This window comes from Carex rostrata, chromosome 35 (genome assembly GCF_964058835.1).
Source record: "Carex rostrata chromosome 35, lpCarRost1.2, whole genome shotgun sequence".
Taxonomy (NCBI): Eukaryota; Viridiplantae; Streptophyta; class Magnoliopsida; order Poales; family Cyperaceae; genus Carex; species Carex rostrata.
This window is the reverse complement of record NC_135952.1, coordinates 1,489,289-1,633,467: the sequence shown is the minus strand read 5'-3', so window position 1 is coordinate 1,633,467 and position 144,179 is coordinate 1,489,289. Positions and strand designations below refer to the sequence as shown.

The window sequence follows — 144,179 nt, the reverse complement described above, 5'->3', positions numbered from 1 at the left end:
GTGTGTTTGCGTGTGTGTGTGTGTGGGTTGTGCGTGTGGGTGTGGGTGTGTGAGTGTGGTTGTGTGTGTGTGTGTGTGTGCTTGGGCGTGTGCGTGTGCGTGTGCGTGTGGGTTTGCGTGTGCGTGTGCGTGTGCGTGTGCTTGTGCGTGTGTGTGTGGGTGTGCGTGCAAGCGCGCGATCCAAATGATTGAACTATAAGTGTGCTCCAAACACCTTTAATTAGAGTGTTATATTAGTCTTTCAAATGTCCTATTATCTTTCCAAAAAGACACACACTACTTGGGTGCTCCAAAGACATTCAATTGTAGTGTTTTATTAGAGTTCTAAATGCCCTAAATTCTTTCTATCTGGAGGCACTACTAGAGTGCTCCATACACCTTCAATTGGATTGCAGTACAAGGGTTGTAAATGCCCTATTGTCTTGCCATATAAAAACACTACTAGAGTGCTCCAAACACCTTAAATTGGAGTGTTTTATTAGGGTTGTAAATGCCCTGTAATCTTTCCATAGAGAGACTACTAGAGTGCTTCAAACACCTTCAATTAGAGTAGAGTGTTGTATTTCGGTTCTAAGTGCCCTATTATCATGCCATATAAAGACACTACAAGAGTGCTTCAAACACTTTCAATTGGAGAGTTTTATTAGGGTTGGAAATGCCCTATTATATTGCGTGTGTGTGTGTGAGCGGGTGTGCGTGTGGGTGTGCGTGTGTGAATGCGTGGGTGTGTGCGTGTGTGTGTGCGTACGTGTGTGTGTGTGTACGTGTGTTTGTGTGTGTGTGTGCGTGTGGGTGTTTGTGTGCGTGTGGGTGTGCGTGTGTGCGGATGTGCGCGCGTGTGTGTGTGTGCGTGTGTGTGCATGGGCGTGTGCGTGTGTGTATGCTTGCGGGTGTGTGTGTGCGTCTGTGTGCGTGTGTGCGTCTGTGTGCGTGTGTGTTTGCGTGTGTGTTTGCGTACGTGTGTGTGTGTGGGTTCGCGCGTATTTGTGGATTTGTGTGTGTGGGTGGGTGTGTGTGTGTGAGTGTGGTTGTGTGTGTCTGTGTGTGTGTGCACTTGGGAGTGTGTGTGTGCGTGTGCATGTGCGTGTGCGTGTGCGTGTGCGTGTGCGTGTGGGTGTGGGTGTGCGTGCGCGTGCGCGATCCAAATGATTGAACTATAGGTGTGCTCCAAACACATTTAATTAGAGTCTTATATTAGGGTTTCAAATGTCCTATTATCTTTCCAAAAAGACACACACTACTAGAGTGCTCGAAACACATTCAATTAGTGTGTTTTATTAGAGTTCTAAATGCCCTATTATCTTGCTATCTGGAGGCACTACTAGAGTGCTCCATACACCTTCAATTGGATTGTAGTACAAGGATTGTAAATGCCCTATTGTCTTGCCATATAAAAACACTACTAGAGTGCTCCAAACACCTTAAATTGGAGTGTTTTATTAGGGTTGTAAATGTCCTATCATCTTTCCATAGAGAGACACTACTAGAGTGCTTCAAACACCTTCAATTAGAGTAGAGTGTTGTATTTCGGTTCTAAGTGCCCTATTATCATGCCATATAGCTACAAGAGTGCTTCAAACACTTTCAATTGGAGAGTTTTATTAGGATTGGAAATGCCCTATTATATTGCGTGTGTGTGTGTGTGTGTGCGGGTGTGCGTGTGGGTGTGCGTGTGTGAATGCGTGGGTGTGTGCGTGTGTGTGTGCGTACGTGTGTGTGTGTGTGTGTGTGTGCGTGTCTGTGTGTGTGTGTGTGCGTGTGGGTGTGTGTGTGCGTGTGGGTGTGCGTGTGTGCGGGTGTGCGGGTGTGCGTGTGTGTGTGTTTGTGTGTGTGTGCGTGTGTGCGTCTGTGTGCGTGTGTGTTTTCGTGTGTGTGCGTGTGTGTGCGTGTGTGTTTGCGTACGTGTGTATGTGTGGGTTCGTGCGTGTGTGTGGGTGTGTGAATGTGGGTGGGTGGGTGTGTGTGAGTGTGGTTGTGTGTGTCTGTGTGTGTGTGCACTTGGGCGTGTGTGTGTGCGTGTGCATGTGCGTGTGCGCGTGTGTGTGGGTGTGCGTGCGCGTGCGCGATCCAAATGATTGAAATATTGGTGTGCTCCAAACACATTTAATTAGAGTCTTATATTAGGGTTTCAAATGTCCTATTATCTTTCCAAAAAGACACACACTACTAGAGTGCTCGAAACGCATTCAATTGGAGTGTTTTATTAGAGTTCTAAATGCCCTATTATCTTGCTATCTGGAGGCACTACTAGAGTGCTCCATACACCTTCAATTGGATTGTAGTACAAGGGTTGTAAATGCCCTATTGTCCTGCCATATAAAAACACTACTAGAGTGCTCGAAACACCTTAAATTGGAGTGTTTTATTAGGGTTGGAAATGCCCTATTATCTTGCGTATGTGTGTGTGTGTGTGCGGGGGTGCGTGTGTGGGTGCGTGTGTGAATGCGTGTGTGTGTGTGGGGGGGGGGAGCGTGTGTGTGTGGGTGCGGGCGTGCTTGTGTGTGCTTGTGTGCGTGTGCGTGTGCGGGTGTGAGTGTATGTGTGCGTGTGTGAACGTGTGGGTGTGTGCGTGTCAGCGGTTGTCCGTGTGTGTGTGTGTGTGCTGGTGCGCGTGTGTGTGTACGTGGGCATGTGTGTGTGCGTGCGGGTGTGTGTATGCGTGAGTGTGCGTGTGTGTGTGCATGTGTGTTTGCGTGTGTGTGCGTGTGTGTTTACGTGTGTGTGTGGGTGTTTGTGTGTGCGCGCGTTTGTGTGTGTGTGTGTGCGTTTGTGTGTGTGTGCGCGTTTGTGTGTGCATGTATGTTTGCGTGTGTGTGTGTGTGGGTTTGTGCGTGTGGGTGTGGGTGTGTGAGTGTGGTTGTGTGTGTGTGTGTGTGCTCGGGCGTGTGCGTGTGGGTTTGCGTGTGCGTGTGCTTGTGCGTGTGTGTGTGGGTGTGCGTGCACGCGCGCGATCCAAATGATTGAACTATAAGTGTGCTCCAAACACCTTTAATTAGAGTGTTATATTAGTGTTTCAAATGTCCTATTATCTTTCCAAAAAGACACACACTACTTGGGTGCTCCAAAGACATTCAATTGTAGTGTTTTATTAGAGTTCTAAATGCCCTAAAATCTTGCTATCTGGAGGCACTACTAGAGTGCTCCATACACCTTCAATTGGATTGTAGTACAAGGGTTGTAAATGCCCTATTGTCTTGCCATATAAAAACACTACTAGAGTGCTCCAAACACCTTAAATTGGAGTGTTTTATTAGGGTTGTAAATGCCCAATAATCTTTCCATAGAGAGACACTACTAGAGTGCTTCAAACACCTTCAATTAGAGTAGAGTGTTGTATTTCGGTTCTAAGTGCCCTATTATCATGCCATATAGCTACAAGAGTGCTTCAAACACTTTCAATTGGAGAGTTTTATTAGGGTTGGAAATGCCCTATTATATTGCGTGTGTGTGTGCGGGTGTGCGTGTGGGTGTGCGTGTGGGAATGCGTGGGTGTGTGCGTGTGTGTGTCCGAACGTGTGTGTGTGTGTGTGTGCGTGTCTGTGTGTGTGTGTGTGTGCGTGTGGGTGTTTGTGTGCGTGTGGGTGTGCGTGTGTGCGGGTGTGCGTGTGAGTGTGTGTGTGTGTGTGTGTGGGTGTGCGTGTGTGGGCGTTGGCGTGTGCGTGTGTGTGCGTGTGTGTGCGTGTGTGTTTGCGTACGTGTGTGTGTGTGGGTTAGCGCGTGTGTGTGTGTGGGGGTGGGTGTGTGTGTGTGTGAGTGGTTGTGTGTGTCTGTGTGTGTGTGCACTTGGGCGTGTGTGTGTGCGTGTGCCTGTGCATGTGCGTGTGCGTGTGTGTGTGGGTGTGCGTGCGCGGGTGCGATCCAAATGATTGAACTATAGGTGTGCTCCAAACACCTTTAATTAGAGTCTTATATTAGGGTTTCAAATGTCCTATTATGTTTCCAAAAAGACACACACTACTAGAGAGCTCGAAACACATTCAATTAGAGTGTTTTATTAGAGTTCTAAATGCCCTATTATCTTGCTATCTGGAGGCACTACTAGAGTGCTCCATACACCTTCAATTGGATTGTAGTACAAGGGTTGTAAATGCCCTATTGTCTTGCCATATAAAAACACTACTAGAGTGCTCCAAACACCTTAAATTGGAGTGTTTTATTAGGGTTGTAAATGCCCAATAATCTTTCCATAGAGAGACACTACTAGAGTGCTTCAAACACCTTCAATTAGAGTAGAGTGTTGTATTTCGGTTCTAAGTGCCCTATTATCATGCCATATAGCTACAAGAGTGCTTCAAACACTTTCAATTGGAGAGTTTTATTAGGGTTGGAAATGCCCTATTATATTGCGTGTGTGTGTGCGGGTGTGCGTGTGGGTGTGCGTGTGTGAATGCGTGGGTGTGTGCGTGTGTGTGTCCGAACGTGTGTGTGTGTGTGTGCGTGTCTGTGTGTGTGTGTGTGTGCGTGTGGGTGTTTGTGTGCGTGTGGGTGTGCGTGTGTGCGGGTGTGCGTGTGAGGGTGTGTGTGTGTGCGTGTGTGTGCGTGAGTGTGCGTGGGCGTGTGCGTGTGTGTGCGGGGGCGTGTGCGTGGGCGTGTGTGTATGCGTGCGGGTGTGTGTGTGTGTGTGTGTGCGCGTGTGTGTGCGTGAGTGTGCGTGGGCGTGTGCGTGTGTGTGCGGGGGCGTGTGCGTGGGCGTGTGTGTATGCGTGCGGGTGTGTGTGTGTGTGTGTGTGCGTGTGTGTTTGCGTGTGTGTGCGTGTGTGTTTGCGTACGTGTGTGTGTGTGTGTTTGCGCGTGTGTGTGGGTGTGTGTGTGTGGGTGTGTGTGTGTGTGTGAGTGTGGTTGTGTGTGTCTATGTGTGTGTGCACTTGGGCGTGTCCGTGTGCGTGGGCATGTGCGTGTGCGTGTGTGTGTGGGTGTGCGTGCGCGATCCAAATGATTGAACTATAGTTGTGCTCCAAACACCTTTAATTAGAGTATTATATTAGGGTTTCAAATGTCCTATTATCTTTCCAAAAAGACACACACTACTAGAGTGCTCGAAACACATTCAATTAGAGTGTTTTATTAGAGTTCTAAATGCCCTATTATCTTGCTATCTGGAGGCACTACTAGAGTGCTCCATACACCTTCAATTGGATTGTAGTACAAAGGTTGTAAATGCCCTATTGTCTTGCCATATAAAGACACTACTAGAGTGCTCCAAACACCTTAAATTGGAGTGTTTTATTAGGGTTGTAAAAACACTACTAGAGTGCTCCAAACACATTAAATTGGAGTGTTTTATTAGGGTTGTAAATGCCCTATAATCTTTCCATAGAGAGACACTACTAGAGTGCTTCAAACACCTTCAATTATTGTAGAGTGTTGTATTTCGGTTCTAAGTGCCCTATTATAATGCCATATAGAGACACTACAAGAGTGCTTCAAACACTTTCAATTGGAGACTTTTAATAGGTTTGGAAATGCCCTATTATATTGCGTGTGTGTGTGCGGGTGTGCGTGTGTGTGTGCGTGTGTGAATGCGTGGGTGTGTGCGTGCGTGTGTGCGTACGTGTTTATGCGTGTTTGTGTGTGTGTGTGCGTGTGGGTGTTTGCGTGCGTGTGGGTGTGCGTGTGGGTTTGCGTGTGTGCGGGTGTGTGTGCGTGCGTGTGTGTGTGTGTGGGGGCGTGTGCGTGTGTGTGGGCGTGCGGGTGTGTGTGTGCGTGTGTGTTTGCGTGTGTGTGCGTGTGTGTTTGCGTACGTGTGTGTGTGTGTGTTCGCGCGCGTGTGTGTGTGTGTGTGTGTTTGGGTGGGTTTGTGTGTGTGAGTGTGGTTGTGTGTGTGTGGACTTGAGCGTGTGCTTGTGCGTGTGCGTCTGTGTGTGTGTGTGGGTGTGCGTGCGCGCGCGCGATCCAAATGATTGAACTATAGGTGGGCTCCAAACACCTTTAATTAGAGTATAATATTAGGATTTCAAATGTCCTATTATCTTTCCAAAAAGACACACACTACTATAGTGCTCGAAACACATTCAATTAGAGTGTTTTATTAGAGTTCTAAATGCCCTATTATCTTGCTATCTGGAGGCACTACTAGAGTGCTCCATACACCTTCAATTGGATTGTAGTACAAGGGTCGTAAATGCCCTATTGTCTTGCCATATAAAAACACTACTAGAGTGCTCCAAACACCTTAAATTGGAGTGTTTTATTAGGGTTGTAAATGCCCTATAATCTTGCCTTCAAGAGACACTACTAGCGTGCTCCAAACACATTCAATTGAAGTGTTTTATTAGGGTTGTAAATGCCCTATAATCGTTCCATAGAGAGACACTACTAGAGTGCTTCAAATACCTTCAATTAGAGTAGGGTGTTGTATTTGGGTTCTAAGTGCCCTATTATCATGCCATATAGAGACACTACTAGAGTGCTTCAAACACTTTCAATTGGAGAGTTTTATTAGGGTTGGAAATGCCCTATTATCGTGCGTGTGTGTGTGTGCGGGTGTGTGTGCGTGTGTGAATGCATGGGTGTGTGCGTGCGTGTGTGCGTGCGTGTGTGTGTGCGTGCGTGTGTGTGTGTGCGTGTGTACGTGTGTGTGAGTGTGTGAGTGTGTGTGTGTACGTGTGTGTGTGTGTGTGGGTGTGTGTGTGTGTGTGGGTGTGTCTCTGGGTGTCGGTATGTGTGTGTGCGGGTGGGCGTGTGGGTGTGTGTGCGGGTGTGTGTGTGCATGTGTGTCTGCGTGGGCGTGTGTGTGCGTGCGTGGGTGTGTGTGCGTGTGTGTGCGTGTGTGTGCGTGTGTGTGCGTGTGTGTGCGTGTGCATCTGTGTTTGCGTGTGTGTGCGTGCGTGTTTCGTGTGTGTGTGTATGTGTGTGTGTGTGCGGGTGTGCGAGTGTGTGTGTGCATGTGTGCGTGTGTGTGCGCATGTGTGTTTGCGTGTGGGTGTGTGTGTGTGGGTGGTTGGGTGCGTGTGTGTGTGTGCGTGTGTGTTTGCATGTGTGTGTGTTTGTGTGTGTGTGTGTGTGTGGGTGTGCGTGCGTTTATGTGTGTATGCGCGCGCTCCTAATGATTAAACTACAAGTGTGCTCCAAACACCTTTAATTAAAGTGTTATATTAGGATTTCAAATGTCCTATTATCTTTCCAAAAAGACACACACTACTAGAGTACTCCAAACACATTCAATTGGAGAGTTTTATTAGAGTTCTAAATGCCCTATTATCTTCCTATCTATAGGCACTACCAGAGTGCTCCATACACCTTCAATTCGAGTGTTTTATTATGGTTGTAAATGTCATATTATCTTGGCATATAGTGACACTATGAGGGTGCTCCGAAACACCTTCAATTGTAGTGTTTTGTTAGGGTTCCAAATGCCCTGTTATCATACCATTTAGGGACACAACTAGAGTGCACCAGACATCTTCATTTTAGTGTTGTATTAGGGTTAGGGTTGTAAATGCCCTTCTATCTTGCCATATGGAGACACTACTAGAGTGCTCCAAACACCTTCAATTGGATTTTAGTATTAGGGTTGTAAATGGCCTATTATCTTGCCATATAAACACACTACTAGAGCGCTCCAAACACCTTAAATTGGAGTGTTTTCTTAGGGTTGTAAAGGCCCTAATATCTTACTTTCAGGAAACACTACTAGAGTGCTCCAAACACATTCAATTGGAGTGTTTTATTAGGGTTGTAAATGCCCTATAATCGTTCCATAGAGAGACTACTAGAGTGCTTCAAACACCCTCAATTAGAGTAGGGTGTTGTATTTGGGTTTTAAGTGCCCTATTATCATGCCATATAGAGACACTACTAGAGTGCTGCAAACACTTTCAATTTGAGAGTTTTATTAGGGTTGGAAATGCCCTATTATCTTGCGTGTGTGTGTGTGTGTGCGGGTGTGTGTGCGTGTGTCAATGCATGGGTGTGTGCGTGTGTGCGTGCGTGCGTGTGTGTGTGTGTGTACGTGTGTACGTGTGTGTGAGTGTGTGAGTGTGTGTGTGTACGTGTGTGTGTGTGTGTGTGGGTGTGTGTGTGTGCGTGTGGGTGTGTCTGTGGGTGTCGGTATGTGTGTGTGCGGGTGTGCTTGTGGGTGTGTGTGCGGGTGTGTGTGTGTGTGCATGTGTGTCTGCGTGGGCGTGTGCGCGTGTGTGTGCGTGCGTGGGTGTGTGTGCGTGTGTGTGCGTGTATGTGTGTGTGCATCTGTGTTTGCGTGTGTGTGCGTGCATGTTTCGTGTGTGTGTGTGAGTGTGTGTGTGTGTGTGCGTGTGTGCGAGTGTGTGTGTGCGTGTGTGCGTGTGTGTGCGCATGTGTGTTTGCGTGTGGGTGTGTGTGTGTGGGTGGTGGGTGCGTGTGTGTGCGTGTGTGTGCGTGTGTGTTTGCGTGTGTGTGTTGGTGTGTGTGTGTGTGTGTGTGTGTGTAGGTGTGCGTGCGTTTATGTGTGTGTGCGCGTGCGCGCGCTCCTAATGATTGAACTACAAGTGTGCTCCAAACACCTTTAATTAGAGTGTTATATTAGGATTTCAAATGTCCTATTATCTTTCCAAAAAGACACACACTACTAGAGTGCTCCAAACACATTCAATTGGAGTGTTTTATTATAGTTCTAAATGCCCTATTATCTTGTTATCTGGAGGCACCACTAGAGTGCTCCATACACCTTCAATTTGAGTGTTTTATTATTGTTGTAAATGCCATATTATCTTGGCATATAGAGACACTATGAGGGTGCTCCAAAACACCTTCAATTGGAGTGTTTTATTAGGGTTCCAAATGCCCTGTTATCATGCCATTTAGGGACACAACTAGAGTGCACCAGACACCTTCATTTTAGTGTTGTATTAGGGTTGTAAATGCCCTTCTATCTTGACATATGGAGACACTACTAGAGTGCTCCAAACACCTTCAATTGGATTTTAGTATTAGGGTTGTAAATGGCCTATTATCTTGCCATATAAACACACTACTAGAGCGCTCCAAACACCTTAAATTGGAGTGTTTTCTTAGGGTTGTAAATGCCCTAATATCTTACCTTCAGCAAACACTACTAGAGTGCTCCAAACACATTCAATTGGAGTGTTTTATTAGGGTTGTAAATGCCCTATTATCTTGCAATCTGAAGACATTACTAGACTGTTCCATACACCTTCAATTCGAGTGTTGTATTAGGGTTGTAAATGCGTTATTATCTCGCCATATATTGACACTATGAGGGTGCTCCAAAATACCTTCAATTGAAGTGTTTTATTAGGGTTGCAAATGCCCTGTTATCTTGCCACTGCGCTAAACTTACGGTTCTAAATGTTAGAAAATTAATGTAGTGTATTCATTACCAGGTACTGGCATCTTTGCTGTCAGGACAATCGCTGGTGATATCAGAGGCAATTGGACTAAGACAACTGTTGCATGTGGTGAGGTTGCCATCAACATAGCATATGTCGAGGCCATAGATTTGATCAGTATTTGTGCCAACCGTGTCGTTGAAGTAGCCGCCATTTGTTTGTGCACCAGTGATTATGGACATGAGAAGGCCTTGGAGATTATTCTTAAAGGTAGTATCTGAGGTATTAACAGAACAATAAGGTCGGCGTTGAAGCTGATCAGCATGAGGAGTTCTGCTATGGAGAAGTAAGAGTAGTATGAATGGGAAGAATTTAAGGAGATAGAGAGCCATTTATTTTAGAATTTGGTAGCCCAAGTACCGAGCAGGAAGAAAGAGGAGAGATTAATTTAACAAAGTGTAATGAATTAAGGGGACATTGAATTTATTGACTTGACTGATGAAGTTTTTAGAAAAGGAGAATTGTAGATGCAAAAGAGAGAGAATTTTTTATAATTAGAAAATATTTGAAAACAATTAAAAGGAACTAGAATTATTACTTACAAATTTAGATAGGTAGAAAGGCCAGAACCACCGGATCCAGTCCAATTATTATTATTTTTTTTTTGTGGAGAGATTGAAGTACGTTGGTTAACAAAAAAAAATATTTTGAGCTAGATTCGGGGGTTTCGGTCCAAAGTTTCGACTAGATTCGGAGGTTTTGGTCCAAAGATTCGAGAGATTGAAGTATGTTGGTTAACAAAAAAAAAATTTTGAGCCGGAGGTTTCGGTCCAAAGTTCTATTTGCGGGGGATTCGGAGGTTTCGGTCCAAAATTCTATTCGCGGGGGATTCGGAGGTTTCGGTCCAAAGTTTTGACTGGATCCAGCAATTTCGGTCGTTTACGTATCTAAATTTTGCAGTAATCATTCTAGTTCTGTACCTCATTTTTTTATCAATTTCTAATAATAAAAAATTCTCCAAAGGAGATCTAAATTTTTTTATTTATAGTAATTAATATAAATTAATAGAGTAGAACTAGAGTGCTCTTAAGTTCACCAAGTTTATCTAACACCCACACTGGTATTGCCAATAGCACTGTATTGAGAAAGTACAATTTTGAGAAAGTACACAACACACACATATTGGATTTAAACATGTTTTACTTGTTTAAGTTCAGTTTGTGACTCATTTCTTTGGAACTTATTTCAGATAAAACATGTTAATTAAAAAAAATGTAAAAAAACTAAAATCCTAACTTTTCGTATGTGATTACTAGATTGAGTAGCCACTAACCCAATCCACAAAAAGAAAATAAAATAAAATACAATAACCTATAAAAATTCAAATCTAAAGAAAACAAAATATGACATTCTAATCTTATATACAGTGCCCATGTCAGGTTCTGCTTTCGGACAGGGTGATCCAAAATTGTTTTATCATGCCTATATTTACTTCCTATCACAATTTAAAAAGTAAATTCAAATCATGCAACAAACATAGGTAGCAAAACATTGGACAAGGCCAATATTATGCATGATACACATTTTTGCATTTAGCTAGGTCGCTGTGAATTCAAGGTACTGTGCCAATACTCTTTTTTTTTTGAAAAATTGGTAGTGGCTACCAATATTAAAATTAGATGCAATTACAACAACATATTCCTACATTATTACACTATTCATACTCCTCTTCCTTACTGTGCCCGAACTCCCCTAAACAAAAATCTTTTTTTCCCACAAAACTGACCCCAAAGTGAGGCATCTTCCATACCACGATTTGCCACAATCGTGCCAATACTCATTTCCATACATTTTATTTTTCTTTTCTTTTCAAGCCTAACCCAAATTTAGGTGATTAACACATGTCAAACTCAAGATAAATCAAAACTTAAAAGAGCTAATACATAAATTAAAGATTACCAGGACAAATCATGGGTAGAGAGACTTCGAATCCTCCGACTCAAAGAGAGACTTCTAATTTTGTCTTATAAGAAACACTTCATTTTGAGCTTTTCTCCACTTCCTCTTGGCCTCTTACCTCGCATCCGAGCCGACCTCCGAATCCTTCGTTCCAATGACAAAGACAAATACTAAACACAGAAAGACTCAAAACAAAGGAGGAGAAAATCCTTCGATTTGAGTCTTCCACGCTTCGTCTGGGCAACCAACTTCAAATTCTCTCTATTCATGAAAACTCTAACCGAGTTTAGAAAAAAAATGGATCCGACTGGGAAAGAAAATGGTGTGTGAAACAAAAACCCTAATAGAGAGCATCGGGAACTAAAATGTTGTGCGGACAACAAGTGAGGTCTCCTCTTGTTCCATCTATGCCTGTCATCACCTATGTGGACAACAGATGCTGTGCATTCTAAAATGCCTGTCATCACCTTTTGTCTGATCTCCTCTTGTTCCATCGATGCCACAGCCTTAACCAGGGATAGGAGAGATGGCAGATGGCGCATTGCTGCCCTCCTCCCCTCAAACTGTTGGTTTAGGCCCTTAAGAAAACATGCCACAAGCTTGCACTCAAGGTACTGCTTCCGAAGGAGAACATTTGTTGGGTTCTGCAATAACAATGTATCATAGTGGTCCAAGTTCACCCATAAGCAACGTAGTTCCGATGCATATTGGAGTACTGTTTTCTCCCTCTGTGTGGTAGCATTCATCTTCTCCCTCACTTCCATCATCATCATCACAATCCCAGCTCCACCATCCCAGCCAATGTCTTCCAGACATCAACTGCACTGGAAATCGACTCCACCATCCCAGCTATGATTGGAGACACATAAGTCAACCATGAAACCACTAGAGAATTGGTGTTACTCCATGTGCTTTACTCAACACTTGTCTTATTCACTGACTCAGTGCACTCCCCTTTCATATAATTTTAAGTCCTTAGGTAGATTCTCGTTCCTTCAAGTATAATGTCATTATACAACAACTGTATCCTTTACATTACCTGTGTAGATTTAAGCGCAAGCACAACTATCCGTTGCATTACTGCCCTTATCTCAAACAAAGCACATGAACGAGATCAAATGGAACTCAACTCCGGATCGTGCGCCTACACACAATCATTTTTTTTTTTTTTGAAAAAAGGCTAGAAGCCCGTTTCATATTAATGAAACAAAAGTTAAGTACATCCACAACCAAACGGAACCAGTGTTGTCAATTTTGTTCTGTCAATTAATCTGTTCTGTCAATTTTGTTCAAGGACAGAGAAAATTGGATAATATCTGTACAAGTAGTCCATTGACCCATGTGTTGTTGAGTTTTCCCTAACCAAAACAGTACTTCTTGAATTTTAGGGCATTGTGAAAACAAATGGTCTACAGTTTCTAGAGGGTAAGAGCATAAAACACAATGTGGTTCTCCGGTCCACTTCTTCCTAATGAGAGAATCTTTTCTTAGTATCCTATAGGAATGCACAAGCCACATAAAAATTCTAATTTTAGGTGGCACATGTAAAGTCCACCACAGTAGAGGTTGTGTCACTTGGATGCCTTTAAAATTAAAAAATTTATACAAAGATTGTACAGTGAACCTCTCTGTGGTCTCCCATCGCCAATTCATCTTGTCATGCAAATGTGTAAAGGAAACCGTGCTAAGAATATATAAAATTTCAGCCCAATCTTGGCGGCCTACACACAATCATGATCACGACTTTCTCCATCTATCTGTACAACCCGAAGATAATGCACATTAGAGAGGAGCTTACACCAAAAGAAAGGAACAAAATAGCCATAAGCAAAGTCACCAGTAGAAACAAAATAGAAGTCACCTGAGGAGACTACACGTTTGTTAGAAGAGATCTCCAGGAGAAATTGCGCCTACACGCATGCCATAAAAAAATCACGCCTAACAGAGAGAAGTTGCTATGCTAGAAGTAAAATCACAAAAGAAAAAAAAATGAGTCACTCGAAGTTGGAGCGGAAAAATCGCGCCAAAAGAAATCGCCAGCGACGCTAGAAAAAGAATGCGCCAGCGACGTTAGAGAGAAATCGCCAGAATCACTATAACCTGTGGTTCTAATACAATGTAGCAGTTTGGGAGTAAGATCAAGATCTTTCTCATGGAGAGATCCCCCTTTCCAATTAATGCACTTTAACAAATAGATTTTTACAAGATACTATAATTAACTCAACATAACGTTTACTAGTAATTAAATATTATATTCATTTGAATCTGTGCAGTGAGAGATGCTGAGTGATATGCATTGAAGTATGATTTGGAAATGTTTGAGAGCACAATTATAATTATAAATTGCACTTGAACTATGAGTTTTATAATATGGTATATATGTTTTCAAGTACTCAATAATATTGAAAGGAATATCTATGCTACATCCCTAACAACTTGTAACAAAGAAGTACATTGTGATACAGTATCAAATGTTCTATGTAAATATTAAAAATTGTATCTATATTACTGACCCAAACAATGGTAAGCATGCTCATTTTAACGAATTTGCATCCTCTGAGATATCTCATATATATGTTGCATGAGTTTTTGGAATATCGCAACCATTCAAATATGTCTTGCACAAATGTCAAAGCTCAAATAATATTGGGCCATTGCATTATCCCCGAATAGGCACCGGACATGCCGCTCACGCCAAATATGAAATATCTCAGAGGATACGCACTTAATTTGAACCGAATGGTTCAGTTGCGCAATGCTCACCAATATAATTAAAGTGTTATGAAGCCGAATAATTGGAAGCAGTACTTCAATTAAACAAAGAATTTAATATGACTTGCCTTGAAATTACACTCTTTTGACCTTTATATTTAGCTAGCTATTTAAGGGATAAACTCCATTGATATAGAGAGTAAATTCAACATCTCCGAATTCAGTGCTTGCATGTCCCACTCGGATTCCAATTTGATTGACCAGCAATTAAAATAACACCAACCTTATCAACTCACAATTACCTAACAAAGGTAGACCCAATTGATCCTTAAACATACCTACACTATGTAGTCCAGGGGTGGAGTCTACAAGGACCTGATTTAACCTGGAGCTGAGGACCCACTCATGACCCAGAAAATGACTTATATTGAAAAAATATCCCAACCTATAAGACCTGACCTACATGGCAAAAATGTAGAATACTGGCTAGTCTGTGTTTGATCAGGGGGGTCCAACTGATAATTGACAATTCTTTTTACAGGTATGGAAAATACCATTCTTCACATAGTCTCTGCCAATGGCCATGAAAATCTTGTGTTTACAATCTGTGAGAAAGATAGCTCATTGTTGAAGGCACACAATGCAAGGAATGAGACACCCTTCTACCATGCTGCAAGATTTGGGTGCAAAAACACCATTTCAAAGTTGATCTGTTGTGCCAAATCAGCATTCAGTGAGTATGGGTTGAAAAAAATCCAGATACTGGCACACCAACTCTAGGAAGAAAATATAATTTCAAAGCATTTGTCATAGCAGACTTCTCTGCATTTTCTTTATCCTTCTTGTCTATTATGGTGCTTATATACAGCTCCAGTGATGAAAATATTGATAGGATGGAAAGGAACATTGCTATGTCTATGAACATATTTACCATTGCTGCAAAGTGCATGGTCATGGCACTGGCAATAGGTCTAACAGTGGTGCTAGCTCCTATTGGCTATTCTTACATTTTAGTAATTGTGTTTTCATACTACTTGTTTTTCTTCGACAATCCATTCGGTATCCTGCAACATTATAATGGGTACATCTCGGAAGTAAGACTACTGAGATGCTTTCCGGATAGTGCAAAGCCCAACCCCATTAGAGCAGCTCAAGATATTTTCTATTTCATTTATAAAATTTATGGGTCCACTTTTGCCTTATTTATCTTCGTGCATGTGTTTGCACTAATTTAGATTTTAGATCATTGAATGTTTTAAAATTGCAAGAAACAGCTTGTTGTGAATAATTTGAGAAACTGTGGAGCACTGAAGCAGTTCATATGCTGCATCACTAGTTTTTTTTTTATTTTACAAGACAATTTTTTTTTTTTCATTTGCCTACACATATATGATTTTCTTGTAGCGTGCTTACATTTCCGTTATTTGAGATTTGTGTGCAGTTGTTGTTTTTGTAAAGAGATGCAAGGCTGAGGAGAATAATTTTTGTATATTGATTTTGTTATATTTTGCAATCTGCCTGGAGGCACTACTTATATTCTTTGAGTTTAATTTACTGTTTGAACCAACGGTAATATCCTACTAAAGCATTAAATGCACTATAGCTTTTACAATTTACAATTTAACCCTCTAATTTAATTTTATTCTTCAACACTCCCCCTTAGGGGTGTCAATGATATCCTTTAGCCGTTTACCCGACCTATACCGTATTCGATAAGCCGGGTATGGGTAAGATTTTTTTTATCGTTAGCTTATTGGGTATGGATATGGGTAAGGATTTTTTTTCATTAGCTAAACGGGTAAGGGTACGGGTAAAGACTATTTCGCAATCCTCTAGTTCGACATCTCATTTTTGTGTCTTGAATCTGGAACCCACCGAAGTGGAAATGTGAGAGACTGAAAATCTCTCAGTGCGGTATTCAGTTCCAGTCAAGTTATTCTAAGACCCAACCAACTAAACCAGACCAGCACCAAGCATAATTATAATAACATTACAACAATAATAGAATTCCAAGAACAACTAACGAAGATGAAATCAATCAAGTAGTACATAAACATTTATCTCATGATCTAAACATAAACATTATTTAAAAAAAAATGCAATGGTAATGTACCCTATCAAATATGCAAATATTAATGTGCACTAGTTTAGTATACTTATAAAGTTTCATCAACTAAATCATACTTAATTCTTAAATATTCATGACAGAATAAAATCACATTATATATTGGGTAGCCATTTTGGTATCAATTAATCAAAATTTATTTTGTGTAAAATATGAGATATGACGAGGTATGAAAAATATGAGGTATTGGAACCCTCCTCATTTTACAAATTACAACTTCAATAATTTTAGTATTGTTTCATTACATTTGATATAGAGATAAATTGCTACCAGATGTATATATTGCATCAAATAAATGAATTATATCGTTCAATTAGTTGCTCTCTCACAGTACATAACCCTAAAGTACATAACACTAAACATAACACCACATTAACTAGCAAGATTACATAAGAAGCCCAGTAAGAAGACCCAGTAATATTACAAATAGAGAGACTAATAGTATTTGTTCCAAAGTTGTGCCTCGATCAGAATTTTCTCTACCATTATGTTTGGCTGTCTTCTGCCACCTCTAAAGATTTTAATTTCATTTTTTTCCAAACTAACCAGTTATTATGTTTAGAAACTTGGATGTGACTATGAATTCTCAAGTGATTATTAATCATACATTGATAAGGTCTAACGGACTCTCATATGTTGAATTTCAGTTTTTCAAAGTTATTCATTAAATTTCAATAACATTGTGTAATATATATGCACTCGATCTACTATTCAAAAATGCACTCGACATTAAATAATCACTATAATTTAAGAAAAAATAAACTCATTTTTGACAATTCAAAGAAAACAAATTCTTATTTTTGTAATACTATCGTCTATTAAAACCATTTTGGATATGTGTTGAACTCTTTTGTAATATACTTATTTCTCAGTAAATAATGTTAATTATATATTGAACTAAGCCTACTTAATTAAACTAGGAAAAATATAATTAAGTATTTATTAAAACTACGTAACTTAAAAAAAAGAAGACAAATTATAGATTTGTGTTGTTGATAAAATTTTAAATCTCATTTTTCATATTGATTATCCTCTAATATTTTATAATTAAGTAAAAGCTAATATTTGTTTTATAATGCGTATTATATATGTTAGCTATATTTTAATAATATTTGTTGATAAACATTCTTAACAAATATTATGTTATATCCATTACACTATATATATAAGCTAACTTAAGCATGCATTTGATATGCAACAAACACAATTTTTCATTTGCCATTCATGTGTTTTTGAACGAAAAAGTTGTATGCACGGGTATTCACTCCATAGAAACCCAAATGTTTTATTTTGGGTTATATTTTTAACAAAAAAAAAAAAGTTGTATATGCACGTCGTGTGCTTTTCTTTATGGTCAAAATTAGCTAGGAAAGCGCACCAAATTATTTTTTGGTGTGCATCTTGGAGGAGTACACCAAATTATATAATTTTTTTTAGTTCACTTCAGTTCAGTTATGTTTGTAATTTTTGAACTAATTATTTTTCTGTTATATTCTATTTTGTTCTGTGGTGCTTAGAATTATTTGTACATATCAAATTTGACGATGAAATTGTAGTAAATAAAATTTTGTATTAAATTTGAACTAAAAATTACTACAACAAATTATATGCACAATATGAGCAGCATTTTGTACTAAGTTGGTGCGCAAATTACTACAAATTATATGTACAATCTGATCTATGTTTTATACTACAAATTATACACAGAGCAAAACAAAACATATATAATATAACGTAACGTAACATAACTAAAAAAAATTGGCACAATTCCCAAGATGCACACCAAAAAAAAAATTTGTTGCTCACTCTAGCTGGTGCACCAAAAATTTAATGCGCGTCCTCAAAGTGCGTGGGTGGTAATAATTGAAATTTGAAAATATGGGTGGTAATTAAAAATATTTCGGCAGATAATATCATTTTATCGGATATGGATTCAGATCTGGATAACTATTGAAATGATACGGTTGTAGAATATGAAACCGGATACAGATACGGATAATTATATTTATCTGAGACATTACTCAAATCGGATATCCGAATGGGACCAGTTGTAAAATCCCAACCGCATTCTAAATGAATTTGCATCCTATGAGCTGATATCATATTTCGCATGACCAACTTGTCTAGTATTATTTGAGCTTTGAGATTTGTGCAGAACATATTTGAACGGTTGAGATTTTCCTAAAAGTCACGCAAATTAAATATGGGATATTCCGGAGGATACGCACTCATCGTAAATAGAATGATATTTTGAAGAAAAATATATTTTATGTAAATTCTGCATTTTAAGAGATAGAAACTTGTCAGTATTTAAATACTTCTCTTTTATGTACGATTCCCCAGTGGGACTAACATTGTCAGGATTCCGGTGGTTTAGAACTATTGATCAGTAAAGTAGACATGCGAAGTTTGAAATAGGCTTAGTCTTTGTTTTATGCACCTTAATTATCTGAAAAGAATGCCAAAGCTTTTTTCTATTGCATCACTAATCACAGTGATTTAATCTGACATATAACCTTATAAGAGTTGCATCGCAATAAGATTTTTTCTCCTTTTTTTTTCTTTTTTCTTTACAGTAAACATGTTTTTGCTTTACTAAAAACTGTAATTAACTAAAATCAATTTTTGATTTAAAATTCTCTCCCTTTTATTCTTTTTCTTTATCTGTTTTATTTTTCAAAGAAAGCTCTATTTTATAAATGAAGTAAAATTATATTTAGATATATTTTTTTCCTGTATTGTACATCAGTAATTTATTTTTAATTATTCATATTATATTTATATCCATATTCGCATCCGTCTAATATCCGATCTATTTTTTTCCTGTATTGTACACAGTTTGATCACTATCCGATTCATATCTGATTATTTACACTCTACATTTGAATTGTTAGTATTTTACTCACCCCTAACTCAGATTCTAGCTACATGTACTAAACACATTATGAGAAGTACCTTACTTCAAAAAAATATTGGAAGTTCGAATTTCAAAATTATAAATTTTATCTAGAATGATAAAAGTTCTTATAAATAGTATTTGCTTTAATATCAAATTTTGAAGTCAATGGCGATGAAAGAAGCTTCTTTCTTCGAGTCTTCATATTCAATTTATTTGGAATAGAATGAATAGCCATTTGAATGTAAGATTATCGTGCGCGGGCAACAAATTATTGTGATGCAAAACAAATTATTAAGATGTGTACATACTTCACAATGTTATGATATATTTCTTTATTTTTGGGTATTTTATCTGCTAATGTTAAAAAGAAACTATATATATTGTTATTGCATTTGATCGTGTTGGTAGTTACAAACAGTGATTATGTTATTCTCTTATATTTTGCTTTCTGATTTGGATCGCAAGGGTCCTTTTTTGTTATTTCCAGATAGTCATACCGTATCCTAACTAAACTTCTTAAAAAAAAAAAAAAAAAGCAATGTCCTATGTTTTGGCAGAAGTTGTTAAAATTAATTAACTTGGGACCGTGCACTAGTAGACATCAATTTTGTTGGTTTATCGTATTAAAAAGAAAATTTTAAGTTAAATAATACTTTGACTTAATAATCGCTTGTTATCACTGTGTCTTCTTATTATCTAATGTAACACCATTTTTTTTCTTTTACTTTCACATTATGCAAAGTATTCTTTTTTTTTAATGACTGGATTCAAGGTCAACCATCTAACATTCTTTTCAAACTCATGTTTTATAACAAAAGATTCCCCATCAAGGTACGTATATTTGGGAAAAATGTTATATTGAATATAAAGTGCTGTTTAAATTGAGAGAACGTGATGAAAAAAATGATATGATCTGAAGTTGATAAGAATAATTTGTCAAAAATATCATCGAAGTATATTTTGATTAATTTTTTTCAAAAAATTAATCAAATTTGAATGAAGTATTATAATATATAATGTTTAGGCGTGACACTGAGTTCAACTTTGAATAGAATATTATATTTAAGTCCAAAGTACTAACAAAATAAGGATCATCCTAAATATTTGTTTTCCAGAGAGATTCTACTTCAGGCACAAAATGCATTTCAAATTTGCATCATTTTATAAATGTGACTAATTCATGCTTATTGAATCGTCTCTTGATCGTTCATGATTTTTTTGTTTCACTACATTGTCGATCCTTTTAAATAAAGACTAAAAATTTACCATTCAAATTGGACTTAACATTTACAGCTCCATAATTTTATTAAGAAAACCAATAAAAAAATGTAACAGTGTTGTCTGTTCAGTTTTCACAAGTATTTAATAAATAACTAATGCATGAACGGATAACGAGATATTGTAGAAAACTGAATATTACAAACATTAAATTATTATATATATGAAGTAATAGATATATATGTTAAATTTACTTTGTGGGTTTTCCTAATTACTTTAAATCCTAACCAATATCTACTTCTATGTAAAAAATTAAACTTAATGCACAGCGGAACTTACTTTTCATCTTCAAAAGCCTCCGTATGCTATCAATAAGACAGCTTCCAATGCTCCAGGTGAATAAGCTCCTGGTCTTGACTTGAGTTATTGGCACTCGAGTCTTTCCAAGAACTTGCAATCATCTCTTCCTTATCTCTGGCTATCCGAAAAATATGACAGAGTATCTCGTCTTCAATGAAGCAGACAATTGTGATTGTGATTGCAAGCCTTGAAGACTCAGCCTTTAAATACAAGTGCTAGGTCCTCAATTTAGCATAACCATAGCCTAAAATTGGCGTAACATGCCAAAATAACCATAGCTAAAAAAAACATGCCAAAATAAACATAGTCAAAATTAATTTCAAGTTAGTGCTAAAATTAGTTTATACTAATTTCAAATCAGTGCCGAAATTATCACATGTATATTAGTTAGACTAATTATAATCGGTCCATTAATAATTATAATTAATCAAATTTATTTCTATACATTTTTGGTTCCAAACCCTAATTGAAATACGTAAAATGTCATTTCTTAATTAATCACTTATTTTGGCATTAATATTCGTGACAATATTAGACATATAATTATAATACACGCATGTCCAACTTAATTTATTGGATTTAGACGTCTCTAAATCCAACAATATATATACTTATAATTAATTTTGTAATATCTTAATATCTGGAGTAATAGATATATCTAAAGTAATACATATCTCAATATTTGCATAATTTTAGTAGAGTTACCGTCAATGTTATTACTCCACATAACTCTACTCATGCATTTCTTAAGATATCTCAACGCAACACTGTCTTTTACCGATTCGAGGGAATGGTTGTAAAAATTAGGAACTATATTCACTAACTTTAAAATATAATTCAAGTACAATAGGAAGAGAGAGTTAGATCCGAATCCGACTAACATAAATAACATATTAAGAATCATAATTAAAATATTTGAGATGAGAAAACTCGGTTTTCCAGTCAGCTAGGGTTTCAATGATATAATAATACCATTCGAGAGAAGATGAAAAAGTCATTAAACCCTTCCAAGACAACAGGGTTTTTCATTTTCTGAAATTTGATTGTGCGAACTCGGCTTGGATTTTTTTGTCTAGATTCAAAATTAATTCATTCCAATTGCAAATCAATTAGTTCCATTTTACATTATTTTTTATGATAGCATATATGATTTATTATAATCTATGTCTTATGCAAAAGACATATTATCAAATCACAATCCAAATTATTTTTTATTATACAGTTTGAATTAACTATTTTATATCCCAATTATATATTTTATCAAATTAATAGGTCGGATGGATTGATTATTTAACTAATTATGAGATAGATAGTGGCATTTGATGTAATCAAGAAATAGTGACATCAACTTCCTCAATAAGATAAGAGAAATGTTTTTATTGCCAATAACTGGTTTGCTTTATATGATGCATGTGCAAATTGTAACGTGACAAAACAAATTATATGTGAAATTTATATATATTAATCATGCATAAATCATGTATAAATTTAAAGGGAAAATTTCTGGTGTACCCATTCAAACTTTCAAAATAGCCAATTTCCCCATAAATATCTCATAATAGCCAATATCCCCATATAAATTAAATTTTCTTTCTTTTATCCCCTTTCTTTTATTTTATCTTTTATTTAATTATTTTGAAAATTATATTGACCAATTTACCCTTCTATTAAAATAAAGATCAATTAAATATTTAATCTTTTCATCAATCAAACTAGTTTACAGTTTACTGCATCCCATCTCTCTCTTCTTCTCTGTTGGAGCGGTACCTCACCTGATAGCACCGTAGTTCTCTAGATCTCCTTCTAATATTCTCATCCCTGGCAAGCGAGTTCACAAAGACCGGATCTGTTTCCTTTCTTCTCTATTCTTTTTCTCCCAATTGGCACACCTCGTCAGAGCTTCCTGATCAGCTTCCTCAGTTCCCAATTGGCACAAAGGAAATTTTCCCTAATTTTTACATACCTCTAGTTGTAATGAAAGATAGTTAATTCCTTTGAGCCAAACATTCTCAACATTGTCGAGGCCAGTACCATCAATCTATATTATATCCAATCTTGATCGCATTTTCACACCAAACTTAAGTAGCATCAGGCCATAGAAATATGAGATGTGGAGCCGATTTATTGGATAATTGCTGGCACATCCTACATCCCACATCTACACCCATTTTTCAATTTCTCTTGGTGATTCATAAAGCCATCTGCCTAGGATATCTCTCTCTCCCACAACTATCTACTTTGGTGTCTAAAAGAACTTGGCAAGAGTTATTTCATTTAATTATGAGAAGAATCACTACATTGTTGCACTTGATTCTATTAGACAACCATAAACTTCTTCATTCAATCAGTAAAATGAACAGTTGTTGTTGGTTCAATTAGATTCTTTAATCAATGCCGTACTTCAATTAATATTGTGATAATGGATTTTTGTAATGCAGGTAAGATTGTTATAGACAAGGCTCATGATTTAAACGAATTTGGAACTGTCAATTCAGAACTTATTTGTTAAGAAAGTTCCAAGAGAAGTGATAGCAAAGAGAAATGAGGAAGCTCTGACAAGGTGTGCTAATTGGGAGCAGAGAATAGAGAAGAAAGGAAACAGATCCGGTCTTTGTGAACTCGCTTGCCAGGGATGAGAATATTAGAAGGAGATCTAGAGAACTATGGTGCTATCAGGTGAGGTACCACTCCAACAGAGAAGAAGAGAGGAGTAGAGTGGGATCGAGGTGAGAGAGATGGGATGCAGTAAACTAGTTTGATTGATGAAAAGATTAAATATTTAATTGATCTTTATTTTAATAGAAGGGTAATTTGGTCAATGTAATTTTCAAAATAATTAAATAAAAGATAAAATAAAAGAAAGAAGATAAAAGAAAGAAAATTTAATTTATATGGGGATATTGGCTATTATGAGATATTTATGGATAAATTGGCTATTTTGAAAGTTTGAATGGGTACACCAGAAATTTTCCCTATTTTTTGTAATAGTGGGTGAAATCAGTACATGTGTAATGCAAGACATAATATGAACCATAAAATTAATTTCCCTATTTTTTGTAATAGTGGGTGAAATCAGTACATGTGTAATGCAAGACATAATATGAACCATAAAAGTAATACAAACATACTACTCGCATGGCCTAAACTATAGAGTTGGTATAGGTGGAGTGCACCGGATATTAGTAGACTTTGTAATTATAGGCACTTTGAATTGCTAACCAAATCGGTGTATGGTGACCAACTTTAGACAAGGTATTATAATTTAGACAACCATGCATAAACCTCAAGTATGGTATTTTATAGTTTTTGGTATGATTTCCTAAGATTAGAGTATGGCATGATTTCAATCAATTGGTTTAACATTAATTGAATCATGTTTCGGTTTGTTTGGTTGCTAATTTCTTTACTAATGCTTGCATCACCCTTGATTGTTATTTTAATTATATTTATATGTGATTATGTAGAATAGTTTGATATGAATAAATGACTATATTTTCTCAAAACAAGAATGCATAATGTTGCATATGAGAGATCACCATATTTTCGTTATGGTATAATTTTATTGGAAGCATTTCAATTGAAGTATATGTGGATTATGTAATGTTTGGGTAGCGCATAGCTGGGCTGTGTAGACGCCATATTCGGGTAGCGCATAGCTGGGCTGTGTAGGCGCCATATTAGAAATACACTAGAACACTTGTGCATTAAGTAAGATTCATGAGCATTTGATATGACATGTTAGCATTTCATGCATGTTGCGAATTTATAATTGTCTCTGGACTCATAATCATGATCCTTGAATTGGGAATTTAGAGAATTTGTGCAATAGTTATGTTACATGGTATTTGCATATGTGAACTTATTTTAGACAAGTTGGCTAGTTGTTCATTTGACATATGGTTATGCTTGTTGATTAGTATATTTGTTTTATGGTTTTCATCATTGGTGCTCGGTGCTACTTAGGATTTATGATCATGATATGGTAACTTGTTTGTTGGATTTCTAGTATCGTGGTTGTTTTCATATAATTGTGCTTGGTGTTGTGTTTTGTTTTCATTGGTTGGGTATAAGGATAACTCGACTGGAACTGAATACCACACTGAGAGATTTTCAATATCTCATCTTTCCACTTTGTGGGTTCCAGCCTTCCAGGTACAAATCGAGAGACACGAAACAAGATGTTGAACTAAAAGACTGCAGGAGATGCCACAAAGTTTTTACAGGTATCGTGGCTCATGTATGTGTCATTGGTAGTGTATGTATATATTTATAAGATTGTGAATGATAATTAAATCGCCTTGCATTGGCAGTGCAGCGGTTTGTCACCTCCCTTGTTGGGGTGTGACAAAAATAATATAAAAATTCTATAAATGTAAAATTTATTCGCCAAGTACATTTTCTCGTGAAGATCATATTGCTGTTTGAATCAATTGTTTGAACTTTAGAGACAAAATTATGAACCCATAATAAGACATACGTACACCGGTACACTCCAACATCTTTTTAATGTTATTCTCAAGAATTAAACTTGCAGCTGCTCCCACTACACTAAGCCCATGGTTATTACAGTTTCATTGTTAATAATGATTTTACGCTAGCATGATCCAAACCCATATTCTCTTGAAAGAACAAAGCCCGACCAAAATAAACCCTGGAATGGGATTCAGGGGATATTATAGATAGAATCTCTCAAGTCCATATCCACTAGTAACAGAATATTATTTTGTTTAGATTCGGACCGTCATATTAAAACTCGGACCAACCCAATCCGGAGTGGAATACATGGGCCTTTTTAATATTTGTGCAAATTCTGATCTGACAGTTCATATCTAAACATAAATATTATATTGTTATAAATTCGAATCTTTCCCCATCAAGCAAAAGACCAAAGAGCGACAATTCATTTGAACTTTTACTCCTGCCATTAGCAGATGCTACCTAGACTTTACCTAGACTTCATTATCTTGCCTCCTCTGGTAGAGTGAGCCATGCATTCCTTGTTACCACAACCTATGAACAGTGATGATATATATCCCTCTCCACTGGCTCTTTATTGCCCAATCCTCTGGATTGAAAATGAGGCAACAGCAAAAACGAAATTGCTATTGGTCGTCTCTTCTTCTTCTCTTTTTTCTTTGTTCAAGCTTTCCAAAAAGTGATAGCTATTGAAAAATCCCTATCCTTCTTGTTCTTCTTCTTTAAAATCTATATATCCTTCTCACAAGCTTTTCGAAAAGTAGTAGAACACTGAAAACAGAGTTTTCTACACAAAGTTATGGCCAGTCAAAATTTGGTCAAAGATATTACCCTTTGTGAGGGGAATTTTTTTATTTTTTTTTTAATGCACAGAGCAACTTTTGTATAGAGGTTCCAAGTACAGAACCGCTAGGAAAATTCATCCTTTGCTAGCGTTTTGAATACACTATAAATTGTGCCTCCACTTGTTCTATGCTGTTGACCACTAACGGTGAGAAAACCGTTATTAGAGGCCTTTTTTTTCAGTTAGTAGAGCACATTTCTGTAGTAGTGAAATAAACACCCAGAAACTTCCGGTTAATCTGTCATACAAGTGCCAGTAATCAAATGACTAATAATAAATATTAACTATTTGCTAGCATTGTATGTTATTTCACACATTACATGACCACAATTAAATTAAAACTTCTTAGTACTAACCTTTGACAACACGAGCGCGCCTTCGTGAAATGTCAGTGTGACAACTTTAAATTTATGAATAACAAGGTTTGGATAAAAATGATAAAAAGTTTATGATTTAGTATTACTACCTGATGAAAATGTTTCTCATGTTTTCTTCATATTTTCTTCATATTTTCTTCATATTTTGGAAAAAAATGTACAAAGTAGGAAGAACTTTTGATCTATTACTCACAGCCCCCCAAAAAAAGGTTTGTTTGTCTTCAAGAACAAGGGAATATTGACCTATTTTGAGGTAAAAGGGAAATTCAATGTTACCTGCTTAAGCCAATAAATTTGATTGTTCAACTTATAAACTGAAGCTTAATCTATGCAAACCGCTATAAGCAAAACCCAACAACTTATGGTCATGTCTAAAGGGAAATAATATACTTAACAGATTGATATACCACAAAATCACATGTATTGCTAATTCCAACACAATGAGAATCAAATTATAATAAAAAATAAAATATGGCTAAAGCTGTAACAAAGCCATGAAAACTTACAATTAAAATAGCCTGGATTGCAATTGATGACGAGGCCATGGAAACTAGTTTTGCTGATAGTTTTGAGCGCTTTGGTGAGTAATACTGATGAGTGGGGACAGTGAGAGAGACAGAAATCACATTGGCAGCCACTGCCAAAAGTTTTAAACAAAGCGAGAGAGAACTCATTTCGTAGCCGCTAGCAATTATTTGAAAGAGCACTTGGCTCCTCTGTCAAGTTTTCAAAGAAAAGGAAGTTCTTTAAAGAGAGAGAACGCTTCAGGAATTTGCATGTGGTGAATGATTTTTTTTTTTTTTCATTTGTAGAGACGCTAATATATGGAATAATGAGTTGCTAACTATATCAAGGTGCAAAAATTAAAGAAAAAAAAAACAAAAATTAGGGCTGGCAGTTTATCATTCAAGCATGAAAGAAAAAAGATGTATATTTTATTGAGCAGTTTATCATTCAAGCATGAAAGAAAAAATAACCCATTAACATATCTTATACTAACGTTACTATATATAAACAAACAGCACTGACATAGACATCAATGAAAAGTATACAAAATTACAAAAAGGGAACTAGGAATCCCAACTATTTCCTGTGACTGCGGATATGGCCGATACCTAGTTTCTACTTAATAAATATTATAACGGTAAAAATTTAATGATAACAACTGTACCAATGTATACTTTCCTCTTAAAGCTTTCTTATATTAATATATAATATACATTCAACCTGAAAGAGCTAGATAGATTCAACTTGGAAATCTAGCTATCTATACATATAATATATACATTGCGATACTGTTAATTATCTAATCATATAATAACTTCATGTTCGATTTAAAATTTTCACAATACATACTATATATATATATATATATATGTCTAAAAAATTCTTATCTTCTGTGTGGCCATTTGTTTGGGACTACACAACTGTATAATTTAGTCACAATGTGTGTATGATTACATGGAGCACAATTTGTATGGGACTACGACAACTGGTTCTAGTTAATTCCTTTTTTGCATGTTAATCACATTGGAGTCCATGCATGTTAATTTTCTGTGCACAAGGAAGAGTGTACATTGCATTAGATGGACCGTATTATTTATATAACATTGATAATTGTACATACATGCATATATATATATTTTGTTATTCAAATACTTGATTTTTCCATGTAAAAATCATCGAAATATTTTTTTTTCTTTAACAGGTACATATATTTGAATAATTAATTACGTCTATATTATATGGCATGACTCTATAGTAAATCAAAAGATTGCATTATATAATATATACAGGCATATGCTTTGCAATCAAATTTCAAGCAAACTTTATTTGATGTCATCAGCAAACAAAAAACAAAATAAAAGCTCACTGCCCCATTCATACATGAAATAAAACATCATTAACAGTACAGAAGATACATTAATTATATACAATTCAGATTAATTAATTAAAATTCATCATGCACGGGGTTGGATGGCTCATCTGGCGATGGGAGTGGCATCATCTCGTGGAGAAAGGCAGGGTTGATGTTTTCTGAAGACGAGTTTGTGTTGTCATCAATCCACGAGGAGAACAACTCCGAGGGTCGTGGCCTCTGAGCCATAAAGTCGGCCGTTATCAACTTGTAGTCTCCACGGTATCGCCGAAAACCCATTTTCTTGGGAACCCTAGCTTTCTCAGACCTAATTATCTGTGTATTGTGAAGGAAGAGTATTTAGATTTTTTTTTTTAAATTAAGTACAGGAATTTTCTTATTAGAAGTTTTCTATAAGAATTCGGAACAATTACATACCAAGTTGTCTTTGTCATCTCGGTATATCTTAATGATATCATTGGTTCGAAGCCTGTGCCTTCGAATATAGTCACCTTAGTACGTAATGAAAATGCATTGGCAAGTAACAATATTATATTTAGAAACTCATGATTTTGCGTTGAAAATAAATAAGCACTACTACTGTTTTAAGGGAGCAAAAATAAAATAACCTGCATTTTCTAAAAAGTAGCTTTTCCTCTTCTTGCTGTTCGCATAACACCTATTCCAGGACAGCAGGATTCATGAACTCTTTTTTATATTATGGATAAAGAGATTGATTAAATAGAAGTACATGTAAAATTGTTAAATTATTTTACATTCCTATTTGATATCTTATTCTAAGTCTATATATGTACAATATAACATGCATGACATTTGAGCGCTGGTATAGATAACGGTTCGCAATATATTTTTGCGGAACAATGCAAGGGTAAATGATATTTATAATTTGACATGCCTTGTAATCTCGGAATTAAATCTATGATAAAAGATTTAATCAATAAACTTTTTTATTTAACTAATTAATGGAGAAAATGAAATTTCAATTAGATATCACTACTCATCATTGATCAATCTCTCTTTGTACTTGGCATCTATTTGCATATTTATTAATATGATGCATAAGGTAAAAAAAAAAAAAAATCCTAATGTAGGCCAACTAAAATATTCAACGAACATATTAATTTGTAGGTATTATGAAAAAGCTATATTAATCAACCAACATACCTATATGTGAAGTACCAAATATCAAATGTTTTGATATCGTAAACTTTTATACGCATGCTTTCATTTTCTCGAATTAGCGGCATGTTTTTCTCAGCTTCGTCCTAGCAATTATAACTTTCAATTGTTAACACATAATATCCAGTACTGAAAAGCTAGGTTTATAAATTAATTATCTAATGAAAGAACTAATTAAGATGGTTCAATGTCATTAAGAAATGATAGTACATTATTTTAGGTTGAATGATAGGAATCAGATAGGATTTATACATATCCTGAACTATTTGTGATTTTCACACATAGGAACCAAGGTGTTTTAGTTTTTTATATATATGAAAGTGGAATTTAGAATTTAAACCTTAATTAAAACTATTCGTCGTGCAATATCAGACATGCATAATTTTTTCTGAGTAACTAGCCTCGTGCCTGCTAGTACATCCTGCAAAATGTTTACAAATATGTGATTATTAGTTCAAGATTATATGCATGCTGTCTTAGTTACATATCAGATATCACTATTATAACCTTCAAGAAAGCATCATTTAATCAACACCTAGTCTAATCAAATCTGTTATTAATTGTCTACTTCTTTTGAAGACACAGCAGTACCTAGCTACCATTTCTTAATGCATATAAATTGGTGCTAATTAAATGATTGGCATGCATGCACCTGAAATATAAATATATATTCTCACCCTCAATTATTTATTAGTCCCTATTATATTTGATATTTAATCACATTACTTACACTTATATTTAGTTTTGGCACAGTCGGATCCACAAGAGTAAAGTCCGCCTGAAAAAAAAAAATTAAAAAAAATATAATCATAAATTTAACACAGAATAGAGATAATGTATGATCATGTATTAATTTCATGAAAATTAAACTTACCAGAGAGGACTTATGGGATTGGGGCCCGGAGGAAGAAGAGGAAGCCATTATTGAAACTTGAATAGCAAAATGCCTTGCAGGAGCTAGCTGATCAGATGATTTAAACAAAACTTGATTTGAAGAATATATATAAAGAGAAATAGAAGTGGAGAGAGAGAGAGAGAGTGTGTGTGTATCTTTTGTCCAGTAGTGAACCTAGGTGAGGTTACACGTGTCAAAATAAAGGATTATATCTTGTGGAGTCCGCTAGTATGACATTGGTATCATATAGACTAACTTCAAAATTGATTGAATAGAGTTCAAATCATTCAAACCAATTTAATTACTTTATGAGTGGTGCGTTTACATGTAATTTTTTTTTTATATTTTGGAGTTATTTTAGTATCAAATCAAGCGGTAAAAATGTTGAAAAATGAATGTATTAAAATTAACTTAAAAGTCACTCATTTGACCGCTTGACTTGATACTAAATAAATTCAAAAATTTATAAATTTGCATGTAAACGCATAACTAATGAAGTAGATCGGTTTGAACGGTTTGGATTCACCGTTTGAAGTCGATTTAATAGATTTTGAAGTTGGTCTTATATAGTCTTAAATGACATTGATATTATATATACTAGCCATACTCTATATTGTGGCCGGGAATTATAACCTCGTTTTGCACAAAAGTCCATTCCATGGCCTTAATAATGGATTTAAGCTTCCATTTATTATCCAATGGTTAATTTACATCAGATCTGATATAAATGAAGGGTTCAGATTTGTGCAAAGATATCAATGAATTCTATTCCAATTGGAGAGGATCCGTACGTAGTTTTTTTGTAGTAAAGTAGGAAATTAAGATAAATAAAAGATTTGGATACAGTTGTTTTCAATTGTTGATAATAACACATTCAATGTTTATCCAGTTCCTGCGTTATACAAACTGCTTGAGAAAAAGTATATAAAATGATGATTAGGTAGGTATCTTTTAGGTGAAAACTGAATTCTTTTTAACTGTGCTATATCTTTTTTCTAGAAAAGATAACAATATATTTGTCAATATATGTAATTGCACCACTCTACAATTCGACCACTAATATCTTGATAATGATTGGGATTTCTTGTTGGAGTGCCACAGGAAATCTATGCCAAGACAAAGATGGAAGGTGGGGGCACTCAGCCGAATATAGCAAGCTGGAGCATAATTTTATTTATTGCTTTGTATCTTGTTGTAAAATATAGAAATAAATCTCTAGAAAGGGAATGAAATAATATGGCAGATTGTTGCCTGATTACTAATCTCCTCATCTATATTAGTATACCAGAATTCTCATGTAAAATATACAAAATATTCAATTAAAATCAAAGAGCTTTGCAAGCCCAAAATCTGCAATCTTTGGATTCATATCTCTATCAAGCAATATATTACTGGCTTTGAAATCACGATGTACAATTTTTAATGGTGATTCCTCATGGAGGTAATGTAGACCGCGACAAGTGCCTTTAATTATCCTGTAACGTCTACTCCATTCGAGCTCCTTGCATTTGATATCGTCAGTTCCTGCAGTAAGACAAAAGGCATTTTAGTTCTTCTTGAGTGAAACAACTAATCAACATGACTAGAAAATAATAACTTGACATAATAGACAAAAAATTACTGATTGTTTTTAAATGACGAGTCTTGAATCCTGATCTTTGTGTAACCAGGCCAATTTTGACAAAAGTTTTCCAAATTTCGTTAGAAAACATCGAAGCCTCAACACAAAAATAATACAAAAAAAAAAAACAAATAACAGAATAATAGGAAACCCAAGGTTCGCTGCTGATCGAAACTTTACCAAAAAGGATCTTATCAAGACTTCTATTAGGAAGGTATTCGTAGCAAAGCATTCTCTCATCTTTGGATATACAGCATCCCAGCAATTGTACTAAATTGTTGTGCCTAAGTCGCACAAGTAGTTCAACCTCAGTCTTGAATTCAGTTGCTCCCTGTGTCGAACTTGTTGAGAGCCTTTTGACTGCTATTTCTTGACCATTGGGAAGTGTTCCCTGCCAAAAAAAATATTCTTATCATGTTATTTGACTACATATTACTGTTGTGCATACTGTATACAGCTTGAAAAATAGAGATATATGAAGTTCTGATTGGTTTACTTTAAAAACTGGTCCAAAACCGCCTTTGCCAAGTTTATTTTTATCAGAGAAGTTGCTGGTAGCATTTCTGATGGTAGTGAAGTCGTAAATGAGAAATTCTGACCCTGCAGCTTCTTGTAATTCCTCTAAAAACACTGAAGTACCAGCACAAGACAAAAAAGATATATGTATACAAAAATCATATTAGGTTGATTTATTAAGATAAAATATAAAGCATTAACCACAAATGGGGTCTTTTTGTCATTGGTATATATGCTTAATTATAGTTAAGTTTCAGTTATGTCCACTTGGAGGTTGAAATTAATATAAGTATGGACGTACATTTTGTTCCACTGAAAAGGGACCACTTTCTTTTAAACCAAATGCAAATTGTTATTGCGACTAGAAGAGTAGCAACACCACCAACTACTGCAACAATTATAGTTGTGTTTGATTTCTTCGGGAGCTTTGTACCAATATCTGCAATCATGTGTGAAGAACTCAGGATAGAATTTATCAGAATTCTCTCCAAATCTTGAGCATTCATTTCTTTAATTTTTTTTACTAAAATTTAGAAATCTAATTGCAATTTCAAGATTTTCTTCTATTGACTAGCATGAATTGAATATTCTAATAACCACAAAAGCACTTCTTGGTTTGACCTCAGGTGTTTCAATGTTTGAGACCATTCTAGACCTCACATTCTACTCCTGTAACAAAATATATAGTTTGATATTTCACTTTGTAATAAGATAGTTTGATATCGAACCATATTGGAGTTTTTTCCAATTTTTTGGAATAAAAACTGTTTGGCGAACACACCACCAAATTAATAGAGAGACAGGATCTGAACCTGGTACAGTTGTGGGAGCAGCAGCATGCGGAGCAGGACTTGGGCCAGATGGTATGTCTGCGACAAAATAATAATAGTTACGGAACAGATGGTATCAACGCTTTCATGAATTAATAAAAATCTTGTACACTGAATTCAGCGCATGTGAATTTTTTTCTTCTATTCATTCATTGAACTTTAAACTGTTAATTCCTCACGAACCAACTCTAGTTAGTTGTGAACCTGAGTGCAATATACCTTCCTGAGTTTGCATGATAGGAAACATCTCATAGTGCACAAAGCAAGAAAACCCGAAGTACCGCACACCTATACTATATGCGAGCATAGATGGCGGTTGTAGGTCACTGATGAGTGAGCTCAAGCATTTGTAGCACTCCTGATGATTTAAATCCCTTGTACACTGCAACAGCCCATACAATTTACCAATTCCATTCACACTTTCCTTCCCTGATGCTACCATATTATCTGATGCATTTGTTTTAGCAATTAGATGGTAAAATAATGCGTTCCGTGCATTTCCGAAGAGTTTACGGTCTTTATAGTTCTCCGAAGAGTAAATAGAGTATGAAGTTGTGTTTGCCACACTGAAAAAATTCTCGTTCGAGTAGCGAATAAAACATGGTCCTGATTCCAGCCTGCATTTAGGTAAACCAAAACTAATGTTATATATATATGTGGTGATTCTTATTTGAACCTTAATTAGCATACACCCTGCCATGCTACACGCTCATATCTTTGTTTCTAAAGTTTAAATAGTCTATTTGAAGAGCTCAACATGATCTCTATGTTGAAATCTGCTTGGAGACCAAATATTTCATTTTTTTGGAAAATATTTGCTATTTTTTAAGACAAACAAAATCGTTGTTTTTTAAAAAAAAATTGGACCGTCAATAAACAACAATTTTATTTGTCTTAAAAAATATCAAAAAATATAAAATTTGGTCTTCAAGCATATTTCAATATGGAAATCACGTTGAGCAGTTCAGATTAACAATTTGAGCTTTGAAAATGACACGGAAGGGCATGTAGCACCAAAAGTATTGTGCTACGCATAGCACCAAAAGGAATGTAAAATTAATTAAATTCAATTTGACGCCAAGTACAAATTAAATTGACTTTTAAAAATAAGTACCGATCATGGGATTCGGTACACTCCTTACCATAACTTAAAAATCAAAGCTACTTGTATATCATTCACTGTACCGATTTCTAGAATTAGTCTACCATTGCAAATGTTAGACCGATCCTCATATTTGGTACTTTCTAGTTTTTTAAAATAAAAAATTATCATCCCATTTTGTGCGATTTTTTTTTATTCCTATTTCCAAAAAAAAAAGTACTGTTGAGCAACAAGACAATTAATTAAATGGCGATTTTTTCTCATTCTCTCTCCAATTTAGCCAACTTTTTTCTCCCAATTTAACTTTTTATTGTAACTTTTTCCTTTGAAAGTCAAGTGATGCTGATGGAGAGAGACAGAGCATCGTTTTTTATGTTTTCCTTTTTTGTTGGAGGAAAATCTCATAGAATAAATTTAATCTGGTCGAATGAAATCAACCAAAAAAAAAATTATCTTTCATTTATTTTGGTTTTCAAACCAAGTGTTCAGAACATTGACACTACATTTAGTTTTTGATATCGATTCATCAATATTTTATAACAAATTGGTACCTATTTAATGTAGATGTTCCAACAAATTAATATCGATTTATCAAAGTTTCGTTGTAAAAAACTAATGTAGGTTCGATGTTCTGTATACCGAATTGTGATGAAATCAACGAGCTATCAATGTTAGAAATTAAATTAGCTAGTGTGGATGTTCTGGACACTGAGTTTGATCAATTTTATTTTTTTTAAATAATTAAATAAATGGATAAATAAATAAAAGAAGATAGAAAAAGAATGTCAAGTCATTTTTTTAAATAATTAATAAAAGGATAAATAATTAAAAGGAGATAGAAAAAGAATGTCAAGATGAGATATTGGATATCAAGTGTTTTCACCAGAGATTGACTATTTTGAAAATTTGTATGAACATAATAGAAATTTTTCATTATAAGTTTATCTTCATATAGTAAAATTTATTTTCTTTTTTTTATTATTAAAGGGCTTCGATGCATCTCCAGCATCTTTTAAAGAGACTTGAATTTATGCCACTGCGCTAAACCTACGGTTCTAAATGTAAGAAAATTAATGTAGTATATTCATTACCAGGTACCGGCATCTTTGCTGTCAGGACAATCGCTGGTGATATCAGAGGCAATTGTACTAAGACAACTGTTGCATGTGGTGAGGTTGCCATCAGCATAGCATATGCCAAGGCCATAGATTCGATCAGTATTTGTGCCAACCGTGTCGTTGAAGTAGCCGCCATTTGTTTGTGCACCAGTGATTATGGACATGAGAAGGCCTTGGAGATTATTCTTAAAGGTAGTATCTGAGGTATTAACAGAGCAGTAAGGTCGGCGTTGAAGCTGATCAGCATGAGGAGTTCTGCTATGGAGAAGTAAGAGTAGTATGAATGGGAAGAATTTAAGGAGATAGAGAGCCATTTATTTTAGAATTTGGTTGCCCAAGTACTGAGCAGGAACAAAGAGGAGATATTAATTTAACAAAGTGTGTAATGAATTAAGGGGACATTGAATTTATTGACTTGACTGATGAAGTTTTTAGAAAAGGAGAATTGTAGATGCAAAGGAGAGAGAATTCTTTATAATTAGAAAATATTCAAAAATAATTAAAAGGAACTAGAATGATTACTTACAAATTTAGATAGGTAGAAAGGCCAGAACCGCCGGATCCAGTCAATTTTTTTTTTTTTTTTTTTGGTGGAGAGATTGAAGTACGTTGGTTAACAAAAAAAATATTTTGAGCTAGATTCGGGGGTTTTGGTCGAAAGTTTCAACTAAATTCGGAGGTTTTGGTCCAAAGATTCGAGAGATTGAAGTATGTTGGTTAACAAAAAATATATTTTGAGCTGGATCCGGGGGATTCAGAGGTTTCGGTCCAAAGTTTTGACTGGATCCGGCAATTTCGGTCCTTTACAGTAATCATTCTAGTTTTGTACCTCATTTTTTTTGATCAATTTCTAATAATAAAAAATTCTCCAAAGGAGATCTAAATTTTTTTATTTATAGAAATTAATATAAATTAATAGAGTAGAACTAGAGTGCTCTTAAGTTCACCAAGTTTATCTAACACCCACACGGGTATTGCCAATAGCACTGTATTGAGAAAGTACAATTTTGCCCACTATTGTAAGCGACCTTGTTGCAGAATTTTTAAAAAATAGAATTCAATAGTAAATAATTTAATCATTTAGAATGATGGAGATTAGATTTTGAAAAATGGAACCAACTGTAAAACAAATTATATTATTATAACTTAATTTCTTGTGATTTTTTTGTTACTTTTATGTTTCTACCCACTCATATATTCTAACTTACTTAAGCATCTCCAATGACTTGCAAATTAATGCCATTGCAAAATTCTTGTTAGCAGTTTCTATTTCTTAAGAAAATTGACGGTTCTATTATTTAAAAAGTAAATTTTGACAATTATTACTCTTTCATGAATGCATTTATTTTACAGTTAGTGGTTATTTTCACTTTGACAACTGTCTTGTAATTGCTAATCAATTACATTGATGGAGATGCTCTATAAGTTTTCTTTCTTTATTTTACTGAACTTTCATCTCCACCAAAAGCATTAAGCACCCCCACAATTATTCTTCTATTAATCTTTTCTATATATTTTATTTCCTCACACCTCACACACACACGGTTTCCAATTGAAAACCACTGTAACCACTACATGGTTAATATAAAATAAGGCATGGCTCTCAGAAAAACTTTCAAGTCCATGATTTTTCATGTCATATTAGCTTAATTTCCGAATTTTTTCGCTATAAACTTTCTACTGGGAGACTTTGAATGCAATATTAGCTGTAGTCAACCTTTTTTCTACTATATTTTATTATTAACCATCTTGTGCTTTCATGGTCACATTGACTCCTCTAAATAATTCAGTCAACAAAGACCCTCCTATTTGAGGAAGAACTTTTTATAATTAGAAAATATTCAATAATGGTATGACATGAAACTAGAATTATTACTCAAAAATTTAGAGGAGACTTGGAGTGTTAACAAAGAAGAAAGAAAAATTAATTGGGTCAGATCGGTCCTTCTACCTAGCTATCTAAATTTTACAATATATAATCATTCTAGTTCCGTATCTTATTTTTGAACAATTTCTAATTATAAAAAAAAATTAGCTTTTGAACGAGGTCAAGAATCAAGCATAATATATGGGAGATTGTAATATTTAAAAATGGGAACATAGCGTGTTACACAACTAGAATATATCTGAGTTATATATGAAATGTATTGGCTCGCATTCTATGTGGTGCATGTGTTAAACACCTATGAAAATTCTTTTTGCCTTGGTCATTGAGACTGACAATTGTATTGTTACTGTGATGTATTTGTTTATGCATCACAGTAATTAGGTTCTTTCATGCATGACAGTATATATATCATGATAAGATGAAAAAAAAATTCAACCATGCATTTATCAAAAGCAAGTCAAATACAGACCCAAAAAGTAATTCACATTTCTCCCGTCAGCCCCAAAAAGTTAATAATCAATAAATATATAAAATACATATATGAGCAGGAAGTAAAAACTTTTTTTTTAATTCTCAAAGCAAATTAGTCCATCTATATATATAATGTACCAAGCTCCGTTTTGGAATGTATTTATTTCGAACAAAAATATATATCTGTAAATTTCAACCACTGGAAAGTCGGGGTGTCAATAGCACCCTTTTATCTGTTTACCCGATTCATATCGTATCCAAAAACATGAATAATGTTAAGATTTTTTTTTCGTTATAAGGATAACGATTTTCTTCCGTTATCTTATGTTTTTTCGTATAAAATAATTTTTAAAAATAAAATTATATATATAGATATATTTTTGTATGAATATGATACATGATAAAATAAAGTTTTGTATTTTATTAAATTTTCATAATACAAATTAGTTGTATTCATTATTATTATTTTCTTTTTTTCTTGTTTTCAAAAATATTTTATCAAAAGCACAATCGAAATGTCAATGGTACTTTTTATCTGTTTATCTGACCCGTACCATATTCAAAAAGATAGATAATGGTAAAGATTTTTTTTCGTTATCATAATGAGTACGGATATGAAAATACCTCCACCCGATCCGTATCGTACCCATTGACACCCCTACTGGAAAGTATCAAGGCACAAAGTCTTAATAGGGCTTTCTTTGAGTTGGGTTCTGATTGAATAATGGCATGATTGAAAAACAAAAAGGGCCTGGTTGAATTAGGTCCAAATTGTATATGGGCCTTATGCAAGCTATGTAATATATGAAAATATATCGGGCCTCTTTTTGGATTACATATGAATTATGAATTTATAATAAAAATTAGTTGTATTCATTATTATTATTTTTTTTCTTATTTTCAAAAATGTTTTATCAAAAGCACAATCAGAATGTCAATGTATTTTTTTATTTGTTTATCTGACTCGTACTGTATTCGAAAAGATAGATAATGGTAAATATTTTTTTTCGTTATCATAATGGATACGAATATGAAAATACCTCCACCCAACCCGAATGGTACCCATTGACACCCCTACTGGAAAGTATCAAGGCACAGTCTTAATAGGGCTTTCTTTGAGTTGGGTTCTGATTGAATAGTGGCATGATTGAGAAAAAAAAAAGGCCTGGTTGAATTAGGTCCAAATTGTATATGGGCCTTATGCAAGCTATGTAATATGAAAATATATCGGGCCTCTTGTTGGATTACATATGAATTTATGAAAGAAAATTATTGGCGAGTTTCTTCGGGTCCGGATCTCCTAATGTAGCCTAAAGTTTGAGTTTGGATTGGCACCATCCGATCAGAATCCTTACAAATATTAAAGTCCTGATCATTGTTGTAAAAAAGGATTCAGTGGTGGTTGTCAAATCGCCAAAAATACCTTTGCTGGAGTTGTGTTTGCTAGTTTTTTTCGATTAATTGACCGATTATTCTTGATTATTTATGTTCATTCTGTTTATTCTCATTTAATCCGTCATTTATTCAAGATTAGTCTTTTTTTATTACAAGACTCGTAGGCATTTTAGTCAATTATTTATTGCGTCATGTCTTTACCATTATATATTGTATCGTTTAGTCTGTTAAATCAGCTGATTAATCAGTACATATTTTGTTGTGCCTTGTCAGAATTTTTTTTAAGTATTAATTTTATACAAATTTATTAATTAACAACGAAATTAAGTTAAAATAATTTTATTTGATTAATGTGTACATAATGAGTTTAAATTAATCATTTATAATAAATTATAAATATATGCAGATAACTTTAATGAAACACAAAATTATTTATAAAATTCTAATTAATTGACCGCATTCTCATCCGTCTGACAAATGCATACCATTAGTTACAAGTTACAACTGGTCCTGACACGTTTAGTAACTAAGCAGCATTCCATTAGTTACTGGTTAATTACAACTGGTCCTGACACGTTTAGTAACTAAGCAGCATTCCATTAGTTACTGGTTAATTACAATTGCTCCTGACACGTTTAGTAACTAAGCAGCATTCCATTAGTTACTGGTTAATTACAATTGCTCCTGACACGTTTAGTAACTAAGCAGCATTCCATTAGTTACTGGTTAATTACAATTGCTCCTGACACGTTTAGTAACTAAGCAGCATTCCATTAGTTACTGGTTAATTACAATTGGTCCTGACACGTTTAGTAACTAAGCGCAAGAGTTGAAGACGTTCTGATCCGTGACTTGTAAATTAATCCATGGGTTGAATTTTATGGCAGTTGAGTTAATTGGACCAGTTCAAGTTGGGACCAATAAATTATTAACATAATAATTATGAAGAGCCAGAACAGCTATCTTATTCTGAACGAAACTATTGGTTAGAGTTTTTTTTAATATATGTGTAGATAATATAAGCATATATAGTATATATATAGTATATGCATGGGGTGAGTGCTTCATTGTATTCTTCCAATAGTACTATATACCCAAAAAAACAAAAATAGTATCTTAGCAAACTTAATAATGGCTACTTGCTTGCTCCCTTTGTTGCTATTTCTCTCTTTCTCAATTTCTGCATTTGGTTTGCAAAATTTTCATGTGGTGGATATACATTCTCTCATGTCAAGTGATGTTTGCTCCTCTTCAAAAGGTATCCATACTATTTTCATATTCTCATAGCAAAATGTCTATGTCCAGCTGTCAATTCAACAACAGTCTTAATTCGTTAATATTTAAAATATCTCTAGTACGTAATTGTTAATAAAACCCTTGATCTGAATTATTTCTTATATATTATTATTATGAAGGCCTCACACTGTCACACATATGACCTGTACTTTAGCAACGCTCTGACAAGTGGAATAACGGAATAGTGCCATTATTCTTCTAGAAGAGTAGTAATTATAAGTTCGGAATAGTGCAGTAATCAACTTTTCTGAAGAATTATAATCTCCCTTGTTGGTGTCTCTGCTTCAAGTCCGAACGAGAATAAATGGATAAGATCTGTACAATTAACAGAGCAGTTTTTGTTTCATGCAACGCACCAACTATATGCCGTACTGTTTTGATTCTATCGTTTTTGTGCTGTATGAAGTCAAAACTACTCTGTTAATTCTGGGGAGGTTCTCTGTTTCCTCCAGATGAGCTAGACCTCCTTAAGAATAGTAAAGCACTTCACACAGTCAATCCATCCCCCTTCCTCCTCTCTCTCTCAATCTACACCAGTGCTCTTTTATCCCAATCATATCCATTTCTGGAAATCTCCTGACCTAAAATTTTATCTCCTTGGAACTTTAAATTGCCTTGATGTTTTCTGAGTTGTGTTCAGAAAGGACATTTTTGTAAGTAAGGTGTTAGAATGAAATTGTTAATTGTGTGATTTAATTTTAGTTTAATTGAAATATATTTTTCCATTTTCTAAATTTAATAATTATTTGAAGTCCACATTAGTTAGTCTTTTTGGCTGTTATGTATTTATTATGTACTTAAAAGTAATTTATGGAGAGAGAAAGGGGGATAGCATAAAGATGTCCTTGTTTTAGTAATCCATTAGTTATTTCTTGTTTTTCAGATACTAAACTAGCACAGCCATGATGGTACATTGGACTTCAATAGTTGATTAGTTAATTAATCCTAGTGATTATTACAAAGAATAATTAAGAGACTTAAAATATTAATCATTTTATGTCTATTGTTAATCAATTCATGTGCAACATTAATTTGTAGATAGCAAGTCCAGACTGAGAGTTGTTGATCGCTACGGTCCCTGCTCTACGTTATCCTCTCGTCAGAACATATCCCCCGAACAAATCCTATCCAATGATCAATCACGAGTTAATTATATTCAGAGTCGCGTCGCCGCTCTTTCTGGCCAAGCAAATAACTCAGATCCATTGGCCTCATCAAAAATCCCAGCTCAATACGGTGGCTCATATGGTGTCGGCAATTACATTGTACAAGTTGGCTTCGGCACGCCTAGTAAAACTCTGACTCTTGTCTTTGATACAGGCAGTGAGGTCACATGGATCCAGTGCGAACCGTGTCAATACTGCTACATGCAGCTAGATCCGATCTTCGACCCGTCTCAATCCACTACCTTTGCAAATGTATCTTGTAACTCGATTCCATGTAATGCTGTCAGTTTCGGTTGTTCGAATTCGTCTTGCTTGTATGGTGTACTATATGGAGATGGATCGTACACAATCGGTTACTATGCCGAAGACACACTGACACTTAACCCTGATGTGATCGAAAAATTCCGGTTTGGATGTGGTCAAGACAATGAAGGGCTTTTTGGAGAAATTGCAGGATTGCTTGCTCTCGGTCCTGCCAATGATTCGTTTGTGTTGCAAACTTCCGACAAATATCACCGCATTTTCTCGTATTGTTTACCTGGTGTGTCAAGCTCCACAGGCTACCTGAAATTTGGTACCGACAGCTACTTACCAAACACTAAACGCACCCCGATTCCGGCGAACCTTAGGTCAGGACAATATTATTATTTTTTAAATATGACTGGACTAAGTGTTGCTGGTGAATCATTGAAGATACAATCAAAGGTATTCCCAAAAGCTGGTACAATAATCGACTCTGGTACTGTAATTACCCGGCTACCTCCTGACGCCTACAAGGCTCTCAGATCGACATTTAGAAAGCACATGAAGCAGTACAAGATGGCACCGAGTTTTTCGTTATTCGACACGTGCTATGACTTCACTGGGCTCGACATTATCACAATTCCATCTGTCGGCATCCAATTTTTAAATGATGTATCGTTGGATCTTGATCCTAATGGAATATTGTATGCGATTGGCAACTCGCAAGCCTGCCTCGCATTTGCCAGCAATAGAAAACGGACCGACTTGGGCATTTTTGGAAATGTCCAACAGAGAACATTTAATGTGATGTATGATGTATGGAATGGAGAAATTGGCTTCAGCCCAGATGCATGCTGATGCAAGTACCAGTACTGATTATCAGTAACTTAAGTACTGGTTGATTAAATTATTTTGTGCACAATTAATTTCCTTCATGTGTTAAAAAGTAAATTATTTTATGGGCACTTTTTGTTATTTAGTTTTCTTGTTCTATTTTCAATAATTTATGAAAATTTGAATGTCAAATTGTTCTTATGGTTGTAGCAAGGCTGCATATAGGCATGCTAGATTTAGCTTTTGGATGTAATTTGGTCCGGGTTGAGGTTTAATACATGTTCTGTTATTGTCATTTTTAAATTTGTAATTCTTATATCTCATGTGTTCGGTTTTACATTTCCTTGTTAATTCTATTTTCAGGTTACTTAATTTTCCGGATCATTGCTCTATGATATCAACATGTTTGCAGAAATATTGCACCGGACAAAGTTTTATATTTCGATTTTTTTACACAAAATAAATCTTATAAATCTTAAAATTTAATTATCCCAATTTTGCCATAATCGCTAGGGGTGTCAACTGGTACGATAAGGATCGGATGGAAGCATTTTTCATATCCCTACCCGTAATAAATTGTCTGTACACATACCCAACCCTTATCCACTATGAATTACCTTACCCGTACCCTTCCCTTGCCCGTTATGATTGTAGAATAACGAAACAGTACTAGTGGGTAAAATAACGGGTAATGCTAATATAATAATTAGTTTTATTATTTACTAAATAAAACATTAACACAGATTCATTTCACACATATATACGTGTTTCAAAGGTTTAAATTTTATTGGAATTTGTTGGAATTTATTTATTTAATTTAATAGTTAACTAAGTATAACAGAACTACATAGGATAATCAACTGTCCAATTTTAAAAAATTAAATAAAAATTAATGCATTTTCGAAAAACCAAAAGCATTTGAAGAATGTTTATTCATTGTTCATTAATATATAAATTACATATAATTTTTTTTATAATTAACCGGATAATGAATATAGAATAGACTATATATATATATATATATATATATATATATATATATCAGTAGTCTTACTCGTTTATATAACAAAGTCCAAATCATGTGACCTAGCCCAAAATAGCTACGCTGTCTCATTTTGTAATTGTTTACCGACCAGTTGCTGGTTTTTGGATTATCTATGGTTCGCTCTAGACTTTGAAATTATAATTATAATTACAATTAGAGAAATTACCTGTTCTCCAAAAAAATTCCATCCCAATTTTTTTTTTCCTTTTTGATCTTTCGTAACTTTTTTTTTTTATCGAATTTAGGACTTTCATTTTTTTTTCGGCGTACATTTAATATCTTAATATAAATACTTAATATGTTATATATCAACATTTGCATTCATAAGTATTAACACTTACATCAAAAATAAAAAATTTATTCTTTTCTTTCTTTAATTACGTCACCCACTCATTTTTTTACATGTTTTTAGAGGAGAAGTTTATTTTTCTCAGTTCAATCAGCTCGTTCATATTTCTGACGATCTATGAGAATTTTGCGAATCTAAAACTACAAACATCTTGTACTTGATTTTCTCTTTCAAAAGAGATTCATATTGAAGTATTTTCACGTTTTATTTGCTCCAATGTTTTTATCCTCTTAATATGCAATGTATAAAAACTCAATGTACTAGGTATAAATACTTGAAAGCTTAAGTGTTTAGACTTAAAAACTTATGTATTATTGTATTAGAATTAAAAACTTAAGTATAAGACTTAAAAGTATATAGGTATAAATAAATGCTTGACCTGTTATTATTAAATACTTGATATTTCTTTGGGCATAGTAAAAAGTATTTAAATTGCATTTATGGAAGATTCCAATTCAAATTAAAGCCCAACTAGTTCCAGTTGTAAAATCTTCATAAAGTGTTAATTATATGTCCAGTTTTTAGAAATACTTGGTATGTTCGATATTAGTACTTCATATATTATATATCAATACTTTTACGTGTCAGTTGTAAATTCGTAGGCAATTTTTTAGAAGGTGGTCCTGGTTAAAAGTAGATCGATTTGAGAGATTTTTGAATGATTTTTATGGTGGGAGGGAGGGGGTCAGGGGGAATATTAAAATCTAATTATAAATATCTTTTAATCAATTAATTTATATTAAATTAATTCAAAATTTTATAATATTTTCATATGAATACATCATTTATTAAATAGACTAATTTCAACAATTTAAATTTATCATCCTCAACTTATCTGATTGCTTTTGAAGTTAAATTTACTGAAGAAACGGTTATTAAATAAAAATGTAATTGATCTCTTGTAATTGCTTAATTTTGAGAAGAAATAAAGTTGGCACCCTGTCTTGGATCAATGATTTAAAAAGAAGTTAAATAATGATTCTGTAATACTTTGGATTTTTTTTTTAAATAATAGAGAAAACTCACAATTGTTCATATTTATATTCTGTGTCTACTGACAACTGGAGCTTGAACACAGCACCTACAATATGAAAATTAAATATGACTAAATCATTTTTTCCATCATGTTATATCAGAAAAAAGGTGGCCCCATAAATATATATAAAAAATTAACTCAATAGATTTAAACCTTCAAAGGATTTTTTTTTCTTTGAAATCTAGTGAGTTAAATAAAATTACTATTCCTCATGTGACTCCAGATTACACGTAGGATCAGCTCTAGGACAAATTAATAGCTGGCATCATTATCTCTAGAACAAATATCTAGAACAAATATCTGACATCATAAATTTCATTAATTAATTTAATTAAAATGGAATTTAGCCATCTGAGTAGACTTTTAAATTTGCAGGGTCAAATGTGTGGAAAGAAATCCTGTATTTCTTTTGTGGCAATTGTTGGAACCAATTCTATATTATTCTCTAGTTTTATTTATTTTATTTTTATCAGAGAACTACTTTCAGAGAGAAAATAGATATTTCTCTCTCATTTTAGAATATATTTTTTATTATGTATTTTAGTTATGTATTTCATTATAAAATAATAATTGATAGTCATTTTGAAATTTCAGATTCATTATATGAATTACTAAATGAGGAGGAATCCATGCACTTACACTATTTTTTTTTTGTGACACCAGATTACACCCTATATTTTTAAAATCTAAATAGTTGATCCAAACCGTTCAAGATGGATATATTAAAATGTGCTTGCAGATCAAATTTGACATTGTTTTCGAATTTGTTTACTTTTTATTAAGATGGGTACAAAAATTCAATAGTCTGAATATAGCGATATTGTTAAATACTTAATAAATAGTAAAAAAAAATGTTAAATTTGATCTACAAGCACATCTTAATATATCCATTATGTTGAACGGTTTGGATTGACTATTTGAACTTTGAAAACTTAAAAAATAGAGAGTGTAATTCGGTGTCACCAAAAAAGATGTAATTGGATCCCTCCTCTTACTAAATATGCATTTATCTGAACTGAAATGAACACTAATTAAACTTTAATTCAAATATTGTCAGAATTACTTTACAATATATATGCACACTTATCTGAATAAAATAAATAATGGTCTATTTATTTGGAAAATTAAATTGAGAATATATATAGGAAGGAAAGTCTTCTCAAGATAATTATAAAATTAAGTTTTTTTTTTTATACATGATGGGTCTATTATATATATTTAGTTATTTTTTAGTGATGCAGAAAGGCTCACAACTTCCTTATCATTGGCCCCTAGATGCTTGAATTCTTAATATTTTATCACTAGAGTTATTAATTGGATTCACTAATTTAATTTAATTTTGACAATAAATATTGGGATTTCTCAACTATAAATATTTACAAATAATTTTCTAGTTCGATCTTAAACTCGCATTCTCCACTTAAATAGCGTTATTCTTAGCCACTAAACTAAAGACCAGTTCTCAGTAATTTCGTCTACTGAAGTTTTTTTTTTTTTTTCTAATCTTCGGATGGTAAAATAAAATTATTATTTTTCAGGTAAAAATGAAAAAAATATTTTAATTTGAGACAAAAGATAAAAAAAAAACCATCCAAACATTTTTTATTATTCTTAACTTACTTAATTATAATTTTTTAACTGATTCATTTTATACAAAAATATTTCAAAATATTCTTAATTTTGCATGCAAATGCATCATTTCTAAAATAATTCTATAAAATTTTCATTTTAAAATTAGAATTAGTTAGCCGCCATTGTCCTGATCTCCCCCACGTCTTCAATATTCCTCCTTTAATTTTCAATAAATTAATTAAGGGGCATGCAATCAATCGTTGAGCAAAACAAAATATTGACTCCCAAGTCCAAGTCTTTCCATCACCAAAATTTAAAATTAGTAGCAACATTTGAAACACTATGCATGCATGATCATAGGTTACAACAACCAGCCAGCCATATATAATATATCTTTCTTTATCACTAGTTGTTAGACATTTTGTCAATACATGTAGACTACAAATATATACAAAGCAAGGTAATTATTAAGTGAATTGCATTCTCCATGGCTAATAGTTTGCTCATTAACTTATTGCAAATATTTTTATTATTTCTCTCTTTCTCAACTCATGCATTAGGTTTGCTCAAGTTCCATGTCATTGATGTACATGCTCTCACTTCAAAAAATGTTTGCTCCCCACCAAAAGGTATATATGTATTGATCTATTCTCTATTAGGCTTCCTTGATAGAAACTTCATATTTCAAATTTGTAATACATCAGTTCTTCATTGATTCATGTATACTACTACTTGTAGATATGGAAAGGTTCAGATCAGTAAAACCAACACTGGCAATTGTCAATCGACACGGTCCTTGCTCCACATTACACTCGGTTGAGAAATCTCTTGAGCAAATCCTTTCCATTGATCAATCCCGAGTCGACTCAATTCATCGTCAAATCTCTGCTATCTCCGGCACAGGCAAAACCTCGGGCCCATTGTCATCATCACAAATCACAGCTCAATCTGGAGGCTCATTTGGTGTCGGTGCTTACATTGTAGAAATTGGCATCGGCACGCCTAGTAAAACTTTGACTCTTCTCTTTGATACAGGTAGCTCTGTCACATGGACCCAGTGCAAGCCATGTCTGCGATTTTGCTACACACAACATGACCCGATCTTCGATCCATCTCAATCCTCCACCTACATGAATGTAACATGCAACTCGGCTCCATGTAATGTTGTTAATAATAACAGTTGCTCGGGTTCCTCTTGCTTGTATGGTGTGCGATACGGTGATCGATCATACACAGTTGGTTACTACGCAGAAGACACACTTACTCTTACGCCTGACGTGATTCATAATTTTCGGTTTGGATGCGGTCAGAATAACAATGGGACTTTCGGTGAAGTAGCGGGATTGTTAGGCCTTGGTCCTTCAAGTGAATCTTTCGTGTCACAAACTTCTGACAAATATCAACGTGTTTTCGCATATTGTTTACCTGCTTTATCAAGTTCCACAGGCTACTTAAATTTTGGCAGCAATTCTGATATCTCAAACACAAACCGCACACCGATTACCAAACAGCCTAATTCTGGGCTATATTACTATATAACCATGACCGGATTAAGTGTTGCTGGTGATACCCTTCCGATAAGCTCGACAGTCTTCTCAAATGCCGGGACGATCATTGATTCTGGTACAACGATCACCCAGTTGCCTCCAGATGCCTACCAAGCTCTTAGATCTGCATTTAGAGAGCACATGACACAGTATAAGATGGTGCCAGGTATTTCAATGTTTGACACATGCTATGACTTCACCGGATTCGACAGCGTGACAATTCCAACCGTTGGCATTCAATTTTTAAATAATGTATCTATAGATCTTGTTCCTAATGGAATATTGTATGCGATTAGCAGCTCACAAGTTTGCCTTGCTTTTGCCAGTAACAGTGACCCAAGCGACACAGGCATTTTTGGAAATGTTCAGCAGAAAACATTTAATGTGGTATATGATATACCAAATGGAGAAATTGGTTTTAGCCCAGAGGCATGCTGAAACACAAGAAAAACTATCAGGGTATTAATTATGATTAATAAAACTACATTATATGATTATATTGGCATAAGTAGTGTGTAATAGCTTTCAAGGATGTCTTATGTGTGGCACCAAAGATATATATATTTACAGTTATGATGTTTGAAATTGAATAAACTTTGGGAAAAGAAGTTTTTGTAACCTGTATAATGAAACATAAATATAATGTTACAGTTCCTTATATAGGCTTAATTTACTTTTAATGTTAGATTTTCTTATAAAGGTTTTGCTTTCAAGAGTGAGGCTATTAGTACTTTGCAATGTACATATTGATCTGTGCTACAAATTTATATTTTTATTTTTAAAGTTCAAACAGTCGATCTGAATAGTTATTTGATATAATTTTCATATGAAAATATACTTAATTACATATTTTTAATTTTTTTTAACTATTTCTTTGAATAGGTAGAAAATCACTACTTTCGAATGGTCCAAAATTATTAGATCAAGTGATTTTGTATCTATCTAAAAAATATAAATTTAACCTTTAGTTTTATTTTTATATAAAGATTATTGAGTAGAACTAGGGTGCTTTGGTGAGCTTAACTCTAAAACTCATCAAATCGATTTCAAATGACGAATCCGAACCGTTGAAACCCGCCTATCTTACGTGTGATGCATATACATATGAAAATTTTAAATATTCGAATTAATTTAGTATAAAGTCAAGCGGTCAAAATTAGAAGGTTAATAAATTAATTTTAGTGCATTCATTTTTTGAACGTTTTTTGACCGCTTGACTTTATACGAAATTAATTCGAATGTTTAAAAATTTCACATGTAGATGTATCACACGTAAGGTAGGCGGGTTTCAACAGTTTAGATTCGTCATTTGAAATCAATTTGATGAGTTTTAGAGTTAAGCTCACCAAATTAAATTTTGGTGAGCTTAAGAGCACCCTAGTTCTACTCAAGATTATTAGATGGTTGGAATCAATTATTTAAACTTTAAAACAAAAAACTATAAATTCATAGTAAGGACCTATATACGTACATGCTACAATGTAACCTAAGTATACCATGGCCTCGCTCAGTCGCTCTTGCTTTTAATATTACAGTTTCATTGTTCAATCATGATTAAATAGCATGATCCAAGCCCATATTCACTGGAAAGAACAAAGCCTAGTAACAAAATATTTCAGTTTGGATCACGGCGTCCGATCGGAATTCGGATCGGACCGAAACGCACGGAACTGCTTCAATAATCGTGCAGATTTTGATTAGACGGTCCATAATCAAACAGAAATAATTCTGTTACCATAGGTGATACGAACTCGTCAGGAGGGGGATCAAAGATAAATCTGATCATGAGTCCTTATCCTCTCAGGTAATAGATTATTATTCTGTTTAGATTCAGACCGTCCGATCAAAATTCAGACCAATCTGTCTGAGGTGGAATCCATGGCACCATTAATATTCGTGCGGATTCTGATCTGACGGTCCAGATGTAAGAAAAATATTCTGTTACAACTAAGAATTCGAATCTTTCCCCATCAAGCAAAGAGCGACAATTCATTTGCAAGTGAACCATCTTTATTCTTGCCATTACCAGACTTCACCATCTTGCCTTTGCCTCCTCCTCTGGTAGAGCGACCGATGCGTTCCTTGTTACCACAACCTATCAACCGTGACTGCCGCTTTATTACCCAATCCTGGATGGAAAATGAAGCAACAGCAACAGCAAAAAGGTTTGTTGGTGAACATTACAGATGTGTCTTGCATTGACTTCGAATAACTTGATATGCAATTTTTAGGTAACGGTGCAGCTGGCCATCACCATGGCGTAAAGAAAGTCGTCTTGGGCAATATCTGGGTAAGTGATTCTCGCCTCAGTACTCCGTCGCACTTTGGAATAAATTGTACTCGAGTAATTGAAGAGTGCTATGCCCTAGACTTGTAGAATCTCTCATGAAGATGCTTGACACACAATTTTTTAGTTCGTAATTTTTGCTGTTTACGTGACTGTTATGTACTGTCAGAATTACAGGATTTCAAAATCTGTAGTCGATCCGACAGGAATCATTTGCCTGATCAATATTCTGCTCCTAATGCATCAGAAATGAGCCAAAATTATATTTTCTTCAAACAAAGAAAATAATCTTGTCCAAACATTATATTTTCTTCCTTTTTGCATGTAATGTAAAATTTCAATTTTCTTTAGTATATTCAGCATTTAAAAAATGATCAAAATTAATGTACTAAGATAACTTATATATAATTTTTTTAACTGATTTGATTTATACTAAAGTAATTAAAAATTTATGAATTTTACGTATAAACGTATTACTCCTAAGATAGCTTGGTTTAACACATTGAATTCGTTATTTAAAATCAATTCCCCCCACATCTTCAAATATTAGTGGCCTTCTTTTTCTATAAATTAAGTGGCAATCGATTGTTGAACAAACCATTGATTCCCCCACATCTTCAATTAGTGGCCTTCTTTTTCTATAAATTAAGTGGCAATCAATTGTTGAACAAATTCCATTGATTCCCCCACATCTTCAATTAGTGGCCTTCTTTTTCTATAAACTAATTAATTGGCAATCAATTGTTGAACAAATCATTGACCGTGTCCATTGGGCAAAATTTAAAAGCAGTAAACAACATTCCAAACACTTTATGCATCCATGATAATGACAATTAATTTCAATAGGAACTCATCATGTTTACAACGGCTAGCCATAATATCCCTTTCTTTATCGAGAATAGTTGTTGGACATTATATTGTGTCAATACATGTAGACTACAAATATATAAGCATGGTAATATTAAGTACTGCATTGTGGTTCTTCATGGCTAATAGTTTTCTCTTTAACTTATTGCAAATATATCTACTCTTTCTCTCTTTCGCAACATGCGCATTAATTAGGTTTGCTCAAGTTTCATGTCGTAGCATGTGTCAAACTGACTCCCATAAATTTTGAAATGTAATTTTCATTTAATAGGTCCGGATTAATTTGCTTCCATGTCGTTTTTGTTGTTTTTAATATGTAAAATAATGTTATTTTATTGTTTATTATGTAAGAGACTATTTTTTATTTTTTTTATTATGTAAGAGACTTTTTAAAAAAAAATTTTGTCTAGTACTCGATAAGCTATTTGAACCCGATTAGTTAATGGATTTGAACCCAATTCATGCCCTGGCTTGACAAAAATCCGCGATCCACCCGTGATAGAAACTTCTAATTTCAATTTTCTACGTACTTCTTCATTAAAGCTAAATGGATTCCATGTTTCTAATATAAGTTCTTCACTAATTCTTAATTATATACTATTTGTAGATATGGAAAGATTCAAATCAGTGAAACCAACACTGACTATTGTCAATCGACACGGTCCTTGCTCCACCTTACACCCGGCTGATCAGAAATTGTCTCTCGAGCAAATCCTTTCCATTGATCAATCCCGAGTCGACTCAATTCATCATCAAATCTCTGCTATCTCCGGCAAAGGCAAAACCTCGGGCCCATTGTCCTCATCACAAATCACAGCTCAATATGGCAGCTCATTTGGTGTCAACGCTTACATTATAAAAGTTGGTATTGGCACACCTAGTAAAACTTTGACTCTTGCCTTTGATACAGGTAGCGACGTCACATGGACCCAGTGCAAGCCATGTAAGCGATTTTGCTACGCACAACAAGACCCGATCTTTGATCCATCTAAATCCTCCACCTACACAAAGGTAACTTGCAACTCAGCTCCATATATGGATGTTAGTCGTAACAGTTGCTCGGGTTCCTCATGTTTGTATGGTGTGCAATACGGTGATCTATTATACACGGTTACTATATGCAGAAGACACACTGACTCTTACGCTTGATGTGATTCAAAATTTTCGGTTTGGATGCGGTCAGAATAACAATGGGACTTTCGGTAAAATAGCGGGATTGTTATTTGTTAGGCCTCGGTCCTTCGAGTGAATCTTTTGTGTCACAAACTTCCAAAAAATATCATCGTGTTTTCGCATATTGTTTACCTGCTTTATCAAGTTCCACAGGCTACTTAAATTTTGGCTGCAATTCAGATATCTCAAACACAGACCGCACACCGATTACCAAAAAGGCTGACTCTGGGCCATATTACTATATAACCATGACCGGATTAAGCATTGCTGGTGATACCCTTCCCATCTGCTCGACAGTCTTCTCAAAGGCCGGGACGATCATCGATTCTGGTACAACATTCACCCAATTGCCTCCAGATGCCTACCAAGCTCTCAGATCTGCATTCAGGAAGCACATGACACAGTATAAGATGGTGCTGGGTATTTCCTTGTTTGACACATGCTACGACTTCACCGGATTCGACAACGTGACAATTCCAACCGTCGGCATTCAATTTTTAAATAATGTATCTTTAGATCTTGATCCCGATGGAATAATTTATATGATTCCCAACTCACAAGGCTGCCTTGCATTTGCCAGTAACAGTGACCCAAGCGGGCTGGGTATTTTTGGAAATGTTCAGCAGAAAACATTCAATGTGGTATATGATATACCAAATGGAGAAATTGGCTTTAGCCCAAATGCATGCTGAAACACAAGAAAAACTATCAGCATATTATGATTAATTAAACGATATTATATGATTATATTGGGATAAGTAGTGTGTAATAGCTTTCAAGGGTGTCTTATGTGTGGCACCAAATAATATATAATATATTTACAGTTATGATGTTTGAAATTGAATAAAATTTGGGAAAATAAGTTTCTGTAACCTGTTTAATAAAAGATAATTAATATAATGTTACAGTTCATTATGTAGGCTTTGTTTTAATGTTACTGTTTCTTAATTACGAAGGTTTTGCTTTACAGAGTGTGGTTATGTTAATTTGCATGCAATGTGCATATTGGTCTGTGTTAGAAATTTATATCTCTATTTTCAAAATCTAAACAGTCGATGTGAACTGTTGAACATGATTTTTATATGAAAATGTACTTAATTACATACTAAATTTTATATCTTATAAAAAATTTACTATTTTTTTGAATATGTAGAAAATCACCACTTTCCAATGGTCCATCCAAAATTATTAGATCAAGAGATATTTTATATCTCTATAGAAATTCTAAAAATATATAAATTTGATCTCCGAATATATTTTAATACAAAAATTATATTAAATGGTGCGAATCAATTATATAAATTTTAAAATAAAAATATAAATTTATAGTACAGACCTCTACATGTTACAAAGTAACGGAAGTACCGTTGCCTCTCTTTTTTAATATTACAGTTTCATTGTTCAATCATGATCAGTGTTGTAAAAAATATCCGTTTAGGCCGATTAGTTGTTGACGGTGACCAAACCATTATGAATTTTTCTGACTAATCGGCCGATTATTTCTGATTATTCTCAATTATTCCCGATTAATTGCTTGACTGTACGCTGTCTGTCCGACGACCGCATACTGTTATTTACAACACTGATCATGATTAAACAAACACTAGTATGATCCAAGCCCATATTCACTGGAAAGAACAAAGCCCGGCCCAAATAAACCCTGCGATTGGGGTCCCCGGGTCAGAAGGGAATCCATATACTCTGAAGTAACCAAAAAATTCTATTTGGATCACGGCCGTCCGATCGGAATTCAGGCCAATCCTGTCCGAAGTGAAACGCACGGGGCTATTTTAATAGTCGTGAAGATTCTGATTAGACGGTTGAGATCTAAACAGATATATTTCTGTTACCATAGGTGATACGAATTTGTCAGGAGGTCCGAGGGGATGAAAGAATCACTTTAGCTCAAATCCTCTGAGGTAACCGAATATTATTCTTTTAATATTCTGACCGTCCGATTAAAATTCGGAACAATCGGCCTGAGGTGGTAAACACAGGTCCCTTTAACATTCGTGAGGATTCTGATCTGACGGTCTAGATCTAAACAAAAATATACTGTTACCTTAGATGATTTGAACTCGAATCTTTCCCCATCAAGCAAAGAGCGACAGTTCATTTGAAGTGAACCTTTATTCCTGCCATTACCAGTCTTTACCATCTTGCCTTTGCCTCCTTCTCTGGTAGAGCGATCGATGCGTTCCTTGTTACCACAACCTGCCAACAGTAACTGCCGCTTTATTACCCAATCCTCGATTCGAAATGAGGCAACAGAAAAAGGCAAATTGCTCTTCGTCTCTTCTTCTCTTTTTCCTTTGGTCGAGTACCAGCAATGGCCGATGAAGGGTCGCTGGAACACACGCCGACGTGGGTGGTGGCGAGCGTATGTACGGTGATCGTCGCCATTTCTCTTGCCGTGGAGCGCTTCCTCCATTATCTCGGCAAGGTCGGTCTTTCTCAGTAGCCCCCCCCTCAGAAGAAATTTAACTATATTTTATATATGAAAGGGTATTTCATGTATACCCCTCAAAAACTTCAAAATTACGTTTTCCCCCTCTAAAATTCGTAATATCATATTGAACCTTCTAAATTTCAAAAACTCACAAATTTACCCATTTTGTTAACTTTCTATTAAAACTCATTTTAAATTTCTGAAGTACCTATTTTAACCTTTATTATAATTAAGTATAATTCAGTATATTCTGGTTGGTCGGTTTTAGAGAGAAAAATATGATATTCTGAATTTTAGAGGGGGAATATGTAATTTTGAAGTTTTTGAGGGGTATACATGAAATAGCCCCAAAAATTAAGTACAGAAATGAAGATTTAATTGGTGTTAGCAAATTTAGAATATATGAGAAACATAAACAATAGTAACGAATGGAAGAGTTATGGACAAACCACTGGCACATCAGTGTTTCCCCACAAGTTCTCTGAAAAATTGGGTGAAGATTTTATAGAGCAGTTTTGTTTTCATGCAGTATACAAACCATATGCAACACTATTTCAATTCTATAGTCCGTGCGCTGCATGAAGCGAAAACTGCTCTATTAAAATCTTTACCTGACAAAATGGAAGGAATCAAGGAAGAAAAGGAGAAGAGTGAGGTTGTAGGTTTTAGACTCATGGAATGCCTAATTTTGGATTGAGCAAGCTTTGGATGTGGGTTTCAGTGAATTTAAGAAAGTACTGGTTCATAATGTAAGCAGTAAGGTACTAAATTGGTGCATTAAGGACCAAAATTTGTGCTATGGGAGTAAATTTTGTGAAATAGCTTGAATTTCATGCTTATATTTTACCCCATGATTAGTAAATTAGTTAATCATTTTTTTTAAATGTGTTTCCTTAACAATTGATTGCAGTTTCTCAGGCACAAGGGGCAAAAAGCACTTTCTTCTGCCTTGCAGAAAATCAAAGAAGGTCAGTATATGTATCCGTGCCTTATAAACAACGATTATATAATAATTTTTTGTGATTGTGTTAAATTTAAGCTGATTGCACTTTGATCATGTCAGTCTAAGTTTGATCGTACACTGAATGTAACAGTTGAGATTAAATTGAGTCTCATTTGGTTGACCTTTTGTGTGCAGAATTGATGCTTCTAGGGTTTATCTCCCTTCTATTGACGGTCTCTCAAGGTTTAATTACTAACATTTGCGTATCCAAAATGGTATCTTCTCGTATGTTGCCATGCAAAGAGGAAACATTAACCAAAACTTCAAATGAAGCTGGCAATGAAACTTGTGCAAAAGAGGTACAAAATATGGTCTTATTGATAAATTATTGAGAGAAGAAAACAAATATGTTCAGTTTTAGGGGTTGTTACTAAGACCCCATATCATTTCGGTCAGATCCTCAACAGTTGTTGTACTGCAAGAACAAAATTGGCAATCTCTCTCTCTCATTAAATTTTATATTTCAGGGAGAGGTGCCATTGTTATCTTTGGAGGCATTGCATGAGCTGCACATATTCATTTTTGTATTAGCCATTGTACATGTTGTTTTCTGTGCCACGACCATGGTTCTAGGTGGCGCTAAGGTAACATTACATTTTCAACCTCTTTATATTCCACATAGTATGGTCCTTTCCTTTTGCCAATTACACATATTGTTGTACCATAATTTCCATTTATATCGAGGGGTGGAACTGAAAAATTTAGATATAAGGAGGAAGGGGGGGGGGGGGAGGAGGGGGGGTGCTGAAACATAAATTGTATAATATGTGAAAATACATAATGTGTGCTCGCTAGGATTGAACCCATGTCTCCACAACCACTAAATGGTATTCTAACCACTAGGCTACAAACACACATTTAGCATTTCATGAGGGGAGCTCAACTATATAAAAACTTAACAAAACTAAAAATTCAACTTTATTTAATATACATGATTAAAATTTGTGAAATCATGCCCTGGGTTATACAACCATTAAAACACTAGTTACTTGCATTATAATCCATTCAGGCAATCAAAGAAGGAAACATTATAATATAAGTTGTGGTTAACAAAATTGCAACAATGTTGTATGATGAGGGGCCTAATTTCAATATTCAGAAGGAACTGTTCCTTGACCTAATTGTACAGATATCATGGTTCTGTTATTGCAATAAATGTTTTTTACTTTTTTTACTTAATTTTGTTAGCAAAAAGAAAAGACTGAGTGAAAAATAAAAAAGACTTGCACTTTGAATATTGAATATCTTAATGTGTTCTTTGAGTAATATATATATATATATATATATATTTTTTTTTTTCTTTTTCTTTTACAGATCAGAAGATGGAAGCATTGGGAGATAGCAATCCAAAATGAGAATGAAAATCGTAGTCCTTTTTTTTTTTTTTTTCTGTTTGCATATTGACCTATAAAAGTTTTGAACTGCAAATTAGTTGATAACTCATATATCTGCATTTTATTCATTAAAAATCATTCTGTTTATTTGAAGGAATAGAGGCCTAATGAGTGCTATTCTTTTTTTGTCTGCTGTCACTTCTTTCAATAAACAGCTGATCATCATAAGAAGTTTGTTATAGATCGTGCTGGCCACTTTTGGAGACGAGCTGCTGTAGTTAGCTGGACGGTACCAGTCTAATTTTACTCTTGTTTCAGTTCTCTACCTCATGTGTTCAATGCTGGATACTATAGTGTATGTTTGGTTGTGGAGTAAAGTTACTTTGGATTAAATTCCTTACTCCAAGTTAAAGTGGATTAAGTTAATCATGTTTGGTGGAATAACTTTGAAGTAACTGTGAAGAGAGAGAAAATTGAAAGATGAATGTTAGTCTGACAGTGTGATCCACAGGTGAAGTAAATGTGGAGTAAGTTACTGCACCTTACTCAGATTAACTCAGTTGTTACTCCAGGTCTTCAACCTACCCCTTCAAATTTACTTCTCATTTGACAGCTCAAGGGGTTTACTCCACCACTTAGTCCTGAACCAAACATGCATTATATGTACAATATTGAAGTCTTATATAGACTCTGAAGATCATTCTTGGTATTATTATGTTACTGTTCGTACTGTTCCTATGTGCTTGATTTTTAAATTTAACAGATTGCATTCGTGAAGCAGTTTTATTCTTCTGTGAGTAAGTCAGATTACAGAGCACTTAGAGCTGGTTTTATATCGGTACGGAGTCCCATGACATTGTATTTTTGCAATTCAAACTCATTCTAAATATTAAGGGTAAAAAGGAAATTTTATTCTTTGTATTTATAGAAGCATTGTAGATCAAATCCAAAATTTGATTTCCACAAGTACATGATGAGAACTCTCGAGGATGATTTCAAGAAAGTTGTTGGCATCAGGTATCACTTTATAACCCTCCAATATAAGAGTGGAATAACATATACATGAATCTTTTTACTTATATTTGTCCTTGTATTTTTAATTTGCATTTTTCTGACTCCATTATGTGCTTGATTGGGGGTCTATTGTTTCTTTAACCTAATTCCAACCAAAGCAAACATTTCCTTGTACCAGCATATATCGACTGATTACAGTCTGATATGGCATACTTAATTTTTGTACCTGTTTGCGATAGTCTATTATACTTGTTTCTTAAAACTTAGTCTCTATATTTGACAGCTGGTATCTATGGCTGTTTGTGGTCATCTTCCTTTTGCTTAATGTAGATGGTACGGAAATGTGTTTTCCGTGAAAAACATTTCATTTATTTTTTATATTTATATTTTTATTTTGACTAGTTGTAACAAGACTTCTAATGCAATGCAGGATGGCACACGTACTTCTGGTTATCTTTTTTACCTCTCATTGTAAGTAAAAAAAAATAATACTCGTTGAAGGTGCTTCCTGTGTACATAATCTAGTACCATTTAAATGGGAGTTCATAACAATAAAAAAATGTTCTATGCTTATAAGTGGTTAAATATATCTGCTTTGGTGAAGGCAATTGTAAATAATAACACTCTTTTGTCTGTACTTACAAGTTACCCCCAACATCTCTTATTTGATGCTCAAACTCTTTTTCTTTAGGTTTTTTATTAAGTCAAGCTAAACATTACTAAGTTAGTACTAAATTTTAGTTTATCTCAAGTTGTAAACCACATTTGTGGATAAAAATTACATGTTCGTTTGTGCTTAATGAAGAAAAGTCTTAGCAGAGTTGCAAACAAAATTTTAAAAAATGTGCCTAATGTTAAGTTAATAGTTAGCTTCCAATTTCAAGGAGTCCGGATCCTATGAAGTAACTCAAATTTTGAGCTTAGATCCGGACCTTCCAATCAGAATCTAGGCCAATCCGATCCGTAGTGGAATGCACGGGGCTCCTTTAATATTCATGCCAAAACAGATCTGACGGTCCAGATCTAAACTCAAAATTTGAGTTACTTTAGGTGATATGAATTTAATTTCAAGTACCTAAAAGATGTTGGGGTTGACAATCATTTAACAAAAATGGGTTTTTATTTTGGGAATAGTTGAGACCACTAACTAGTAATGCTGGAATTAACTGCAGCTTCTTGTAATCGTCGGTGCAAAGCTAGAACACATCATAACCAAAATAGCACAAGAAGCAGCTGAAGGAAATTCCAATGAGAGAGGAATACCGGCTGACCCACACGTCAGACCGTCAGATGACCATTTCTGGTTTGGCGAGCCAGCGATCGTGTTGTACCTGATCCATTTTATTATCTTTCAAAACTCCTTTGAGATTGCTTTTTTCTTCTGGATTTTGGTACATTGTTTAATTATTTACAATCTAGTCCTTCTTATTCCTTTACATTCATGTGTGCAAAATCACTGACGGAAGCCCATAAAGGAAATAAGAATAGTAAATAGAACAATTGAAGATGCTTGATTTTATAAGTTTTATATTGTTGAAATGTAAAAAACTGGCTTGCATGCAGACCACATATGGCTTCGACTCGTGCATCATGGAGAGCATTCAATATTTCATCCCGAGACTTGTTATGGGGTGTGATCTCTGATCTCTTCTTGTATATACTTCCTTTTCCCCTCTTTAATAATCCTATGTTTTATTTATTCATTTGCAAGTTGTAACTGTTATTTGAATTGACAGTGTGCTCATCCAAGTGCTATGCAGCTATAGTACACTTCCTTTGTATACTCTTGTCACCCAGGTATGTACTACATATACCTCTTCTTTTCTATTCAATGCCATTCTGGTAAAACAAGGTTGTACAGCTGGTACCAGTTTGGTACCTGGCATTTTGATTGGTTTTTTGGGTATTTTTCTTGGGTTTAAGGCAACATACAGGGACTAATTGGAAAACAAATACCAAATAATTTGTACTGTACTTGCTTAGTTTCATATTGGTTGTTTGCTGCCAGTGGAACCAACTGGTGCAAACACATTTCGGGTAAGTTGAAAACTTCTTAAAAATTACATTTTGCATATCAATACCTTTGAAAAAGCAATTGTTTAAAGATGAATACTATTGAAATGTTAGATGGGTGACATGGTCAAGCAAAGAAATAGCCTCAAAACTTGAGTTGAAGTTACCAATTAAGTTTTTTTCTTTCTAATTTTTGATTTTGTACTCCTATACTTTATTTTTTCTTAGGCATTGTTCATGTAAATGTATAGTCTCAGATCTATTGTTTTTTTTTAAGTGTATTTTCATTTTTTTCGGTTAGAATGTTGTTCATGTAACAATTTGTGTAATTAATTGTACATATTATTTATATCAGTAAATGTAGTGTTTTTGGTATGCGTTTTGTTTAAATTCATAGTTTTTTTTAAATTTAGTTTAGTGTTTTGGTATATTGGTAAATGTAGTGTTTTGTTTAAATACATAGTTTTTTTAAATTTAGTTTAGTGTTTTGGTATATTGGTAAATGTAACGTTTAATTTGAATTTAGATCTAGGGTTTTGTTAGTTTTTATTTTATTTTATTTTAAATATGACTTGTACATAATTTTTAATAATAAAAATCCATTCAGGATTAGCGTTTGGCAAAAAAAATCGACACTGTTTTTGGGAAAAAACATACACGGTTTCATAACCGTGTACAAGTTATCGACTCTTCATACACGATACTTATGAACACAGTTGCAAAGTTGTGTTTAACCTCATTTTTTAAGTGTGTGTACTCAATAAATGTTTCTGTAGTAGTGGCACTAGTGGAATTGATGTACTCTTTCTTTGAAATCTAGTGAACTGTTATAAATTACTATGCCTTATGTTGTAAATCAGCTCCAGGACAAATAGCTGACATCATCAGCTCTAGAACAAATAGCTTAGATCATAAATTATATTCATTGATTTAATTAAATGGTATTTAGCCATCTGAGTAGACTCTTAAATTGGCAGGTCAAACGTGTAGAAAGAAATCATGTTTTTCTTTTGTGGAAATTGGAACCAATTCTGTATTGATCAACCCAATTTCTAGTTTTATTTTTTATTTTTTCATCAGAGAACTCCTTTCAGATAATAAGGTGATTTCTCTCTCATTTAGATTAATGTATACTGTCAAGGAGAAAACCGCGAATGCTGCAGCCAAATCTGGCATGGAGAAAACCAAGGCCTCTGTTGATGAAAAGGTTCTTTTTCTTTTATGTATGTGATTTCTCATTTCTATTATTTTAACAAGTCAAAGAGCTAGTTGATTAGATAATGTCTTTCTCTTTCTTTCTTTCAAAACAATATGCATTCTAAGTGTAGTTACAAAGAAATGCATCATAAACGCACTCCGATTTTTGGTTCTAAATTATAATGCAAGTGTGTAGCCAAATGAAAACTACAAATTAAGGTCAAATGCATAAGAAAAAGGGATATTAAAATGAACTTCGAGCTAACTAGGAGGAACAAAATGAACCATTGTTTTACACTTGTTACATTTGCATGTAATTAGGTGGACAAGATGAAGACTAGCTAGGGATCCAATGGAGAAAGCTGCTGCAAATTAAAATGCAATGAGGAGAGGAAGATGGAAGCAGAGGCCGAGAAGCAGATCAATGTCAATTTACAAGGTGCATCTTAAGCATAATTAAATAGACATATATAGCTTCTCTGCATAACAATATATACATGAATAAACATTTTTTCGGCTGCAGTTATTTCGAATTTAATTTATTTAAAATATGCAACTCCTAGAAAAGAAATGGGTTGTATATATTTGGGAACACCATACAGAACTACTCCGATCTCGACTCGATTTTTGTGGACCGAAAAGCCTTTTAACACCTCTGGAAATTAAGGAACATAAAACTTCTGCTTGATTGCTTTGATCAGAGACTCAAAAGTGATTTGAACAAATGAAATAATTAATCAAGAGTTTATGTCATCGTACTTGTAAAATTTACTCTGTCACACTGCTTTAAGATAGCAAGGCCATACCTCATTTATACCAAAATAAGCTTATTCTAAGATCTTTGGACTTTAAAAAAAAAACTAAATACAATAAAAAAATATTTAGTCATTTTCATTTGTTTCATTTTAATGATTCAATTGTGATATCAATTTCTGTCTCCTTTGATCTCCTATGGATCGCTTTCTGCCCCCTTAGCAGATTTCTCTCTTAACTCGACCCCTAATGGGCTCTCTGTAAAGAGTAATAATTTATTGCAATATACAAAATAGTCTGATAAATGAACTATTTATAGGCTTTCCAGGTGTTAGCTTAGTGGACGTAGTCGAGGTAGTGCTATGACTTCTGATTGGTCCAAAAGAGTAGTCGAGTGTGGAAATCATCACAACAAGAATGAGACACTTTTCGCGAGGACAAAAAAATGATTTTTTGCGACTGACTACTCTCATTATTCAGCTATTTTCTTTTGCGACGGACGACCGTCATAAAAGCGTTTTTTCCCTCGCAAAAAATGTCTACTTTGTTGTAGTGCATGCAAATGTCAAAATGTGGCTGATAGGGGCTTCCGGAAAAAACAACGGTTATCCATGCGACATAATACTGATGTCGCACGCGACACCATATGGTGTGGAAAATGTCATATGGGCTGTGTACTTAACACATTTTCAACTTCCCTTCATCGAAATTTGGTGTTTTTGCTCCGTTTTTGGCATGAAATCACTACTTTCTTCCAAATCTACCAAAATTACTAAAAAAACAAAACAAAAGTAACTGAAAACATATGAAAACGACTAACTAATTACTACTTTTGGTCATTTCCTAAGTCAAAACACGGCTTCTTTTAGAGTAAAATCAGACCCTAACATTCATCATAGTTCCACGAGAGTGGAAATGAAGATGAGGGAAATCTCGACCTCCCACCGTCAGAGGGAAGAAAAGGGAAAGAGAAATGATTAGCAAAATGGACAATATATGAACTTGCTTTGTTCATTAGTACAACAAAATAGACAATATATATCCAAACTTGCTAGTTATTGAATATTGATTTAATTCCCATTTAAAAAAGAAGAATATGGATTTCCCTTTTCATAGTAATCGAGTCATTGAATATTGATTTTCATCTGACCGGAGTAATTGAGTCTATAGCTAGCTCAACATAGTTCAAGGTTCCATCGTGTTAAACTTCAACAAGAAAATCAAGATTGCACATGAGGGTGATATGAAGATGAGGGAGGAAGACTAGCAAAGGGAAAAAAAGGGAATGGGAGAAAAAAAAAAATGAAGAAACAAAGGGAGGGGGCTGGACTTAAATGGAGCAAATTTGAAAAGATGGTTCAGGGGTGATTGCTACATAAGAAATTAATTACTAACAAGAATTTTGATTAAGAGGCGCGAATGAATTGTACATGACTTCTACTAATAAACAATGTTTGGAAATTTAGCAAAAGCATACACAGTTCTTTTCTTAAGAAAAAACCGTGTATGAAGTAGTATAACCGTACCTGGCTTTCATAATAAACAGTTTACAAATATAGGTGTCTTTAGTATACGGTCGCTTCTAAATGACCATATGTGTATGGTTGAGGTTAATTTTGCATGAGCACATCCCCACATTACACACTGTTTATTTGAAATTTTCTCACATCTGTGTATTTCATGTATGGTTAACGTTTTTATAGTAGTGCAAGATGGGCGTCTCATGGAATAAAGAGCATTGTGATACTCCAAGACAAGGAAAGGGATGTGCACCTATATATGATGGCACAAACATCTCCAAATATAATTCCTCACCCTCTATATATATTTTCTGAAATAACATGTCACAACTCGGCTAAACTATTTTAAGCTCAGACCCAAATATTTAATTTTATCTCAATTAAAAATTACAACGACAATTACTAAGCATCGATCATCAGCAGCAAGCCTAGATTTATTTATGAACAAAACTATTCTTAATACGTGAACCTCCTCTTTAGTTAATGATATAATTATTAGTTAACAGATGACCAAGTGGAAGGTAACCGGGCTGAGTTTACAGGGGGCAAATTGCGAACATTCACATCAACAGGTATCGTGCGATACTCGATTTCAAGTTCCCTAAGAACCCGAATCATCTCTTGCACCACTAGCTCTCTCCTCTCAAACCTCATTCCCATGTCTTGGTAGTTGATTCTTTGCCGCATCCAAATTGATACAGTCAATTTATTACTGTCTTCGACATCTCTCAATACGACCATTGGGTCCGGATACCAATGCTCCTTTTTGTTCACCATGAACCTATTTAAATTCCAGGTTAATATGATTTACCCCACTCAAGCATCACACAAACTAAAATGAAAGGTAAAATTAAAAAAATGCTTAACTGGATTATTTTCTCCTTCATCTTAGCAATCTTCTCTAATGGCGTGGCGACGTGAATGGCGAAGTCGATGGAGTCTCCCATGTCGGGGCTTCGGTAGAAGTTGCTTATTGGTTTGGTGGCAAGAATGCTGTTAGGATAGTAGATCTTCAAGTTATCATATCTCAAAAAGACTGTTGACATGATATTCATCTCCTCAACAACAACCTGATATCAGAATAACAAAATGTCTTAGTTTTAAGTTTTAACAGAACGTGTTCATTTTCTAATTCCTTCTAGAGAGAAACAGCCAAGACAAGCAATAAATAATAATATATAAAAAGTAACAATAACAAGTTGAGAAAAAGTTGCCAAAAAATAGTCTTTTTGCCTGAACTTCTTCAATCTCACATCGGTCACCGACATCAAAGGGATGCATCACAAACAAAAAGATAAGTGCTTCAAATAATGTCTTCAAAGTGTTCCCAAAAATAAACACTGCCAGTACAAGCTGGGAGGTAAGGAAAACAAAGAATTGCTGTGTAGCTATTCCCAAAATCAGAAGCCAAAGAACAAAGACAATTAGTCCGACTACTACATTTACAATCTGGTGAAGTTTATTCACAGCTGTTTTTGTGTCGTTAAGTGTCAGGGCAAGAGCCTTGCGCTCTCTAAATGCATTTACCTGCAGTGCGTACAAACAAATTGGTGTTAAATAAATGTAATCGCTAATTAAGAGAGATCGATTGATAATTTGTTTTAGCAGAAGCCATTACCGCCCAGTATTTCAGTTCCCCATTGCTAATTCGTTTGTTATCATGTGCTCCTTCGAAATGATTCATTGTTTTTATTGCTTCTTCCTGCCTCATAAAACGCAAGAGATCTTGGAAGTAAATGTACCTATCATTCCCACATGCTAACAATTAGTAAAGAAAAAGTATATATATCAGTACTACAAGAATGAGACAATATCCAAGAGGGTACACCGACAGAAAAGTACTATTTCTGAGCATATGGGTATTACCATTCTTGTAGTCTATATAACTTGGTCAACACCAGCCTCAACCATTGACTTCAAATTTGTTTTTTACTGAAATGAAGCAATCATATCTCCATTTGAAACTCAAAGTTCAACTAAAATTATAGGTCTTCAATAAAGTATAAATTTCAAATTTGGTTATAGCTCCGTAGTCAGTGATTCAGGAAAGAAAAAACAACTGCTGAGTAGTAACAGAGAAATGCGGGTCTAGTCAATGTGCCACCCCAAACAGTATCTTAGCCTACAAAGTACAAACTAACCAATGCCAGTAAAAGAAGAAATTGACCAATTGACCCAATTGCCATTCCGAATAACAGTATACTCCACTACAATAATATGCCACTATCATCAAGGGTAAAAAGTGACTATTGCCGAGGATACACCGTATCGATATTAATTACCAATGGCAGTATCTGCAAAGATACCGTCGGCAAATAGTATTTTTACCTTCGTGGATAGCTCAAAAAGCTGAGAATTAATTTGGTTGCCCCAACACCCAATATAACAAAACTCAAATGTTAATCCAACCTGAATGAACCTTTTGAAGTATGAGAAACTTGGTAATTAAAAGAATTTTAAAACTCACTTTGCACCAGGCTTGGCCACATTAGTAAAAACCTTCCTAGCAGCAATTTTGGCCTCTTGCTCACTGAGTATATGTGTTGAGGAATTCTCCTCCGTCTCTGCGGCTATTAGCGGGGTCCGCTTGTCCAGTGTAGTCAAAGCCCCATACCTCACAATCCGAATTAATCGTTTCATGTTCCATGCAGATATGTTCCTTTGGTTCATCTTATGGAGCTGGTCAATGGTGATACCTTCTTCTCTATTGTTTCCTGACAATGGCCTTGAGAGGCGGATGCCTTTACCTATTTTGCTCGGCATTGTTGCACCAGCCTTTTGAAGCCTCTGAACTTCAACCATTGTCGGGCTATCTTCAAAAACCGGCGGCCCAGAAAGCGTCTCCACCACGTATTGGTTGAAAAGGGCTTCTTGGATCCGATCGAAGTATGTGCTGACATGAAAGGAGGCTGACAGTACCTAATTTAATAACCACAAAATCAGTTGTTAGCAGTAGAATATAAGATATGAATTGCTTTCTAAGTTCTAACGATAAATTAGAGTTGCATTTTCCTCAAACTAAAAAAAATAATGATTCATAAGGTGGAATGTATTCAGGTATTAAAGGCACATATGTAACCAAACTGCATTCTTTGTGATTAGATAAAATTCATCGGGTAGTTTAGTATCTAAAAATGATATTTGACTGAATTACTAATGACAGTCATGAATTAAGTTGATCAAAATAACAACAAAAGAATTTAAATTACTGAGAATTTATACTTTGAGAAGCAGTCTTTTGATAAAGCGTATGATAGTGGCAACAAGGAGGCAGAGAAGGATCTTGCTAACATAAGGCAAGACGGGGCTGCGGGAGGTTTTCTGATGGAACAAATAGTGCCATGAAATGAGAACAAGGCTGAGCCAAACACAATTTTGTACCGCACTCTTGACGCCGTAAACAAAGTACAACACTTTCTTCCTCAGTAGAAAATTTCGGTTAATGAGGAACACGACCACACGAATGAACCAGCCAGAGACGAGCCGGCCGCATACAAGAGTCAAGACTAGAATATCCCATTTCCACAGATAGAGACTCCAAACGATTTGCCTCATCAGCCGGGGGATCACTAAGCTGCACACCAATGCTGCAATTAGCAGTATCAGACTAAGTGATTGTAAGATGGTCCACATGTCAAATTTTGTTTTCTTCAATTCATCGGGTATGTCAGAATCCATGAGGGGGTCATCATCATCCTCATCATCTGGGCCTGATTTCCCGCCCGTCACCTCTGATCTGGACACTGGTGGCCAGCCCGATCTCCTGTCCGGGTCAGGGTTTTTAGTGGGTGATGTGGGGTTCGGTGGTGATGGATCCAATAAACGAGACCGGATTTTGGCCTGAAGCAGAGAAGATGATCGACTGATTGATGAATTAGATGTGCAATGGATAATTTCACCGTCACCACTGCCAGCACGACGTCGGTTCATGTTCTTCTCATCAAATGAGGAAGATCTATCATTCGATTCATGGGGAAGCGACTGGGACTGTTCCAAGGCATCTTGGAACAAAATGCAATGATTCATTGATTTGGAACCTAGAGAAGAAACCTTGTTCAAGAAGTCCATCTCAAGGCCCACTGTTAGTGGCATTGTGACACCGGTGGCATCTCTCTTGAGTAAGGTGAAGCCGCCATTGCCAACTCCACCTTCTTGCGAGAAGTCATAACTGCTTTCTCTCCACACTCCGGAGTTCGTAGAAGATGTGGCGGCTGCTGAGGTGGTCTCGACGGGGTTTTGGCTGTTGCCATCTATCTTCACGACCACTTCGTGTTTAACGTGCTCTGGGAGGATCGGTTGATTTTTCATCAATGTGCTCAGTGTATCCATGGAGAGAAATTTTAGTACAGTGTAGTAGCAAATATATGAGAGAGAAAAGGTCGAGAAAGGAGATGAAAAGTTTAGAAAGAGATAAAGGAGGAAGAGAAAGAGAATGGTGCAGTTGTAGGGTTTTGGAACTACGTGCTCTTTTGGCTCATAAATGATATATTGCTAATTGCGACCTTGCTTATTATATAGTATAAGTTATTCGGGTAGGTGATCAAAGGTTGTAATATAAGATCAGATTTACTCGACAGTCAAATCTAAAGACAGCGTCACAACACATGAACGCATGATGGTTTTTTTGTTAATAGGACCAGGCACTGCCGCACTGTATGTTCGCACTTTGATATTGTTCGTATATGGTAATATATATAATGAAGTTTGTTCGTCCATATTGATGTTTTTCTTTACTTCATTCACATAAAAACATTTTATATATGAGACCTCTAGATTATTGATTTGTGAGAAATGTATTTTTTAACTTCCAGTTTTCCATATATTCAAGTCAATAAGACAAACAATTTGTCCTACAACTTCTGTAATGTTAATACTAGCAATTAGTCTTCAAGTGGGAGATTGTTGGATGTGAAGACAACTTGTTCACCAAGTAATGTGATAGGTTACTTGATCACAAAGCAAGGTGATAGGCTACTTGGCTACCACTCTTCTTTGGTTTAGGAATGTTTGGTAGAGGAAATATCTTGTGATAGATATTTGCATTAATTAGGTTTCTTTGCCCCCAAGTTATTCTAGGCTATATAAAGGAGTCTAGACTCTCTCTTGTAATCATCACCAACAGAATAACTTTCTTAAGCTTGTAATTCATTTCTCCTCTATAAACAATATTAGGCCAGCGGGGTTTGTGGTTTTTCACCACCCGTCTGGTTTTCCACAATTTTAGTGTTTTATTATTTCTCTTTCTCTCTCTCTCTTGCTCATCTCAGTATCGTGTTGTGTTATTGTGCGGCTACCTCGACTTTACAATATAAACAAGGGTTTAAAAGAAGCTGGTAGGCTAAACCTTCACTTTTCATTTAAAAAATATTTGTTCATAGAAAATTAGTTAAAACACTTGGACAATTTGGTGGAGATGAGATCATAATGCAATGAAGGATTCTACGTTGATTTCTGGGTCATTATGTTTGATTCTAGCAGCTTCTTTTTTTTATATGTTGTTAATTGAGGGTGTTTAAAAAAATTAAATTATAGAGTTTAAAATAAAACTTTATTTTTCTATAATAAAGGTGGCTGGTCACCTTCGATGTCTTGTAGTTAAATTAAACAAGAACTAGATCCTTGTTTTCTAATATAAGCAATGTGTTGCTTATCTTATATATATGAGGGTCCCTCCAATTTGTACTAAGAGACCTAATAATGAATTTAGTGGACTGTCATGATCTTGCTCAAGCTTAATTAAGATGGGCTGTATCAAAAGATAAGTTGTTTATTGAAAGAAAGAAAGATAAATTAAAAGAAAGAAAGAATGACAAATTAAATATTTTAGCTATTAATAAAAGATAAATCATGAACTATACTCCAAATTTTTCAGTACGATTTTGAATGTTATAAAATTAAATAAACTAAGCTTATTTAAAAGGAATGTGAAAGAAGAAAAAGGAAGATGGTGATCAAAATGTGCATTGCCTTAAAGATAAAACCCACTAAGGATTAAGATAACATTATATTAAGCTTTTGACACACTCTTTCATGCATTCTTGCCTAATGAGGATTCCAACTAAATGCGAATTATTGCATATCGTTATCAATTCATGATATTTTCTTATGTCGGAAAGTGCACCTTCACAAATTAAAGACATTTACTGCCTAAATTTGTCGTATATTAATTATTCAAAAGTTAGGCAAATTTAGTTGGTAATATTTAATTTTTCTCTTCTTTTTTTATTTGCAACATTTTTTTTCTCTATTTTTTTTTTTTTTGAAAATATGAAACAAATAATGAAAAAAATAACAAACACTACTACAAAAACGTTAACCAAACATACACGACATATCATACAGTACACATGCGAAAGTTTTTCACTTTAATATATAGTGTGTAATAGTAGGAGGTGCTTGTGCGAAAAAAAGTTCATACATACCCTCACGATCATCTAAAACCAAACTGCGTACTAAAATCACCAATATTTGTATACGGCTTATTATTAATGAACCCTGTATAACTAGTAGCCTCTATACATGTACGGTTAATAGTTTAGAAACCTTAGAAACCGTATATGGTTGTACAAATATCCTAACACGGACTTATTATTAATCACAAACGGTCAACTTTTCGCTTTTCATCATGCCAACACAACAATTTTACATATTTGAGATTTGTAAATAACCGTTTCAATTTAGGTATAATGGGTAAATAAAATGCAACACCATTAATTTTAGCCAGAGTTGCATTTTTTTCGTCTTACCGTTTATGACCCTTCGTTTGTATACTGCGGTGCTTTGCATATTATTGATGCACATTCTTTCGCATACGCATTCGTGTACGTACATCATTTAGACATGCATGTATTATATTATTTTTGCATACTAAAGATGCACTTTCTTTCGCATACGCATTCATGCACATCATTCAGACATTTATGTATTATTTTAATTTCCAAACCCATTTGACACATCATTTTTTTCACTTGATATACTAAAATAAAGGCAATTCATTTTCCTTAGGGAGTATATCGTGTTAAAGCTTTAGAAAAGACGTGAAACTTTTATCAATTTATTTTACACAACTGAGAGTGTTGTAAAATCAGTACAGCCAGAAACAACAGCTTTACAAGTCAGCCCACAATTGCTCAAATTTATGATAATTACTATCACAAAATTATCCTTCGTATCATGCAATATTGCATCCACATTGTCATCGTTATCACTGTTCAATTCATCATTTATCAATGTTCAGTTCATCGTTATCAATATCCAACTCTACACTATTACAACCACTACGTATATTTTCATCCACATCCTCATGACAGTCATCACTACGTGTGTATTTTTGTTTTAAATCCCTGCGGATCAAATGTTCTCTAACCTTCGCAACCATGTGTTTATGAAAATTATTAGAGCATCTACAGTGGTGATTATTTTAAGATTGCTAATTTGATGTGTCAATTGCTAACATAATTGCTGGGATGTATTATAATTGCTAAATTAGTAAATTTGCTTTATAAGAAAATATTTGTTTAATGACATTTGTCTAATTGATTGGCTCAAAATCTTTCTTAGTACTCTCTCTCCAATAAAAAAGAAAGATGCATTGATGTGGATATAAAAAATAATTTAATTTAATTGCATCAATGCAGAAGATTAATTACTAAAATTTTCATAGCCGCTATTTAACAATTAATTCCAATTGCTAGATTGGAGATCGATGCTCTTACAATCTTAATAACTAATAATAAGGATGCCAAATTCTATCATCTTCACTGCGTTTTCTTTTTGTAGCCTTGATTATGCTTTACAGCAGCTCCCATAAAATCTTCCAACCGGACCACATATGCAACATCAATACATGAAATGTCATACATCCAAGTATGACGAGACTCTATCTATTATATAAAATTTGAATTTAATGTATGATTAGAAATCACCAAGCTTTTGATTTTAGGGTTTACATATAGCCGGCTCACAATTCTAACCCACCTTTTAAATACTTTGCCTAAGTAGTGAATACGTATTAGCGAATTTGGTATTTAAGAACCATTTGGCATTATTTTTCCATAACTCCTCAAGTATGTGTATGACCTACATACCCATAAGAGCAATAAGGAAAATACTATCAAATTTTCCTAAAATACTAAAGGAAAATCCTTTGATACGTATTCACATTCTAAATGAAACAAAGTATTCCAAGAACAGTCCCATAATGGGTGACAAATATAGTAGAATTGTATAACAGAGAATACGAACACAATCACTCCTATGAAGCTCTCAAATATAAAACTGATTGCTAATTTATCCTGTCTTAAATACATATATTCTAACATATACATATTTCCTTAATAACATAGTTCCTTTTCCACATTATTTTCTTAATTTAAGATTGTCTAAATATTAATTAAAGGTAGAGAAATTTTCTGCAATCTTCTGCCTTTTTCGCCAATTTTATTCAGATCTTTTGTGACGCACGTCAACGTGTCATGGTGTATATTCCGACACTCCCCCTCAGCCCTCACTATGACATGTAGATATCCTTCATTATTAGTTTTTCTAGAGCTGTGTTGATAAATTCCTACCCAATTTGGGAGGAAATGAGGTTCTTTAACCACTTTTCTTGGAGCTTTTAGCAGCGTTATTTCCCTCTTCTTACTGGGGTACATCTTCTCACCATGATGGTAGTTAATCTACATTATTGTTTCTTCTAGTAGTACCGAGCAATCTCAGGCAATTGTGAACTGTATTGTTGGATGAGCCAGAGTATGTTTTAGTACGTTGAGGAGAGCTGTCTGAGAACAACCCTAATTCATTCGTTTGAGATTTCCGCCAACATAATTCTGATCTGACAAAGTTACATCACTTATGTCATCTCTATATTGTGACAATTCGTTCGAGACCATATTTGCTTATCTTTCCTCTTCCTTAACCCTTCGCTATCTTGCTCACATGAGAGGTTGCAAGAAATCCTTATTCATTTTTCTCAAAAAAAAAAAAGTGTTATTTTCTTGGATTTCCATCAACACAATCCTTATCTAACAAAGTTTGCCGTCCCTTTTGTCATCTTCACATCGTGGCAATTCGTTGGGACTCCACTTGCCTATTTTTCCTCTTCATTAGTCGTCCGTTATCTCACTTGCAAGAGAGTTACGTTACAATTATTCACTATTACAATCCAAACAATAATTTTACTAATCCAAATAGCACCAAATTATAATATTTTCTCACTAATCCGGAAATAACTATTTTCTCTCTAGTATCTACTAATTCCAATTGCATGCCACAAATGTACAAGCTTTCTTTTCGTAACGTTGGACTATTCTCGCACTAATTAAACCCATAACTTTTACTTAACTTTTACTTTCTAATCAGTATTAATTTGACGTGATATATATGTGTAGGCAAGATGGGCGTCTCACGGAATAAATTAGAGCCTTATGAAACTCCAAGACAAGGCAAGGGGATGTGCACCTATGATGGCGCCATTGAACATGTCCAAATTCCTCACCCTCTATATATATTTTCTGAAATATCCTGTCACATTTTATAATCTCATCTAATTATGTACCAGACAAGAATGCAAAAACCAGAAAAGATCATACAGCTCGATCTATAGAGATAAAGGGTTCGCAATACAACTCAGCTCAACTAATTTAAGCTCATCAAACCCAAATTAATATTTACAACGAAATTTACTAAGCATCATCAGCAGAAAGTCTAGATTTGGAGCATGCATGAACAAAACTATTCTTTAATACCTGAATCTCCTCTTTACAGGGACCAAGTGGAAGGTAAACGTGCTGAGTTTACAGGGGGCAAATTGCGAACATTCACATCAACAGGTATCATGCGGTACTCGATATCAAGTTCCCTAAGAACCCGAATCATCTCTTCTACCACTAGCTCTCTCCTCGCAAACCTCATTCCCATATCTTGGTAGTTGATTCGGTGCCTCATCCAAATAGATACAGTCAATTTATTACTGTCTTCAACATCTCTCAATACGACCATCGGATCCGGATACCAATGCTCCTTTTTGTTCACCATGAACCTATTTAAATTTCAGGTTAATATGATTTACTCACAAACTAAAATGAAAGGTAAAATAAATAAAAAATGCTTAACTGGATTATTCTCTCCTTCATCTTTGCAATCTTCTCTAATGGCGTGTTGACATGAATGGCGAAGTCGATGGCATCTCCCATGTCCGGGCTTCGGTAGTAGTTGCTTATTGGTTTGGTGGCAAGAACGCTGTTAGGATAATAGATCTTCAAGTTATCATCTCTCAGAAAAACTGTTGACATGATATTCATCTCCTCAACAACAACCTAATATCAGAATAACCATGGAAATTCATTGATATATATAAAGGTTAGTCTCACAAAATGTGCTCCAAAATAAAAAAAATGTGTTAGTTTTACCTGAACTTCTTCAATCTCACATCGGTCACCGACATCAAAGGGATGCCTCACAAACAAAAAAATAAGTGCTTCAAATAATGTCTTCAAAGTGTTCCCAAAAATGAACACTGCCAGTACAAGCTGGGAGCTAAGGAAAACAAAGAATTGTGTTGTAGCTATTCCCAAAATCAGAAGCCAGAGAACAAAGACAACTACTCCAACAACCACATTTACAATCTGGTGAAGTTTATTCACAGCTGTTTTAGTGTCGTTAAGTGTCAAGGCAAGAGCCTTACGATCTCTAAATGCATTCACCTGAAGTGCACATAAGAAAATTGGTGTTAAATAAATGTAACCGCTAAGAGATATAGAATTATAAAAAAAATTTAGCAGAAGCCATTACCGCCCAGTATTTCAGTGTCTCTTTGCTAATTTGTTTGTGTTCATGTGATCCTTCGAAAAGATTCATTGTTTTTGTTGCCTCTTCTTGCCTCATAAAACGCAAGAGATCTTCGAAGTAAATGTACCTAGCAATGCCACATGCTATATATAAGTAACGGAACAATACAAATATAATTAGGTGAACACCAGCCTCAACCACTGACTTCAAATTTGATTTTACTGAAATTAAGCCATTATATCTCCATTTTAAACTCAATCTTCAAGTAAATTACAGGTCTTGAATAAAGCAAAAATTTCAAATTTGGTTATATACAAAAATTCACTTAGTTTCTATCATCTAGAACAACTTGTCCAAAATTAGGTCACTCTAATATAGAAAATAGTCAGTTAAGGAAGGAACCAAACAACTGCTGAGTACTAACACTGAAATGTGGGTCTAATCAATGTGCCACCCCAAACAGTATCTTACCCTACATACCAATTAACTCAATTGCCAATCCGACCAACCAAAAACTCAAAAAGCTGAGAATTGGAATGCACCAAGACCCAATATATATAATAGAACTCAGTTGATCCAACCTGAATGACTAGACACCATTTGAAGTATGAGAAACTTGGTAATTAAAAGAATTTTAAAACTCACTTGGCACCAGGCTTGGCCACATTTGAAAAAACCTTCCTGGCAGTAATTTTGGCCTCATGCTCGTTGAGTATATGTGTCGAGGAATTCTCCTCTGTCTCTGCAGCTATTAGCGGGGTCCGCTTGTCCAGTGTAGTCAAAGCTCCATACCTCACAATCCGAATTAATCGTTTCATCTTCCATGCAGATATGTTACTCTGGTTCATCTTATGGAGCTGGTCAATGGTGATACCTTCTTCTCTTTTGTTTCCTGACAATGGCCTTGAGAGATGGATTCCTTTACCTCTTTGGCTCTTGTTCTTAGCAGGTAGCTTCATCGACTGGTGATCGCTTGGCATTGTTGCACCGGCCTTATGAAGCCTCTGAACTTCAACCATTGTCTGGTTATCTTCACAAACTGGTGGCCCAGAAAGCGTCTCTACCACGTATTGGTTGAAAAGGGCTTCTTGGATCCGATCGAAGTATGTGCTGACATGAAAGGATGCCGACAGTACCTAATTTAATAACCACAAAAGCATTTGTTAGCAGTAGAATATAAGATATGAATTACTTTTTAAGTTCTAACGATCAATTAGTCAATTAGAGTTGCATTTACCTCAAACTAAAAAAAAATGATAATGATAAATAAGGTGCTATGTATTCAAGTATTGCAGGCACATATGTACAACAAAACTATATTCTTTGTGATTAGATAAAATTCATTGGGTAATTACTAATTTTTTTTTTAATTTTTTTTAATTTAAAAAAAAAAAAAAAGACATAGTAGTAGCTATCAAGTGTGCAGAAATTACTAATTTCACTCATGAATTAAGTTCATCAAAATAACACCTAAAGAATTAAATTACTGAGAATTTATACTTTGAGCAGCAGTGTTTTGATAAGGCGTACGACAGTGGCGACAAGGAGGCAGAGAAGGGTCTTGCTAACATAATGCAAGACTGGGCTGTGGGAGGTTTTCGGATCGAAGAAATAGTGCCATGAAATGAGAACAAGGCTGAGCCAAAGACAATTTTGTACAGCACTCTTGACACCGTAAACAAAGTACAACACTTTCTTCCTCAGTACAAAGTTTTGTTTAATGAGGAACACAGCCACACGAACAAACCAGCCCGAGACGAGCCGGCCGCACACAAGAGTCAAGACTAGCACAACCCATTTCCACAGATGGAGACTCCGAAAGGTTTTTCTCGTTAGCTGGGGAATCACTAGGCTGCAAACCAATGCTGCAATTATTAGTATCAGACTAAGTGATTGTAATATGGTCCATATGTCAAATTTTGTTTTCATCAATTCATCGGGCATGTCAGAATCCATGAGGAGGTCATCATCATCCTCATCAGCGGGGCATGATTTCCCGTCCATCTCTGATCTGCGCACTGGTGACCGGCACGATCTCCTGTCCGGGTTGGGGTTTTTAACCGGTGATGGGATGTTCAGTGGTGACGGATCCATTAAACGAGACCGGGTCTTGGCCCGAAGCAGAGAAGATGATTGGCTGATTGATGAATTGGATGTGCAATGGATAACGTCATCGTCACCACCGCCGGCACGATGACGGTTCATATTCTTCTCATCAGATGAGAAGGAAGAACTATCATTCCATTCGCGGGGAAGTGACTGTTCCAAGGTATCTTGCAATGAAAAGTGATGCTCCTTTGATTCGGAACCAAGAGAAGGACCCTTGTTCAAGAAGTCCATCTCGAGGTCCACTGCTGGCGACATTGTGACACCGGTGGCATCTCTCTCAGTGGGTTTACCATCAAAGGTGAACCCGCCATTTCCAACTCGGCCTGCTCGCGAGAAGTCATAACTGCTTTCTCTCCACACTCGGGAGTTCGGAGAAGAGGTGTTGGCTGCTGTGTTGGTCTCGATGGGGTTCTGGCTGTTTCCATCTATCTTCATGACTACCTCATGTTGATTGTGCTCAGGGAGGGTGGGAAGGTTCTGCTGCTGGTGGTCGTACAGTTTTAGTTTGAACGATGTGCGCAGTGTATCCATGGCGAGAAATTTCAGTACAGTGCAGTAACACATGTGAGGGAAAAGATGGAGAAATGGTATGATGGAGATGAAAAGTTTAAAAAGAGAGAAAGGAGGAAGAGAAAGGAAAGGAAAGGATGGTGCACATGTAGGTTTTGGAATTGGAACTACGTGTTCTTTTGGCTCATAAATGGTAGGAATGTGATTTTGTCCAAAGGGTTATGGACAGAATTTCATCCTAATTACCGTCTGATTTGCTTTAAAATTTGTGCCAACAAAATTAAAACTTAATAACTTTAAATAACTCAATAAATCTAAATCGTCCGAGCAAATTTAAACATAAATCGGACGGTTAACAACTGATTTTTGATGAGGTTTTATTCAAAGCCCTTTGCACACAACCTCCACCCTAAATGATATGGACTCAATGATATGTTGCTAATTGCGGCTGAGATGATTTACATTTGCCGATGCGATTTTTGTTGTTATTGCGTATTGAACAACATTTTATTGCCTTAGATTGATGTTGAATTTTTCGTGGCACATATTAACAGACTCAAGTGTAACCATGATCATTATGATCAGAAGTAGAATTTATTATTGTGAGTTCAATTGTCTTTATTTTATTTTATTTACTGTGTCTTCATTATGTCTTCATTATTATTATTTTTAAAACAAAAAAAAGTTAAATTTATATGTTAAAATAAAACCACTTGATGTGATTTATATATTATTTCTTCTATAAAAAATTATCATTTTCGATTTTGATTTTATACAAACCAATAAGTTGAAAAATTAATGTTCATATTTTATACATATACAGGTGTATTTTTACAAACTCTTGACACTTTATTCACATCGGCAATTTTCAAATATCTAAAATCTAAAATTTAAGCAAAATTTTAATGATTTTGTCACTTTCAATTTAAAGGTGTGGAGGAGGTGAAATCACTTTCAATTGTAATGCTTTCCTCCTCTTTTATCCCTTTCCTTTTTATATGGTAGTACGTACCGTTTGTACCACACAAGATCCTGACTCACCAAAATTTGATTGCAGTTCCAGGACCCGGATATTTTTTTTTTTATTATTATTATTGTAAGCAGCTATGTTGCTAGATACGGTGTGATATGGCAATTTTCAAAAATTTAATACAATACATATATTATATATATTATTAATTCAACACTTATATTATATCATACTTACATATTTTAATAAAAAAGATGATTCGATTCTCAACTAACAATTCAAGCTGCTAGCAAAATGGGCAATATTTTGGATGTTTGTGCAGCTCAAGGTCCACCTAAGTCACGCGGATTTCACATTGTGTACATGTATATGTGGTGTATCGAAAATTATAGCGATGTATCGGTGAAGTATTGGAAATGTATAAGATACGTACGCCACGTAAATTGATACATTAGTCGAACACATATATCGGGATTGCATTCGATATGCATGCACTTGATACGGATACGGAACCCTAGGTGTTGGAATGTCGTAATCATGAGTGTCTTACTAGAAGAGAATAATCTGGAGTTGTGGAGGGTTGTTCAAATGGAAGATCAAATAAAGGTGGTCGGTCTCGTGAGTTGTGGAGCGTTACTGCGTTACAACACATGAACGCATGATCGCGCTGTTTTTGGCCAGGCACTGTACGTTCCCACTTAATTTGAATTGAATTGCTAATAATTAATGGTAATATAATAAAGTTTGGTAGTACAAAATAGATTCTTTTCTTTTCTTTCATTCACATGAAAAAAGCTTAAATGGATAATGTTATATACAGAGTTCTATTGCGCTATAATTTTTTCAGACCCCAAAAGCTATAACGCTGTTCATCGCTTTTCTTTTATAATGATTTTAAATATCTAACTATGTTGCGGTATAGCTGCACTATAGATTTTTTGGACCTATAGCTTTATAATCGTTATTTTAGAACCTGCTTGGTTATATACGAGACCTCTAGATTATTGATTTGAAAGATATATGCATGTTTTTTTGAACTTCTGTTTTTTTTTTTCAAATATATATAAAATTTCAATAAGACAATCAAATTATCCTACAACTTTTGTAATTCTAATATATATGATTTTTTTTTAGAAAAGAGCAACATTCATATAACTAATTTAAGCATTGCACATGATAGCAGAGAATAATTGAAGGATTTTTTTTTTATGAAATTCCATGTTTTTTTTTTAAATCAAACAATTTGTTTTATTTGAAACCTGTAGGTAACATAGACATTGCGTTGAATTGTTTTTGACATTGGACCTTTTGATATTAAGGGTCTGCTCCAGAAGGAGATACGCGAGAGAAAGAGGAGGGGAGAGAAACTAATCCCTGACCGGATCGGAGGTCGTTTACTTGCTCCTGAACAGTTAATTTTGGACGTGAACAGATGGGAGAGAAAGGGAGAAGAGGTGAAATATTTATAAAAATTGACCAAAACTTTGAAGATTTTATCATCTCTAATTTGAGATGCAGAGGAGGTGAAATGACTACCTATTTTCTTCCCCTCCTATCTCTAATTTGAAATTACATTTTTTTTAATACTTGATCAACTAATTCAAAAATAAAATAAAATTAGTTGTCTTCAAAAATTTGATTGCATATTTTGTCTCCTCTTTTTTTTCTTTTTTTTTTTCTTTTTTTTGAAAACGCATATTTTGTCACCTCATAATTAGTTATCAGTGTTCAAGAGTAGAAGATATGGATGTTATCCTCATTGGCAGCTGGCACCTTGATGATTATCATATGATATATTGTATGAAGGAGACAAGACTCTTGTCCCATGAAGACAACTAGGGTGCTATGTGCCAGCTTTTGCTGGTAAAAGATCATACTTCAGCTCCCAATGTATATATGTGGCTTAGAACTTGTTATGATTTGGATAACGTAGTTGAAAAATTATGATGATTTTGTTGTGTTAGGGTCATATTAGATAAACTGAGTAGTATGTGAACTATATATGTTGCTATGGTTGTAAGTTAACATTTTTTTTAATGAAATGGGCTTAGGCCATTTTATCAAAAAAAAAAAAAAAAATGCACACAATTGTTGTAGTTGGTTCCCTCCAATAATTAAAATTGAGTACTAGAGTATGATAACTAGATTCTTTGGGTCAGATTTGCAAGTATGGTCATTTGTCCTTGTTGTCAAATTTTAATAAAGGCAGTAGTAGTACAAATAAAATGAGGTATATAGGATTGGTCTAATTTAGAAAAAATAACTGAAATATGGGTTTCTGCAATTAATAAAACCTTGGAAGCTAATGTGCTAATCATAGTAGGAATAATTGGCCGATACCGATCCGGATCGGCCGACCCCGTGATCCTGAGCTAATCCTCACGTAGCAAATCATAAAGAGAGAAAAAATAAACCAATCTTGAGCCGATCCCGATCCGATACTCCGATCCCATATCAGTATCGGTAGGGACCGATTCCGATTCCGATTCCGATCCCGATACCAATACCGATAATTCTTACTATGGTGTTAATTTGCAAGAGAAGATAAAGAAGAAAGGGTTTCTCTGGAAGATAATTTTGATGCTACTTTTGTTGGAATAATTCCCCATCTTTAGTTTTTGTTATTTGTAGAATCATATATCCACATTAAAAAAAATGTTATAACTTCTGCTCTTTTTGTCCAAATTTCTAGGCTTAAGTTTCTCTTGACCCAATTCTTAAGGTACTATTTCGCTTAGATTAAACCTCCTTAGCACATTTGTTTTGCTTCCTTGGCACTTTTTCTTAATCCAATTTTACCAAACAATTGCTCCTTAGCTCTACTTAAAATTTAACCTCCCATTTGATACCGAATACCCTCAATGAACTGAGTACAATACTTCCAGCCAGACCAAAAAAGTAATACAATCTCTATTTAGATATAGGAGATTTGTTTTGAGATTCGTGTCAGATTAAAACTGACTTACCTAGATCTCATTGTACTCAGAAAGGTATTGCACTGCATTTGAATTCTCCAATGAAAGCATCTTAGTGTTTTATTTTCACTTAATTAGTGTTTCATTTTTGTTTTTAAGATGTAATTATAAAGTACTTGTTGGCGTCTTGCTTAATAATAATGTCACTATATCAGTACTAGCCAGTACCAAAACTACCGATAACGCATTGATTGGTACGTATGAACTGTATATATATATTGCCAAAACTTCATCTCTAGCTGTGGAGGCGTTCAAACATAACCAATAGCTAGAAAAGTGTCATATCATAAATATTTGAACTTTATATCATAAATATGAGTAAACTATCGAATTGATTTCAAACAATAAATCTAAACTGTTGAAACCGATCCACTTTATGAGTGATGCGTTTACATATAATTTCTTTAAATTTTAGTATTAATTAGTATAAAGTTAAGCTCAAAATTAGAAGGTTTGTGAGTTAATTTTAGTGCAATTATTTTTGAAATATTTTGACTGCTTAATTTTATACTTAATTCAAAATTTTAAATCTTTGCATGTAAATTCATCGCTCATGAAGTAGATCTGTTTCAACAATTTAAGTTCATATATAGTTTGAAGACAATTTAATAGATTTTGGAACCGAATAGAATATAAATTCATAGTCTGTTATTCTCACCAAAAAGGATGAAATTTAAATTCATGTTATTCTCATCAAAAAGGGTGCAAATTTGTTGTTATTCTCAACAGAATAACAGCAGCCTCTCTCAGGAGTGAGCTGCACAAGAGGAATTCACACCTTCTCCGGTACCGTAAAAGATAATCTTTTAGAATTAGTGGATTCCAACTGTTCTTTTAACTTTACACGAATCTCAAAGCCCAAATAATACTACCTCTATGCTAGTCCGCATCTCAAAGCGGATCAGAATAAATCTCAAACCGTAAAAAGAAGGGAATCTTTGACACATATTGGATGGCACATAATTGGTTCCTCTCCTCAGTTGCAGTAAAGACGTACAGTCAAAAATCACTAACCCCAATCATCATCTCTGTGGTCTTGCGGCGTCGGTACCAGAAAATTTTTGACATGTATATCATCATTTCATTTCCAAAAAGCAAGTTGTTGCTTATCTTCTATAGATATCGGCTATGGATCCGGATCTGCTGCAATTGTTCACATGTGAAAAGTATCCTGCAATCTCTGCTTTTTCAAGTTCAGCTGTCAAATTGCTTTTGAGATGCGTGCACAGAAAAATTGAACAGCTGGATTCAAAAAAGCAAGTTGTTGCTTATCTTCTATATATATGGGCTATGGATCCGGATCTGCTGCAATTGTTCACATGTGAAAAGTATCCTGCAATCTCTGCTTTTTCGAATTCAGCTGTCAAATTGTTTTGAGATGCATGCACAGAAAAATCAGTTGTTTCAAGATACGTGCACAGAAAAATTGAACGGTTGGATTCAGAAAAGCAGAAATTTCCCAAACTTTGGATCGCATCAGATTTATTTCCATATTGCCATATGGGTCCAGGTTCCTTCAATAATTTGTACTAAGAGACATAATAATGAATTTAGTGGGACCTTGTTGGAATTGGATTTAAGCTTAGCACCATAGAGAATCTGTCAGCATGATTCAGTACTAGTTGTCGGCTGTCATATGATGCCAACTTCAGGTTCTTACACTGGCACCCACTACACTGTTAATATATCAGTGGTAGACAGGGTTCACATCTTGCTCAACCTAACTTGTATTGGGCTATCTGTTCATTTGAAAAAAAATAAAGGTAAAATAAATATTGTAGCTTTTAATAAATGATAAATGATGAATCATATAGAGTAAAGTTAGGGTGTGTCATGTTCAATAAAAAATTTGGTGAGAATAATTTTAAAATTTATTATATTGATTTCAAACGAGACGAATTCAAACTGTTGAAATTTTACGAGTGATTTGTGTACATGCAAAATTTTAAAATTTTAAAATTTATTTAGTATAAAGTCAAGCGGTGAAGAATATGACTTTGTACATGTAAAAAAATGAAGTTTTAAAAGTTATTTTAATATCTTCTTTTTTTTATATAATTTTTATCGCTTGACTTGTACTAAATGAATTCATAAATTTCAAAATTTTACATGTACATGCATCACGCATAAAGTAGATCAGTTTCAACGGTTTTGATTCGTCTCGTTTGAAGTTAATCTGATAGATTTTAGAGTTATGCTCGCCAAATTCTCTGGGGAGCACAACACAGCTATGCAAATTAGATAATTTGTATTTTGATGATATATTGGAAATATTGAATGTTAGAAAATTAAATAAACTTATTCATTTAAGGAAAGTGAAATAAGAAGAAAAAGGAGATGGTGATCAAAATGTGCATTGCTTGTAGATAAAACACACTATGAGCAAATAATGACACCCTCTTTCATGCATTATGGCCTAATAATGGTTCCAACTAAATGCGAATTATTGCATATCGTTATCAATTCATGATATTTTCTTATGTCAGAAGTGCCATACCTTTACATATTAAAGACATTTACTGGCTAAATTTGTCGTTTATTAATTATTTAAAAGTACAGGATCGATGCATTAATTTGAGGCAAATTTATTTGGTGATTTGTTTATTTTTAGACAGTTATTTTTTTATTTGCAATTTTTTTCTCTTTTTATTAATATGAAGCAAATAAAAAAAAAATAGATCCTTCACAAAGATAAAATATCATATTAGCTTAGTTAAACCATGTTAGGAAATCGGACGGTTAGAATAAATTCAGGCTATGTACCTTAAAATTATAAAAAAGATATATTTAAAATTTAGAATGATGCATTGGAGTCAAATTTATTTGGTGCTTTGTTTATGTTTAGCCCCTTTTCGTTTTGCAACATTTTTTTTTCTCTTTGTTGTTTTTTTAAAAAAAAAAAAATATGAAGCAAATAATGTAAAAAAAAAAAATCCTTTACAAACGAAAAATATCATATTAGCGTAGTTAAACCATATTATCAAATCGGACGGTTAGAATTAATTCAGGCGTTAACTTATCAAAGTTATTGACATCATATGGATGAAAATCATTTTTAATATAAATATTTTTGTAAGCGATTGTATGCTTGTTCAACCTTTTGTTCATATGGTATAAGCGAAATTTAAGTATGAATAAATTCCAAACTACATGCGTACCTTTATGATCAAGATATATTTAATATATTTTTATTCAGTAGATAAGGTGTGTGTGTCTATATAGAGAGAGATAGATGAGCTACGGTGAGTCATGGAGTAAAACGTGTTTGTAATCCACGCTATATTTTCATTTTAAAAATTCAAACAACAAATCCGAACCGTTAGATGTTTAATCTATATTGAAATGTGCTTGGACACCAAATTTTACTTTTTTTTGAATTTTTTTACTATTTATTAAGCATGTTTGAAAATTGCTGTTTTGCTATGAACAGTAAAAACAGTAAAATTTTCTAGACCATCGAATCAGTGATTTTCAAAATTGCTTAATAAATAGTAAAAAAATTTCAAAAAATGTAAAATTTGGTCTCCAAGAACATTTCAATATGGAGATCGTGTTGAGCGGTTCGGATCGGTCATTTGAATTTTCAAAATAAAAATATAGTGTCATGGAGTATCAACGCATTTTACTCCATGACTCACCGTAGCTCATCTCTCTCTATATATATATTTTATTTTTTGACAAAAGTGAGATATTCCTCACTGATTTTTTTTTTTTACAAAAGTGAGATATTCGTCACTAATTAGATATTCCTATATTTTGTAAAATAAATATAAACATCAATTGCCAGGATTTTATTTGTGATAAACTCAAAATATAATCACTAGCTAATTCAATATTACAATCAAGTATAAATATTTTAACGGGCCAGGCCCAATAAGCAATTTGGGCCGGATAATGTTAGAGAGAGTATACTTGGATCAGGTCTTGCCCTTCTCTTGTGTGATGTTTGTGTCCTGGAATGAATATATTATTAATTTTTCAATCTTATCTCAAATATTTGAAAAATAATGTCTAACTAAACTATTAATAGAAAGAATTTTTAAATGATTTTTTTCCTTACTAGGTGTTCATCTTTTTTTTTCTCGGAAAAGTTAGCATATTTATCGTTTTCCTTAGATGTACTAGAGAAACCCAACAGAAAAACAAAAAAAATTAAAGAATAAAAAAATTCAGTGCAGAGTGGACAAAAAAAAACTAGAAATTAATCTAATGTTAATTTCTGAACAATCATACCGTTTTCCAAGCTTCAAATTTTTTGAAGGAATAAGATTTAGAGATATTTTAATTAATGAATTTTTAGCAAACTTGTATGATACTACTACATATGCCTGTTTTTGTTATTTTCCGAATTTATGACATTAAGTAAAATTTCTTCATATATACATCAAGCTAAAATAATTAGGAGATCTCACTAAATGCAAATATTTTTTTCAAGAAACTGGTAACTAGAATCATAATTACATGATATTCCTAATTTCACTAAATGCCTCTCCAGTTGTTCTTCATGAAGGCTTGATATAATCCAATCTTTTTTTTTTATGTTGTGGTCAATGCACTACTACAAAAAATATTTTTCCCATCGCCCCTAAATCATCGGATGTGCTTCTGCACAAATGGCGTTCGTCATGAGTGGCAGCGCTGTAATTGTGTTGAACTTTTTATCATCGGTTGGCATTCAAAAAACCGATAGCGCTGATGCCCACCTCTTTGCCATTGGTTTATTTTTAATGAACCATTGGTTTTGATTGAATCTTTCACATCGGTTGGGCTATTAAACAGATGGTGTAGATGTGGTGATCTTTATCATCCGTGATGTAGATGAGCCGTCAGCATTAGTTTGATCAATGCCAACTGCGTTCCTTATTGTAACATGACCTGAATTAAGCCACTGCATATCTTCTCTGGTTAGTATTCCAAGAAGAAACATAATGATAAAAATAATAGTTTGCCTATGTTATTTGATCCTCAACATAACCGAAAATTAATTTTATGTAATAGATTATAAATACAATGATATGATCACAATCACTAGTGGAGAACTTGGAATTAGTATCAGTTGTTTATGGGTATTAGTGTCGGACTTAAGGCGACACTAATGGAGCTGATACTAATACTTTGTAAATAGCCGACACTAAAAATAAGGCATTAGTATCGGCTCTTTATTAAATAGCCGACACTAATACTCATTAGTGGCGCATTTTTATTAAATAACCGACACTAATACTCATTAGTGGCGCATTTTTATTAAACATCCGACACTAATACTCATTAGTGGCGCATTTTTATTAAACATCCGACACTAATACTCATTAGTGGCGCATTTTTATTAAATAGCCGACACTAATACTCATTAGTGGCGCATTTTTATTAAATAGCCGACACTAATACTCATTAGTGGCGCATTTTTATTAAATAGCCGACACTAATACCCGACACTAGATTTTTTTTTTCAAAAAAAAATAAATTTTATTATTTGGCCAGCTACCATATATTTTTGTTGGCCTATATATAAAACAAGCCGTCTGAAATAAAAATATCAAATAACACATCCTAATTTACAAATAACACTCACTAGATAAAATATCACATTTACAAAATCAAAGTTTATCATTATTCAAGACACACAATTTCATAAATCTAGGAACTAAGCTTAGCTCATGTAAGCCCCTAGTGGTACCTCTAAAACCCCAAAATGACCTCCTGTGACAGATAAATAGGGATCTAATGAACAGGTCCTTGCATTCTACAAACAATTCACTGAACAAATTAACTAAACATCTTTAATAACTTAGTGGTGTAAAATGTCTATGATTTGAAAAATTACCTTTCGAGGTCCCATTTATTGATTGCCATCAAATTAGTCAATGTAATATTGATTGCTTCAAAATCATAACCCTTGTCAGAAGCTGTGTATTTGAATAATAAAAGGCACACCCATTAGATTAGAAAAAAAAAATATATAGTGAATACAAATAATGAATTATGTCCATAAACATACAAATAGTGAATACAAAACAATCTTGAGTACAACCTTGTCAATATGTCAATTGGGTATCCGTTTGTCATCCGAAACTGATTGAAGGTTTAGACAATTCTTTAATGTTTCAGTAAAATGGACAACAGGGGACGGCTGCACAATTAGACTATGGGAACATGATTGGGGAGAGGGTATATTAAAAAATGTGCTTCCAAACTTGTATTTGTATGCCTTGCATTGTAACACACTTATGCACGAGGCAATGGAAGGAATTGACATCAATTCACTGTTCTGACCTAACCTATCAATTCACTGTTCAGATAGCTTGGTACTTAAAGTAATACACTGACAACAAGCGGGAAGCACCGTTCAGAGATACTGGTTGAATTGAGCGTGCTGATACAAAACAGGATGCCACTGGTACGAACAAGACCATCACTGGTACAAAGGAATTTCTTTAGTGTCTTTCTTCAGAGAAGCCCTCTGAAAATTTTGCTTAATCTATTTTAGTTTCATGCTTTATTAATTTTCTGTTTTGTTGTTTATTTACGTACTACAGCTCAACTGTCTTGAGCTTGCCCTTTTAATTTTTCTATAAAATGTCAGAAACCTGTTGATTTTTATTCATCAATCAGATGGTACAACTTTGGAGATACCTTTTTATGCGATTTTGAGCTGAACCACTGACTTGATGCTGATGAGGCAGGTTGAATTTGAACCCCACCTATACAAAATAAGAAAATCAAGGAAAGAAGGCTTCACCTGTATTGATGTCACAAATTCACCAAAACCAAGGAAACCTTGTCGCTTTGAGTCAGCAAATGCCCACACCTTCGAAATGTATAGAAAAGCTATATCATCGCAAAATTGATTCACATTTCACCAGAAATTAAGTTAATTGAACATTACACGACCAAAACCTAAGGCACAGATATACATCGGGATTGAGGAGATAGAGAGAAGAAATTACTAAATGGCACAGATATACATCGGGATTGAGGAGATTGAGAGAGAGAATGACTTTACCTACAATCGGGTTATGAGTAGGATCGCCGGAGCTAGACAAACCGGAGGCGGCGCTAGCAGCTTGGCAAGATCGATGCTGGTGCTGATGCTGAGGGCTGTCGGTCTGAGGCCAGAGAGAGTTGGTGCGTCCAGAGAGGCGAGAGAGTGAGAGAGCAAGAGAGAGAGATGCTGTCGGTCTGAGGCGATTTAGAAATGGCGGAGGGAGACAGGTGCGGAGGGAGAAAGGAGCTGTACACAACCCTAGGCGCGTTTTGGATGAGGTGCTTGCGCGCGACTTAAAATGATTTTTTTTGAACAATTAGTGTCGGCTTTTATAACAGCGACACTAAGTATTAGTATCGGCTTAAATTTAAAACCTGACACTAAGTATTAGTGTCGGTTGTTTACAATTATCCGACAGTAATTATTAGTTATTAGTGTCGGCTGTTTATAAACAGTCGATACTAAGTATTAGTATCGGCTAAAATTAAAAATCCGACACTAAATATTAGTTATTAGTGTCAACTAATTATAAACAGCCGACACTAATTGTATTAGTGTCGGTTTTTTGTAATCGACCGATGCTAAAGTATTAGTGTCGGCTTTTTGAGGCGACACTAATTGTACGTTCTCCACTAGTGAATTGAATATCAGGATAGATATATATGGAAAAAATTAATTTCGGTTTTAAAATAAAAAGAGGTTATTATAAATAAACCAAAAAATTTAGATTAAAGATAATATATATAAGGTTTAGAATATAGTTCTTTGTAATAAAAATAGTTCTAGGGTTATCGGTGAATAAATCTTTAGAGTTATCGGTGAAAATTTTCCATCTAATAGAAACTCAATTTATCTACCGATCGGAACTTATCAAGTATCCAATAGTTTACTTAAATTAATAAATAAAATATAAAAATTGATCTTGATGAAGTAACTTAAAGTTTCTGGAAACTCATTGGTGAATCTAAATATTTATACAAACGTTAATTCAATTTATAATATTATTAAAGAACTAGTTGATAATCAATTAAACTTTTATTAAAAAGTTTCTTTTAACTAATTGAACAAGTTTATAAAATTTTAGAACTCTAACGATAACATAACAAAATAAATATATGAAATTTTCAGAAATCTTATCAATTAAATTAATATCATAAATTATTAAATCTACTTACTAAAAATAAACTAAACATCAAATTTGGATACCTTAATATTTCCAGAACTTGTTTTGATGCAGCTTGGGGTTCTGAAAGGTTTCTTCTTTCTTTTTTATTTATTTGATATGCAGAAAGCGGAGAGATTGAAAGAGATATAATAGATGGTTATATAATATGTGAAGAGTCGCTACTTGAGGGACGGTTACGCTAATTAGCGGTGGTTATATTAATTAGGAGTTATTATTTTATATTATCATTGATACGATTTTTCACTGCCGTCTTTACGTCAAATCGATTCATTTAAAATAACTGCCAACTTATACATGTATATGTTAATTTGTAGGAGCATCAATCAGAATATTTTCAAGGTGGTTAGTTTGCATTCTTATTATTTTAAGCTATTTAAATAAGAAAGAAAGAAATAAAAATATATAATTTAATTTCATCGTGCCTTAATATAATATTGCTATTTACATAGCATTACAAAGTGTTGGAACAAACTCAGCAATACTGCACTGCTTTGTGCTAGTATACAAAGGATTGAAGAGAGAAAAATATTTTTCTGAATAGAAACAACGCTTTATTTCATTTCTCTTACTCAATTACATAGAGTTCTACAATATTTATAACAATACAATGTTTCTAAAATAGACACCCACAACTCTCTAAATTAAGCACCCACTACACAAAATGCTAAAAATAACTAACCACTATGTCTACTAGTCCTAATATAACTATGCTTAAAATAACCAATGCCTAAAATAACCCATGCAGTTTTTATGCCTGTAAAAACTGATTCATACATGCTCTAATCAATTTGAATTAATTTTCAACAAGAAGAGGAGAATCAGAGAGGGAGCGAAGGGAAACGAGGGGGAACACACACTATTCGGAGGGGAGAGCCAATGCAATTTTGGGTGAAATCTGTCACCCCTGATTCGGGGTGTAGATTTCACTGTTACGAGAGTAGCCTCTCCCTTCGTGTCCTTCCCTCACGTCCCTTTAATGAGGTGATACTGGAGCACAACCTAAGAGGAAGAGGAGACGGGACGGACCGCTCAAGGAGAGTGCGCAGAACTTTCGAAATGGAATGAAGTCGGAGAGAAAATATCGAGAGAGCAAGGAAAGCGATCCAACAGAACCATCAGATTTGATATCAAACGGAGGACATGCATCAACCGCAAAATGGAGATCCAACGGACAGAAGTTATGGTGTTACGGTAGCAGTACTGTATCACTACAGTAACTCCCACATCCAAGATTAAATATATAAATAAATAAATATGCTTATGCAATACATCTCTAATATTAATTTTATTCTAATACTAAATGTTCATAGCGAACTTTTTAATATTAAACTGTATCAAATATTAAACTATTTTATTTTAATATATATATTAATATTAAATATTTAATGAAAAAATATCTGTATATATAAATTTGCATAAAAATCCGCATATGTGGTCGTATACCATATATGCGGTATGCAGTGGCCTTCCGCATATATCGCATGAAAACCGCATTTTATAACACTGAATAGGAGGATACATTGCATGTGCACGGTTTCTAATCGTGTGTCTAGCTATATAATACTAAATTACTAACATACACAGTTAATACAATCTAACCATGTCAGATCTAAAAAAAATGGTGAATTAGAGAAGTGCGTATGAAGTACTAAGAAATGATAGAAAAACAAATTTTGAAAAAAAAATAGAGATGTATAAATGAATACTTGATATCTTAGATATGAATATTTCAACGTATATGTATGAATACTTAATATCTTATGTATGACTACTTCAATAAAGTATGTTTTGTTTCTTTTAAATATTATTTTTATTTTATTTTTTGTTTGTAACATTTTAATTACATGATCTGTAAAATTTGATAGATTATTTTTGTTTTGACAGTGAAACATGTGGCAATTATTTTTTATTTCCAAAAAATAAAATTTAAATAGAAAACAATAAAGCAATGTTCAATATTATTTGACTGCTCTTGTAAAATTAATCGAGATATGCACATATGCTTGTAATATTCTTGATACATTAACTATTTACACTTGCACAACGGGAATGAATACTTTCTCGATGAGATATGAATACTTGTGCAACGGACAACTCGAAAGGATGACATCATGGAATGATATAAAAACAAATTTTGAAAAAAAAATAGAAGTATACGAATGAATACTTAATGTCTTAGATATGAATACTTCAATGTATATGAATAAATACTTGATATATTAGGTATGAATACTTGCGTGACAAGATATGAATATTTGTGCAATTGACAACTCGAAATTATGTCATCATGGATCTCATTTGAAAGTTAAAATTGTGTAGACACATTCGTGGTTTTAGATTTGCAAAATTCCTCACAAATCGTCAGAAATGTTGGTTAGATTGAACGGAAAAAAAAATTACCTCTAAAAACGTGTAAAAGATGGATGAGTGATCTGTCCAGCTTTTTTATTTACATTTGCATGACGATGATGAATATTTTTTCAACATCACAACATGTAGAAATCAATTATGTTCATTCAACATTCAAGAAACAGAAACAATTAACATTAATTTAACATACATATATTCATAATTCAACAAAATATACAACATACATATACATTTTATGAATTTCGAAGTAACATTTTTAGCTGTAGATAGTCAGCTTGTAATAATTAATTTAGGCACCAGACATGTAATAATTAATTGAGAAGTAAACAAGAACAAATTAAATACAAGGAATTAGTTAAGCTGAAACCATGCATGCATGCATGCAGCGCAGCAGCATTAATTTTCAAATACATTCTTCTGGGATGTCTTTGACTTTGCACTGTCTCATCAATGAATTTGGTACTCCTGGTCCTAATTTATGATACATCCGGCAGATGCACCCCTTTTCGTTGAGATCAAGAGTTTCAATAATGGAGCACAATTCAATCGTAGTTAATGTTTTTTTAATAGTGTGTTTTATAATGTAGTCATACCCGAAGGACGATCCAGCAGGCCATCCACACTCAGCCTCGGCAGTCCAGCAAATAAGAATCATGACGCATCCAAATGCAATTGTAATTGTTTTCAGCTTCATATCCATCATTATATATATATATATATATTAGATGGGGATGGGGGCAGTGCCTTTGGAGGGAGATTGGCCGGGGCAAGTGTATATATATATATATAGAGAGAATAAAAAGAAAGTCACTTGACCTAAAAATAGAAATTAAGAAAGTCAGATATTGGATGGCTTGATCTCCAACCCATGATTTAAAAAAAAAAAAAAAAAAGTCAGAGAGACTCTCTCTGTGTCTGGCTGCATCGAACTCTGGAGAATATAAATTAAGAAGGATATTGTTAAAAATAAAAGGTGAAAAGAATTAATGCCAGTTGTAACTTGTAAATTAATGGACAGAGACGAAAATGCATGGCTGTTAGATTTACAGACATGCATGCAGCGATAATGAATGTATCATGACATGCTAGTATCGTGATCGTGTGTTACAATGAAAATATATTATAAGATTGAATAGAATATAAATAGATCTTTTTGTTTGACATTCACACAAAATTAAAAGACACAAATGAAAATTAATAATAAATATATTTAAATGAAAATAAAAGACACAAGTGAAAAAAAAATGTAAATCCAAATAATATATAACAATAAAAGAAACAATAAAATGAAAAATAAAATGGATCAAATATAATATGAAAAAAAAATTCTCGAAATATAATTGCGATTTAATATCTAATTTTCTCCACAAGTAAGATATATCATTAAACGATTTAGAGGAAAAATAATATATAAAGAAAAATAAAATTGAGAAATATATGATTAAATAATTAAAATAAGAATTTTCGCTACATATATATTCTTGATGGAAATTATTTTAACAATGAATATTTCTCTATAGATCATTTCTGTACTGAAAGTTCTAGATATTATTCATTTTTTTTCTAGATTGGAAAGATAAGATTGTTTCCATCAGTACAAGATCTATTATTCATTTATTAACAAAAATATAGTAGCCCTAAACAAAATTCGAAAATATATGATTGTTTATATTTTTATTGTCAAAATTATAGAGGAAAAAAGAGAAATGAAACAAAGAAAATAGAAAATTTTATAAAATACCCTACTTTTCAAATCAACAAACAAAATACCCTTCGGGACTCCACTTTTCTCTTATCTTCCTGTCCGTCCCACTCTTTTACATTTACTTTACAATTATTTTTAATTGGAAATTACAGCTATAGCAATGTTTTCATGGGTTCCTTTAAAAAAAATATGTACCAATCTGTACAAAAAGATTTAAAGTATTTTTAAAGTTTATTTGCTAAAATTGTTTGCATTTGTATCTTTAAAAATATAATTATAATATATGATATATTTATTAAAATATTTTTAATTAACATATGAATTTTGTCTATACAGGATTTGGTGCTGCTTGAATAAATTATGCTAATTGCTCAATCATTTCGTATACTGTTAGCAGCTTCATTAATGTAGTTTTTTCCCCTTTAAAATAATTAGGACCTCATTATTCATTGCTTAAATTTTAGGGAACACTTTGTAACCATTAAATAACAAAAAAAAAAAGGATTTTGATCCAACTAAAAAAAAGTAACAAAATACAGATTAACTAATTCATATATCATAGCAAATGAGTTCAATTAATAGCGAATAAGCTTATTATTATTTTATTAATAAAGATTTCCATTAATAAAGATTTCTTGGCCTACCAACATTTTCATTAATAAAGATTTTTTTTTGTTACAATCTAAAAGTTTTGGAAAGGTTATAATTTTTGTATATTCATCTAATCAACGTTACATACATATATAATCAAAGACAAACGATAAAATTAGGAAAGTAATAACTACAAATATTCACACAGCTAATCCTAAATCTGTATAGCTAATAGGCCTCTGACTTTCTATCTTTAACACTCCTCCTCAAGTTGGAGTGTATATGTCTAACATGCACAACTTGTTACATATAGTATTAATTGGGGCTTTGCGAAGAGGCTTAGTTAGAATGTCGGTGAGTTGAATACATGGGGGACAAGAGGATGTTCCTATGACAAGATCTCGAATCAGATGACAATCCACCTCAATGTGTTTGGTCCTCTCATGGAAGACCTGATTCTTGGCGATATGCATGGCAGCTTGATTGTCACAGTGTAGCCTCATCAAACCATCATGGCAAACACCTAGCACGCTGAGTAAACGCTTCGTCCAAACTAGCTCACAAGATGTGTTTGCCATTGCGCGGTATTCTGACTCCACACTGGATCGAGATATAACTGTCTGCTTCTTACTCTTCCAGGATATAAGGTTACCACCAAAGAAGACACAATATCTAGTAGTGGACCTTCGACTAGTAGGACAACCTGCCTAATCGGCATTAATGAATGTTGCGATCCTACTATGTCCCTGATCAGAATATACGAGTCCTTTACCTGGAGATCCCTTGAGGTATCTAAGGATCCGAATAGCTGCATCCCAGTGTGTAGTGTGCGGGGCAGACATGAATTGGCCCACTACACTCACTGAATAAGCAATGTCATGTCGAGTAACTGTTAGATAATTTAGCTTCCCGACCAATCTTTGATATCTCTCAGGATCATGTAGGAGTGCTCCGTCATCAGGCATGAGCTTGGTTTCAGAGACCATCGGTGAGTCAACGGGTTTGCATCCAAACAACCCGCATTCTGAAAGCATATCAAGAACATGTTGTTCTAGCAATAATCTTTTTAGTCTATTTGACTAATTTGCAAAAACATACAACTATTGAATTTTACGATTTCTTCTATTTTAGAATTATGCAGGTTTAAGTCAAATGGAATTGCAATATGGAATACTTGAACTGAAGAAATCATGAAGACTTATCAAGAATGTAAATTGTAAAATCTAAACTTGGTAAAGTGTTTTTGATGTTGTTTCAACAGGATAAAAACGTTGGTAACGTTTGTAAAACGTTATAACGATTATACCTTAAGAAAACGCTGTGAAACAACTTGATCAAAGGCAAAAAATCAAAAAAATATGTTGTAACGTTTTAAAAAGTTACAACGTTTTCTGTAACGTTTTAGAAATTATGCTGTAACGTTTTAAAACGTTACAACGTTTTCTGTAACGTTTTAGAAATTGTGCTGTAACGTTTTAAAAAGTTATAACGTTTTCTGTAACGTTTTAATTAAATTCAGCCTTCAAACAATTCCTATTTTTGATCAAGATTTTACAAAACAAAACGTTATGTAACGTTTTACAACCGTTGTAACGTTTTGAATCGATTAGCTGAGCTGTCAGAAAATTGAAAACCTAAAATTGCATTACAAGATGAAACGTTGTAATGTTTTTAGAAAACGTTGTAATGTTTTTAGAAAACGTTGTAACGTTTTAGCTCAATTTGCTCTTTCTGGAGCTGTCTCTATAAATAGAGCAGTGGGGTCTCTTCCCCACTCAACCCTAGCCCTTAAATGCAAATTACTTGGGACAAAGCCCGAGGGTTCTACCTCGCGGCTTCCCCATACCACCTCTTCCACTTTATCTCCCAACGGACTTAGGGCCCGAATAACCCCGGCAATTAAACAGAGGTTATTCCAATATTGGGACCCTGAGACTTTAGAGTGGGTTATCGATAACGAGAAGCTCACCCTATATGACCTCATTGAGATGGGGATAAAATTGGCACAATCCCCCAAGAAGGACGACATCGACTGGGCCGAGCTCGAGCAAAGTAGCTCGGATGACGAAGACCTCCTGCACACCGGTCCGCGAGATGTGTATGGTGTTTCCATGACTACTTGCGAGGTATGCAGGAAGTTAGACGTCGGAACCCGCCTACCGTCTTGTTGGCACTATGGAAAAAAGGCCCATACCTCATGTTTGCGATGGATTGCTAGGGAGGACCCCCACAAACCAGGACATTTCCTTTGGCAATGTCCAGCTCCTCCAAGAGTTTGGTTCCTGGAGGAATAGCATGTTTACATGCATCCTTCCCCTGTTAGGACCATCTCGTCGGGTGTGATTTTTGTCAACGTGCAAAAGCGACATCACACTCGCCTCTTTGCCGAACATGGAAACCGAAATGTATGCTGGGCGTAATCATATTTACTTTTGTTGTAGGCTAATAGGTTTACCTATTTACTTTTGTTGTGGGCTAATATGAATATGTACGATGTTTCAGTTATTCAATGAAATCTTTTGCTTTACATAACTTTACGTCTAAAAAAAAAAAAAAATCCATCCCACATATATTCCGCGTTTTGCTCGTAATTCACGCACTAAATACATGTAAAACAATACATGTAAAATAATACATTTACCGCGTTCGTACTAATATATATATTCAGAATATCTTTGGATATATGCCACTAAATTCAGAAAACACAACATGAGCATCCACCCTGGAGAAAGTTCGGACAACACCATTTTGTCCCGAGGTAAGGCAAATTTCTGTCCGACGTACAAACAGTTGGGCAAGCGGCAACAGATGTTTACATGCTTGGAATGTAAAGAAGCATGGCATCCCCCGGGTATAACTTTTTTTATCCCGGGATACTTTTTAATCGTTAATGCACGCAGGGAAAAGTAATTTTTTTATCCCGGGATACCTTTTTTTTTATTATTATTAATCATGAATGACTTCCAAGTCAAAAGCATCTGTACGAGATATCTTTTGACTTCGGGGGCTAATGATAGGGCCATGTTCCACGGCCCATGTAGCTTCAATCTGGACCATGACAAAGCCGGGATTAGGACCTCGTTCTGAGAGGCCAACCCGAAATATAATGCAAAGTCCATGATTGAAGCCCATAATAAGCCGGCCCAGCTACGGCCAAGACAGCATACATCCCGGAACATAAATCCCAAAATCACCCCTAGGTTAATAACTGCCCATAACTGGCAACCACGTCGGTTACCAACCTTGTCACTCCCCGTATAAGCCACGATCACACGATTGAACGTGGCCTTGATCACACCACTTTACAACTAACCCACGTTCTGCCTTACCCTGGCAAGGGAAAGGCGGTATGTAGGGCATACTATATAAGACCCTCCCTTCCACAAGGAAAGGGCGAACCAAGAGAGACACACTCACTCTCTTACACACACATACACACACACTCCGAGATATCAGATAGGAAAGAGTACGATATCTCCGAGGTTCGTTCCCTCATCTCCGAAGTAATCTATCAACTTCCGGAATTTGGGACCCAAGATCATCCCTTGATTTCTCCGAGTTGATCATCTTTCGGCCTGGGACTTCTAGCAAGACGAGCCCAGTTCAGCCCTATTATAACATACGGCCTGCTACCTCACATAGCCCGTATCAACAGTCATCCAAAGCTCTCATCAGTACTGGAAATAAACTCTGCTTTTCTATTCGAGTCATTAATACATAGATGGATCTTCTGGCTGATATAAAAAAAAATTGAGATCGATAAAAAAAAACTAAAATGAGAAACAAATTAATATCCAGAGATAGATTATAGAACTAACCTTAAGTGATCTTATGGCCTGACTCTACGTTCGGCACTTCATCTCTGAAATATTATAAAAGAAATAAATATTATACGTTGTTTTTTTATAGACAAGAAATATCAAAGTTTTCACGATTAAAAGGAATAAATATTATACATTGGATTTTTTTTTTCCTTTTTCTCTCTTTTTCCACTATTTGAACATCTTCCCATAGTCCTTCACTGTGGTCAGATCTCATGTAATTTGCTTCGTCTTGTTCTTCAGTAATTGTTGCTATCTCAGCTTGCACATCGGCACAAAATGGAGGTATCTCATCGAACTGGTCGTACTCTTCTTCGTCGGTTACGTTTTCTATCCCAACAATCCTTCTTTTTCCAGGTAAGACGATGCTCCACCTAGTATCACTCGGGTCAGTGACATAAAAGACTTAGGTTGCTTGCTTGGCGAGTATGAACGGATCATCAACATACCCGACTTTGTTAAAATCAACGAGTGTGAACCCGTCGTTATCAACTTTAACACCACGGTCTTCGACCCATTGACACCGAAACAAGGGAATGCTGAGGTGAGCATTGTAAACGAGCTCCCAAATTTCTTTAATAACACCGTAATATGACTTTGATGCCATTACAGGCCGGACATCCCCTGATCTACTGAATTCTTAAGACGTCGCCACCAACGTCACCCCACTATTTTGCATGGTGCTCTTATCACTTTGTAATTTAGTGTAAAATGTATATCCGTTAATCTCGTATCCTTGGAATGTTCTAACAACCATTTGGGGTCCTTGGCCCAGCAATCTAACCGTTTCACTTACGGGCGACATTTCGGAGTGTGACTTCATTCTTTCTTTCAGCCATCCTACGAAACAACGGTTATGCTCGTCAGTAATCCACTTCTGACTTCTCGTGTAGTTCTGTTGTCGAAGGATTGCCATGTGCTCATCTATATAGGGAGTGACATCTGTCATGTGCTGTAGTACAATAAAATGTGCCTTTAACAGTTCATCTCTATCAGCAACTATGGCTTTCAACCCAATAGTCCCTACTCCTTGGAGCCTTCCCTCGTATCAAGATTTTGGAACACCAATGGGACCCACACTGGTCATGTAGTTGGTGCAAAACTCAATCACCTCTTCCGTGGAATATCCTTCAACGATTGCTACCTTCGGGTCGATGCCGGTTCCTTACGTAACTTTTCAAAATACCCATGAATCTCTCGAATGGATACATATAGCGCAGAAACACGGGACCACAAATCTTAATTTCCCTCACAAGGTGAACAACAAGGTGAACCATAACATCGAAAAAAGATGGCAGAAAATACATCTCAAGATGGCAAAGAGTGACGACGACCTCCTTTTGCAAAGCGTCCAATTTTAGCGGGTCTATCACTTTGGAATTAATTGCATTGAAGAAAAAACAAAGCTTCGTGATGGTTTGCCGAACGGGCTTTGGTAAAATTCCCCGGATTGCAACAGGAATCATATGTGTCATTAAAACATGACAGTCGTGGGATTTCGGACCAATCAATTTCATGTCCTTCATTGACACAAGCTTCTTAATATTCAAAGAATACTCTGATGGGACTTTAATACTATAAAGGCATTTACAGAAGCTTGTTTTCTCGGTCTTCGACATTGTGCACATTGCAGGGGGAAGGTACGCCTTTTGCCTCCCTTTATCCTGCGGTGCAAGCTTGGGTCGTATTTTCATTTCTACCATGTCTTTTCAAACATTGATACCGTCTTTCGTCTTCCCCGGAATATTCAGTAATGTGCCAATCAGACTGTCGCAAACATTTTTTTCAATATGCATGACATCTAGGTAGTGTCTCACTTCTAAATATTCCCAGTACGGTAGCTCCTAAAATATGGACTTCTTTTTTCAAATATTTTTCGGTGCTGCTTTGACACATTTTCCGAAAACAACTTTAAGGTTTTTAACCCGCATGAAGACACCCTTCCCATCTAACGGACGATGTGCCACTCCAAGCTTAGTGTTCCCGTTGAATTCTTTCTTCTTCTTACGGTATGGGTGATTAATAGGAAGAAACCTGCGGTGCCCCATGAAAACATTATTTTTACAATTTTTCAACCTCAGCACCTGCGTGTCATCTTCACAAATAGGGCATGTTTTGCTCCTTTAGTACTATAGCCCGATAAATTTTCGTACGCGGGGAAATCATTTATGGTACAAAATACCATGGCCCGCAGTTTAAATTGCTCTTTGCCGTACGCATTCCACACCCGGACGCCATCCCTCCACAATTTTTGGAGGTCCTCAATTAATGGTGCCAGATATACATCTATGTCATTTCCGGGTTGTCTGGGTCCTTGGATTAGTAATGACATCATTATATACCTGCGTTTCATGCACAACCAAGGAGGAAGATTGTAGATGCATATAAGAACTGGCCAAGTACTGTGCCGACTGCTCATGCTTCCAAACGGACTCATTCTGTCTGTGCTCACCCCTAACCTAAGGTTTCTTGATTCGCCACCAAATTCTGTGAAATCTGTATCAATGTTTCTCCACTAAGGAGAATCAGCCGGGTGTCTTAGTTTACCGTCCCTTTTGCGCTCTTCTTCATGCCAACGCAATAATTTCGCATCTTTGGGATTTGCAAATAACCGTTTGAATCTCGGTATTATCAGAAAATATCACACCGACTTAACCGGAGTCCGGCCCTTGTTTCCTTCATCGTTACCATCGTCAGTGTCCTGGTTCTTACGTTTGTACCGTGAAACACCGCATTTAGGACAAACATGCATGGCCTCGTACTCTCCACTGTACAATACACAGTCATTTGGACATGCATGTATTTTTTCGACCTTCAAGCCCATTGGACAGATCAACTTGTTCGCCTGATATATTGTACAGGGTAACTCGTTGTTATCTGGGAGCATTTCTCGTGAAAGCTCTAATAAGGACGTGAAACTCTTGTCGCTCTAACCATTGTCTGCTTTTAAGTTCAACAATTTCAACACAGCTGACAGTTTCGAAAATTTAGTACACCCGGGATATAATGGCTTTTTAGATTCATTAGACATATACTGAAATTTTTTATAATTTTTATCACTAATTTCATCTTCCACATCATGTAACATGTCCTCTAGATTTTCAGTAAAATCGTATTCTACATTTTCATCAATAATCTCACAAACACCCTCGTTGCAATCAAGTTCAAGAACATTATTAAAATTTTCGACATTCTCAAAATCATCGTTGAAATGAAACTCAAAATTATCAACAACTTCTACATTAATATCATCATTGTCTTCCAAAACAAAATTTTTATTGGTAGCACTACATTCCCCAATTTTCTCACCATGCATAAACCAACATGTATATCTTTTCTGAAATCCCCGACAAATCAAATGAGCTCTAATTTCTTCCAAATCCCCAAATCTTTTAAAATTGCTACAATCTCTACAAGGACACAATATGTCGTTATCCTTTGTCTTCACTCTATAACTCTCAGCACATTTTATGAACTCATCAACGCGAGCCAAATATTCTGCACTATCACATCGCAATTCGTACATCCAACTCCGATCCATCTGTAAATTAAATTAAATGAATGATTCCAATTAATCATGGTGGTCGAACAATTTCTTGGCTTACAAAGGGGCTGGTTTACAATCCTAACCCACTCCTTGAATATTATGCCTCATATGTGAACACATTAATTAGTTCTTGAGAAAAATTCGGCAGCATTTCCCCTTAACTCCCCAAGTATGCGTAAAACCACATACTCATAGGAGCAATAAGGAGAAATGCTATCGAGCTTTTCTCAAACACTAATTAAATCCCGCTAATATGTGTTCACATCCTAAATGAGACACAATATTCAAAGAGCAGTCCCAAACGGGGGACTATCCAAAATTAATCCCTATTGGATTAATTTTGAACGGGCATGGACCTAAAAGCATCAATAAGTCGGTTATTGGACCACAATACACTAATTATTTACATTACCTAAACAGATCAAGCATGCATGCATTAATAAATAATTGACCTAAATAATTAAGCAATAATAAGTACCAGAAAATTAGCGACAGAAAAGAGGAAGACTAACCTAGCAGGATAGAGAGGAGAAATGCAAATTAACTTCAAAGATCTCAGCTCCGGTCTCGATCCTTGTGCGCAGAAATCAGATCAATGCAATACAGAGAGAGAGAGAGTATTAATTGATCAAAACGACGCTAGCTGGAAGAAGCTTTTTGTAACCCTAAACCTTTCTACACAGACATTTAATCCAAATGTGTGTAGAAAGTCGAGAGAGCTACACGGACTTTTATATAAACAGCCGTGTAGAATTGTTTTTTAACTATTAATTAAAATAAAAAACCTTTTTTTATCTACCTTTCTACGCGGCTCTTTATTAAACGTCCGTGTAGCATTGTATTTTTTTTTAATGTTTTTCAGATAGCAAAACAAACAATTTTCAAAACAGAGGAAGACATTTAAAATCCAGAATTCCAAAACATATATAGCAATTTGAACAAAAAATTTAATAACACTAATTTATACAAAAATTACAAATTCTTATTGAGCATTAATTACAAAAGTTAAATCCATATAAACTAAAAAAATATATTAAGGACTGGAAGAGGTGGATATATGAAGGACCCTCAGAATCAGATGGAGAGTCGGATGAAGTGTTGGACGATCTCGTCCGACTCTTCATCGACTCCGCATCCGGCTCTGGTCCTTCATCCGACTCTTCATCCGGCTCTGAAATTATCCTCCAAAAACACTTTAGCGCACAAATCAGACCAATTAATTGGGGAAATGAAGTAATTCGCATGGGAATTCGAGATGTAGGTTATCAATTATATCGGACCGGTCATCTTATGAGCTCCAAAAACAGTAGCTCATCTCTATAGATTTGCGATCCGAAATAATTAATAAACCTAAATTTCCACCCAATTGTTAACTGCGAGAGGAAGAGTACAAATTGATCAATAGGACCGTCAGAGCCAGATAAAGAGTCAAATAAAGAGCCAAACGAAGGACCGTCCAACTCTTCATTCGACTCTTCATCCGATTCTGACGGTCTTTCGTCATCCACCTCTTCATCCGGTTTGAAGGTCTCCAACTCTTCATCCGACTCTTCATCCGGCCGGCTCTGAAATTATCCAGTAGGGTTCTTTTCTTTTGGAGGATGAAGATACATGTTGTAATAAATAAAGAGCTAGCTAAAAATAAAAAGTTGGATGGACCTTCAAAAAAAATGGAAGAGATGGATGAAGAACCTTCAGAGTTGGATGAAGAGTCGTCGGACTCTTCATTCGACTCTTCATCCGGCTCTTCGTCTGGCTCTGAAGGTCCTTCATCTCACCTCTTCCTTTTTTCTTGAAAATCTTCATCCGACTCTTTATTCGATCAGCTCTTTCTTTATTACAACATGATCTTCATCCGCCTTTGAAATGATCAGATTATAGAGAGAGAGAGAATTGATAAAATCGGCGCTGGAAGGAGAAGGCCTTTTATATAACCAACTTGGTGATGGAAAAGGTGCGCCCTTTAATAACCAAAACCCTAAAATAACCTTTCTACACGGCTTTTTTTATTAAACGTCCGTGTAGCTCTCTAAAAGCTTTCCACACTATTAATTAAGCAAAAAACCGTGTATAATTGACACCTTTCTACACGGCTTTTTATGAAACGGCCGTGTAGCTCTCTCAAGGCTTTCTACACTGTTATTTAAATAATAATCCGTGTACATTTCCTAATAAACGTCCGTGTAGCTCTCTCACGGCTTTCTACACTGATTCTTTAGTAAACATCCATGTAGAGATCCCACACATATTTCGGGCTTCGAAAAAATTAGAATTTCTCCACAGTTTTTAGGTAAAATTATCAAATCCGTGTAGAATGTGCAGTGTACAATGACCATTTTTGTAGTAGTGTTTACAATTTATTATGCCACTTTGAAAATCGTTGATCTAAAGGTGGCTTAACAAAACAGTAATATCAGAAGGCACTGTTGGATCAGCGATTTTCAAAGTGGCTTATTAAATAGTAAAAAAAAATTAAAATTTGGTCTCCAAGCACATTTTAATATAGATATCACATTTAACAGTTTTGATTGACTTTTTGGACTTTGAAAATTAAAAATCAACTTAGTTGCACGGGACCTCAGGAACAATCGATTTGATATTAGCCAACCTCCCCCCCCCCCCCCTCTCTCTCTATGTGTATATATATATATATATAGAGAGAGAGAGAGAGAGAGATGGGCTATGGTGCATTGCAATGCATGAATCCCCTTATGCATTGCACTATAATCACGGATTTAAAGTCCAAACGAACTATCCGAACCGTTAGATGTTTAATCCATATTGAAATGTGCTTGGAGACCAAATTTTACATTTTTTGGAATTTTTTTACTATTTATTAAGCATTTTTGAAAATTGCTGTTTTGCTGTGAACAGTAAAAACAGTAAAAAATTTCTGGACCATCAGATCAGTGACTTTCAAAATTGCTTAATAAATAGTAAAAAAATTCCAAAAAATGTAAAATTTGGTCCCCAAGAACATATTAATATGAAGAACAAGATGAACGGTTCGGATCGGTCGTTTGGACTTTAAATCCATGATTTCTAGTGCAATGCATAAGGGGGTTCATGCATTGCAATGCACCATAGCCCATCTCTCTCTATATATATATATATATAGTACGGCTAATGCACTTCCTCTAGTATATTAACAATATGCTTCCGTTAAAATGAGCATAAAATCCTTCATCTTTTGACCGCTTGACTTGATAGTAAATAAATTCGAAACTTAAATTTTTTTATATGGAAACAAAGCTCTCGTTAAGGACATTGGTTTGAACAGTTTAGATTTGTCATTTGAAGCCGGTTCGCTAGATTTTAGAGACCGGAAGCATATTGTTGATATACTAGAGGAAGCGCGTTAGCCATACTCTCTCTCTCTCTCTCTGAATTAAATGACATGAAAGTATACTGGCTTTCATTCCATAAGGTGTTGATCTGATCGATGCTATTGAGAGGTCACACAACATATATTTATGAGAATACCAAAAAATAATAATATATTTGCAAAGTCATTGAAATTGTATGATGAGGTCTCATGAGCCTTGAGCTAATTAATTAGTTGATTCATATGTTTTGAGCTTCCTGATTACGTACTGTATATATATATAGTTAGATGCGCCACAGAGGATCACGGGTTTCACAATTATTTATCCATAAAGAGTTTCAACTGATGATCGATTAATTCGATCAAATATCAACATAATTAGAATAATAGAATCTGGTGTTGATTAATATTAAGATCACGTACACTAGCTAAGTATCAAGTTAAAGGAATCAAATATCAACTCATGCATGACATGTCTAATTGTTAGTTGATAGCTAGGCTTCAATTAAATCAACAGGCTAGAATTAATCAAAACATGCATGCACTGCATAAAAAAATAAAAAAAAAGGGCACAGTACATGAATCAGAGAATTCAAATAACCTAAAAATCCCAGCACACACATGCATGCATGCATCATTATCAAATATAATAGAAACAACTAAAATTTGATAATTACTCATATGAATTAGTACAACAAAAAGAGCTCATTATGACTGTAGCTCTTGTTCAAAACTACATTGGATGGACGTTGTACCTTCCTCAAATAACATAAGTTGCCTATCCTCCAAACTTTCAGACCTCCATGGATATTGTTTTGGCTGTTGGTTAGGCCGCCACATGACCCCAAGCTGTACCTCCACTTCCTTCATCGTAGGCCTTTCTTCTCCTCCCATTCTAAGGCACATTTCTGCAAGTTTGGCAACGGCTTCGAGTTCTGTTCGCTGGCCCTCGTTCACAATTTGAGGATCCAAAATCTCAAAGAGACGGCTCTCTTTCATAGCAGAACTAAAATATTCAACGAGACTGCCCCCTTCAAACACCCTAGAGGAGACTAATGCTTTTTGTCTTGTTAGCAATTCAGCTAGAATGACACCAAAGCTGTAGACATCACTTTTAGGGGTTAACCAGCCAGTTCTAAAGTACTCGGGGTCTAAATACCCGAATGTACCTTGGACAGATGTAGTCACGCCCGTTTGATCTATTTGTACAGATCTTGAGGCCCCAAAATCTGACACTTTCGCTGTTAAATAATCATCCAATAAAATATTTGATGATTTTACGTCTCTATGAAAAACCGATATACAGGCCGATGAGTGCAGGTACGAAATTGCTCTTGCAGCCTCAAGAGCAATTCTCAGCCGATGCGTCCATGTCAAGGAACAGTTTCCCTCTACATGGAGATGATTAGAAAGAGTTCCATTTGAAATGAACTCATAAACGAGCAATGGAACTTCAGTCTCTAGGCAACAACCATAGAGTTTCACAATATTTCTATGGTTGAATTGAGAGAGAAGGACCACTTCATTTATGAACTGGTGGATTTCGGCCTGATCAACTATTTTGGACCTTTTTATGGCCACAACATGTTGATCTGATAAAATACCTTTGAAAACTTCCCCATGACCTCCCCGGCCAATAATGAGTGCACTATTGAAATTGTTTGTTGCTGTCTCCAGCTCATCTAATCCAAGGATTCTCATTCTTTGTGTTGTATCTTCAGGGGATGCTTTAATTAGTTGTTGGAGAAGCAACCCCTGATTTTGAACAAAGAACTTATGTTTTAATTTTTCCTTTTTGTTCTTTTCGAACAGTTTGATATGCTTGGCTATAACAACATATAATAAAGTGATGCCAAAGGCAATTACAAACCCCAGCATGATTGTCATACCTGCGTACATAAACAAAGCATGTTAGAATAAAAATGTAGCAAGTTATTATCCATCATTTTATTTTATTAAAAAAATGCCTATTTTGTCGATTGTTTTATGTTTAGTGCAACCTAGCATGACCTACGAAGATAACTATTGTGCAAGGTATGTTGGTCGTACCAGTAACTGAACTTCTATTTTATTGTAATTAGGTCACTCAATCCAAAAAAGAAAAAGAAATAATGATCTGATCATGTTAATGATCTGTTGTTAACGTAAACTTTTTTGTTGACGTGGTTATATTTTTTTTTGGTGATATAGATAACGATATGTCATTTGGATCATTAGTATTTGGAACAAAACAGTAATTAAGAACCCGTGTTCTAAATAGCAGGATCAATTGGCCCATAGAGTTATCAGTCTCCAAATGCTACACTATGCCAAATAACTGTGAAATTTACGACTCTAAACAGGCACCATGGAGAGATCATGCTAAGACTTTGGTGTTTCTAATTTGGTTTAGGGCATGGCTATTTGATACTTGGAAAGTTAATTTGAGGCCGAATTTTTTAATTAAGACTTTCGCTGAGTGACTTCTCAAGAAAATTGGATAGATATACGATTAAGTTTTGAATTTCTAGTGGACAGGATGGTTTTATATATTGTGATCAGATTTTTGCCACCTCAAACTAAGTGGGCAATATTTTTATTTTCAGCGAGCTGTACCCATTTTTAATTTAAAGTGAAAACCAATCCTTGCTCTCTACTTCTATGGGTGCGATGTTGCAAGTTGTAACAACATTCAAAACTTGATGAAAGTTAATTATTTATCCTGAAAAAGTTATAACATACCTATAACTAGTGCGATATTGAGATTGCATTCTCTTGGATTTTTATGATTACTACGCCAACCGAAAGGACAAGAGCACCGAAATCCACCTTCAAAATTGTGGCACTTTTGACTCTTTGAGCATGCATTTTGGTTGGCGCATTCGTCGATATCTGCATAAATTTACCATAATATCTAAGATGCCTATAAATAATTAAAACAAAGAGAGCAAGAGTAGGAGAGAGTGAGAGAGAAAGAGAAAGAGAAAGAGAAAGACCTTGACAGCCTCCTGTAAGGTAAGGATTGCCTTCATATCCACAGCTGCAGTGGCAGAGATATTCCAGACTACGGGCAGTGGCAGGCAAGCAATGGCTGTTAAGGCTTCTGCATGCATAGCCGCATGAATTATTATTTCCTATGGCCCAGTTAATCACCATCGGTAGAGTAGTGTCAGACAACTCATCGGTGGTGAGGTAAGTGGTTTTGAACTTGAACTCAGCTTCCTCAACCAACATAGCAAAGCTGCAATGACTACATTCAAGCCCAGAGTATCTGTACCTCTCATCAAACCAGACTCCCATGCCAAACGCTCCACTGGGGATAGCTGTCTGGCAGCATCCAATTCCGGAGCATGACCCATCAGTGGTGCTTTTTGTGTGATCAACCACCAATACACACCCTCCCTTATTGGAAACACCGAGATCAGTACCCTTAAAAGTAGTGACATATGCTAATGTATCACAACCAATGACCACAAATTTATTTTTCTCGTGGTTAAATGTGAAAGGCGTTTCCCCAAGCTTATCTGTCTCGTTCTCACTAAAATTGAAAGATGAATCACCAAAATACATTACTGTCATTGCTTTGGTCCCAACAACAACATTTCTTGCTAGATTCTTGCCACTGAACCCCCCTAGTGTCGGCCAAGCAGACTCCCAAAAAGTGTAATCGGTTTCGTTTGTGATGTTGTTGTAGCACTGGGAAGATATGGGGCTCCTTAGACGTGCCTGGCCCAAGAACAGGCTTATATTCAGAATCTCAAAAGTACCAAGGTATGGAGTAGATCTAGATTCGCCTTTGCATGTGACATTGAATTTTGGAGACAGAGAGCACTTCAGCCCAATGCCGAAAGGGTAAGGGATGGAAATTGCACCACAGTTCTGTGGGCAACCGGGCATAGTTATGGTGTCCTTTGCAGATTCAATATTTTTGAATTGGAGGAAAAGGAGGAGGAGTTGGGTGAAAGTGTATAAGGTACGTACTTGCAAGGAATTTCTTTTTGTTTCCTTCATTATAGATATGATCGACATTTGATAGTTTGATTTAAGTTTTCTGGTTTCTTACTTTAATTTCTATGATCGAATGAATATGTCTCTTTATATATATATATATATATATATATATATTAACATACGGAGGAATCAATTATTTAGTGACAACTGGCTGCCAAACTGCGACAGCTAGCAACAACTCTTGGGTTAAGTCATATGCATCAATTAATCTCTAGTTGCTATAAATCTACTCGATCTCTGTTGTCCTCCATTTTACTTAATTTATAAAAGAAATATCTCGCCTAGTTAATTGCTAGGTTGAACCATCTTAAAAGGTAAAGAAACATTTTTTTAATGTCAGATCGTCTGTGCAATAATAGATATTAAAGGCTCTAGCGCAAAAATCAACCTATAATCTAGATTAAAGGCTAAGTAAAGATTTTTTTTTTATAATTTTGTGAAAGCCTATGGAATCTACTACAATCTACTAGAATCTATATGCATGTATAACTTTTAACCAATTATTTATTTTTAAAGGTCATGTTTGGTTGTAGAGTAAAGTTAATTTGGATTAAATTTTTTACTTCAAGCTAAGATAAATTAAAATAATCATGTTTGGTTGGAGCTAGGAAGAGTAAGCTCATGAAGAGAGAAAATTATAATATGGTGTTACTCTAATTGCGAGACTCACAGGAGTAAGTTGCTCAATCTAGAGAGGTGGAATAACTTAATTTGGATTAAGTCAAATATTACTCCATCTTATTCCTTTAAATTTACTTCTCGTTTGGCTACTCTCTTTTTTGAAACTCTTGACAGTGGCTGCCAAGTATAATTTTTATTTATTAAAATATAAAATTACATCCATCGTTCTACATCTCGAACATCGCACACATTAAACTACATCAGCATTTAAAAAAACATTCAGATCTAAATATCAACTTCTAAATCTTAACATCTAACAACACAATAAACAACTAAAACAACAGAATAAACAAACCCCCTCTTTTAGTGGTAGACACTATGACCTTTAACATCGGCAAAGGTGAGAATGTTAGGAGATGGGAGGGATGGCAACTAGGGCTATTGTCGCTAATGCTCTGGTGATTCTTCCAACAGTGGTGGAGGACAAAAAAATGCTGATAACGAGAGAAATGACGACTAAGGCTACTATCATCAAATATCTCTTCTTTGACGGATTGGAGCAGAGATGGGGACAAGGAGAGGTAGGATTTGATGGCGACTATGGTTTCTTGATGAGAAGAGATGGTGGACAAAGATGGAAGAGAGTGGAGAAGTGAGACGAATAGGAGTTGAGAAGGCAGAGAGAAGGAACCTGGCGGTATGGATCACCCCACTCCCCCAGAGGGGGAGGGGGAGGCGGCGGCGGTGGAGCGAAGAATAGTTGATTGGAGAAAGGTGATAGGGTATAGGAGGAGGTGGATCCTCATTTGACTACTTAAAGGTGGAGTACAGGATTTACTCCACCACTTCACAACTAAACATAACCTTAATTAATTTTCAAGCTGGATCAGTACTTCACATGCATAGGCCAGCATTTGAAATTACTTGTTTATTAAAAAAAATATAATGAATAAAATGCATAATTAAAGTTTAAAATGAGCTAATTTTAGTGTCAATCGTGAATCAAATAATACTAATTAAGTTTTCCGCTTTCAAATAGCAAACCAAGTGCAAAATCACATTCACTTTAGATTTTTCTTTTCTGTGAATTATCCTCAAGTCTTTTTTTGAGAAGCATGATAGGAGCTACCGAATTTTCCTCAAGTCAACCTGCAAGCTAACTACATAGTCAATAAATAATTCAATTTATAATTTTTGTTTTTTTCGTGAATAATATAAGAACATATATATACTATATTTGTTTAGAATTTGAGACATACATACATATATATATATAGAGAGAGAGAGAGAAAGAGTTGGGCTAAGGTGTTTCATGATCTAAAGCAAATGTTTTAAAATTGTGCTTGGAGACCAAATTTTAGAATTTGAGACATACTATATTTGCGATTTCAAAGTTCAAAAACGACAATCTGAGTCATTCAAGTTGATCTCCATATTAAATTGTGCTTGGAGACCAAATTTTACATTTTTTGGAAAAATATTACTATTTCTTTAGAATTTTTTTAAATCGCTGGTTTTTATGGTCCATAATTTTCTGAAAAATAACTATTTTCAAAAATTCTATAAAAATAGTAAAAATTTTCCACAAAATGTTAAATTTTGTCTCCAAGCATCTCAATTCTTATATTATGCACGTAGTTGTCCTGATCAGTCAATGGCTGAGATTAGAAGATGAATTTTTGAATTGAATATCAACTCTCCGATTACATAATTTGTCTTCTTTTCATCAAATACATCTATTCTATGTGCAGAAGTCTAAATTTAGTTAAAAACATACTCGCCACACAGACTGTTACATAGTTTGTCACAATTAAAATTGAATGAATTTTGTTTTCTTATTTCTCTTTATAACTATCTTTGATTCCTGCAATTAAATTATTTCTTTATTTCTCTGTTTCCTTCGTTTCATTCTTTTCGTCCTTTATAGTTTCAACAATAAAAATAAAAATAAAAATAATTATATCTTTCCGAATTTTATTTAGGGCTCATGTATCTTTGTAAAGGTGTTGATATCGACACTAAAATAATTATTATCAGCACAGCAAAATTTAAAGAATCTAATTAATAGACAACTTGACCCTCATCAATTTTCCTTATTTCAATTTATTCTACTTCTTTAATTCGCAAATTTTTCAGAATCTTTTAAAAAATAAAAGAAACAACTTAATATATATATAGTAAGAAAATTCAAACTTTGTCCACATTTGTTTTTAGCATATTAGAGAAATTTTCATACTTATTTGTATTTCGTTTTAGAATATTCTCCCATAAATTTAGTAATTATTAATTGAAATTAAAAATTACTTTTGTTATTTTTTCTTTAATTTTCTTGAAATTAAATAAAAAGAAATTTTGAAAAAAATATTTTGTTTTTTTATTAAGAAAAAACTTATGTTTTTCTGGATGGCTTAATTTGTTGCTTTTATCTAAGTCAATTGTCTTGTTTTTAATTTTTTTAAAATATATGCTTAATGCATTATTTTGATGCTTGTAATGGCCATATATAATGAGTAAATAAAAAATATGTTTGTCATGATATACATATATCTGTGTGTGTGTGTGAGTAAAGCTATGCTACTTCGCGAATTAAACGGGTTGTTTTAATTCGCGCTCATATCTCTAGTTTTGAAGTCCAAATAACCAATTCAAACCATTAGATGTTTAATCGATATTAAAATGTGCTTAGAGACCAAATTTGACATTTTTTGAATTTTTTTTACTATTTATCAAGATGGTTTGAAAATCGTTGTTTTTATTAAAATTCTGCACCATTAAAAAACAGCGATTTTCAAACCATCTTGATAAATAGTAAAAAAATTTCAAAAAATTTCAAATTTGGTCTCCAAGCACATTTTAATATAGATTAAACATCTAACAATTTGGATCGGCTATTTAGATTTTGAAAATAGAGATATGAGCGCGAATTAAAACAGCTTGTTTAATTCGCGAAGTAGTGTTGCCTTACTATATATATACGAGTAGAACTAGGGTGCTCTTAAGCTCACCAAAGTGTTTGATGAGCTTAACTCTAAAACCCATCAAATCGATTTCAAATGACAAATCCGAACCGTTGAAATCTGCCTACCTTACGTGTGATGCGTCTACATGTGAAATTTTTAAACATTCGAATTAATTTAGTATAAAGTCAAGTGGTCAAAAATCGTTCAAAAAATGAATGCACTAAAGTTAATTTATTAACCTTCTAATTTTGACCGATTGACTTTATACTAAACTAATTCGAATGTTTAAAAATTTCACATGTAGACACATCACACGTAAGATAGGCGAGTTCCAACGGTTCGGATTCGTCATTTGAAATTGATTTGATGAGTTTTGAAGTTAAGCTCACCATATATATAGATAGATGAGCTACGGTGAGACATGGAGTAAAACGTGTTTGTACTCCACGCCGTATTTTAATTTTGAAAGTCCAAATAACTGATCTGAACTGTTAGATGTGATCTCCATATTGAAATGTGCTTGGAGACCAAATTTTACATTTTTTGGAATTTTTTTATTATTTATTAAGCAATTTTGAAAATGGTTGTTTTGATGTGAACAGTAAAAATTTCTGGACCATCGGATCAACGATTTTCAAAATTGCTTAATAAATAGTAAAAAAATGTAAAATTTGGTCTCCAAGCACATTTCAATATGGAAATCGTGTTGAGCGGTTCCGATCAGTCGTTTGGATTTTCAAAATAAAAATATAGTGCCATGAAACACCAACTCATTTTACTCCATGGCTCACCATAGCCCATCTCATATATATATATATATATATATAGAGTTAGGCTGGGGTGCTATGGATAGCATAGTGGCCTCTATGCTACGGCTCAATATTCGAGTTTTCAAAATCCAAACGGTCGATCCGAACCGTTCATCTTATTCTCCATATTAATATCTGCTTGGAGACCAAATTTTATAATTTTCTGAATTTTTTTACTATTTATTAAGCCACTTTGAAAATCGCTAATCCAACGGTTTTACTGTTTTGTGCAGCCACCGTTGGATCAACAATTTTGTAAAATACTTAATAAATAGTAAAAAAATTTAGAAAAATGTAAAATTTGGTCTCCAAGCAGATATTAATATGGAGAATAAGATGAACGGTTCGGATCGACCGTTTGGATTTTGAAAACTCGAATATTGAGCCGTAGCATAGAGGCCACTATGCTATCCATAGCACCCCAGCCTAACTCTATATATATATATATATATATAAATTAAGAGCCATCTAATACTCATGTACAGATCAGAATTTTCAATAAGAAATTTTATTTCGAACTCATGATTTCTATTATTTCATCACATCACAAAAATCATTATGAATTCCCCATGCTACATGCAGGATCCATTGCTTCCTCCCTAGTGATTGAGATACACGTAACGTGGCACGTACCCCATCCAGCATTTGTCGCATACTATCATCTCCAAGAGATGACCATTCTCCTTGCATAACACATGGTATAAAGTGCTCAACTTCGATATGGATTTTGATAGCAAAATTTGAGTTGGTTAAAGTCATGGTTATGAAATGAGGATTCAGACACTTGATTGATGAAATCGAATGCAATGGAGTTAGGGGTGTTAATGACACCCGTTTACCCGTTTACCCTACCCGTATCGTATTCAATAAGACGGGTATGGGTAAGGTTTTTTTTTTCGTTAGTTTATTGGGTATGGGTATGGGTACGGGTACGGGTAAAGATTTTTTTTCGTTAGATAAACGGGTATGGGTACGGATAAAGGTTATTTCGTACCTGTTGGGTAACGGGTAATCCAATTTATTTATTTTTCTTCTTTTCATATTGTTGTATGCCTATATCAACGCTGGAGACATATATATCAACGAATTTATTTCCTTGTTTTCTTCTTTATTCATCGTTATTACCTTTTTCTCAATTCTACAAATGAAAATATTCCATATTTCAAAGAAAATATATCCTCACCTTATTTTCTGGCAATAATATATTGTTTGGTCCAAATAAGTAATCCTCACCTTATTTTCTGGCAATAATGTATTGTTTGGTCCAAATAAGTAATCCGTTAATGTCAGCTCAGGTGTTAGCGTCTGAATTTTGCATTGCATGTCAGCTTTCTCAAGGTTATACTATAAATATATATATTTAATAATTGAATGAGATGGAATGAAATGTTAAAATAAAAAATGTAACAAGTGACAAAATTGACCATATGCTGTCCAAACCATTATATTAGTATTTTCGTTATTCGCCCACTACTGTTTCGTTACCCGTTAATCATAACGGGTATGGGTAGGGTAGGGTAAGACAAATTCTTAACGGGTATGGGTAGGGTATGGATAAGGTCAATTCTTAGTGGGTATGGGTATGAAAATGGTACCACTCTCCCCGTATCGTACCCATTGACACCCCTAAATGGAGTAGTCTAAATAGGAATAGTGGATACTCAAAACGGGAAAGAAGCAAAACGTACTGATATGTAAATATTTTGATTTCTGGAAGGTTTTATAGGAGAGGGATGTTCACTTTAGAATATGGAAAAATAAATTATAATATCATATTGTAAATATTTTCTATATCAATTTGTAAGAACCTGGTTATTGACAATGTTTAGGCGAATGTTTTATGAGCTTCGATTGAGTGGTTGTTTTCTGAATCATTAAGAAGTAATTAGAAAATAGAAGTTACAATAGATTTAAATATCTGATGGCTTATATTAACTCCAATTATATGCAAGAAATAGTCCTTTACATGTATAACCATACTACTGGACGTTTGATCTTGGAAAATAAAATTGAATTTGTGGTGAAAAAAATATTTTAATTTTTCTCAAATTTTGTTTCTTTAAAACGATCTACAAATACTTAAGGGAAAAAAAAAAAAGATTTATCTACATCAAGATTCGTGCAAACTTGATCCGAACAAATCTTTAAGTTGGTTGTGTGAATCTTAATTCACATCACATGACTCTGACATAACATCAAACCGAACTTGATCCGATACGCATTGGACCGCTCCCGATTACATTACTTGGAATAATTATTTAAAAGTATCAATTCACCCCCCTAGAGTTCGGATCTCAAAGTAATCTAATTTTTAAGTTTAGATCTGGACCATCATATTCGAATCGAACTATCAGATTATTGAGGCCCCGTGCGCTTTACGTAGGACCAAATTGATGTGGATTTCGAATCGAACAGTCCAAATCTAAGCTAAAAAATTGGATTACTTTAGGGGATCCGGACCCCCCCCCCCCCCTTTCTCTATCCATGATTTTGTACATTTAATCAAAATATATCGTCTCTACTATCCACAGGATTTCCAAAAAATCTCAACCAATGAGGGCCAAGTTTCAAATACATGGCCCAACTCAACCCAAATCTCAAGGCCAGAATGAAACAATTCTCTCCCTTATCTAGCCTTCCTTCCACGTGTCACAATTCCAATGGCTCCTCAGATTCAGGGTTAATCTCACAAGCTTCAACCTCATTCCAGAGTTAGATTTCCTGGGGCCCACTCCTTCCTTTGCAGTCCATATTTGTTTCGTACTTGCAAGTGATAATCACACACTAATTTTAAAATTTAGTACCAAGAAAAATCAAGAGAAAGAAAGGTGAGAAATGGCAACACAAGCTATTCTTTCTTCAGTGGAGGCTGGAAGGCAGTTGCTTGGAAGGAGGCCATTTAGGTCAATTTCTACCACCAGAAGAGCTTCTTTTGTTGTCAGGGCAACCGCTACACCTCCAGTCAAGGTTCAACATAATTTAAAAGTTTCAGTTTTGTCCTTAAAAAATTATACTATTAGCCCCCATCTTAATTTTCTGATTTTGCTCCTGCTCTTTGGTTTCAATAATGTATAGTGACTAATTGATCTCTAATTAAGTATCAGAACCAACTGTTATGTTGAACTAGGATGCAATAATTTCCTTGTTTATTGATCAATTGATAGAAGGATCGATTCGGTTATTCGAAATGCTTTACAAAATATCTGATTTTGATTTGTACATCAAGAGATATGATTAAAGGGCATGACAAATTCTAACAAAAGCGAGACTGGTCTTTTTGTTGCAGCAAAACACAAACAGGCAGCTATGGTTCGCATCGAAGCAGTCCCTGTCTTACCTAGATGGAAGGTAACATACATGAAATATCATCAATGAAATACAACTTTCAAGTATCCTACTGAAAACCCACTAACATCACTGCTTACTCATATTTTTACAGTCTACCAGGCGATTACGGGTTCGACCCACTGGGCCTTTCTGACCCAGAGGGCACCGGAGGTTTCATCGAACCCAAGTGGCTAGCATATGGTGAAATCATCAACGGTCGGTATGCTATGCTAGGTGTAGTTGGCGCCATTGCCCCAGAAATTCTAGGCAAGGCAGGTCTAATACCAGAAGAAACTGCTTTGCCCTGGTTCAAGACAGGTGTCATCCCATTTGCTGGCACATACAACTACTGGGCCGACCCGTACACGCTCTTTGTTTTGGAATTGGCTCTCATGGGTTTTGCTGAGCACAGACGGTTCCAGGACTGGGCCAAGCCTGGTTCAATGGGGAAACAATACTTCCTTGGGTTAGAGAAGTTCTTGGGTGGGTCCGGTGACCCGAAATACCCTGGTGGACCCTTATTTAACCCACTAGGTTTCGGGAAGGATGAGAAGTCCTTGAACGAGTTGAAATTGAAGGAGGTGAAGAATGGGAGACTTGCCATGTTGGGAGTTTTGGGTTTCTTTATTCAAGCTCTTGTGACTGGCGACGGGCCATACCAGAACCTGCTCGACCACTTGGCCGACCCATTCAACAACAATGTGTTGACAAGACTCAGCTTCCACTAAGGTTAGAGTCGACAATCCGAAGAGCTTACAGTTCTGGTATCTGCTGATTTGTCGATTTGTACTGTTAATGTGATTACACTTTGTGGAGGCTTGTATTGTTTGTATCATATGATTTGCAGGAAGCAATTCTCAGGAGACATGTAACTTTATTTGCAGACTTCTACTTGTGTTAATATATGCTATTAAATCAATTTTTCATTACAATTTTTTCTCCTCTGAAAGAAAGTCCAATGCATAACTTTTTCAAATTAACTGTATCTTTTGGCATACACATAAATTTTGTTCAGCCAAATATTTTTGGCATACACATAACAATACGATGAAGCCCGTCAGGTCGGCTAATGCCTGTTTCCCATACAAAAACAGTTCAGCTGAAACCCAACTTAATTTTCTTTGTAGTACATGACAATAAACCCAAAAAATCCACACCCATAACCTGACAAGACCATAATCCGAACTTATCCATTACCCGAGCTGATGCTTTTGCGGTTAAAACTAAACCCGAGTGCAACCATAGAGCACCACACATCACCATGCTCAATGACTTTTGACTCAGTTTCAACTAGAAAAAAGGATCGCCCACTACTAGAAATTAATTTGTTATCAGGACATGTAATCCTAAACAACCTAGGTCTAACACCGAATTGACCCAATATCAGAGCTCACCAAAATCGGAACACTCCAACCTGTTCACTTGCGCCACCTGACGGTACAAGTTCATCACAATCCATACTTTTGTATTGTAGGTAACAACAGCCTACAGATTCATGAAAATGAAAATCAGTAATACGGATATATGAAAATATGCTGACTTTAACTCGTTGACAATTGCATTCACTGGTGTTGTAGTCTTGACATAATATCATGCAAATGTTTAATATGAATTGATAATTTTTTACACTGGCTCCTATAATTATGAAACATGCCGCATAGAAAGAAAACCTCAGTCCACTTCTACTTCTCAAAAAAAATTTGTGCAAGTGTTAAAAATATAACCAAAAATTAACAACATGAGACAAGACACTTTTACCAGAAAGATAATCACAACCACTAATAGTCTGGTAAATGCCAGTGTGACATGGGAAAAAGATCCCAAGCCTAATCAAACTAGTCTGCAACAAGAAGCAAATTGTGGTCAAACCCAGCAACAGCTTGTAAAACCCTAAACCCCTCTAAACTCTCATTTAGAACAGGCTCCGGTTCATCCATTGAGTGCCCCAATCCCAGTCGTCCATTTCGACCAGAACCCCATATGAACAGCTTCTCTTCTGCAGTTACGGCAAGGGAATGGACACGTCCAGCTGAGACCGACAAAATGTGTTCTCCTTCCAAACCCTCAACTAAACCTGGGACTTCATTGTTGCCACTGCGACCTAACTGAGATCCTATATTCCAACCCCATGAGAGAACGACAGTTTTATAACTAGTGTTCTTTTCGGTGGTAGAACTGTGGCATAGTGCTAAAGAGTGGCCAAGGCCAGATGCCAGAGAGACTGGGTTAAAGCTGCTGATGTCATCAACCGGGAGGAGACTTGGTTCTCCAGTTTTGCGGGCCAATTGGCCATATGTGTTTTCCCCTCCGCTTAATAGTGTGCCATCACCTAATACAACACAAAACAAGTTGAAAAAAAAAATAGTGTTATTCATTTATTATGCAAGGGCAAACTGCAATTCATTCACTACACAGATGGAGAGAGAGGCCTCACCACATAGAACTAGAGAATGGTCAAGACCACATGACACGTCAGAAACTGTAACATCGCTCGTTTCCTTAACAAGGCAAGGCTCCCAAATTATGGGCATATTATCTTCTCGCTTAATTCTCTCTTCAACTAATTCCTTTACCAATTCAAACATAGGCGTCTTTCTCTCAACATCTGACAACCCTGCAAGATTTTCAGATATAGAGGGGGTTGAGTGAAAAATGGATGCCATTTGACCCAATCTCCCTTCATCTGAGTAGCCCCAACCGAAGAGCTTTCCTTCTCTTGTCACCACTAATGCATGACCCCACCCTAAAGATACCTATATCCAATCATCGTTATACCATATCCATGAAACTAAAGTTTTTTTTTTGTATGGTCAAATGTATTATTTAGGAATTAAAAGAATATACAACTTCAATTCTTGGTGCTTTTTTAGTTCAAAAAATGGATAAAAGACAGAAGAATATTACTACAGGTGGAAAATGGCATATTGGATTTTAGCATGGGTTCTGGCATCAGTTGGGTCAGGTCTTGTCAGATTGGATCAGGTTAGGCAATGCTGGGCTTTCTTGGATATGTAGTTTATATATTTCATAGCAGAGAGATAAGTTCTAGAGCATCATCTCAGGTTCTCTAATCATGTCAAGTTTTACTAGATATGGGTCATTTGAGTTACACTTTGTTCCAAAATTCTGGTCCTATTTAGGTCAAGTCAGGCTAGTTGGCTTACAAAAAAAAATTCAGTCTGATCAGGCTCAGATTTAAACAAGCCAGTGGGTTCTCTAACTAGGATCCTAGTCTAGCAATTACACATACTGAACAGGCGAGATGCAAAAAAGAGATTAGTCTGGTCTACAAGTATGGTACATGTAAACTATTGCAATCCTATAATTTTAGTACCATTTTACCCTTTTGTAGTAATCAGGATAACAGTATTGATTAGCACAAACTTGAACATACCTTGACTATATCACAGCCTACAAGGGGCTTGACCCTAGAAGGTTCCTTTGCTTCAATTACATCTCTGCCAAGGCCGAGTTGACCACGCTTTGACCGACCCCACACCCACAATGAACCATCATTTCCAATAGCTGAAGAAGTAACACCAGATGCTGAGACTGCACGGATATCAATGCCATCCAAGCCTCTCACTCTCTCGGGTTTACTCCAACTATTTCTACAAATATTTAATAAGTAAAAAGAAAAGGCCAGATTAGATTATCTTTCATCAAATCAACTTTGGAGTTCCAAATGTATCATATACCTCTATATAATGAGGAAATATCTCCACTTTCTCACTCTATAAGAAGAAAGGACAAACTACGGGCAAACATATTGACAGAGCTACTTTTTCTTCACGCAGCGCAAGGTAATAGAGATAAATTGAAAAATATATAACTTCTGTGCTGCATGAAGCTAAGACAGCTCTGTCAATTTTTTTATCCCAAACTACCCCTGTTTTTTACAGTTTCACTAACATACTGGGTTTAAAAAAACTGGTCTACACACTATTATACTTTATGTTTTATACAGGAAACCATACTTGAAAAATTAAGGGGAAAGAGGAGTTGTAACCTCGGTGAATCAATGCATCTGCCAAGCTGGCCCTCCTCATTGCGGCCCCACGCCCAGACTTCACCATCTGCAGTTACAGCAAGCGAGTGATAATGCCCCGCCGCCACTTGTATGATATTAGAAGGAAGTTCAGGGACCTATATGTAAATTGCGATTATTCCTATCAGAAATTTCTTTTCTAGCGGGACCATTTTGTAAATTACAAAATAGAAGTGAAGAAAGTGTGGAAGTGTAGACAGTAGACCTTGGTGGGCTCGTAGGCATCGGTGGAGAGGGCAGGGAGCCCGAGAGCGCCATTGCTGTTGTCTCCAAAGCTCCAAACGGATCCCCGTTTCTCTCCAGTAGAGAAGCAACGGGAGAGAACCAATCTTAGCTGGAGATAGGATAGTCGATCTCTTGTGAGGAGTGATGATCGCATGCTTGCGATCGAGAGAGCGAGAGACGAAACCTGAAATTAAAGAATGTTATCGGGTTCGTTCGATGCAAATTAATCTACGAAGATTTATACCCGATTGTCGGGAACGAGTGCGTGTTCTCTGAGATATCTCGTATTTTGCGTGACCGGCGTGTCCGGTGCCTATTCGGGGGTGACGTAGGGGGCCAGTTTTATTTTAGCTTTGAGATTCGCGCAGGACGTATTGGAACGGTTAACATTTTCCAAAAAGTCACGCAAAATATGAGATATCTCAGACTCAGAGGATGCATATTCGTTGGGAAACCGGCCGACATTTTTATTTTTATTCATTTTTAAAAATATTTTAATAAAAATAACCAAGGTCTCATGAAAATTTTAAAAATTTCCAAAACGCGGAAAAAATCGGCGTCCCCGAATAAAAATTAGGAAAAGCAGAATAAATCCGCGTCCCCGAATAAAAATTCGAAAGAGCAGAATAAATCTGCTTTCCCGAATAAAAATTCGGAAGAGCAGAATAAATCCGCGTCTCCGAATAAAAATTCGGAAAAGCGAAATAAATCCGCGGTCCGGCCCTTTTTAATCTAAATTTTTTAATTTAACGATCGTTCAGAAATTATCTGACCGATTAAAACGAATCTAAAATTTCGAAATACATAATTAGTTATAAATCAAAAATTCGTTACAATTCCATTGAATCATTTAGAAAAGAAATTTAAAATTTGATTTGTATTAATAAATAAATAATTGAATTCTAATTAAAAGTATAATTATACGAAATTATTCGTACAAATTAAATATAGAATTTATAAAACTCGTTCATTTAGGATTTTTAGAGAATTAATTGAATATATATAATTATATAAAAGAAAATCGAATTATTAGAATCTTAAATTGAGAAATAAATATATGAATTATATGTACGAATATAATTACAAAAATTTACGAACTTTCGATTTGAATTTATGAAAGAAACGAAATTTAAACCAATTAAATGAAACCATATTGAAATTTTGAATTGTTTGGACCTTTAGATTAAATTCAGCACAGTTCTTGTTATTCCGATTTTGGACCTTTAGATTTAAACCATAAATAAAACCATATCGGGGAAACAGGGTACGCAAGGGAAGGAAATAAATCTGCTGTTATTAAAGGAATAACACGAACTTGTTATTCCGATTCTAACCGTTCAAATTTTTGCAGACGCGAATCTTAACAAAGATCAACGATTGAAATCCTAATAAGATGTTGATGTTATTCCTTTCAAATAACAGCAGATTTATTTCCACGAGGGAGTGCCACAGGATATCTGTAGTAAAAGCTGTGAGCCTACCCCCCGAGTAAATATTTTTACAGAGCATATTTTACTTCATGCAGCGCACGAATTATTTGTAACGCAGTTTTGATTCTACAGTCTATGCGCTATTGCGCTGCATGAAGCTAAAGTCACTACCCTACCCCACCAAAACAATCCTGAGTGGGCCAACATTCTGCCGGACACGGCACACGACACGATACGACAGTTATTCAGAAATTTGTATTCTGGACCTGGTCTATTCATAAGTCGATAGAACCGAATGACTGAAATCCGGGCCTAATCTGTTCTTGTATCAACATACACAGGGTCCAGGAAAACTTCATATCCTATAAAGTAACTCAAATTTTGAGTTTGAATTGAAACCGTGCGATCTGCTTTGGCACGAATATTAAAGAGGTTCCGTGGATTCCACATTCTGATTGAACGGTGTGGATCCAAACACAAAATTTGAGTTACTTTAGACTATCCGGACCCGTGATGGTAAACGTCAAAAAAAATATATATATATATAATCGATATAGTTGTTATCTCAGAAATCAGAATCGATCCGTTCTAAAATTCTGAGAAACACACTTAAACACATAATAAAAAACTAAAAAACTAAAATTTAGCTAGAAATTTACACAGATAGATAAGTGACCGCAGGGGAGAGGATGAGGTCTCAACCGTTAGTGCCAGAAAATAACAATAAAAGTGCTTTATATAGGATTCAATCGGTTCCCCAATCCATGTCCCTTCTTTTCTTTGTTTGCTTCTCTCTTCTTCTCCCCCTTTTTAACTTCTCAAGGTACGATCTCCCAATTCTCTTAAAATTAGTGCTGGAATTCGGAATTTCTGTGCTGTCAGTAAGTGGAATTTCTTTTCTACAGAGTCGGAGGTGCTTGATTTGTTATTATTTTTTGTATTTTGTGAATCGAAAATAAGCTGTTGCAATTTCTTATCAAAGAACCATCTCCACACTAAAGATTTGTTCTTTGCTAATCCATATTTCATATTTAGTATTATTAACAAAAACATTTGAGTTTGTTTAAAAGAAAGACACTACTAAGGTTTTTTTTTTTTTTTTTTTTTCTTTGAAAATCTGTATGCCCTCCAAAGCCTTTTGAAAGTAGAACTTCCCCATATACCCCTGTAAACCCTGTAATAATATTTCCATGCCGTATCTAATCTCAATACTTAACAAATTTGGTTTTGAATTAAACAATTGTTTTCCAGTTTTGTTCTTTTTATAGGTTTTGATTTGATCAATTAACATGACATCTACTGCAACTGCCGAGCTGTGCGACACCAACCAGCGCTTGGTTAAAAGTGGAGAAGTGAGAGTCCTTGAGCCGATATTCAAAATTTACGGGCACAGTCACATTTTTTCGGGACCAGTTGTCACTCTGAAAGTTTTTGAGGATAATGTGATTGTCAGGGAAGTTTTAGAAACAAAAGGAGAAGGTAAATTGTCAACATGATTCTTCAAATTTGGTGATACTTTGAAGAACCAACCAATTGCTGTCTTATTAGATTGTGATTTATCAGTAGAGTCGAGTATATACTGGTATCCGTATCTCTGACTTTGTACTTGGTGGTACTGTATGTCAGAACTAATCCATTTTTAGTCATAACCATCGGTATCTGACTAAAGACCTGACTTTGCAAAAATCAAGTTAAGAATAAGAAAGAAAACTACTGACAATGTCTGATTTCTCTTTAGTACCCTAACTTTATCAAAACCTAAGCCTAGGGGCGAAGCCGGAAACTGGGTCAGGGGTAGGTAAGAAAATAAGTTGCACCGGGAAGGGAAGAAAATGAATTTGGTCTAAGGGGTGATCAAGGCAATAACCCAAAAATACACGGGTCAAAATTATTTTTCAAAATCTAGTTGTGGGCCTTACCGGGTCTGCCCCTGCCTAAACCATAGCTAAACTATACAGTACTGAGCCCCCTAAGGTAACGCTTGATACTAGAACATAAAACATCTTTCGTCTCTACATATTTAACAGTTGAACCAATCAAAAAATTTAATACCCAACAAAACGAAATTACAACTCCAAAACAGTTTTACCCCCAAATGATAGCCTACAAAATGAAATAGCCGTAACCAGAACACAAAAGCTTAGTTTGCCCTTTTTTCACATCTGTGCCGTGGACTCAAATTTCAAACCCAAACCAGTTTTAATCATTATATGTTTATCTGACACAAACACAAACCCTAATGTACAGAAGCTCTTAAGATGTATCATTGCAAATTTGCAATGTTGATCAATTCCGATGTTTACCTCTTATTCTGGATTTCAGGGAGAGTGCTAGTGATAGATGGTGGGGCCAGTCAGAGGTGTGCTTTACTAGGTGGCAACCTCGCCCAGCTGGCACATAACATGAGCTGGGCCGGCATTATAGTTAACGGCTGTGTCAGAGATGTCGATGAGATCAACATTACTGACATCGGTGTGCGTGCTATCGGGTCTAACCCTCTCAAATCCAATAAGAGAGGCATAGGGGAGAAGAACATACCAGTTTCAATGGGTGGTACCTTGATTTTTCCAGGGGAGTGGCTTTATGCTGACAGTGATGGTGTTATAATTTCAAAGAATGAGCTCACTGTTTGATTTTTCTGATTTTTTTTTTTAATGTCTCCATCTCTCTCTAACTGGCAATAAATAGAGATTTTCTTTTGATAGAATATTGATAATGAAAGTATGGATTATGGTATTTAAGTCCAAAGTAACTTCTTTTATCGAAACTCTAATAATTTGATATTTATCAAACAAATGTAATTAATTGCTAATAGTTAGTAACTTCTTTTATTTGCTCAATGCTGCATCTGATATTTTGTGGATAGTTCATCTGTTGGGCAAAGATTTTAACATATGATTACCAAAATTTGTTATGTGAAAATTTAGTTTCAAATATGAATATTTTTTTTTGAGTAAAATTGGGTGTCAAACATTTCAAATATGAATATTAAATACAAGTGAAAAAAATGTTATTAAATTATACCAGAATAAATTTATTTAAAGCAAATAAAATTAATAAAAATATAAAAACATTGGATATTTCCAACCAACAATAAACTTTTTATCAATGTTTTATGGAACCTATAACATCGAATTTTTTTGATAAACCATAATTAAGAAAATAATTTTTACGAATCCAGCATGATTGCTTTTTTTTTTTAAAAAACCATAAAGACCGGGAGGCTCCTCCGGTCTCAACAATTTTCTTTCCTCAAGACCGGTACACCCCTCCGGTCTCACCTATTTTTATTCATTTTTACACCCCTCCGGTCTCACCTATTTTTATTCATTTTTATTCATTAGTGCGTACTTCGCCACAGAAGATTCACAATGTGCAAGACCGGAAGCACGGTCCGGTCTCAATATTTCCCTTCTTCAAGACCGGGACCACAGTCCGGTCTCTCCAAATTGAGTTAATGCAGAGGATACGTATCATGTATTTTATGTCTATTGTAGTCTCATGTATATAACTATTTGCATTTAACTTAAAATAAATATTATGTAGGTAAATACTTGATGTATGTTTATATATATATCAATATTCAATACATCTTTGGCGGTATCCTTAAAAAAAATTACTTAATGTATGTAAAAATTAAGATCATGCTGGAACATCACCGTAAAACCATAATCGTGTAAAAATAGAAAACGTAGAAGGTACTTCCCCCACAAAGTTGGAACAATATTTAGTTTTTTTTATTTTGGAAAAAAAAAGAACCATCAGTTTACAAGTGAGCTATTCTTTTATCAAAAACAAAAAGAAGCTGTTCAATATTAACATTTATAAAACTAGTTGATCTTTGATAAAACTTTAGAGCATCTATATCTCAGCAACTCAAGTAAGTTTCTAAATATTACTACTTTTTAGAAATTAAGATCTCTAATATTTCTAACTCTCACATTTCTGAAATTAACTTTATAATTTTTATTAAGTCATATCAGTAACAAATTAAAAATGAGAAACAATTTGAACCAATTATTTGACCAACATAGTTTATAAACATAAGAAACTTTACTGTATAGTTTCTAAATAAGAAACTCTTCCACATTTCTGAAACTAGATTAAAAACTGTTACATCAAATTAGAAACTCTAATAATACCAAGAATATAGATGCTCTTACAAATTGAAACATAAACTTCTGAGGATATAATAATTGAATCCTAATTATTATTTTTTTCTTTTTGGGCAGCTACAGGCATGACCCCTTTGGTCTGAGCAATTTTTTCTCATCTGAGAGCGTCTGTGGTGGATAAGCAATGAGATGTCAAAATAAACGATAAGAAGCATATGGTATAACAAAAGAACCCATTGGAGCAACAATGCCATGCCTGAACAGCTAATCCTCTTAAATATAAAATATATAACCTCCATCTAGGATGGTGTCTCCTATACTCATACTAAGAAACAACTAACCTCAGCTTAAATTATGCATGTTAACGCTTTTTAGGATAACTCTGCCTGTGTAGTTTCGTGTTGTTTCTACACAACCCGTTCCAAGTCAGAAAAAAAGGAGAAGGGTTCGTAATAGGCTTGACAAGCTAGTAAAAAAACAGCATTTATGGAAATAAAACCCTCACGAATTAGAAATGAGTACTACTAGAATGGGTGACCTCCTGAGAAGTTCCTATATTTCTGAATCTAGTTGGAATGCATTTCTAGCCTACCCCAACTTGTTTGGAAATAAAGACTTTGAAGAAGACGAAGAAGATGAACGCTTTTTAGGATCGCACCTTTGTTCATCACAAGCACCAACCAAGACCAGGTTAAACTTTCTAGTAGACACTGGCACACTAGTTAATAGAACTAAAGATAAATTATCTCTAAACAGTACAGTGATTTTTCAATATTTGTCTGGCAAGATCTACTGCACCACTCTTTTTGTATATCAAATGTAAATTATAGGCTGCCTCTCGGCGTAGGTCACAATAATTTGACTTGGCAACTTGCTGATCTGGCACTGGTTTTTCATAAGGAAGCTTAGGGACTGGTTCATCTTTTTCCTTCATTGCCAAAACCTTTTCATAGTAGGAAGCAGCAAGTGTGACCAATCCAACATGCTGGTATGCCCTAGCTATGTTGTAAAACGCTTCCTGTAAGAGAAGACATTGCCAGAATTACAATTTTTTTCATGCGCTAACGAAGATGGTATAGCAGCAGGAGAAATTTGCTGCCAACAACATCTCCAAAGGACCAAAATGATACAAGTAACAACAAATGTAACTGTCACTGTAAAAATTTCTAGGTTAACACGATACCTGGCTGTTATCACAAAGACGTAAATACTTGTAAAGGAAGGAAAATCCTTGGAGAATGCAATGATGCTTATTCTTAAGCCGAAAACCAAGAGCTAAGTTAATTAAAGATGTACCTATAATGTTGCAACAACAAGAAAAAATCAACATTCTGAAATACTCTTTTTAGTAAAATAATAATTAAAGCTTATATAATTACCGACACAAAGGTTAACAAGTGGGTTATCAGGTTGAATTTTATATGCCTCCAAGTAGTCAGCAGTGGCCACTTGATGCTGGCTAAGAGAATTAAATTGGTGACCACTTATTATAATAGGTTGTATGCAATCATTCCTTGTATTCCTCATATTCCGTATGAACTTATTGTGCCTTGAATATCGGTCCTCTAATCTGACAAATAGAAAAATAAAAGCAAAGAAAAGAAGATATCAGATTAATAGAACCCTGCCAGCATATCCACCACCAGGTCCACAACTCGTTTTCACAATTTGGACTAAGTGGGAAAGAGAGGTAAAATGCATAGTTTTCACAATTTGTGGGGCTATACGAACTATGTAGTGTGAAATTACTACAATTGTTTCATGTTATTACTCTTTTTTATTTTTACAATAATTATTACGATTATTATATAAAACAAAAAAGGGTGTTTAAATCGTCACCTTGAAATAACTTTGTAGTAGCCGTTCCAAGCGGCATTCCTATAGGGTTGTTGTTGCACTATGTACTTGACATAGTCAAAACCATGCTTTGGATCAGTCATACCATATGCTATTTCTGTGCACAGAGTTGCAAAAAAAAAAAGGGGGAAGAATATTACAATTTTGAGGTTACCAACACTTTTGTTGCAAATTGCAGCTTCATTTTGTAACCCCGACAAAACAAAAGTTAACAAGTCCTCTGGCAACAAAATACAGGAAATGTTAGGCAGATTAATGTTCATAACAAGACATCATCTATGGGCTTCACTTCCACATTTTTCCAAAAGCTGTCCAAGTGCCTTTTTGGTAACTCTTTTCCCAAAATACAAGAACAAGTATGAAGGAAATACTTTGGTAGCTTCTGAAACAAAATTAGAGGTGATGAACATCTGAAATTCCTTCTGCTTTATAAGCACCCATAAATATTTCATCGACTTAAGAAGTTGAGCTGCAGCCCTCTTCTCAATTTAGGAAGGGTAAAATAGATTTACAGGGACACATTTGATATGAGACGATAAAAATAGACTTACGTGCACCCAAAGATCTAAGCTCCTCCTTCCTTTGATTTGAGATGATATCATCATGTGCCACTTTCAGGGTTTTGTTAATGATCTCCAATGCCTCCCAGTATCTATGCAAGGATGCCAATGCCTTGCAAAGCTTTTGCATTGAAACATTTAAAAAATGCAAAAGTTATTCTCAAACATTATCTACATTCTGCAACACGCTTAAAAAGGAAAATATTAAAAATTTGATTACAAGCGACAAGGTATCTTTTCAACTGTTAACAAAGGGCACCATTATGAGGTACGAACTGAACCAAATAATGTTCAAGTTAAAACACAGACATTTCCATGTAACCAATGCTGATACAAGTAGGTTGAGAAACTAATATTTTTTCATATCCTAGAGAAAAGTAATCCTTGATTTCACAAATTACATCATAAAGCTCATATAGAAACACACATACATCCACTAACAGTTGATGGTTCTCTTGTTTCTGAAGGAATCCTGGCAATGGAGGCTCTTGCTTTTCTCTTCTCTAAAATGCAAAGAAAAATAGTAAAACAAATGCAAACTGAATAGTAGGAATACAAACATTCATTGCTTGACATATAATATACCCATTGTAACAGCTACCAGTATTACATAGGCAAACCAATTCTTGTTTTTTCAATTCAAGGTCTGAACTGAGATGTAATTTTTTCTTTTTTAAATAAAGCTACATCCAATATCAACTGATTTGTAAATTTAGACCCAATTCTTTTCTGGGTTAGTTGCATATATTATGCATGAAATAAAGCAAAAGTTACCAAGCAAATTGAAAAGAATGATTCGATGTTAGCCTTTTATTAACTTGGTCAACTTGCTTAATATCAAAGGTTATGCCAGCTTAATTAGCTTGAGTTTAGTCAAGTTTGTGCTTAGGGGAGAGGGGCTCATTTGAGTTGGGGGACCAGAATCTCAAATATTAAAAAGAATATTTATTTTCCATTCAACCTGATTGTCAGCATTGAAGTTCTTTTTGTATATATAATTAAAAAATAAAAAATGTATTACTGCCAAAATATATCCAATTTAAACGCAATCTAATAACACCAGAAAACAAACTAACAGAAATGCTTTGCAAAATATTCTAATCGTTAAGTACTTAAAATGAGAAACTGTAACAGTTAATTATGTGTCAAAATTTGAGAAGGGAGCCCTTACCTGGGGCTCTTCTTCGTTAGAATCATCGCTATGCCACTCCAAACCAGATGCTATAGCAGCTACCTTTGTTTGTTCTTTTAAATCTGCTTTTTTCTGTAGTTTCTTCTTCGCTCTAGTAGCCTTAGCCCTACACTAGCAAAAAAGAAGAAACTATTATTTCTCATGAAAATAGGAAATAGTCTAATCTTTCATTTTTTTTTTATAAATAACTTGTATATAAAAGAACACAAGTTGTAAGTCTGAAAGCTTGAAGAAGAAATAAAATTTCATTTGTTTAGATTTCTACAGAGATTTTGTTATGAAAATGAGAAAAATTACCTAGTAAGTTCAATCCAAAACAACTAATAGCTCTTTTAGAAAGCTCTAGTGAAAATAAAAGAACCGAACACTGTCAGGTTCTTGTTAAGCTAACAACTTTGCTCTTCAGATGCAAGCTTACAGAAAAAATGGTACTCTCCGAAAATCTGAAAAAAGAAAAAGTAACATACAAAAGGAAAAAGTACTCACAACTCAGGGTGAGTAGCAAGAGGTCTGATTCCACAAAAAACACTGTCAGGTCCTTGATCATGTAACACCTTTGCTCTTTCAATTAAGACATCCTCAGACAGCTCTTTCTTTGGTCGCACCTGAAACCATGGAACCATTAGTGAAGCAATAAAGTGGACATCAGCGTCATAGCATCTTAATAATATATAAGACCATTGCAAACAGGTTAGCATATTCACGCTTTTTTGGATTATTCTGAAACTTGTTGACAGCTTTAAATTGCATACGGGCTTAATTGAACTTGAACATTCAGCAAATTTGGAATAAAAAAAAAATAAAAAAACTCCTAGAAATGTTATTGCAATCATATACCAAACTTTATTGGAAACTAAAAAGTACATCTCTACTCATAATTATCTTTAGTGCCTTTGCTTTGCACTTCAAAAATATGACGAAGTCTATTGAACACCTCCAGTCCCTTGAAATATATCAATGTACTGTACCAAGCTGTGAAGTAAAGGTCATTCTACTCAGTATGTAGTACAATTGCATTAGATTAAACAATAGTATGACTTAATGAAAAGGTTTGAGCATTACTCATTATTCCATGGTACGGACTTCATTCCAAGGTTTGTTAACAAAAGGTTCAGACAAAATTTGTACCTTCTGATTGATTGATTCAATGATAAGTGTATCTCGAACTGAAGAAAATATTGTGTTTGCGAAGCTTTCCAACATTCCTTTGCTATGGTAGATTCTTGCAAGCTGTATCTTTATTTGACCGTTAAGCCACCAAGATTTTGATTGTGAATTTAAATTCTCTGAGTTCGAAGGGGGTGAAAGCAAAAGAACTGTTTCATCTTCCTTCCTTTCTTCTAGGAGGAAGGAGGCTAGAGTCAGCCGAATTTCAACATTTTCCTCCATTTTATTCAATGCTGGAAAAATGGCAGGAAATACATATCAAACAAAGTAGAGAAAAAAAAAGAAAGGAAAAAAGAAAAAAAGAAGAAGATTAAAAAAACTATTGGATACTCTCAAAGTCAATAAAAGGGAGAGAAAGAATAACATTACGAGCTTTAGCTTTTAAGAATTATGATCGAGGCTGTTTGCAAAACCGTTGTAGGTATTAGGTGTACATTGGATTTAAGGTTATATACCTACATCCAATGAATAAGGTTATAGACAACAAAGTTAATCATTTGAATAAGGTTATATTATATTCACTAACTACTCTTTTGTATTACATCCAAATTTCTCAAGGAGATACAAAACATTTGAAAGAACTTGGACCTATTGCACTTCTCATTTCAGATGGGAAGAAAAAAGAAAAAGAAATTGCAAAGAGGAAAACCTTTATAAAAGAAAGGAATGGCTTTACTTCTTTCCTTCAAAGATATGTAACACTGGGCAATTTTCTTATACAAGTCACCCTGCAGATATTTATTTTTACTAAAAAATAATAGCAAGAGTACTGAAAATAGTACATTCTTAAAGTGACAACTGTGATTATTAATATCTTTTGGCTTTTTTCTTTTCATTCTAGAGTTATGGCAATATCATAAATAACTAACAGTGGCTGTTCCTTCCTGTCTCAGCATGTACTGGTAGGTATCCTGGGTACTATCATAATATCCCTAGTCTGGATTAGAATATAAATTGGAAGCAAAAATGTAGTATACAATCTTACATCAGGATCATCAGTAATGCATTCCAATTTGAAGTAAAACTTGAGGGCACAATCATACTTTCCCATTTCAGAGAATGAATCAGCTACTTCAGCTACCACGTCTATGGTTTCTTTAGTAGCCTCCAATGGTACATGCTGTAGGAAAACCTAAGAAATTAAAAGCGAAGTATATGGTGAGAAATGATGTCAGGTGCATAACCATATTTATTGGTTCTTTTCTTCTTTGTTCCTTCTTATTAGTGCGTAATTGATATCTTCCGGGCTTTAAAACGACAGTAATATGTTTAATATTTTGTTTTCCATGGGGATACAACTAGGCACTGTAATTTTTATGTTTCCAGCAAAAATATAAATGGTTCCCTTTTAATTTGACTAGTCTACAAGTGCTGTTCCTCATGTTCATGGCATTTTCGTTTTGACTATATTATTAAACAAAATAAACTATGCTAAAAATAACCTCAGCATGACCCATATCACCAAGATGAGCACGGCACATAGTACCCTTCGCTTCTAGATGAAATGGAAGCTTCTTTGATTCGAGATGAGCAAGATATTTCTCAATCTCTTTAAGTGCCTTAGTGTGTGCATTATTTGACATGTACAAGGTTATTAGGAGGTCAATCACACTCAGATCATATTTCTGCTTGTCAGCATTGACGTAATCCTCGAGAATTTGGATTCCTTTCTCAGTTCTACCGCATTTTCTGTACATCTGCATTAGTCCAAAGATAGTCAAGATATGGAGGATAGCGGAAGAGAGAGATTTATGGCAACAAAGCAAATTGATGCTTTCTTTTCCCTTTTTGCATATTGAACTCAGCATTTCCAACATTATTATTTCCAAATAGCACCACCAATACTTACCAAGAGTTAAAACCAATGTTAAGTCAGGCAAAATATAGCATCCCCATGATGCTGTCTACATTAAACAGATCTCTTAATGACTAGCCTATGAACTTGGGATCCTACACCAACATCAGTTTTTTTTTTTTTTTTTTTTTTTTTTTTCATTCATTCATTTACGTTTAATATGGATTTAAAAATTTGAAAAAGTTGTCAAACATGTATATCTTCCCATCCAACTACGCTTGCCAAACAGTAGATGATTTTGCAAATATCTAAAAGACCAGCACAGTGCTTGCTGCATGAACAATAAGATTTTGCCTATTAAATGCAAAAGTGAAAAATGAATGAATCCATCAATAGTTACCTTTGCTGCCATTTTACGGGCCTCTACATTTTCAGGACTCACCCTGAGTATCTGCTCATAAAGCTCAGCAGACTTCAGAAACTCCCCAGCCTTGAAATACAGCAACGCCCCATCAAACTTCAATCCAACATCATCAGGGTCAGCAATTATTGCCTTGGAAAGACAGTATTTCACCCGTGCCACATCTCCCATCTCAATATACCAGGCAACGAGTTTTTTCCAGAGAGAGGCATCCTTACGGGAGAAGATGGCTGCCATCATGTGGAAGTCCAAGGCCTTCTTACGGTCACCCAGGGAGTCATGTATCAGCCCAAGTAGATAGTACGCATCTGAGACATTTGGTGCTAGCCTTACCACTTCATGTAATAGATGTTTAGCCTGAATTGGCATATATTAATAAGATAAACCTTTAACTTTATTTCCAACATTATTGGTTGACTATTAAAGACAAGTACAATATAACAGAAACTTGAAATTCCTAGGTCATATGCACCTTGAAATGAAAGCTGTAATAGATAATGTGCATATAACAAGCTGTAATACATAATGTGAATCATAAATATTGTTTTATTTCCAAAATAATGCATTCATCTCAAAGATCACAAAAACTTGACTTCTCTTTGTAAAATATCAAGAAACCAAAAAATTCAATGGTTAATTGTAATTAATTTCCACCGTAGTTTTTCCAACTTGTAATCTTGTACAACAAGAATTCAAAATTCTAGAATTTTGACATGATGCATTACTTTAAAATAAAACAGATCAACAGTTCACATTTACAACAACAAGAACAAAGCCTTTAGTCCCACACAAATTGGGGTAGGCTTCCATAAAAAGCCTGTATTTTACATTGGCTCGCCATGCCTATCACAACACTCCTTTTTCTTGGCTTGGGACAGGCTTAGGCGGAGTTATCAACAGTTCACATTTATTGTTTGAAAAATTAAATTTTGAATTATTAATGTAAAATGGAATTGTGGTCAAGATGGGGCACCAAAAACACCCTCCTATTAGTCGTTTCCCCTCTTTATCCCAGAGAGAGGGGTTAAGGTTTATCTTCCATATGGTAAGATACCCGGTTAAAACAAAAGAGCTTTTGATTACCAACACATGGAATTGATTATACTCCCTATCAATCAAGGACAAGTAACCGCAATTTGACTAATTACAACAATTACTCTACTACAGCCCCCGTAAAAAAAAGAATTAGTATCGATATTGTATTAAAAGAATGCTTGAAATCCAAACCTCTTTATACTTTCCCGATGCATAGTAAAGAGTAGCATCGCCAATTTTTCGACTTATTTCAGGCTTTAACTTTTTTCTTGAACCCTTCCTTCTACCCTTCTTCCCACGCTGATCGATAACCCAACAAACAACATTGCAACAGTTAGAAAATGTATAAAAGAAATTCAGTATTATAAAGCATTTGACAATTTTGGTTCTTAAATACTTATTCTATCTTGGATTTCAACCTCTAACATTTATATACAAAAACAAAGAGAAAAAATAATAATATCATACCGAACTGCGGGACCGTCTTCTACGAGAACCAAAGTTCATCATTTCATCAATCTCTTCCATGGTTGCCCCAATAAATTCATCTTGCCTTGGCTTTTTTGAAGGCACATGATGCTGGTCTTGAAGAGCCTTGCGCTTGCGCTCGCGCTCGGCAAGAGCCTCGTACTCAAACCGCTCGAAGCGGTGGTACAGCTCGACCCCGTCATGGGCCCCCTGGACCAGGTCTATCGGATCGGTTCCGTCCCCAAACTTTAATTCGCATCTCTCCTCCCCCTCTTCCTCTTCCTCCTCATCCTCTCTCTCTTCTTGCTCCTCCGTCGGTGCCGCTTCCACTTCCATCTCTAATGAGTGCGTATTATCTCAACTTTTGCGTGACCGACGTGTCCGGTGCCTATTCGGGGGTGATGGAGGGGTCAGTATGATGTGTGCTTTTAGATTCGTGCAGAACGTGGGATTTTCCATAAAGTCACGCAAAGTTTGAGATATCTCAGAGGATACGAATTCGGTTCTAATAGGGGAATTTCATGTAGACCTCAATAACTTCGAAATTAAGTTTGTCCCCTCTAAAATTCATTATATTACATTTACCTTTCTAAACTTCAAAAGCTCGCAAGTTGACTCAGATTTTTTTGGCAAAAAAATTGTTTGTTTGTTATTTTTTTTTTAAAAAGACATATATAATTTATAATATAAAGTACTAGTTCAATACAATTCAACACAAGAATAAAAACCCGATGAATTAATTTCAAACTTGAAAGATAAATAGAAGTTAAATGCCTGATAAATAGTTGATAAAGATCTCATCATATATGTATTGGAGATGCGGATACAGTTTTGAATAGGGCTGCACAAAAAATTCGTAGTTCGTGATTCGATTCGAGTTTGATTTGAAAAAGTTCTTAAAAAATTTGATTCAAAATCATTTGAAATTAATTCAAACTAAATTCAAACTGAACCTGGTTCGTTCAAAATAGGTTCACGAACTATTTTAGTTCGAAATTCAAAGTAACATGAATCGTTGATTTCCGCTGATGACTTATGTTCACTGATGACTTAAAAATTAAAACATAAGGCCGCCCAGCCATAAGTCATAACTCGTAAGTTGTAATCATCGCTCTCAATTCTAAAACTCTATACGACTTTCACCTCTCGCTTTCGGCGACTACGATTACTCATTTTTATCGTAAAAAAATTCGTAAAAGATTCGAAATTGAGTTCGTAAAAAAATGATTCGAAATTAATTCAAATCAAACTCAAACTAGAATAAGTTCGATTTGGTTCGATTCGTTTTGCAGCCTTGGTTTTGAATATAGAACCAGATACGAAACCAAATGCAGATAATTATCCGGATCCGACTTTTTAGATTAACTGGATATCCGAATAGATCCGGATTCCTGACTTTTTTTTTTTTATTATTTCCTTTACTTTATGAACACTATTCAACTATTGGACAGCACGTTAGTGTTGGAATTTTTTTTACAAATCATAATTAATTAAATTTATTTTAGCAAAACAATATGATTATTTTTTTTTTAATTTGATAAGGACCGAATCTCTAATTCGGTCTCCAAATTTTACTTTTTGGAGAGACCGAATTAGGAATTCGGTCTCCACACATTTTCCTCTATTTCGGCCCCTGTTTCGACCAGTTTCGGCTCCTATTACGGCTTTTCTCAAACACTATGTATTTCTGTGATGTATTTCCTCTGTTTCGGACCCTGTTTTGACCAGTTTCTGCCAGGGACAGCCTCTGTTTCGGCCTGTTTCTACCAGGGACATCCCCTGTTCTGCCAGGAAACAAGCCCTGTTTCAAAATAAAGGGAGACCGAATTGGGAATTTGGTATTTATATGTTTTTTGTAAAAAAAAAAAACAATCATACTGCTTTGCTAAATTTAATTTAGTTAATTATAGTTTATAAAAAAAATTCTTAGTGTTGTGCTCAGCAAAAATTGACGCAATATTTATAATTCTTTAGCTGACATATCATGATTCTTCTTCTTCTTTTTTTGCGTCAATTTTTCTTGGAGGCCGTACATGATTCTGTTTTTTCGTCAATTTTTCTTTGATGCAGTACATCAATCAACCTCTAATCTATGAATGAAAAAATTATATTTAAATTGTTATTTATCGTATCCATCCGATATTTGATCTATATCCGTATTTATTTAATATCTAATCTATATCTGAGACTATCCGTATTTGTATCCGTATTCAAAAAATTATAATAGATAATGATACAGTTTCAGTTCCGGCCCTGATCCAGGATAGCCAGAACAATGGCTCCGTGCCCCAAAATCCAACAGCCCCCCTCAAAAAAATGTATATGTTAAAAACGACAAACGAAAGTCAACAATTTAATTGAACCACAAATAAAACACCGTTTCTTCTCTGTGAAACGACAAACGAAGCAAGAAAAAAAATTAATAAACCTAATTTTTCTGTCAAGTAATATCCCTTATATAGATTTATTTTCCTTAAAAATAATTAAATCCTTCTCACTTTTATATTCCTTAATTGCCGATTCAATAAAGCTTATAGCTTTAAACACTTTACATGTTATTATACATGCAGTTCTAATTTGAGTTATATTTTCTTTTGGTAGTTCTTTAATTAACAGATTATTTTGTGTTCAATTGCATTATTCGGGCACAATGTTTTCTACACATGAATCTTAGTTGCATTATTGAGAATAATTTGTGTTTAATCACAAAATTCAAGGTACCAGTACATCTCCTTTTGCTGGTACGCTGGCACCCATGTCAGCCTGTTGAACTCATCTTCCTCGGTTTGTATCAATTGTACATTTATTAATTGGAAGAATAAATTGGTACAAGATAGCACACATTCAGTTTTGTAGATGCATGATAAAAGAAATTAGCAGTGGCACCATCTATGTGCTGATGAAGCCATATGCAGTTATTACAATTACAAAACACAACACAATTTCATTTTTTTATTTTTTTTTATTTTAGTAGATGAACTTTGACAAACAAATAAACACTTTCACATGAAGGTGCTTGTGGCAGTAAATTCCATACATAAATGTATTCTACTCAAACAAATACTCGAGTTTCATAGATATAAACGCCATATAGAGAACAACACTAATGCACATTAAAATTAGGAAATACACGCCATATCGGTACCAGTACTGGTACTAATACGAAAGAATGAGAGGGTGATTTTATTTTTTTTGTTCTAATATTAGTTTTGTGTTCATATTAGAATTTCAAAGTAGCTTCTAAATTTTTTTTTCAATCTATTTCGTTCTCCCAAATCTTTTTTTTTTCATTCATAGTTCTTAAACATTCATGTTATTAATTCTATGTCGCTCCTTAAAAATCATTTCATTCCCCGTTGCAGAGCACAGACACTTGACTAGTCAGGAGCAAAACAATAAATCATACTATTGTTGGGATTAAATAATATTTATAAAAATGTGAGGATTAAATAATATTTATAAAGAATGTGAGCTTGATGCAGTGGCACGAGTCCTTGCTCTCTTCCAAGAAGATACAAGTAAATTAATTTTCGAAAATAGCATTAAAACATGCTGGAGTATACCGGAGCTCTTTAATAGAAAATAATAATAATGATAATAATATTTGTAAAATACTGAAATAAGTCCAAATGAAAATCTCACACTACTACAAAAGACTTAACTTCATGAAAATATTTAAATTATTTCTCAAATTTACAAGTCTAGCTATTTGATCAAAATTTAATGTCAGCAATTACATAATTATATGACTAATTATATAAAAAGGAAATTAAAGTCGAGAGCTTCATTGAATGTTTGCTCCTTTCTATTAAATGTACTGAATTTTGGAAATAAAGTTTATTTGTGAACGTTCATGAGCCTCTATATTTCTTTGGATTAGTTAAGCTGCAGTAAATATCTCAAATGTGGGTTCTTTATTGATATTATGTGATTTGTTGTGATTTAAGTTAAAGTTTTGATCTTTGAATTTGTTTTTATTCAATTCTGAAAATTTCTGGGGGATGGAATTGTAATTAGAGTGTTGATTTCTCTTTTGAGGTTATGATTTTTGTTTCATAACAATATCTCTAATAATACATGCTACATTTTTCATAAAAAATTTCCTTGAAACCGTCTTTTAATGAAAAATACTATATATATAAACACACATATTGATTTTCTCTGATTTATTATTATTGATAAAATATAGAAATCTATAAAATATCATAAATATAAAACTGGATATATTTTTTGTTAAATCTTCTATGAAAAAAAAAGCATAATGATTTCAATTGCATATAGTATTTTTTTTTTTATATAAAAAGTTTTTACTATTCGGTCTAATGATAAAAACAATACCCTCCCTGTGTTGTATGTTCTAAATTTGAAAGAAAAATCTCTTAAGAATATTAAATAGTTAGATGATTTAACCTTCAATCTATAGTTCATATAATCTCCGTAAGGTATTTAAATAAGAATTGAATAACATTTCCATGATATATCATTCAAAACTTCTCTCTATATCTCTCTCTCTCCATTCCATGCATGCAAAACTTGTTTACTATCTCGATGTTATTTAATTGTACAAAATTGAAAAATTAAAAAATACTAAGGCTAATAAGATGGGTGAAATTTTGTAATGTTCATTATTCTTTTTAAAGGAAATTGTTTGTGCTGTCAAACATGGGCTATGATAACTTACATATGTAAGATTAATTTCCTTGTTAGATCTAGCAAGATCGTATATTTTTCTCAATTTATTTATGTAATTTTTTTGAAACTTGTAAATAATTGAAGATATAAACTAGAAAAAACTAAATAAAACAATATATTTTTTTATACGTCCAAAAATATACACATATGAAAATGCAGAAAAAAAACTATTCTAAATACCTGTCAAGTTTCAAAAATTTTGGGGTTTTGTAAATATGCCAAACAAATAATGTAATGTAGGGGCAGTATAGTAGAATAATGCAGTTATTTTTTCACGTTATAATTCTAAATACCAGTCACTTCTTTTTTCATGTTATATTTGATTTTTTTTAATTTGTTGCTGTTTCTTTTATTGTTATTTATTATTTGAATCTTTTTTTTTTATTTATGTTTTTTATTTTCATTTCAAATATTTTTTTCTTAATTCTGTATGAATGTCAACAAAAAGATCTTTTCGATTTTATAATATGTTCTCGTCGCAATGCATGAGCACGATACTAGTATATATATATATATATATATATATATGAGTAAAGCTAGGGTGTGATATGCTCACTAAGAGAGTTTGGTGAGCACAACTCCAAAAGTTCATCGGATCGACTTCAAACGTCAAATTCAAGCTGTTGAAATCCATGTGCTTCATGAGTGATGCATGTGCATACAAAATTTTGAAAGTGTTGAGTTTATTTGCTACATGGTCAAGCAATCAAAGAAATAATAAAAATTGAATATATAAAACAACTTATAAATTAACTTAATAAAATGTTCATTTCTTTGACCGCTTGACTGTGTAGCAAATGAACTCGAAACTTTCAAATTTTTGCATGCACATGCATCACTTATGAAGCACATGGATTTCAACGGTTTGGATTCAGCGTTTGAAGTCGATCCGATGAACTTTTGGAGTTGTGCTCACCAAACTCTCTTGGTGAGCACATCACACCCTAGCTTTACTCTCTCTCTATATATAGTAAGGTTACCATATATTGCAATGCATAGGCATTTTTATGCATTAGACTATAAATCACCGGATTCAAAGTCCAAATGACCGATCTAAACCGTTCATCTTGTTCTCCATATTAATATGTGCTTGGAGACCAAATTTTACATTTTTCTGAATTTTTTTACTATTTATTAAGATGGGTACAAAAAATATCAAATTCAGACCATTGAATTTTGTACCCATCTTAATAAATAGTACAAAAATTCAGAAAAATGAAAAAATTTGGTCTCCAAGCACATATTAATATGGAGAACAAGATGAACGGTTTGGATCGACTGTTTGAACTTTGAAAATAAAAATATGTTCATTTTACAAATATGTCATTATGTCCATAGAAGCATCACTCTTAAGTACTATTTATGATATTGATACTGATATCAAGATCATAAATAGCACTTAAATAAGGGTGGCACCGTGCCAACTGCCAACTGCACATGAGGTGAATATACACATGCACCGCGCGCTCTCTCTCGTGCATTCTAAGCCATTTTTAACAAATTACGTACATCTCTATAGAATAAAAAAAAATTAAACATGGTTTTAAATAACAAACCATATATGGTGTCATATATATATACAGAAGCCTTGTAGAAACCATATATGTAACCTTTGTTATTGTATATATACAGTTACTTTAACCGTCTAGAAACTTTTATTTTTAACGTCTTTATTTTTTTAGATCTGAAATAGTTGGATTGTATTAACCCTGTATATTAATTAGTACTATATAGATACTGTTCGGTAACCGGGTGCAGTGTATTTTCATATTTCGTGGGTCACAACAAATTAAAAAACATACTCATCAATTGCGTGTGCTTATGGAATCCGAAAACACAGTAAGCTTTTGGGAATTAATTCTGCTGTGATTCTAAAGGGATCGCAGGAATCAGTACTTAACCAAAGTTTTTGCCCCCGGTGGGTAAAAAGACTGACACTTTTCGCGAGGGTAAAAAGTGACTTTTCGCAATAGAGTACTGTCATAAACGTGTTTTTTTTATTAGTGACGGTACTTTTCACGACGGAGTACCGTCATAAATGTGTTTTTTTCTTTCGCGAAAAGTGTATATCTTGTTGTTGTGGCCTGAAAACAGTATCAATATCATAAATAATACCTAAATAAGAGTGGCACCGTGCCAACTGCCAACTGCACATGAGGTGAATATACACACCCCTCTCTCCAGCATTGTAAGCCATTTTTAACAAATTACATCTCTATTTATCCACCTGCCTTTTTTTTTTTTACCTTTTAGAAAACAAATTTTCCTATAATTCGACTCGTTTTCATTTGATAAATCATTTAATTGAACAATTTCATAAGAAACCATATATAAATGTTGAGACCTTTGAGACCAAGTTTCCATTTTTATTGACTGTTTGTGTATGGTTTGAGATTATTTTTGCACCAGTGCATCCATCTTAATTTACACACTGTTTTATTGAAAATGGCTCGGAACCGTGTACAATGTGCCATGTGTGATTAATGTTTCTTTAATTTGTAGTAGTGATAGGTGTTTATGTTAATTAATGAGCATATAATTGTCTAGACTTCTATAGGGTAACTACATTTTTTAAATATTATTTATTGATCTATAAAGATCTTCTAAAAATAAAAATAAAAAATCAGATTATAGAACTTTTTTAAAGATATGAATGTGAAGAGAAAAAGAATTTTGATAAAAGAGAAAACACATAATGAAGAATCATGAAAGGATTGGATAGAAGTATCGACGAAGCCTTAAAAAAAGAAGAACAATATTGGTTCAGAAATCGTCGGGAACGAATTTTAGAGGACAGTATTGGAAGTAGGGGTGCAAACAGATCGGATATTATCTGACCGTATCCGGATCCGTATCTAAAAATTAAATATGTATATCCGATATTTGAATATCCGTGCGGATACAAATACAGATACATATATATATGATTTTAAATTTTAATTATCCGTATCTGAATAGTAGATATATAGTATAAAAAAATAATTATGTTATTCACTATTGTAGAAAAACGTATATCCTATCCATATCCGTTTCATATATGATTCGTATCTGTATCCATTTAATATCTAATCCGTATATGTATTCAGAAAATAAAAGTGGGTACAGATATGATTTTATTTTTACCACTAACCGATCCGTTTGCACCTCTAGTTGGAATTAAGTTAACTAATTTATTTCGATCTAACGTGTTGTACAATCCTACTTAAAAGAGTCCTTAATTGCGGATTAGTCCTTCAATTTATTGTTACTATAGAGGTGATATACATATCTTGCTGAGAGGTTTCGTGTATGGTTTTGAAATACTAAAGAAAATAATGATCAATGTTATTTTCGACCATATATGAGGATTATCTAACAGCTCATGTACAGTTAATATAGATAATATAACAACTCAAGTACAGATAATATAGTTAAAGTACAATCCAAATATGATTTTATGTGGTGGGATATGTGGCGTTAGGCTATACTCTTTCTAGGTTTTCTAATTTCTTCTCTAGCTAGATGATTGGGAGAGATTGCCCTTTGAATTAGGGGAGGAATTAGTAGCATGATTAAATATAATCTATGTGTTAGAGTCGAAATTACAAAGATCAATTGAATCTGGTTACAATGACATCATAATATTTCAGCTTAAATACCATCGACTGAAAAACATATATATCAAATCTACTTCAAATGACGAATTTCAGTAGTTTAAACCAATCTACTTCACGAGTAGTGTATTTACATACACAATTTATAATGTTATGAATTTATTTAGTATGAAGTCAAGCGGTCAAATATAGAAGTTTTTTAAGTTAGTTTTTAAGGTTACCATATATTGCAATGCATAGGCATTTTTATGCATTGGATTATAAATCACCGGATTCAAAGTCCAAATGACCGATCCAAACCGTTCATCTTGTTCTCCATATTAATATGTGCTTGGAGACCAAATTTTACATTTTTCTGAATTTTTTTTACTATTTATTAAGATGGGTACAAAAAATATCAAATTCAGACCATTGAATTTTGTACCCATCTTAATAAATAGTACAAAAATTCAGAAAAATGTAAAATTTGGTCTCCAAGCACATATTAATATGGAGAACAAGATGAACGGTTTGGATCGACTGTTTGAACTTTGAAAATAAAAATATGTTCATTTTACAAATAGGTCATTATGTCCATAGAAGCATCACTCTTAAGTACTATTTATGATCTCGATACTGATATCAAGATCATAAATAGCACTTAAATAAGGGTGGTACCGTGCCAACTGCCAACTGCCAATTGCACATGAGGTGAATATACACATGCACCGCGCGCTCTCTCTCGTGCATTCTAAGCCATTTTTAACAAATTACGTACATCTCTATAGAATAAAAAAAAATTAAACATGGTTTTAAATAACAAACCATATATGGTGTCCATATCTATATACAGAAGCCTTGTAGAAACCATATATGTAACCTTTGTTATTGTATATATACAGTTACTTTAACCGTGTAGAAACTTTTATTTTTAACGTCTTTATTTTTTTAGATCTGATATAGTTGGATTGTATTAACCCTGTATATTAATTAGTACTATATAGATACTGTTCGGTAACCGGGTGCAGTGTATTTTCATATTTCGTGGGTCACAACAAATTAAAAGACATAGTCGATCATCAATTGCGTGTGCTTATGGAATCCGAAAACACAGTAAACTTTTGGGAATTAATTCTGCTGTGATTCTAAAGGGATCGCAGGAATCAGTACCTAACCAAAGTTTTT

General features: G+C 34.6%; 11 protein-coding genes and 1 pseudogene across 14 annotated transcripts; 6 read left to right on the top strand and 6 right to left on the bottom strand.

The window, feature by feature from the left end:
- Positions 1-31,504: 31,504 nt before the first annotated feature.
- LOC144549313 (cysteine-rich receptor-like protein kinase 8) lies at positions 31,505-35,719 on the bottom strand. The gene is made up of 6 exons (XM_078298029.1): positions 35,350-35,719; positions 33,376-33,773; positions 32,624-32,765; positions 32,307-32,373; positions 31,991-32,201; positions 31,505-31,713 (listed from the first exon to the last, which is right to left on the bottom strand). Exons 1-6 carry the CDS (start codon positions 35,688-35,690, stop codon positions 31,505-31,507), a joined length of 1,368 nt encoding a protein of 455 aa, XP_078154155.1. The 5' UTR covers positions 35,691-35,719.
- A 4,504-nt stretch (positions 35,720-40,223) lies between these two features.
- On the top strand, positions 40,224-42,811 carry LOC144549515 (aspartyl protease family protein At5g10770-like). Its single transcript, XM_078298278.1, has 2 exons — positions 40,224-40,388; positions 41,465-42,811. The coding sequence occupies exons 1-2, from the start codon at positions 40,262-40,264 to the stop codon at positions 42,691-42,693; spliced, it is 1,356 nt and encodes a 451-aa protein (XP_078154404.1). The 5' UTR covers positions 40,224-40,261; the 3' UTR covers positions 42,694-42,811.
- A 4,339-nt stretch (positions 42,812-47,150) lies between these two features.
- Positions 47,151-48,880, top strand: LOC144549514 (aspartyl protease family protein At5g10770-like). The gene is made up of 2 exons (XM_078298277.1): positions 47,151-47,300; positions 47,410-48,880. Exons 1-2 carry the CDS (start codon positions 47,159-47,161, stop codon positions 48,654-48,656), a joined length of 1,389 nt encoding a protein of 462 aa, XP_078154403.1. The 5' UTR covers positions 47,151-47,158; the 3' UTR covers positions 48,657-48,880.
- Positions 48,881-50,358: 1,478 nt separating this feature from the next.
- LOC144549312 (aspartyl protease family protein At5g10770-like) lies at positions 50,359-53,237 on the top strand. The gene is made up of 4 exons (XM_078298028.1): positions 50,359-50,383; positions 50,450-50,527; positions 51,980-52,315; positions 52,726-53,237. Exons 1-4 carry the CDS (start codon positions 50,359-50,361, stop codon positions 53,235-53,237), a joined length of 951 nt encoding a protein of 316 aa, XP_078154154.1.
- Positions 53,238-54,719: 1,482 nt separating this feature from the next.
- LOC144549513 (MLO-like protein 13) lies at positions 54,720-60,710 on the top strand. Of its 3 annotated transcripts, none has more exons than XM_078298275.1 (14): positions 54,720-54,988; positions 55,905-55,962; positions 56,133-56,296; positions 56,465-56,581; positions 57,312-57,363; positions 57,547-57,620; positions 58,095-58,169; positions 58,260-58,348; positions 58,629-58,678; positions 58,776-58,816; positions 59,518-59,736; positions 59,909-59,976; positions 60,082-60,142; positions 60,473-60,710. In XM_078298275.1, exons 1-14 carry the CDS (start codon positions 54,875-54,877, stop codon positions 60,512-60,514), a joined length of 1,224 nt encoding a protein of 407 aa, XP_078154401.1. In that variant the 5' UTR covers positions 54,720-54,874; the 3' UTR covers positions 60,515-60,710. The 3 variants fall into 3 exon arrangements, with proteins under 3 accessions (XP_078154401.1, XP_078154400.1, XP_078154399.1); XM_078298274.1 differs by having other exon boundaries at positions 60,280-60,537; XM_078298273.1 differs by lacking the exon at positions 60,473-60,710 and having other exon boundaries at positions 60,082-60,427.
- Positions 60,711-64,154: 3,444 nt separating this feature from the next.
- LOC144549511 (mechanosensitive ion channel protein 6-like) lies at positions 64,155-68,284 on the bottom strand. The gene is made up of 6 exons (XM_078298272.1): positions 67,051-68,284; positions 66,296-66,747; positions 65,447-65,570; positions 65,062-65,355; positions 64,696-64,898; positions 64,155-64,609 (listed from the first exon to the last, which is right to left on the bottom strand). Exons 1-6 carry the CDS (start codon positions 68,155-68,157, stop codon positions 64,324-64,326), a joined length of 2,466 nt encoding a protein of 821 aa, XP_078154398.1. The 5' UTR covers positions 68,158-68,284; the 3' UTR covers positions 64,155-64,323.
- A 5,122-nt stretch (positions 68,285-73,406) lies between these two features.
- Positions 73,407-77,332, bottom strand: LOC144549510 (mechanosensitive ion channel protein 5-like). The gene is made up of 6 exons (XM_078298270.1): positions 76,117-77,332; positions 75,262-75,752; positions 74,620-74,743; positions 74,238-74,531; positions 73,942-74,144; positions 73,407-73,867 (listed from the first exon to the last, which is right to left on the bottom strand). Exons 1-6 carry the CDS (start codon positions 77,287-77,289, stop codon positions 73,588-73,590), a joined length of 2,565 nt encoding a protein of 854 aa, XP_078154396.1. The 5' UTR covers positions 77,290-77,332; the 3' UTR covers positions 73,407-73,587.
- Positions 77,333-105,285: 27,953 nt separating this feature from the next.
- Positions 105,286-107,780, bottom strand: LOC144549591 (wall-associated receptor kinase 5 pseudogene; annotated as a pseudogene). Its single transcript, XR_013509720.1, has 3 exons — positions 107,686-107,780; positions 107,432-107,581; positions 105,286-106,599 (listed from the first exon to the last, which is right to left on the bottom strand). The product of XR_013509720.1 is annotated as a wall-associated receptor kinase 5 pseudogene (transcript).
- A 7,976-nt stretch (positions 107,781-115,756) lies between these two features.
- On the top strand, positions 115,757-117,349 carry LHCA3 (PSI type III chlorophyll a/b-binding protein). The gene is made up of 3 exons (XM_078298269.1): positions 115,757-116,057; positions 116,377-116,438; positions 116,530-117,349. The coding sequence occupies exons 1-3, from the start codon at positions 115,926-115,928 to the stop codon at positions 117,143-117,145; spliced, it is 810 nt and encodes a 269-aa protein (XP_078154395.1). The 5' UTR covers positions 115,757-115,925; the 3' UTR covers positions 117,146-117,349.
- A 655-nt stretch (positions 117,350-118,004) lies between these two features.
- Positions 118,005-120,942, bottom strand: RUG2 (Regulator of chromosome condensation (RCC1) family protein). The gene is made up of 5 exons (XM_078298268.1): positions 120,671-120,942; positions 120,427-120,563; positions 119,812-120,028; positions 118,852-119,170; positions 118,005-118,746 (listed from the first exon to the last, which is right to left on the bottom strand). The coding sequence occupies exons 1-5, from the start codon at positions 120,842-120,844 to the stop codon at positions 118,253-118,255; spliced, it is 1,341 nt and encodes a 446-aa protein (XP_078154394.1). The 5' UTR covers positions 120,845-120,942; the 3' UTR covers positions 118,005-118,252.
- A 1,848-nt stretch (positions 120,943-122,790) lies between these two features.
- On the top strand, positions 122,791-124,932 carry LOC144549623 (putative 4-hydroxy-4-methyl-2-oxoglutarate aldolase 3). The gene is made up of 3 exons (XM_078298397.1): positions 122,791-122,943; positions 123,389-123,599; positions 124,443-124,932. Exons 2-3 carry the CDS (start codon positions 123,410-123,412, stop codon positions 124,751-124,753), a joined length of 501 nt encoding a protein of 166 aa, XP_078154523.1. The 5' UTR covers positions 122,791-122,943; positions 123,389-123,409; the 3' UTR covers positions 124,754-124,932.
- Positions 124,933-126,741: 1,809 nt separating this feature from the next.
- Positions 126,742-135,086, bottom strand: LOC144549575 (uncharacterized). The gene is made up of 15 exons (XM_078298348.1): positions 134,731-135,086; positions 134,455-134,562; positions 133,207-133,584; positions 132,454-132,708; positions 131,997-132,143; positions 131,661-131,739; positions 130,973-131,244; positions 130,331-130,449; positions 129,824-129,950; positions 129,084-129,155; positions 128,644-128,773; positions 128,075-128,189; positions 127,615-127,805; positions 127,419-127,531; positions 126,742-127,253 (listed from the first exon to the last, which is right to left on the bottom strand). Exons 1-15 carry the CDS (start codon positions 135,064-135,066, stop codon positions 126,984-126,986), a joined length of 2,712 nt encoding a protein of 903 aa, XP_078154474.1. The 5' UTR covers positions 135,067-135,086; the 3' UTR covers positions 126,742-126,983.
- Between the last annotated feature and the right edge of the window lie 9,093 nt (positions 135,087-144,179).

Bases quoted from the DNA above. Each gene is read 5' to 3' on its own strand.
- LOC144549312 (XM_078298028.1), top strand. From the start codon at position 50,359: ATGAAGCAACAGCAACAGCAAAAAG. The intron at 50,384-50,449 runs GTTTGTTGGTGA...TGCAATTTTTAG, and splicing joins GCAACAGCAACAGCAAAAAG to GTAACGGTGCAGCTGGCCAT. The intron at 50,528-51,979 runs GTACTCCGTCGC...TACTATTTGTAG, and splicing joins GGTAAGTGATTCTCGCCTCA to ATATGGAAAGATTCAAATCA.
- LOC144549623 (XM_078298397.1), top strand. From the start codon at position 123,410: ATGACATCTACTGCAACTGCCGAGCTGTGCGACACCAACCAGCGCTTG. The intron at 123,600-124,442 runs GTAAATTGTCAA...TCTGGATTTCAG, and splicing joins TTTAGAAACAAAAGGAGAAG to GGAGAGTGCTAGTGATAGAT.
- LOC144549514 (XM_078298277.1), top strand. From the start codon at position 47,159: ATGGCTAATAGTTTGCTCATTAACTTATTGCAAATATTTTTATTATTT. The intron at 47,301-47,409 runs GTATATATGTAT...TACTACTTGTAG, and splicing joins TGTTTGCTCCCCACCAAAAG to ATATGGAAAGGTTCAGATCA.
- LHCA3 (XM_078298269.1), top strand. From the start codon at position 115,926: ATGGCAACACAAGCTATTCTTTCTTCAGTGGAGGCTGGAAGGCAGTTG. The intron at 116,058-116,376 runs GTTCAACATAAT...TTTTTGTTGCAG, and splicing joins CCGCTACACCTCCAGTCAAG to CAAAACACAAACAGGCAGCT. The intron at 116,439-116,529 runs GTAACATACATG...ATATTTTTACAG, and splicing joins CTGTCTTACCTAGATGGAAG to TCTACCAGGCGATTACGGGT.
- LOC144549510 (XM_078298270.1), bottom strand. From the start codon at position 77,289: ATGTGTTACTGCACTGTACTGAAATTTCTCGCCATGGATACACTGCGC. The intron at 74,744-75,261 runs GTGAGTTTTAAA...TGGCATTGCTAG, and splicing joins GTGGCCAAGCCTGGTGCCAA to GTACATTTACTTCGAAGATC. The intron at 73,868-73,941 runs GTTAAGCATTTT...AAATTTAAATAG, and splicing joins ATGAAGGAGAGAATAATCCA to GTTCATGGTGAACAAAAAGG.
- LOC144549513 (XM_078298273.1), top strand. From the start codon at position 54,875: ATGGCCGATGAAGGGTCGCTGGAACACACGCCGACGTGGGTGGTGGCG. The intron at 56,297-56,464 runs GTACAAAATATG...TTTATATTTCAG, and splicing joins ATGAAACTTGTGCAAAAGAG to GGAGAGGTGCCATTGTTATC. The intron at 59,977-60,081 runs GTGTGATCTCTG...TTGAATTGACAG, and splicing joins ATCCCGAGACTTGTTATGGG to TGTGCTCATCCAAGTGCTAT.
- RUG2 (XM_078298268.1), bottom strand. From the start codon at position 120,844: ATGCGATCATCACTCCTCACAAGAGATCGACTATCCTATCTCCAGCTA. The intron at 120,029-120,426 runs GTTACAACTCCT...AAATATTTGTAG, and splicing joins AGATGCATTGATTCACCGAG to AAATAGTTGGAGTAAACCCG. The intron at 119,171-119,811 runs GTATGTTCAAGT...GATTGGATATAG, and splicing joins TAGGCTGTGATATAGTCAAG to GTATCTTTAGGGTGGGGTCA.
- LOC144549511 (XM_078298272.1), bottom strand. From the start codon at position 68,157: ATGGATACACTGAGCACATTGATGAAAAATCAACCGATCCTCCCAGAG. The intron at 65,356-65,446 runs GTAATGGCTTCT...TACGCACTGCAG, and splicing joins GGGAACTGAAATACTGGGCG to GTAAATGCATTTAGAGAGCG. The intron at 64,610-64,695 runs GTTAAGCATTTT...GAATTTAAATAG, and splicing joins ATGAAGGAGAAAATAATCCA to GTTCATGGTGAACAAAAAGG.
- LOC144549575 (XM_078298348.1), bottom strand. From the start codon at position 135,066: ATGGAAGTGGAAGCGGCACCGACGGAGGAGCAAGAAGAGAGAGAGGAT. The intron at 131,740-131,996 runs GTAAGATTGTAT...AAATATCTGCAG, and splicing joins GCATTACTGATGATCCTGAT to GGTGACTTGTATAAGAAAAT. The intron at 128,774-129,083 runs GTATGTGTGTTT...TCAATGCAAAAG, and splicing joins ACCATCAACTGTTAGTGGAT to CTTTGCAAGGCATTGGCATC.
- LOC144549515 (XM_078298278.1), top strand. From the start codon at position 40,262: ATGGCTACTTGCTTGCTCCCTTTGTTGCTATTTCTCTCTTTCTCAATT. The intron at 40,389-41,464 runs GTATCCATACTA...ATTAATTTGTAG, and splicing joins TGTTTGCTCCTCTTCAAAAG to ATAGCAAGTCCAGACTGAGA.
- LOC144549313 (XM_078298029.1), bottom strand. From the start codon at position 35,690: ATGGCTCTCTATCTCCTTAAATTCTTCCCATTCATACTACTCTTACTT. The intron at 33,774-35,349 runs GTAATGAATATA...ACCTAAATGCAG, and splicing joins AGCAAAGATGCCGGTACCTG to GCTGGAATCAGGACCATGTT. The intron at 32,374-32,623 runs GTCCATACTTAT...CACTACCATCAG, and splicing joins TTCAGTGGAACAAAATGTAC to AAATGCTACCAGCAACTTCT.